The sequence below is a fragment of the Dermochelys coriacea genome, chromosome 3, assembly GCF_009764565.3.
Source record: "Dermochelys coriacea isolate rDerCor1 chromosome 3, rDerCor1.pri.v4, whole genome shotgun sequence".
Taxonomy (NCBI): domain Eukaryota; kingdom Metazoa; phylum Chordata; order Testudines; family Dermochelyidae; genus Dermochelys; species Dermochelys coriacea.
Window position 1 is genome coordinate 8,692,783 of NC_050070.1, and position 144,179 is coordinate 8,836,961.

At 43.5% G+C, this 144,179-nt stretch overlaps 1 protein-coding gene and 1 long non-coding RNA gene across 4 annotated transcripts; both read right to left on the reverse strand.

Moving 5' to 3' along the window:
• Positions 1 to 2,170: 2,170 nt before the first annotated feature.
• On the reverse strand, positions 2,171 to 86,861 carry PINX1 (PIN2 (TERF1) interacting telomerase inhibitor 1). Of its 3 annotated transcripts, none has more exons than XM_038394612.2 (7): positions 86,570 to 86,861; positions 79,411 to 79,520; positions 76,665 to 76,757; positions 75,824 to 75,902; positions 71,766 to 71,855; positions 70,156 to 70,229; positions 2,171 to 4,735 (listed from the first exon to the last, which is right to left on the reverse strand). In XM_038394612.2, exons 1-7 carry the CDS (start codon positions 86,586 to 86,588, stop codon positions 4,118 to 4,120), a joined length of 1,083 nt encoding a protein of 360 aa, XP_038250540.1. In that variant the 5' UTR covers positions 86,589 to 86,861; the 3' UTR covers positions 2,171 to 4,117. The 3 variants fall into 3 exon arrangements, with proteins under 3 accessions (XP_038250540.1, XP_038250541.1, XP_038250537.1); XM_038394613.2 differs by having other exon boundaries at positions 86,534 to 86,608; XM_038394609.2 differs by lacking the exon at positions 86,570 to 86,861 and adding an exon at positions 85,315 to 85,408.
• Positions 15,996 to 20,457, reverse strand: LOC122459167. The gene is made up of 2 exons (XR_006279672.1): positions 18,485 to 20,457; positions 15,996 to 17,761 (listed from the first exon to the last, which is right to left on the reverse strand). It is a non-coding gene; the product is annotated as an uncharacterized LOC122459167 (long non-coding RNA).
• Positions 86,862 to 144,179: the final 57,318 nt, after the last annotated feature.

Below are 144,179 nucleotides of genomic sequence, written 5' to 3' on the forward strand. Positions count from 1 at the left end.
GACCTCAAAAGGTTTGTGGGTGGGCCCGAAGCTGGTGTGTGTGTGGGGAGGTAGGGTTGCCACCCTCATTTCTGTGCTGCCTTCAGATCTGGGTTCCAAAGGCAGCAGCTGCAGAGCTTCCTGGAGCAGGAGGCAGCTCCCAGAGGTGGATCCAATCTCCTCCTTGCTGCTAGGAACGCCCCACCCAGGGGCTCCTAGCCACTAATCATGGCCAGTGGCAGATTGTGCCCAGGAACCCCAGCCAATTTGGGGGCCCTCAGAAAAATGGGCACCCCAAGCCTGGGGGGAACCACAGGGGGCAAAGCCCTGAGCCCAAACACCCCAAGTTTAGCCACAGGTGGTGGAAGCCCCAAGCTCGGTTGCCCTGAACCCTGGCAGGAGCTGCGAGGAGCAGGTACCCCAAGCTTGGGCACCCTGAGCACCAGTAGAAGCTGTGGGGGGCTGCAGCCTCAAGCCTAGATGGCCCAAGCCCTGGCAGAAAGCCATGGGGGGGCTGAAGCCCCGAGCCCAGATCCTGACAGAAACCATAGGGGTGGAAACTCTAAGACCAGCTCTGGGGCTTCTGCAGCACAGAAGTGAGGGTGTACCACCTTCACTTCTGCGCTGCCTCTGGAGGTGGATCTGATCTCCCCCTTGAGAGTGGCCGTGCAGGGGAAGGACAAGTCCTATCCCACCCCAGCCTGGCATGGACTAGCAGTTGGGCGCCCCGGCTGGAGCACTCACAGCAGCATGGGGAGATTAGATTTCATGGGCAAGGGCTTATTTCATGGTCCACGACATCTTTTACATGTCCATGAAATTGGTAGGGCCATAGTCATATAAGTAGATGGATCTAGGTTTGTACAGTGCCTAGCACAATGGGGTCCTGGTCCACAACAGCAACTCCTAAGTGCTATGATAATGCAAATGAATAAATATTACTAAGCTTTGGAATTACTTCCGCTATCTTCTTCTATGTCTCTACCACATTTTAGGGGCTTCTCAAGTGTACATAGGAAGAGGGAAAACATTGCATCTGATTTTTTTTTGTGTCATTTTGATTGCCTTTGTAAGATCAGTTCCATCCCGCAACCTGTTTAAACACTGGTTAAACCTGCCCCGTAGGAACATTTAACTTTCTGAGTTACATCAAGGCAACCATGGCCATGTGAAAATGGCACTTTTCATTGTGACCACGTCAGTATAATCAGTAGCAGTCTGGAAAGTCATCACCACATTTTAATACCGACCTCCTTGATTCTGGCATTGAGTTCTGCGGGAGCAGAATCCTGCAGCCACATGGTGCCCCACTGACTTCAATAGGACACTGCACCGCATCTACGTTACTAGCTACCAAACTGCACCTGGAGATCAGGTAGATTGGGGTGTAAGTTTGAGCAGCATTTGCACCAGCAAAAACTGCAAAATACAAAACTACACTTGCAAAAATGGAGTCCATTGAGAGGAGGCCTTTTTCATAAGGCTTTCTCCACTTTTGGACCATTGTGAAAGAAATATTCCTCTTTGTGACAACTCAGATTTACTTCAGCTATTGAATGACTTTCTAGTATGTAAACTTGCACACTCAAAGAATCATAGATCATGGAAGATATGGGTTGGAAGAGACCTCAGGAGGTCATCTAGTCCAACCCTCTGCTCAAAGCACTCTTCCTGGGTTAGTGCAAAATTTAGTGTAAAATTTACACGTCTTCCTGTACAAGTAGAAAATCTTTGGGCCTGATTTTAATCTCAGTTAAATATAATGTAACTGCTGAAAATTCATCACCTTAAAAAGAAGCTGCTCCTGATTTTACACTTGTTTTGACTGAGATTGGAATCTGGCCTTTTGAGCCTCCAGAACCGTTAGCTTTTAGAAACTCAGTGAAATCCAACAGAGAAAACAAAAGATCAAAGATAATTGGGGGGAGGGGGGGGGGGAAATCTATTCATTTAGTAGCATCTGAGTTTTAATTCATCCCCGATGAAGGCAATAACACTCAGCCAATGCAGGGTTAAAAATCAAGGTCAAAGGTCAGATTTTGGCCCTCAATAGGCAGCACTCCTATTGGGAGCAATAAATTGCCTGTTCCACTCTGCTTTGCTGCTCAGAAGCAGGCCCACACCACTTACAACATTCACACTGCAAACCACAGCGTGTTTAGCTGGCCCCTTTCACTGAAAAAAATGACACTTTTCTGCCTCAGGACTACAGTTTATTTGGAGTTCTGTAGTAGACTCACACTGTGTAAGTGACATGTTGCTTAAAAAAGCCATGTAGCAGCACCAGCCAAAGCAGCATCATGATGGCCAATATTTGCATTGCATTGAAAAGTAAATGTTACAGGGATTAAAAGCCAAACGGTACAGTGTGGAATGTAGAGAAAGCCAAAATCTGCTATTACACTGATGTAAATCTGGAGTAATCCCTCAGCAGGCTGCGTCCGGATGGGCAAAGAGGCTGCATTTTTCAGTTTTGTTAACTTGATACAATTGCAAAGGCCCACTGAGATGAAGGTTAACAGGTCTGAAGCAACGTTAATGGGCCGTGTTGCAGCGTAGGCTTCTCTCAGGCTACAGCAAGGCCAGTTATTGCAGGTTCATACATGTTAGCCTGCATCTTAGTGGGGTTTTCAATCATATTACGCTAACACAATAAAAAAAAAAAACAAGCCCTCCCTTTTTATCTGTCAGGACAAGGCCAGTGGAGTTGCTCCAGATTTAGAGTGGTGAAATAAAAAGACTCTGGCCCAGAGTCAAATGCACAGCTGTAATAAAACAATATTAAAAGCCAAGCTCTACACGGTTACACTGATTTAAATCCAGAGTAACTCTCCTGACTTCAATGGAGTTCCTCCCTGGTGTAAATGAAATCAGAATCAGGCTCAAGGTTTGTAAAAGGGTCCAAGGGAAAATGCTTCTTTAGGCCCCGATTCTGCCACACTCACTCTAGTATCTCTTGGCGATGCTACCACTCTATCTGAGTAAGTACGCCAGAATCTGGTCCTCAACATTTACGCTTGTATACAAAACTTCTCCACAAGAGCCATGTGTCCCAACACAAGCTGTCCTCCATTTTAAATGTATAGCCAATTTTTAAAAATAAATAAATTTAAATAGCTAAATTGTACTCATTTAGGTTTTCCTTGTACAAACGGCAACTCCTTCCCTCAATGCATGCGAACAGCTACATTTGTATACATTTTTTTGCTAACAGGTATGCCACATACCAAGCTCCTCAAGTGTGACTTTTTGAACGCGGAATGGGTCAATGTAAAGACCAGAATTGTGGCCTGAAAGTCAAAGTTAGGCTACATGGACGAGGCGACTAAAAAAAATTCCTGTGTAGCTCTGTAACATAATACCTACCCTGCAATAGTTAACTTCTGGCTAGGGAACAAAAGGAACTATTTCGTTCCATTCTCCTGCACTGACACATGGGCATAATCCTTTAATTAGAGCAGGCATTTTAAGAGGAAGCAAAATTCATTTTAGCTACTAAAGGAAATCAATGAAAAGGTTTACACATCTATATGGTACATGCTCAGACTCTCAGAAGGCAACTGCACTGGCACAAAAGAAAACAGGGATGATAAAAAATGCAACTGAATTAAATTTTTGCAAGGCTGGGAAGAGTTCAGTGGATGGGGTAGTGGGTAGTGATCTGTAGGCATTTTCTACTATAACACAGTCCTGTTCTTGTCTCACACTAGCAACTGTGTGAAATGATACCAGTGTAAGTGACAGTAGATTCAGGTCCACTGTGCTAAAATATAGATCTTGCTGGCTGAGGGGAGTGGGGGGGGAGGGGGGGCTAACTGCTGATTATGTGAGCAGAGCCTAACTCCATTTATGCACTGTTGTCACACAGCCATGCTGTGTAGACTTGGGGAAAGCCTAGCCCACAGCACTGTTTCCTACAACAGTTAATAGCATGCTTCATCCCCACCTATGATGGGGCAATGTATTCCCGCCCTGCCAACGAGAGCTGTGTTTAAAGAGTCTGAGGTTTCAGTACTGACAGAGACAGAGCGCTACACATGGGATGAACTGCAGTTTGATGTCTGGCTGGCATTCACAGAAGGCTTCACATTCAATATGTCAACGTCTAACTATTTCCGAAGCCCAAGACACTGCTAAGTTAACTTAAACGTTTCTTCTTTTTCCTCTCCATCCCGTCGACATACTCCGCTGCCTCTTTTTTCTGCTTTTTGTGTTTTTTCTTATATGGTTTCTTTTGCTTTGTCTCAGAGGCTTCTTCACCAAGATTTTCCCCATCAGCTGTTCCAGGGTAAATTTCTCCACTCCTTGGGAAAACACAAGAATTTCCAACACAACTGACATCTTCACCTTTGCGTTGATGTTTAGCTTTCTTTTTCTTTTTCCCTGGTTGGTATTCAGTGTTTGCTGTCTCCAGTTCTTCTTCCCACGCGCCAGCTGTTCTGGAGCGTTTCACCTTTGGTTCTTCGTAACCGTCCATGTTCGCTGCCTCAGCATTTTTCTGGCTCTTTTTCTTTTTCTTTTTGGATTTGGTTTTCAGTCCTTGTGAAGATTCTAAGTCTTCAGCTGTAGTCGTGCCAGGATTCACTAACTCACTCTCTGGTTCATTCTGGAATTTCTTCAGTTTTGCCATGCGCTTTGCAAAATACTCTTGCACCGTCATGGTGCTGGTCACTGTATTACTATGGTCCACTGAATTGGGCATCTCAAGGTCTTCTTTTCTGTCCTCTTCTGGAGAATCTGCACAGGTGTTGTCCTCCTGGGGGAAATAATTTAAAGGTGATCAGGGAAAAGATTTTCAGCATATGGATTTAAAGGTTTTTTGCATTTCAACATCTAAAGAGAGAAAACAAGAAAAGTATCTAAGGTCAAACCCGAGACCCTACTCTGAAAGTCATGGCAGAAGTCCCATGAATTTCAGTGGGAATAGGATCTAGCAATTAATGCAGTGTGAAGGGAAGAGGGAACCAACCAACCAACCCTCTTAAATTGGCAAGGGAAAAGAGAGAACATGCTACAGTTTCTGTGAACATTGCCAATATTCTGGTATTATACAAGGGGGTATACTGAGGAATAAGAAGATAAAATTAAGGCAAAGAAAATTAGACTTGGGGGGCCTGATTCTTTATTGGTTTGCACCATATGCCATCATCTACACCTACTCAATGTAAATGCAAAGCATGTTTTAAATGCTCCCAAATCAGAGGAGTGTATTACACCCACTTTGCACAGGTACATATGTCTCCACAAGATGCAAAGTGGTTAGGAAAAAAATAGAGTGAGCTCTATTAATCTGTGGCATAGTCTCAGAAGGGAAAAGGTGGAAACCTCATCCTCGGAAGATACTTAAAGCACTAGAACATACATTGTAGGGAACACTCCAGCACTGGCAGGAGGAGATTGAGGTAACAAATCTCATCTAACAGATCATTTGAAAAGTTCTTTCGTAACTGTTTCATATAATTTCACCCTCGGTGTTCCCATTTGACCAAAGTACCATACTAAAAAGATATTTCATTAAGGTTGCCTGACACTTCTCATTATAAGACCATTTTCTGTTTCTTCTAACTTTGCCAGGCTAACATTTTCCATGCCATGTGTCCGCCTCAGGCTGAACATTCTGGGGAGATTTCAGCAAAAATGGCTCACTGTTTCTGAGAACGAGGCTAGGGGGAAAATAATACATTTTTCAATAATGCTCAAGCAACCTTAATTCTGGCATTTCTAAACTTCTGAATGCTTGACTTTGCAACCTTAAGGTTCCCTTAATAGAATATATATTATACACACAGAAAAACTATCAGAAAGAACAAACTCCATTATAGGCCAGATTTAGCAAGGCTTTCACACCAAGAACCACAGCTGAACTCAACAGAGGTTCTGCACGTACATGGTTTGAGAAGCGATCCTGTATCTAGACTACATATAAAAAATAAGAAGCAAATAATCGCTGAGTTGAGTAATAGACATACAGGATTAAGAAAAGGATTAAGTTTTTCATAAAGCGATAGAAATAAACTGGGTTGAAAATACAAAGCTTGTTATGGTACCCATTATTTACAAACAAACAAGAAAGATCTTGGAGTTATTGTGGATAATTCTCTGAAAACATCCACTCAATGTGCAGTGGGAGTCAAAAAAGCTAACCTAACGTTGGGAATTATTAGGAAAGAGATAGATAACAAGACAGTAAATATCAATGCCGCTATATAAATCTACAGCATACCTACACCTTGAATACTTCATGCAGTTCTGGTCACCCCATCTCAAAAAAAATACAGTATATTTGGAAAACATAAGGGAAGGAAAACAAATATGATTAAGGGTATGGAACAGCTTCCATCTGAGGAGAGATTAAAAAGACTGGGACTTTTCAGCTTGGAAAGGAGACGACTAAGGGGCGATAGAATAGAGATCTATAAAATGACGAATGGTGTGGACAAAGCGAATAAGGAAGTGTTATTTACTCCTTCACATAACATGAGAACCAGGGGCCACCCAAAGAAATTAATAGGCAGCCGTTTAAAATGAACTAAAGGATTTCTTCACACAACACTCAGTCAACCTGTGGAACTCATTGCCAGGCAATGTTGTGAAGGCCAAAAGTATAATGGGGTTCAAAAAAAGAATTAAGTAAGTTCATGGAGGAGAGATCCATCAATGGCTATTAGCCAAAATGGTCATGGATGCAACCCCATGCTCTGGGTGTCCATAACCTCTGACTGCCAGAAGCTGTGAGTGGACAGTAGGGGATGGATCATTTGATGACTGCCTGTTCTGTTCATTCCTTCTGAAGCACTTGCAATTGGCCATTGTCAGAAGACGGGATACTAGGCTAGCTGGACCCTTGGTCTGACCCAGTATGGCTGTTCTTATCTTGTACCAGCACAAAGTGGGTGTAAAATGCAATCAGATCAGAATGGTAGCTAGCATTTTATAGCCACATCGATTTAAACTGCTGCACAGGGTGAAAGGCAGCAGTGAATGGGGAGAATATAAAACCACTGATCTCAAATATTGTAGTTATTGTTTGGTGGCATACATGAGTGGTCTCAGTCCTCTTTAGGGTATGATATTTAACTGGCTAGCTGAAGTGGGGTTTTCTAAGTTTTTAAGTGAGGATTTCCAGGTACAGGGCTTTACTCATGTCCATAATCTTTACCCATGTGAGCAAGAATTTGCAGGTTTGTGTCATTAGTGATGCACCAAGAGTGGCTACACTTCCTCATATCTGCTCTCAAGAGAGTTATTCTAGTGGAACTAAAATAACGTTACACTTGAGATTCCAGTAATGTTTGTGTGGGCACTTAAAAAATTAGGTACTTTTTCATCTAGCAATACACCTTATTCTAAAGGGGGAATTTGAGCACAGGTAATGCAACAGTAGGACTCGGTCATTAAGAAATGTTATTTAAAGCTGAATTCCCACTCCTCCCCACTCGCAATTTTTCTACATTTGGTGGGGGAAGATGCAGGAAAGTTTGATGAGGCAGAATCCACAGAATAAATTGTTAGATTGTTAGCACAGCTCAGTCTTTTTAACAAGGTACCTTCCAATTTGAGTCTTACCAAGCAACATTGGTGCAGATCAAAAATAGTTGCCCTGGTAAGGCAAATTTAAACGGGTCACTTTCTTTTTCCATCTACCTGCAAGATGATTTTGACATGTTGCTCTACAAAATGACAAACGGTCTCCCAGTTTTCTCAGCAATGGACACTAGCCAAAACTGGCCCTCGCTGATGTACAAAATGTCCTCAGGGACAGAGCGCCAACAACCCTGGGGCAAACCAGGAAAGGGTTTGTTAATTCCCTTGGCAAGTTCTGATTCTGACAATTTAATTACTGTAATTGAATGTGAATATTAATTGAACTGTATACATTTATTTTTAAAAATATGGCACAGAAACTTGTTCTTTGGCTAAGCTGTTAACTTCAGAAGCTATTTGTGATCCCAGAAAACAAGCACACTCCACAGAAATTCCTGTATTGATAAGAATTTTAATAACCATGGGCCACTGAACACAAAACTAGCAGGGCATGGAGACAGGGAAGAAGGTGCCAACCCTAAAAAACCCCTTTCAGTTTAGGGAAAGCTTATGTAAAATCGTAAATCATCTGGAAGGGCTGTTAAGTGCCAGAAATGTTCCTCCTCCCCTTCTATGTTTTACCTGATTAAGAAACCATGGAAACATCCTAGAACTATACACATGGCTTCTCTGCAACCTCTAGCAAAGTGAGATGCAGAATTACTTAATATTTTGCATCCTAAGAAACATGCTTTGAAGTGCTAAGCATTTACTGATATTCAAATTTTTTACTTTTTAAAAAAATCCCACAAAGCTGATTTCAATAATAGGTTGGCAGAACAACAACCTAACAGTGTGAAATCCTGGATCCCCTGAAGTCAGTGGCAAAAGGCCAACTGACTTCAGTGGGGTCAGGATTTCCCCCATGTTACCTTCTACTTACCTAGCACCTCTCAGCCCAAAATGAGTTACGAACTATGTATAGGAAATATTTCACCCACCGCTGAAATGCAGCCACCTTTGGTGGGGAATGGGGCAGTTGTTAAAAGACACACAAAAACTTGACAACAGCAGAGGAGAGTAAGAGCTGAGTTAGCACAGAAGTCCAGACAGAAAAACTGGGTCCCACATGCTTCTTGGAAGAAAAGTGAGGTAGTAACAAAATCAATCATCTACAAAATAACTGGTGGTTACTATGTAAGCAACAGTGGATCTTGTGTTAGTTCAAATAGGTTCATGAACTCTGAACAGGAGAGAAAGCTGTTCTTAATGCTTCAAGGACAAGATCGGGAGTCAGAAAATCCGGAGTCTAGTTCAGCCTCTGCCACTGACTCACTACAACACCTTGGTCAAGTTACTTTACCTCGCCATATCTCAGCTTCCCTGTTAATGTGACTTAACAGGAATTGTCACTTACATGACTATCAGAATGGCATGGAATAAAAAGTATAGTGGCACTGAGGATGGCATAGTAGAATAAGGTTGAACATATTTTTATTTAGGTCGATTAATTGAAGTTAACATACAATTAACTCAAATAAATTAATCATGATTAATCTCCGTTTTAAACACTGTTAAATAGAATACCAACTGACATTTATTAAATATTTTGGATGTTCTTCTACATCAAATATATTGATTTCAATTACAACACAGAATACAAAGTGGACAATGCTCACTTTATATTTTTTATTACAAATGTTTGCACTGTAAAAATGATAAACAAAAGAAATAGTATTTTTCAATTCACCTCATACAAGTACTAGACTGTGATCTCTTTATTGTGAAAATGCAACTTACAAATGTATATTTTTTTTTGGTTACATAACTGCACTCAAACACAAAACAGCATAAAATTTTAGTGCCTATAAGTCCACTCAGTCCTACTTCTTGTTCAGCCAATCACTAGAAGAAACAAGTTTGTTTATATTTACAGGAAATAATTGTTGCCCACTTCTTATTTACGTCACCTGAAAGTGAGAACAAGCGTTTGCATGGCCTTTCATAGCAGACATTGGAAGGTATTTACATGCCAGACATGCTAAACGTTTGTATTCCCCTTCATGCTTCAGCCACCATTCCAGAGGACATGCTTCCATGCTGATGACGCTCATTAAAAAAAAGAATGTGTTAATTAAATTTGTGACTGAACTCCTTGGGGGAGAATTGTACGTCTCCTGCTCTGTTTTATCTGCATTCTGTAATATATTTCGTGTTAAAGTAATCTCGGATGATGACCCAGCACCTTGTTCTTTTAAAGAAAATTTTCACTGCAGATTTGACAAAAATCTGAGAGGGACAAGGTGTGGAGCATGCTTTCAGAAGTCTTAAAAGAGCAACACTGATGTGGAAACTACAGAACCCGAACCACCAGAAAAGAAAATTAACCTTATGCTGGTGGCATCTGACTCAGATGATGAAAATGAACATGCATTAGTCTGCACTTGTTGGGATCCACAAATATTTAAATAAATGATATTCTATTATTGTTAACAGTGTGGTTAATTTTTTAATCACGTGATTAATTGCGATTAATCTTTTTAATTGCTTGGCAGCCCTATTTTTAATAGATGCTCTCCTAAATAACAGAAATTGGGATTGGTGCAGATATTACTGAGTATATCTATGGTCTGTGTTACAGGACGTCAGATTACATGATTCCTTCTGGCCTTAAAAACCTATGAATCCTACCTCCTGAATCTTTGCTCTGTCAGAGTGGAGAAGTGATTTCCTTCTTGAGGAACTGCACCAATCAGATTTAGAGAATCTGGTTTCATGACCGCTACTTTAGGTTCTCATTGCAGAGATGAGTTTGTACTCTTCCCCTAGAGAAGAGTAAAACTTGGCAGGCAAGAAAAAGCTCATGGCTCCCTAGGGTCTTTCGATCCCAGGTCCAACACTGATGTAAAGAAGCACAGCAAATAAACAGATGTGCATGGCACTTTATAGACCTTAAAGATGACAAGGTCTCTGCTCTGAGGAACTTGTAGGATCAGGGGCGTAGACTGCAAACACTTGAGCTAGGCATGTGCATAATTGTTTGCAGGATTGGGACCAATCAGACAACACAGCAAGTAATGCACAGTGGTGTTTTTAGTTTAAGCACGATATTTTTTAAAAAAACTGTTCCCATAGTTCTGTAACCAATTCTCCCATGTTTAACACTATTTAATGTTAGACAGTAACTGGGTTATGCTAACACCTTTGGCATATTCCATCCACATGAATACCGCAGACCCTATTATCCAGAAGAAAGATCTCAAACATTCAGTCTTTTCTTTCCCTAATATTTTGTTCCTTTTCTGCTATTCATTGTTCTCCTTCATTTCCTCTTGGACCCTCATGTTACATTACAAGGAAGTAATGGCATATGTACATTAATCCTAAACTGTAGAACCCACTTGTAAATAAACTTCAAGCGTGAAAATTCCATTTATTGTGAAGCAGAATTAGAATCCTGAATGGTGGCAGCATGTCTGAAAAGGACGTTCATTCTGGTTACTGTAACCAGTATAGCTTTACTATAAGCAGATTCTACTGTGCTAGACGCCTTGGAAAATGTGTTATCCACCAGTTAGATGCTAAATGTTGTATTCCATAGGCATCATCTCCTTCTCCCACCCCTCTGTTCTGACTAAGCAGACAAGGACAGGGGTTCGGGAGTAACCTATAGAAGAAGGGGAAAGGAGGAATCTGTGACTTCCAGCCTCGATGCAGCTGTTTCCTGCACGGAGTGAAGAGGAACCAGTTTTGCTAGAATTGCTTCAGCTCTGCAAATGGAGAGGGTGAAAAGAGGTGCTGCCACCACTTCTACAGTATAAAAGGCGAGGGATCTTTTCCAGATAGGTCTTTGCCTATTATAGTGAATCCCTGCTTATACAGTAGTTTTTAGACAAGAAAACAAAAGAGCACTTCATTATAAAAGTCTTACTGTATAAATCTAAAATTACTTTGTTTTTAAGTAACAGTCCAAAATGTGGATTCCAAGACATTTAGACACTCTCCTGCACATTTATCGTATATATGCTGTTGTATTTATTAAGCCTTTTTTCCTCCTGAATTCCGAAATGAGGCACTTCAGTTAAAAGGGTGTTAAACATCCCAGGTTGCTTTATAAACTTTCTGCCAAGAGCTTGTGCCAAAGATCTCAGCAAATAGACAATTTCAGCTTTTATTTCTCTTTAAATTCAAATGTGGTTTCAGTTAAAACCAGGAAGATGCCATCTTATTCAACAGATGTGAATCCTATGTATCCAGAATTCTATTTTCTTATTTTAGAAATAATATATTTTTATTGCTGATCACTCTTCTCAGTCCTAAAGAGCATACACAGCTCTCAGAGACTGAGCTGGATTCTAATCTGGCTCATTCTTCATAACAGAAATGTAAGTAAACTCTAAGTGCACAGCCAAATTTTGCCTTCAGTTAGACCTGTTCAACACCACTGAACACAGATGTAACTCATGGGAGAATCTGAAGATTCCAGAGTTGCATAGGTGCACCAGATAAAAATTTGGCCAGAAAGATTTTAACTACTGGTGATATAAGAGCCACAAAGGACACGCTTTACTGAAACAATAGCACTGGCAGTTAGGACAAACATTTTTTGAATATTTACTTAGCAAATGTGATACGGTGTCACAGAAAGTTCTTACGGAACCTCATGCTGCTGTTCTTATAGAACCACCTTTCAGAGTAGAACCGCATATATTGCAGTGTAAACGAACAATGGCAGCAGGCAAATCGCGGCCTAGCAGGGCAGGATATGTAAACCCAAAGGCGAACACAGTGGGAGGAGATAACATGTAACAACATGACGGGGAAGATGTTTGGGGAATAAGGAGAGGGAAAAAGAGGGTAAATTGATGCACTGCATACAGTAATAACCAAGCTATGAAAAGGAAAGCAAGACACCTAGACATTCTGGTGACATCCCAATCCACTGTACCTACACAGCTGAGGTCACAAAATTCCTCTTCCTATTCATTTCCTTGTAAATTACAGCTGTGTGTTCAATTTAATAAACAAGGCTAAGGAAGATATTTCCCTTTGGATTCCTCTACTCATACAATACAGAGATCCAAACAGTGACCTCATCTTCCCTCTTCCAAGGGACTTGTTTAGAAGTCCTAATCAGTGTGTTCTCGCCTTGCATAATAATAGAGGAAATATGGTCTGGTAATCAGAGCACAGGACTGGGAGGGCCAGGTCTCCCATGCGCCATTCCTAGCTCTGCTATCGACTCACAGTGCAGTCTTGACAAAGAAGTCACTTACTCGATCTGTGCTTCAGGCTATCCAGCTGTAAAACGGGTCTAAAAATCCTTAACTGACTCACAAGGGAGTTGTAAGTTTTTCATTAATTAAATGTTTGCAAAGTGCTTTGAGATCCTCCAAGGGAAGAAGTAGAAAGTATTATGTAAACACCAAGACCTTACATTTATGCAGCCTTAAGTTGGCAAGGTTGAGTGTTCCAAAGATATCCGGGTTAAGGATGAGCAGGCAGCCTTAGCTTAGTCAAGTCCCTTTGTACATATGCATTATGATAGTCTTCAATAACATGACCACATACTATTTTTCAAATACAATTACAACCCTAGATACAGGTTTCAGAGTAGCAGCCGTGTTAGTCTGTATTCGCAAAAAGAAAAGGAGTACCCGTGGCACCTTAGAGACTAACAAATTTATTAGAGCATAAGCTTTCGTGAGCTACAGCTCACTTCATCGGATGCATTTGGTGGAAAAAGCAGAGGAGAGATTTATATACACACACACAGAGAACATGAAACAATGGGTTTATCATACACACTGTAAGGAGAGTGATCATTTAAGATAAGCCATCACCAGCAGCGGGGGGGGGGGGGGGGGGGGGGGGGGAAGGAGGAAAACCTTTCATGGTGACAAGCAAGGTAGGCTAATTCCAGCAGTTAACAAGAATATCAGAGGAACAGTGGGGGTGGGGGTGGGGGGGAGGGAGAAATACCATGGGGAAATAGTTTTACTTTGTGTAATGACTCATCCATTCCCAGTCTCTATTCAAGCCTAAGTTAATTGTATCCAGTTTGCAAATTAATTCCAATTCAGCAGTCTCTCGTTGGAGTCTGTTTTTGAAGCTTTTTTGTTGAAGTATAGCCACTCTTAGGTCTGTGATCGAGTGACCAGAGAGATTGAAGTGTTCTCCAACTGGTTTTTGAATGTTATAATTCTTGACGTCTGATTTGTGTCCATTCATTCTTTTACGTAGAGACTGTCCAGTTTGGCCAATGTACATGGCAGAGGGGCATTGCTGGCACATGATGGCATATATCACATTGGTAGATGCACAGGTGAACGAGCCTCTGATAGTGTGGCTGATGTGATTAGGCCCTAGGATGGTATCCCCTGAATAGATATGTGGACAGAGTTGGCAACGGGCTTTGTTGCAAGGATAGGTTCCTGGGTTAGTGGTTCTGTTGTGTGGTGTGTGGTTGCTGGTGAGTATTTGCTTCAGATTGGGGGGCTGTCTGTAAGCAAGGACTGGTCTGTCTCCCAAGATCTGTGAAAGTGATGGGTCGTCCTTCAGGATAGGTTGTAGATCCTTGATGATGCGTTGGAGAGGTTTTAGTTGGGGGCTGAAGGTGATGGCAATAGTGGCGTTCTGTTGTTTTCTTTGTTGGGCCTGTCCTGTAGTAGGTGACTTCTGGGTACTCTTCTGGCTCTGTCAATCTGTTTCTTCACTTCAGCAGGTGGGTATTGTAGTTGTAGGAATGCATGATAGAGATCTTGTAGGTGTTTGTCTCTGTCTGAGGGGTTGGAGCAAATGCGGTTATATCGTAGCGCTTGGCTGTAGACAATGGATCGAGTGGTATGATCTGGATGAAAGCTAGAGGCATGTAGGTAGGAATAGCGGTCAGTAGGTTTCCGATATAGGGTGGTGTTTATGTGACCAACCCTAGATACACCAGATCACCTCAGATTAATCTTAACATCCCTGTACACTTACACTAATTTCAATGCTACAATGGTCCAGTATAGCCTTCTAGACAGGGGTAGACAGCCCTCAATTCTTTATTACTCGTATTGCAGTAGCATGCAGAGACCCCAATCAGGATGAAAGACCTCATTGTTACACATGCTGTACAAAGGCATAGAAAGACATGGCCCCTGCCTTGAACAGCATACAATCTTATACAGTCCAAGCATACATTTTCATTATGCTATAATATTTCACCTGTAGAATTTTCTCCAAGTCTGTCCTTATCATATAAATGACTTACAGGAACTGTTTAACTGGCACTTATAGTACTGCAGGTTCACACAAATTTGTGTTGCAGATAAACCAGAGGATATTTTATTTGGGAAATATGTGACCATACAATTAAAGATGATCATACTACAGTGGCAGAATTATAAGGCAGCCTCAGCTTTTTCATCTCCTGATGTTTAAGTTTGCAATAATGTAGCTTTATTCCCCCCATGGAATTAAAGATGGGCTGAGAACAGACCCTTCTTCTAGAGGCAATTGTGTTACCTGCATGTGATTCTGCAGATACTGTTCAGCTGCACTTGGAATGTGTCTGTTTTTGACATAACTGTTAATCCTTTTAGTCAGACTCTAGAACACCAAACCCTCTTCAATTGTTGGTTGAAGAGAAGGATTTCTGTCTGCTCCCCACGGTCAGATACGGCACCAGTTACAAAGACTGGATGGGACACACGGCAGTGCACTCGGGTAGCCAAACCACAAGCAAGGATATCAGAGGATGGGGGTGTGGGGAGATTCTGTTGAGATAAGCAGTTGGGAGGAATGATGCTGTAATGCACTTGAAAATACCCAAAAGACGGAAAAGATTTTTGGCCAAGATTAGCAGAGGAAGCCGTGTCAGCAGCAGGGCTTGGTTTCTAAAGGATGAGGAAAACACATGTATTTTGAAATCTGAAAATAATATGGACCTATGGGAACCTTTACTTGTACCTCTTTGGTCACGTAAAATCAGGAATTAAAGTTCCTTAGAGGATTATAAAAACAGTATTGCCTGATTCTCTAGGGGTTTTTCCTTAAAAAGTCTTTCTATGAAGGAAAATATACAGTTGAAATGACTCCGTAAGGGGGTAATTAGCTTCAGAGCTGATCCATATAACTAGAATCAAGTCAGAGCCCTTGCACTGGGGATACAGACATTTCCTGTTTTTCAGCGAGTGGTAGCAGAGGAGCTGTTAAGAAAGTCTGTGTCACCTTTTAGTCACATATCTGCTTAACAAGCCATCATCACTAACTAGTTCCTCTCCTTTGCACGGTGCCAAGAAGGCTATCCTCGTGGTTACAGTACAGGACTGCCAATCAGGAGAGCAGCAAGGTGCTCAGACAGGGCCAGCAACAGAAACACAAAGTACTCCCCACCCAGGAGAGTTTGTAGTCTATGAGGTGCAGAAACACAAGATGTGCTGGGAGTGCAGAGAAGTGAGTGTCTATACAAAATATAATCATACGCTTTTTTTTTTTTTTTTTTTTGCGCAGTTGGAGGCCTCCTGGACAAAGTGGGTCTTCAGAAAGGGTTCGAGTGCAGAAAGGGTTCCAGGCCTAGCTCTGACAATGACATGCTGTGTGGCCTGGGAAATTCACTTGTGAGCTGTAATTCATTTTATACGTGATGATCTTGTTCTTGCTTTCAAGGACTTAGATCACACATCCTCTGCCTACATTTCTGACCCAGTCTCCTGGTGACCATCCCAAGCACTCTGCCAGAGAGATCAGCTGGGACACCTCTTGCTTTCTTTCGTAAATGTTTCCATGCCTTCTGCAAGCTTCCCCTTATACCTGGGGCACCCTTCCAAAATGACAACCAAATCACGGGCCTCACAGGATTCTGATCCCTCCAAAAGACATTTCCACACCAGCACCTACAAAACGTGACCACTTTAAATTTTTTTTTTTTAAACCAAGACTTATGTATGCGCAGCTGAACAACCACTTAACCAGTGTCCTACCTTACTCCGTCCTTTGTGTACGTTATAGTCTCACATGTCATGACAATCCCTTGGATTGTAAACTCTCTGGGGGATGGATCTGTTTTCTCTGAAGAAATCAGCACACATATGGGCACTATAAATTATCAATCAACAAACAACAACAGATGTGGGGCAGAAATGCACAGTATTGTCACACTTTTTCTGCAGAGACCACATACTTCGAAGTGTGGAATAACTCTGCCTGGCCAGTACCTCTGTGCACAAGGGTCTAGGTCCTGCCCATGCTGAACACTTGGCATTAGTGAATGGCTGCCAGACTAATTGCTGTTGGATCTGAAAGAAAGGACTCCAAACCTCTCTGGGAAGAAGGAAAAAGCCCTTCCCAGCGCTCTTACCATAGAATATCTGCTCCCAGTTCTTCAGCCTTTTAGGGATAAAGCGAAGCGCCTCACTGGTTCCTTGGTTGCTCCTGAGCACGGCTCCCACTCTCTCTAGTGCTGCCTCTCTCCATGGTATTGAAAGGAGAGAGATTGGGAGTCATGACCCAAAGCAGCTGTGCGGTGTTTCCACTTAATCCCAGCCAGGCTGAGAAAGCTGAGTTTAGACCTTGCCTGGGAGGAAAGTGAGGCGTGAAACTGGGAATTGAGGAGGTAAAGAGAAGGGTGCAGAGTGGAGGAAGGGAGAAAAAGTGTGTGCCCAGGGTGAGCAGTGGAAGGAAGAGGCAATCTGTTCAAGGATTACACTAAGAGGAAGATTATTTCAGGGGCTGGGTTTTTCAGAGAAAGTGGGACAGTGTGGGATGGAATGGAATGCAAACTGCAGTACTGATTACAGATCTGGTGACAGTAATTCTTGCCTTGAAATAACAGCTTCTAGTGCTCTCTAGTGACAGCCTGAACCAGGGTCAATGTCAGACTTTTCCCAGCCGCCAACTGCATGGCCAACTTGCCAAGAGGAGGCTGCAGCCAGGGACATTAGCAGGGAGGGAGGTGGGATGGTCTTTAGAGATCACAGCTCTTAATGAGCCATGCTCCAGTTTGATCTGAGCAGCCTTCCCACTCTGAGCAAGATGGAGCTTGGCATGCTGAGACCTATAGTTTCCATGGATCATTCCCAGTAGGAAAGATGATGGGATTCATGGATAAGGGTTGATATCTGTCCCACTGGCAGAACACTGGCCTTCAGGTAGTTGAAGGCTGCTATCAAATGCCCCCTCACTTTCCTCTTCTGCAGACTAAATAACCCCAGTTCCCTCAGCCTCTCCTCGTAAGTCATGTGCCCCAGCCCCTAATCATTTTCGTTGCTCTCCACTGGACTCTCTCCAATTTGTCCACATCCCTTCTGTAGTGAGGGGGACCAAAACTGAACCCAATACTTCCAGGTGTGGCCTCAGTGCCAAACAGAGGGGAATAATTGCTTCCTTCAATCTGCTGGCAATGCTCCTACTAATACAGCCCAATATGCCGTTGGCCTTCTTGGCAACAAGGGCACAGTGCTGACTCATATCCAGCTTCTCGGCCGCTGTAATCCCCAGGTCCATTTCTGCAGAACTGCTGCTTAGCCAGTCGGTCCCCAGCCTGTAGCAGTGCATGGGATTCTTCCTTCCTAAGTGCAGGATTCTGGACTTGTCCTTGTTGAACTCAGATTTCTTTTGGCCCAATCCTCCAATTTGTCTATCCCTACCCTCCAGCATATCTACTTCTCACCCCAGCTTAGTGTCATCTGCAAACTTGTTGAGGGTGCAATGAGTCCCATCATCCAGATCATTAATAAAGATGTTGTACAAAACCAGCCTCAGGGCTGTTATATGAGGCTGTACATATTTGTTCCCTTGGTCTATTTCATTTCTCGTCAAAAAAACCTCAAAGCATCATACAGAAGACTTAGCTTCTTCATTTTGGTCAATAAGACTTCAAATATCAGTGTACTACCAAGCTGGCGTGCAAAGAGTCTGGCCAAAACCAAGGACACACTGGAACAGATATCCTGAATAAGTGGAGGAGTTCTGATCTATGTGTAGATTAATTCAAGACCTGTCCTCCATTAGAGCATAAAGTCTCCCTTTCCCTCACCATTGCTGAAAACCTGGCTCTCTCCTTGCTTCTTTCTCACCTAGATTATTGTACCTTTCTCCTTTCTAGCTTCCTCAGCTCTTACTTCCTCCTACTTCAATCTGTGCTACAGCCTCACCCACCATTTGGCAGATCACACCCTCAGTCCCTTTACCAGCTCACTGTACCTTTCAGCATCAAATACCTGTACTCTTCCCCTGCCTGTTTTTCTATCTCTGTTTCTACTGACCTCCACCCTTGTGTCCAATGCTCATAGATTTTAAAGACAGAAGAGACAATTATAGTCATTTAAGTCTGATCTCCCACATAGCACAGACCATAGAATTTCATCCATTTGGTCTCCTCCTATTTGCAGTTTTCAGAATTTTTTTCAGGCTGCCCTTAGGCCAAGGGTAGCCTTCTTTTTCCAGAAGGCCAAGTGTCCTCACTTTCTGCCTTCAATACCCACTTCAAAATTCATTTCTAGGGACTCACTTTTGACAGCTGACAACTGCTCCACTACACGCTGCTTCACTTCCTCATGCCTTATTCTCAAAACTTCAATGCTTCACACAAGTTTTGGTTAGTACCTTCTTCGCAGTTACCCCGGCCCTCACTTCCCTTTGGTACTGTCATTTCCAGAGTTCACCTAATTCAAAATGATAAACTCTTTGCATTTTTTTAAAGTCTGCAAAGGCATATGGCAATGCATATATATTTAGTAACAGTGACCAGAAGAGGATGAGGAAATGCCAATGCCTATAAGTCCAAACAGATTTATTGATCTACCTGGATTTTATTACTATAATTTATATAGTGCTCTAAGATGCACATGAGCACAGCTAGCCAATGTGCCTCAAAAAGAGTGTAATCCCTGCTGCACAGAGCTCACAAGCTAAAACCAGGAGTGGGTACAGAACAATACAAGTTATTATGATACACAGAAGTGCCATGTAAGCACACCAGTATGGATGATCCAATATCTCTTGGTAAGGTCCTTAAACTGTTTCAAGAATAAGCAGCAGCACAAGGGAAGGTGCAAAGATTTGAAGGGAGACATCAGGAGTGATTTAGTTGGGGACTGGTCCTACTTTGAGCAGGAGGTTGGACTAGATGACCTCCTGAGGTCCCTTCCAACCCTGATATTCTATGATTCTATGAGTGAGGACATGATGAAACAGGAGGAAAAACCAATATCTCATCTGTCACAAGTGCTTTATCGTCTGTGGTTAAGAAATGATGTAACTGTAGATGCCGTCAAGAATTGGTGAAGCTTTGTTCTCAAGTTAGAGCAAAAACACAGGAGCCAGGATATGTCATGGTGCTAACTCTCCAATAAGAGACTGAGTAATTTACTTGACTCCCTGTAATTCAGTCTAGCCAGCTAGTTCACGGAGAAGCAGGATCTCACTTAAGAGCAGATGCTAGTTAGAAACAGCTACTATTTTTTATTATATGTTGAGCACTATCAGGGTGGTTAGCATTGTGGAGAACTCACAGAAGCAGTGTTACCAACTCTCATGATTTTATCACCAGTCTCATAATTATTGTTTTTTTTTTTTTTTTTTTTAAAAAGTCCCAGCTCCCGGAGTCAAGTGGATGTGTGATTTCAGCCTTCATTCTTAAAGAAAAAGTAAGTTTCTAGCCCTTGTGACTGTGGAGAAAGCTTCAAAATGTGGCCCCATGTGTGCTAAAGGCTCAAAAGCCAGAAGACAGATAAAAATCTATTATTTTTACATAATCTCATTATTTTAAAGCCAATCATGATTTTAGCGAGCTCCGACTCTTGATTTTTGAACAGTTGGGGTTGGCAATACTGCAAAAGGAAACTGACCCTGCCTTGAGGAGCTTACCAGTCTAAACATCAAGGGTTTTTATTAGGGCTGTTGATTAATCGCAGTTAACTCAAAAAATTAATCGTGATTTAAAAAATTAATCGTGATTAATTGCTGTTTTAATCACATTGTTAAACAGAATACCAAATGAAATTAAATATTTTGGATGTTTTCTACATTTTCAAATATATAGATTTCAATTACAACACAGAATAGAAAGTGCACACTGCTCACTTAATATTTTTTATTACAAATACTTGCACTGTAAAAATGATAAACAAAAGAAACAGTTTTCAGAGTAGCAGCCGTGTTAGTCTGTATTCGCAAAAAGAAAAGGAGTACCGGTGGCACCTTAGAGACTAACAAATTTATTAGAGCATAAGCTTTCGTGAGCTACAGCTCACTTCATCGGATGCATTTGGTGGAAAAAAAAAAAAACAGTATTTTTCAATTCACCTCATACAAGTACTGTAGTGCAATCTCTATTGTGAAAATAGAACTTACAAATGTATATTTTTTTGTTGTTACATAACTGCACTCAAAAACAAAACAATGCAAAACTTTAGAGCCTACAAATCCACTCAGTCCTACTTCTTGTTCAGCCAATCGCTCAGACAAAACAAGTTTGTTTACATTTACAGGAGATAATGCTGCCCACTTCTTGTTTACAAAGTGAGAACCGGTGTTCTCATGGCACTGTTGTAGCTGGCGGTGCAAGGTATTTACATGCCAAATATGCTAAAGATTCATACGTCCCTTCATGCTTCAACCACCATTCCAGAGGACATGCGTCCATGCTGATGATTAGTTCTGCTCGATAACAATCCAAAGCAGTGCGGACTGATAAATGTTCATTTTCATCATCTGACTCAGATGTCACTAGCAGAAGGCTGATTTTCTTTTTTGGTGGTTTGAATACTGTAGTTTCTACTTCGGAGTGTTGCTCTTTCAAGACTTCTGTAAGACAGCTCATCCCTCTCAGATTTTGGAAGGCAATTCAGATTCTTAAACCTTGGGTCGAGTACTTTAGAAATCTCACACTGGTACCTTCTTTGCATATTGTCAAATCTGCAGTGAAAGTGTTCTTAAAATGAACAAACATGTGCTCAGTCATCACCCAAGACTACTATAACATGAAATATATGGCAGAATGTGGTTAAAATAGAGCCGGAGACGTATAATTCTTTCCCAAGGAGTTCAGTCACAAATTTAGTTAATGCATTTTTTTTTAAATGAGCATCATCAGCATGGAAGCATGTCCTCTGGAATGGTGGCCGAAGCATGAAGGGGCATATGAATGTTTAGCACATCTGGCACGTAAATACCGTGAGACGCCGGCTACAACAGTGCCATGAGAACACCGGTTCTCACTTTCAGGTGACACTGTGAACAAGAAGTGGGCAGCATTATCTACTGCAAATTTAAACAAAAATTGTTTGTCTGAGTGATTGGCTGAACAAGAAATGGGACTGTGGGGGCCCGTAGGCTCTAAAATTTTACATTGTTTTATTTTTGAATGCAGGGGTTTTTTGTACATAATTCTAAATTTTTAAGTTCAACTTTCATGATAAAGAGATTGCACTACAGTATTTGTATGAGGTGAACTAAAAAATACTTTATTTTGTTTTTTACAGTGTAAATAATGGTAATTAAAAATAAATATAAAGTGATCACTGGACACTTTGTATTCTGTGTTGTAACTGAAATCGATATATTTGAAAATGTAGAAAACATCCACAAATATTTAAATAAATAGTATTCTATTATTAACAGTGCAATTAATCATGCAATTGATTTTTTAATCACTTGACTACTCAAGTTTTTACCATAGATTCGTAGATTCCAAGGCCAGAATGGAACACTGTAATCATCTAGTTTGACCTCCTGTCTAACACCAGGCCATAGAACTTCACCCAAAATAATTCCTACAGCAGGTCTTTCAGAAAAACATCCAAACTTGATAATTTTAAAATTATCAGGCATAGAGAATCCACCACAACTCTTGGTAAATTGTTCTAATGGTTACTTACTCTTACCATGAAAGATTTACACATTCTTTCCAGTCTGAAAGAGTCTAAATTCAACTTCCAGTCATTGGATCCTCCTATACCTTTCCTTGCTACGCTGAAGAGCTCATTATCAAATATCTGTTCCCCACATAGATACTTATAACCTGTAATCAAGTCACCCCTTACCTTTCTCTTTGTTAAGCTAAACAGACTAAGTTCTTTCACTCTAAGACATGCTTTCAAATTCTTTAATCATTCTTGAGGCTCTTCCCTGAACCCTCTCCAATTTGTCAACATCCTTCCAGGTCTAGATTCAATAACTAAAAAGCTATTTTTACTTTCATTTTACCATCCTTTTAGTAAACTTTCCTACTTGCCCTCCTCCTTTATAGTAGAAGCTCTCTCATGCCATCCCTGCCCCAGCCAGTCAGCTACGACAGTGTAAAATCTCCTGAGTTCTGCTTTGCCCACACACCTGACAATTCATTTAGATTTAGATCTCTGCAGTGATTCAGCAGTGCCAGCTCATTTTTATTTCCTCCTTCAATTACCCTATACATAATGTCACAAGAAAAGCTGCAGGGTGGGGCTCCTGACCTTTCAAAGAAATCATTTTGCATGGAGTTTAAGGTCCTGGATACTTTGAAAGCCAAACGGCACCTCTGACTTAAAGAAAAAGAAAAAAAAAAAAAAGATACATTGCTCTATGCAATGTAAGTGCTTACACCAAGAAACATAAGCTTCTTCAAGCTGTGTGATCTTGGTCAAGTCATATCTTCTCTCTGCATTTCAGAATTTCTTATCTGAAAAATGATAATGTGGATGGTAACCCATTTTTTTAAAAGCCCTTTTGGAAATGTACAGAAAAAAATAATTTTGGAATTACAACGTAAGATTTCGATCATCATCAGGCACTGTATGGACGGGGTAAGGAAGGTCAAGCCTAATGGTTAGAGTCTGGAGCCAGGGGTCAGAGTCCGGTGCCAAGCCAAAGGTCAGAGCTGGAGACAGAAGTCGAAGCCGGAGTCAGCATCTGGGGGAGGGCGTAGGAGCAGGGACATGAAGTGAGGCAGGAAAGCAAGAACCAGGAACAAATGGGGGCCTGGGATAAGGAGGAACAGGCAGGAAGGCAGGGCTCAGGAGTCAGTCAAATAGGCAAGATCTGTAGCAGCTGCCAGCCAGGGAGTTACCTAGTTGCTTGGACAACTTCCTGGGTTTCTTTCTGGCTTAAGTAGTGTGTCCCAGCCAATCAGAGAAGCTGAACTCCTCCCTCCAGTCTGGAGTTTTGTGGGTGGGGCACTTTGTGAGCTAAAGCTTTGCTAGCCTCCTTCTCCAGTGGTTCGGGTGAGCTGCCTGGTGGCAGCCATGGTCTGAGAACTGCCCAGTGATCCGAGGGCCTGGGTTTAAGGCCCGTCATCCCTCACAGGTAGCTCACCTGGCCCTGAAACAACAGATATGTCTTTGCAATCTAAAATGGGAAACACAGTATTAACAGGACTCCTATTAGGGTCCTTAATCTACATGGACACAGGTACAAAACGAACTTATTTCTGTAGTGTAGATAAAAGGAGTCCAAATTTAAACAGCTGGCAAAATTAGTCCCACTGTCCATGCTTACTAGTAATGTAGATTTATATCACCACTGCTCTGGCTTCCCAGGGATATTCCATCTTTTCCCTGTGAAGAAGGTCTTTGCTAAAAGGCAGGTATTTGCTTGGTGTTCAAGTGAAGTTTATAGCACTGAACCTTAAGCAGTACTAACTAGTACAAGGTCAATGTCTCACTGTAAATCGGGGCAATTGTTAGGTTTTATTCAAAATAAAAATGTTATAATTACAGATGCTTCCATCCATGTTATAAATGCAGCAAATGGGTCACATTAAAACTGAAGTTACACCACCTAAAATCCATTCTCAAAATTTCCTTCCAGACCAGGGTCTTCTCATGTCACAGCTTTAGTCATACAACAATGCTGCTACTGCAACACCAAGGCACCTTTAATTACTTCCAGCGCGAGAAGGGATTTGCTCCCTTTCAAGACGTTACACTGTAACACGTTCTGAGCAGAATGAAAACTCACCCTGGAATTTAACGCTGAGGGATAGGGGCAAAAAAGTGAGTCACAGAAAGATAGGAGTTAAGGGGGAAGCCATAAGTAAAGGAGTGACTAGATCGTAGAGATTTTATTGAAGAAATTATTCAACAGGAAGAAAATTTGATTTCGTATCTTCCAAGAGCTATACTGTAGTGTTTTCAGACTATGAGCTCTTCACGGTAGACACCTTTAACTTCAGACCTAGTAGTATCTTTGGTACACTACAAATAAATCAACAACAAAGATGGCAAAACCAAACAATTTCTATGGCTTGCTGTATCTGGTCTCTCTAGAACAGACTGTAAATTATACAGATTCAAAACCTTGTTCTAACTGGCTGTATCCGTTGTGCACATCTGCAGCATTTAATTGTTTTAATTATTCAAAAACGCATCATTTAAATTTAGGTTAGAACGAACTCTGCACTGTGATGTCCACCCACAGCTCTGGGAGTCCGATGCACATTTAGAACTACAATAATGTCGAAGGAGGAGTAAGTACTCAAAGCAGCAGGGCTATTCTTCCCACCCTACCACTCATTTAATCACCAATCATGAGATCAATACAACTGAAACCTCCCACCACATTCCCCCAACAAACAGAAATCCTGCTCTTAATTGCCTGAGTCCTCCATTAATGACCACAGAATTTGCTGCATGCCCAGTTCTTAAAACATAGTTTTAGGTCTTGGTATTTTTGGAGCTACCAAGTGTTAAAAGCTACTTACTAATTGATTAAAGAAACCAACCAACATAATGGTGCTTTTAAATAATTGTTCTATGCCATCTTACATCCTGGTACCCAGACGCCATGGTGAGTGGCATCTTAGAAATGGAGAGGGAGGGATTTCAAAATCTAATTAAAGAGTTTAAAAAATATATTCAGATTTGGTACATCTGCACCTTTGAAAAATTCCTCCACCAGAGTTAATTTTACTGCAATAGTTACAAGAAAAAGCTGCCAATGTTTAACATCAGATGGCAGATACTAACTGTTTTTATGGGTTTTTTTTTTGCCCAGTCAGATGCTTGTATTGCCAGCCAATTAGAAAAGCCAATACAAACACGTTTAAAAGGCCACTTTCTATAGCAACAACTTCTAAACTAACCAAGGAATTTCCCAACAACACTCAGTCTCTAAGAGGGGGGTGGAAGACAGAGGAGTTGACTTCCCACTTTTCTAAAATGTCCGGAGACACGGAAAAGCTGCTGTGACTCATGTAACAACGGTTCATAACATATGCTGAGGCCCAAGTTGTTTGAAAGATAAATGACAATCTCCCCAAGCTGAGGAACATACATCAGAAATTATCGAAACTAAGGCACTATGTCCTTTGGGATGGAAGCCAAATCAAATCAAACTGTCTATAAATTATAATTCTGGGTCAAGCTGTCTCCTCGTGAGAGGACTTATGTACTTTGGATTGCTGAATAATGGCCACGGGATTCTTAGCTAAGACTAGAAAGAGAATGCCAAGTTTTTTTTTAACATCTTACACACAAAAATTATAAACATCTAAATAAAATTCATAAACAAGTAACTAATTTGCCTCTTATGTATCACCTTTTATCAAGAGGACCACAAAGCACTTTACAAGCATTAATAAGTCTCACAACACCATTGTGCAGTAGGAAAATGTGATCAGATTTTATAGATGAAGAAACTGATGAACACACCCAAGGTCAGCCACACTGGGTATGTCTAAACTGCAATTAAAAACCTGTAGCTGGCCCATGCTAGCTGACGTGGCCTCATGAGGCTCGGACTGAGGGGCTGTTTAATTGCAATGTAGACATTTGGGCTCAGGAGGAAGCCTGGGCTCTAGGACCCCATGAGATGGTAGGGGCCCAGAGCTCAGGTTGTAGCCGGAGCCTGAATATTTAGACAGCAATTAAACAAGTCCCACCTGCTCAAGTCAGCTGGCACGGGCCAGGTACAGGTGTTCAACTGCAGTGTCGACATACCCTCAGTGGCAGGAATGGAGACTAGCCCCCAGAATTTCTGATTCCCAGTCTTGTGCTCTAATTACTAGTCCATGCTTTGTACATTAAGGTTGCCTTTGTATCTACATCAAATTGAGTTACGTTAAAACTCTCCTCCCTTAAATAACCCATTTTGGCCTTAACCCAATCTCCAACTCCCCCACCCAACACTGAGTCAGGATCTGAATTCACAACTCAAAGCTCTCTAAGGGGATGAACGTGAACATTGCTACATTTGTGTACATTGATACTTGGAGCTCAATTATGAAGCCTTGCCTTCAGGAATTTTCAGATGCTGGGTTTTGTTTTGGGCCTATCCTTAAAACAAACAGAAAAGAGAGAGGAGGTGGGGAAAGACAGAAGGAATGTGGTCATCACAGCAAGTTTAGTCTACTCTAGCCTCAGGTCCACAACATCTTTGGAAGCAGACTTATTTCTGGCATCTACTAGTCCTGCATCTTAAATCAGAGCTAAAACTAATTCAGCAATATACTACATCCCTGAGATTCAATATAAAAGTGGGAAAGGAAAGCGTTCCATAACAAAGTCTCCAAGATGATCATTAAATACTAAAATGAAAGGCTTTGCATTGTTAATGAAGCTGGATGAGCAGATGACACAATCTGCTACTCACCAGAGACAGGAGGAGACAGATGAACCAGCTCTGCAGATGCAATTCGTGTCTGGTTCATGGGGATTGGAAATGAACCAGAAGATTCAAAACTACAATTTGATCAAGTCAGAATTCAAAGGGGAGCCCATCTCCACTCCTCATTATTTAAAGGCCTTGGAAACACTCCTGAACTTAGATACACTCAAGAGAGCATCTCGGGGTTTCCTAGAAGTGAGAGGGTAGCTTATGAAGTGGGGAATAAAGTTTGCTGGCTTTTCAGTCAAAGTCAGTCTCTGACAAATTTTTTGAGCATGGGCCGAGATTCAGGAATGCAGCAAACCTCAAACTCCAGGCTGAGTCTGAGTGGCTTGGAGACTCTGCTAATAATTCATACTGCTCTCACACACATTATTAGGAGTCATGGTTTAAAAAAAAAAGAAACAAAGAAATTAGAGGGAACCGTTCTGCATCGGGTACTGAAACAAAGGGGAATGATGAGATCATATGCTACTACTTCGGCATTGGTGAGATCTCGCTGCCCGAGTGTGAAACGTATTATGAGTCTCACTTTTCTGCAAAGTGCGCCAGCCAATAACTTAGCAATAAATTAAAGTTCAAATAATACTATAAATAAGGCTGCACCCATGGTTGAGGTGGCAACACACTACACAGCTGTCAAACATAGGTAGCCTGCATAGCAACCATTAGAATTGAGATCTTTGGGTAATTGGAAATCAGGCGCCATGCTCACCTGACATGCTTGATCTACATGGTAGACTTCAGACTGCAACCACTGTATGGGTGCCCACCTGCCAGCCAGTTAATTAGAACAGAAATACTTTGATCTCATGCAGTAAGCCCCACACCACTATGGAGAAATAGATATTAAGGCTATTTTACAGATGGGAAAATTGAGGCACAGAAAGTGATAAAAGGATTTGCCCAAAATCAGTGATACAGTTGGGAGCGGAACCCAGAAGTTCTGATTCCTAGTCCAGTGCTTCAAGCATTGGGCTGCACCCTCTCTTTCACGTTGGTCTTAAGGAAAGCTGCATGTTCAGCCCTTGTGCCCAGTATGTATGTGTTGCAGTGCTGGTGACAGTTTGTGGGGTGGGGAGGATGAGAAGGGGAAAAGAAGTGTAACTAACATGTACAGGGAATAACTAGGATGAGCTTTGCTCATATACTCATAAGCTCTCTACCATTCACAACTGTACACACATCATTCCCTGAGTCAATTAGTATACTACAACCATAAGAGATCCTGGTTACAGCCTGGCTAATAGTTAAGTCCCATGGGCTCTGTACCCAAGTCCCTGTAACCAAGTTAAAACCCTGGACAGTCCTGATTTCAGGGACACAGTCCCATTTACATTACAACTTTTAACTGGATCCTCCAATTCATTTATATTTCTAGTAAAGACAGTGGTTAAATCAGCCACATGTCCTTTTATTCAGAGATGGGGACAAAAACTCCCTGTCCAAATATTCCCCCTAACTTGGGGAAAGTTCTGATCTGAACCTGGATCCAAATTTTGTAGTTCAATTGTTATTTTAGCAGAATTGCCTGGCTGAAAAAAAAAGTCAACTCCTTTCTACTTAATTCATCTCCTGATAGAAGTCTAAACAAACAATCAAGAGTTGTGCTGAATTTATACTTTTCAAATAATATATACAAAGTCGTCTATTGGCCCAGCAGTTATCAGAAATTTTCGCTGGCACAAAAACCGCTTTCTAAACAAGCGGTGACCCACTTTCACCTAGCTGGCCTCTGAAGTCAAGAGAAGATTCATACCCTGTAGACGTTACAGCCCCCGTTTGAAGTCACTGCTGTCAGGAGATGGTCAGTTTACATCTCCTGTCCTAGGACAGGAAAAGGATGCACTCTCAGCTCCATGTGCTGCAGTGAGATAAGCACAAAGATTTCTGTCCTATGGCCTTATCAGCTTTTCCTGCTACTCTCCAGCACAGACACCACCAAGACTGGCAGTAAAACGCAACTAGCTCAAGTAAGACAAGAAAAGAAAAATAAAGAGACTAACATTTTTCACAACAGTTTGTACAAAGCCTGGCTGATCATATTGCAGGTGGAAGTTTCATGAATCTCTCAAAATATGTTTTGAGGTTGGCAAAAACTAGTTGGAGTTTGAACCTCCCCTTCCCCCAAATTTAAGCCCATCTCAACCCCTCCCACTCCAAGGATGAGTTAGCATTTAAAAAAAAATTCTTAGTAGCTAAATGGCAGTCTGTACTATATTAAAGAAAGACGCGCCCCCTTCCACCTCCAATGCACACTTGAATGCCCTATATATGGTATTGATATTTTTTAATTAGAACTTCTCTCACACACTTCTCTCTGCTTCCTTTTCATTATTTTCTTTTGCTGCTGCCTTTCTCACATTATATTACAGCTGTCCCTTTCTTCTCTGTGTTTCTTAAGTGTTTCACAATGGTCCAGTGGGCAGGGCATTGGGCTGCGAATCAGGAGACCTGGGTTCTACTCCAGCTGTACTACTGATATGCTGGGTGAGTGGGGGCAAGTAATTTAATCTCTGTGTGTCTAAATTTCCCCATCTGTAAAACTGAGCTAGCATTATTCCTTGTCAAGCATTCTGAGATCTGAGATGAAATGTAAATAATAAATAAATTAATAATAATGATACCTGGCTCTTATAAAGTGGAATGCAACCTCAATAATATTGGAGTTTTGAACCATGGTTAGAATAGGTTCAAACTCTGGGAAAATGAATTCACCCCCATACCTAATTTGTACAAAATAAACTGAATGGTTATAAATCTTCAAAAAAAAAGTTTATATTAAAATTACAGCAGGATTATACAATATTACGGTCATATATTCAGAGGGCGTGCACCCCACGTGGCAGGACATTGCACTGATTCTTAGCACAAGGCTGACCCGATGTGTCATTTTTAACCAGAGTACCAACTCCATAGGATGGACTATGGCTCATCATCCTTCGGAAGTGGCTTATCTGTGAGAAGATTTAGATTCTAAACGCCTCAAGAAAGGGACCACATCTTCAATGTCTCTGGGAAGTGCCACACACACTATTATACAATATATACAAAAGCTACATACAAAAAAATTCCTACTAATAATTAACACTAGCATGGCTCCACTCCCTATGTGGTATCCACACAGGTACTCACTCATCGCCACAAAACGTATTTTAGAAAGCCAGCCACTGCTCCTACATCACATCCCTGCCTCTTGGATACATCACTGTGATAGCTGCCAACTGTCTAACAAGTCCCTTTGGCGGACACCCAAGTCCAGCCCTATTTAGTCAAAAGGGAGGATTACAACTTCATAGCAATTTAGTGGCTATATAGTGCTTTACGTGTTTAAAGTGTTGTACAAACATTAGGTAGTTCATCATAAAAGCTGTCAAATGGAAACAATACAACCCACGGAATATCACTAGACACTGTGGATGATCTCAGTATTGTAAGGGTTGCCAAATTATTCAAATGACCACAACAGCAAAGTAAGTTTGAACCTAATGAGATGGATGGATGGATAGCTTTATGATTCAGGATACTTGGATTCTAGTCCCAGTTCTGCCACAGACTTCCTGTGTGACCACTGACAAGTCACTTTGGTGCTTTTGAAAATTTTATCCAAAGGGCCTATGAGTTGGTCTACATGGGGACACTCAGGAAACTTAATTCAAATTAACTAAAGTTGTAAAATGAAAGTGGATTAGTTAAACTGCATTAAAGCACTGTGTGGTCACTCTCACTCAGTACCCTTAATTCAGCTTAGTTTTTACAACAAACAAAATTGAGGCCACACAAGAATTTAAATGAGGTTTAACTAACCTATTTTCAAGTCACACGTTCAAGTCACACGTTAATTTTTCTGAGCATCTTCATGTAGACAAACCTTTAGTTACTTTTGAAAATGGGATTTAGGAGACTAAGGGCTTGTCTACATGGGGATAGCCAGCATGGTTAACTTGGATTAATTTAAGGGGTGAATATGAAGTGGATTACTTAAACCTCATTAACAGTGTCCATACAGGGATTTAATGAGAATTAAAGGGCTTTAATTCAGTTTAGTTTAATTCACTTTGGAACTTAATTGAGCTAAATCAAATTAAGGCCACTTTAACTCTGAAAGAAGGTGTTCACAAAGGGGTTTAATGCAGTTTAATCCACTTTCATTTCACACCATTAGTTAATTCAGATTAATTTTCCCAGATGTCTCCATGTAGACAAGCTCTATATCTTACTGAAAGACAACCAGACTAAGGGTTTGTCTACATGGGAAAGTTAAACCAGTGTAAAATAATAATTTTAGGTCAGGTCTCCAATCAAAATGTAAGTCCAGCTACGTCACTCAGGGGTGTGAAAAATCCACACCCCAGAGTGACATAGCTAAAAATGACCTAATCCCCAGTTTAAAAAAAAAAAAAAGAAAAAGGAGTACTTGTGGCACCTTAAAGACTAACAAATTTATTTGAGCATAAGCTTTCGTGAGCTACAGCTCACTCACGAAAGCTTATGCTCAAATAAATTCGTTAGTCTCTAAGGTGCCACAAGTACTCCTTTTCTTTTTGCGAATACAGACTAACACGTCTGCTACTCTGAAAACTAATCCCCAGTGTAGACAGAATATTTTTTTCAACCTAGATACTGCCTCTCAGGCAGGTGGATTAACTATGGCAACAGGAAAACCCATCCTATCACTGTAGTGAGTGTCTACACTGAAATGTGATAGCAGTACAGCTGCAGGTGTGCCACAGTAGCCTTTCAAGTGTAGACAAGCCCATATGGATATAACTCCCTATGTGGACAGACACATTTCAGCACGAGTATCTTTTTTAGCTTAGAAGTAATCCCCTTCCAAAGCCACATAAACTATAATTATAATTGGTAAAACTCTCTCATGTAAACAAGCCCGTAAGGCTCCTAAGTCATTTTAGAAAAGTGCATTTAGGCACTTTTGAGAATTTTACCCTTAATCTCTGTTTCCTCATCCAAAAAACAGGGATAAAACTTCCCTATCTCCGTGATATGTGGAGGCTTAATTCACTGATATTCATAAAGCATGTTAAGATTTTAGAAAAAGGCTAAATTACTATTACTATTAAATCACTTTGCCATATCCGACAGGTAAATTTTCAGTGTTGCCAACTTTTAAAACAAATCCAATCCCTTACAAGAGTTTGAAAATTTAAAAGTCCAGTTTAGAGAATAAGTAGATTTTCACCAATGTTCCATAGAATTTTTTTTTGTATTTTAAATTCACTTCAGGAAGAGTACACACAGACGCTTTAGAGGCAGAAATACATGTCTCAGATACCACACTTTCAAAGCAGCACAGGTCTAAAGATAAGCTTTTTGTGGCGAGATAAACATCCATCACCATCTCACAGTCTTGTCAATTACTAAAACATAAGCCCTCTTTCTGCATGATACACCGATACTACGGTGAAGAGCACCAATATAAATACCCAGATGACGAAGTCTCCGCTGTTCCTCCAAAACAAAATCTCAATTGAAATTAGATTTAAAAAAAAAAAGTTACTGATTTTATAAAACAGACAACGTGTGTGTGTGTGTGTGTGTGTGTGTGTGTGTGTGTGTGTGTGTGTGCGCGCGCGCGCGCCTAGATATCAGAGAGAACAGGAAAGAAAGGAAGATTTGACTAGCTCAGGAAGTCCTCAAAAAATAAAGCCAAGCCAAATTTAGTACCTCCACATAGCTGCAATATCAAAGGCAGGATTGGTTGTAAAAGCATTTGCCTCTCAAGAGCAGCAAAATAAACTCATGAAAATCTCAGGAGGCAAAAACTGATCCGAGACTGGATATTGTTACTGCTGCTGTTTTGGTTAAGTGAGTTCTCGTTTGATAACAGCGAGATAGTCTTGTCAAAGAACAACAACAATGAAAAATGAAAGACAACTACCATTTCAGTGGGGTTCTGTTTGGCAAAGCCATTTTCTGTGGTGGTGTCTGAAGAAACAAAACTCTGAATGAACTTCCTACAAGGTTTTGTCTACTTCAGATAAAGGACTACAGGACCTTTGGAAAATTAACTTGTCTGAGCGGCAATTTGGATTCTTAGTTTTGGAGAAAGACAAAAAATCAGCGGGAGAAGGATTCTACAATGAGTACAGAGCAATGCTCAATGCTAGAATCTCATTGGTTCTATTACCAGAAAAATGTCCATATAAGGAGATATGCAAAAATGCAAATGGTCTAAATAGCTAAAAAATTTTAACTAGAATCATCATGGCCAGGATAAATCTCTCAGAAAACTATACTGTACTCTCCTAAATAGGGGAGGTAAAATATACTGCCCACCAAAATAAAACCATCAGAGATTGTATAAAGTGTGCCTGATACAGATAAAGGATGTGCATTTATCTGGACACCAGTGTGCAAAAGCCTCCATTTAAAATGGTATGACCTTCTGTAATTCTCTTCTACGGCAAGGACTGAAGATATTCTTACTTTATTGCTTATGATTCACAGAACATACAGTGAATAACTTGGACTCTAAAACACCAAGATCTCTTCTCTTACAGAAGCCATGTCATAAGAGACTCTCCTTTTTGCTCTGCCTTCAGATATGACTGGCAATTGTGAACTTGCATCAGAAAAAGAAACAGATGTTTAACTTGGTCAGTAGCACTTGGAATTGTCTCTGCTTCATCTGTAGAAGTGCATTTCAAGGATTTACTAAATCACGTTAGTATTCATCATGTTTATTATGGTAGTGGTGCCGAGAACCAACCAAGAACGAGGCCCCATTGTGTTAGATGCTGTACAAACACGGAACATTCCTTGTTCCGAAGAGCTCATTAGACAAGACCAGACGGACACAGGGTGGGGAAAGGGAGAGAACAACCGAGTAGCGCAAACAATGTGATGGTGGCAAACATTGTGTTAGTGCCACGATTTATTTAAAGGTATTTACTTTTGGTGGGTTTAGTCTAGAGGCAATAAGTTCAACAGAAAGAAGAGTGAAGGGAAGGAGGAGAGGGGGACAGGCATGGGAGAAGAAAGTAAGCGGGGCAGGTGTGAAGCTGAGGTAAACAGACTGAGGGAGGGTGAGCGGGCAGGTTGGCATAAACAGCCAATCTGCACAGGGCGGAGAAAGTCAAGTTAAAACTGTAGAAAGCTCTTTAAAATGTCCAGAGATCACCCCTTTGGCTGCTTCTACCACCTGGCTCCTTTCTGCCCCCAACACCAGGGGGGAGAGAGGAAGACACCAAACCATGTAGGTCCTGGTGCGTGCGTGTGTGCGCCTCCCCTGCACAGGTCTGAGGGAAAGGATTGTCCAATCTAGGCCCATCCACTTTACTTCCTTCCTTCCTCCCTCCCTCCCGCTTTGCTGTTGCTGCAGTTGCTCCTATCATCTGGAGCCTCTGGCTGGTTCCTTTCTGCTGCTCCCCCCTCAGACCACAGGCCCTAAAACTCAAATCAAGGCATTTTTGTCTACCTAGACGACGCTGCCAATGGGCAAAACCCCACATCTAGCAAATACAGCCACCGAGTGCGCAACTCAAGCAGTCCAGATTTTCAGACATTTCCAAGTGATATCAGGCGATTTCCCTTGGCTACAAATAATGATGCCAACAGGCAGATGTTCCAACCCGAGACAGGGTGATGGCAAGCTAACATGTGCCTCTCATTCTCTCAAGAACTGGATGGAATAGCTTGCATATCTTTTGTGGAATTAATCAAGATATGTCAATGCATGCCAACATGCATCTCTGCACCTTTCTAAAGACAGTCTCAAGGGAAGACAACCTAATAAGATGTAGGCTCATCAGGTCCACCTTAAACAGCTCTCCAAGACACAAATCCTTCTCTTTCTGTGTTAACTCTTCATGAAAATACTTCTACTTATCTACTGTGAAATCTTCAAGCAACGATGGGAGAAAGAGTCAAATGAAAGAGACCCATTCAATTACATCATGTAATGGCAGACAGCTAAAAAGTGTTTATACACAAATGCTAGAAGTCTAAATAATAAGATGGGTGAACAAGAGGGCCTCGTATTAAATGGGATATTGATAGAATAGGCATCACAGAAACTTGGTGGAATGAGGATAATCAATGGGACGCAGTAATACTAGGGTACAAAATATATCAGAAGGACAGACCAGGTCGTTCTGGTCGGGGAGGGGCACTATATGTGAAAGAAAGCGTAGTATTAAATGAAGTAAAAATCTTAAATGAACCAAACTGTACCACAGAATCTCTATGGATAGCAATTCTATGCTCGGATAATAAGAATATAGCAGTATATTACCGACTGCCTGACCAGGATGGTGATAGTGAGTGCAAAATGCTCAGCAGGATTAGAGAGGTCACAAAAATAAAAAACTCAGTAATAATGAGGGATTTCAATTACCCTCTTATTGACTGGGTACATGTCACTTCAGTACGGGATGCAGAGATAAAGTTTCTTGACATTTTAAATGACTGCTTCTTGGAGCAGCTAGTCCTGGAACCCACAGGAGGAAAGGCAATTCTTGATTTAGTCCTAAGTGGAACACAGGATTTGGTCCAAGAGGTGAATATAGCTGGACTGCTTGGTAACAGTGACCATAATATAATTAAATTTAATATCCCTATGGTGGAGAAAACACCACAGCAGCCTAAAACTGTAGCATTTAGTTTCAGAAAGGGAGACTACACAAAAATGAGGAAGTTAGTTAAACAGAAATTAAAAGGTACAGTGCCAAAAGTGAAATCCCTGCAAGTTGCATGGAAACTTTTTAAAGACACCATAATAGAGGTTCAACTTAAATGTATACCCCAAATTGAAAAACGTAGTAAGAGAACCAAAAAAGTGCTGCAAAAGTAAAAAAAAGTAAAAAGTAAAAGAAGCAGTGAGACAAAAAAGCATCCTGTTAAAACTGGAAGTTAAATCCTAGTGAGGAAGACAAAAAGGAGTCTAAACTCTGGTACGTGAAGTGTAAATATATAATTAGGAAGGCCAAAAAAGAATTTGAAGAACAGCTACTCAAAAAGTAATAGCAGCATTTATTTATTTATTTATTTTAAAGTACGTCAAAAGCAGGAAGCCTGCTAAACAACCAGTGGGGCCACTAGATGACTGATATCCTAAAGGAGCACTCAAGGACGATAAGGCCATTATAGAGAAACTAAATGAAGTCTTCGCATCAGTCTTCACAGCTGAGGATATGAGAGAGATTCCTAAACCTGAGCCATTCTTTTTAGGTGACAGATCTGAGGAACTGTCCCAGATTGAGGTGTCAGAGGAGATTTTGGAACAAATTGATAAACTAAACAGTAATAAGTCACCAGAACTAGATGGTATTCACCCAAGAGTTCCAAAGGAACTCAAATGTGAAATTACAGAACTGCTAACTGTAGTTTGCAACCTATCATTTAAATCAACTTCTGTACCAGATGACTGGATGATAGCTAACATGATATCAATTTTTAAAAAAGGGCTCCAGAGGTGATCCTGGTAATTATAGGCCAGTAAGCCTGACTTCTGTACCAGGCAAACTGATTGAAACTATAGTAAAGAACAGAATTGTCAGACACATAGATGAACAGACAGCTGCAGCGGCACAGGAGCTAGCAAACAGAGCTGTAAACAGGGGAGTTTGAGTGGGAGTTTGTATTGTGGTGCTTGTTTGGGGTTTGCTTTTGCTGGGGGGGTGGTCTTTTTGGTGTGGCTTGTGTTTCCCAGATTAACAGGACTTGGGTGGGAAGGCGATGACAGATACGGAGGCAGCTGTGGGAGTGACTCCGGTAGTGGAAGACACATTGAGGATGGCTGGATGTGGAAGCTCTGGTATGTACATGATCCTGGAGGGGGGACCTGGTAAGTGTTTTTTCTGCATGAAATGCCATCTGATAGAGCTGATGGAGGAAAAGATCCGAGGTTTGGAGATGCAGGTGGAAAGTCTGGTTGAGTTTAGGAAGGGGTTTGAGCAGATGATGGAGCAAAGATATGAGGTATCTGAAGGGAAAAAGCTCAGACTCACAGATAGAAGCAGGGCTGGGGAATTTTGAGGGGAGACTAGGTGAGGAAAGCGGTCAGTGGAAGCATGTGACTAGAAGAACCAGGCAGAGGAAAAGACAGTCTAGTGAAAGAGAAATAGAGCTTAGGAACAGGTTTGCAGAGTTGGAAAATGAAGAAGGGGCTCAGCAGGTACTTGTTGAAGGTGGAAGAGCAAGGAAGAAGAGAAGAGAGGCTAGTCTATAGGAAAAGCGGAAGAGTCAAGGGAGACTACACCAAATATGAGCCCCAGGAGGATACAGGATGGGTTGAAGAGGATTATAAGGGAAAATAGGAATGGAAAGAACTTGCAGCCAGAGGGAACAGGGGAGAGACTGGAGAATAGCACTGTCACCAGGAAAAGGCAGGTCTATGTGATCAGGGACTCTTTATTGAGAAGAATAGACAGGCCTGTAAATAGAGCTGATCCAGAGAATAGAAGGGTGTGCTGTCTTCCGGGTGCTAAGATACAGGATGTAGACCTGAGGTTGAAAAGGATCCTAAAGGGAGCGGGAAAGAATCCCCTAATTATCCTTCATGTGGGAACAAATGATACGGCTAGATTCTCGCTGGAAAGTATTAAGGGAGACTATGCTAGGCTGGGGAAGACGCTTAAGGAAATTGAGGCTCAGGTGATCTTTAGTGGGATCCTTCCTGTTCCTAAAGAAGGGCAACAAAGGTGTGACAAGATTATGACTGTCAACAGATGGCTTAGGCAGTGGTGCTATAAGGAGGGCTTTGGGATGTATGGCCACTGGGAGGCATTCACGGACAGAGGACAGTTCTCTCGGGATGGACTTCATCTGAGTAGGGAAGCAAATAGACTTCTAGGATCAAGGCTGGCACAACTGATAAAGAGAGCTTTAAACTAGGAATTAGGGGGAGATGCTTGGGAGATGTCCAGGTAATCTCCACGCCAGATTTCAGCATTGAGAGGGAAGACGACGAAGTAAGAAAGAAATGCAGTTTTGGGATGCAGAATACTGTGTGCAGTTCTGGTTTCCCATGTTTAAAAAGGATGAATTCAAACTGGAGCAGGTACAGAGAAGGGCTGTACCTCACAGTATTCTAGGTGAGGACTCGCCAGTGCCTTGTATAATGGTACTAAAACCTCCTTATCCCTACTGGAAATGCCTCTCCTGATGCATCCCAAAACCGCATTAGCTTTTTTCACAGCCATATCACATTGGCAGTTCAGAGTCATCCTATGATCAACCAATACTCCAAGGTCCTTCTCCTCTTCCATTACTTCTAATTGATGCGTCCCCAACTTATAACTAAAATCCTTGTTATTAATCCCTAAATGCTTAACCTTACACTTCTCACTATTAAATTTCATCCTATTACTATTACTCCAGTTTACAAGGTCATCCAGATCCTCCTGTATAATATCCCGATCCTTCTCTGAATTGGCAATACCTCCCAGCTTTGTATCATCTGCAAACTTTATTAGCACACTCCCACTTTTTGTGCCAAGGTCAGTAATAAAAAGATTGGTCCCAAAACCGATCCCTGAGGAACTTCACTGGTAACCTCCCTCCAACCTGACAGTTCGCCTTTCAGTAGGACCCGTTGCAGTCTCCCCTTTAACAATTCCTTATCCACCTTTTGATGTTCATATTGATCCCCATCTTCTCCAATTTAACTAATTCCCCCCCATGTGGCACGGTATCAAATGCCTTACTGAAATCTAGGTAAATTAGATCCACTGAGTTTCCTTTATCTAAAAAATCTGTTACTTTTTTCAAAAACGGAGATTAGGTTGGTTTGGCACGATCTAACTTTTGTAAAACCACGTTGTATTTTGTCCCATTTACCATTGACTTCAATGTCCTTAACTAATTTCTCCTTCAAAATTTTTTCCAGGACCTTGCATACTACAGATGTCAAACTAACTGGCCTGTAGTTACCCGGATCACTTTTTTTCCCCTTTCTTAAAAATAGGAACTATATTAGCAATTCTCCAATCATTTGGTACTACTCCTGAGTTTACAGATTCATTAAAAATACTTGCTAATGGGCTTGCAATTTCAGGTGCCAATTCCTTTAATATTCTTGGATGAAGATTATCTGGGCCCCCCGATTTAGTCCCATTAAGCTGTTTCAGTTTCGCTTCTACCTCAGATATGGTAATATCTACCTCCATATCCTCATTCCCATTTGTCATGCTACCATTATCCCCAAGATCCTCTTTAGCCTTATTAAAGACTGAGGCAAAGTATTTGTTTAGATATTGGGCCAAGCCTAGATTACCCTTAACCTCCACTCCATCCTCAGTGTTAAGCGGCCCCACTTCTTCTTTCTTAGTTTTCTTCTTATTTATATGGCTATAGAACCTTTTACTATTGGTTTTAATTCCCTTTGCAAGGTCCAACTCTACTCGACTTTTAGCCTGTCTCACTTGATCCCTACATGTTCTGACCTCAATTAGGTAGCTTTCCTTGCTGATCCCTCCCATCTTCCACTCCCTGTATGCTTTCTGCTTCTTCTTAATCACCTCTCTAAGATGCTTGCTCATCCAGCTTGGTCTACAACTCCTTCCTATGAATTTTTTCCCCTTTCTTGGGATACAGGCTTCCGATAGCTTCTGCAGCTTTGATTTAAAGTAATCCCAGGCCTCCTCTACCTTTAGATCCATAAGTTCTTCAGTCCAATCCACTTCCCGAACTAATTTCCTTAATTTTTGAAAATCAGCCCTTTTGAAATAAAAAACCCTAGTTCCAGATTTATTTTATTTAATCCTTCCATTTAGTTTGAACTGAATTAGCTCATGATCACTTGAGCCAAGATTGTCTCCTACAACCATTTCTTCTATGAGGTCCTCGCTACTCACCAAAATTAAATCTAAAACGGCATCCCCTCTGGTCGGTTCAGCAACTACTTGATGAAGGAATCCATCAGCTATCGCATCTAGGAAAATCTGAGCCCTATTATTATTACTAGCACTGGTCCTCCAGTCTATATCCGGGAAGTTAAAGTCTCCCATGATCACGCAGTTTCCATTAGTATTTAAAGACATTAAAAAGGGCTCTATCCATATCCAAATTAGATCCCGGAGGTCTATAGCACACCCCAAGCACTATCGTAGGAGAGGCTTTACTAGTTATCTTCCCCAACGTAATTTTTGCCAGTTGACAGTATGACATCTGTTGACAGTCATAATCTTGTCACACCTTTGTTGCCCTTCTCTAGGAATAGGAAGGATCCCACTAAAGATTACCTGAGCCTCAATTTCCTTAAGCGTCTTCCCCAGCCTAGCATAGTCTCCCTTAATACTTTCCAGCGAGAATCTAGCCGTATCATTTGTTCCCACATGAAGGATAATTAGGGGGTTCTTTCCCGCTCCCTTTAGGATCCTTTTCAACCTCAGGTCTACATCCCGTATCTTAGCACCTGGAAGACAGCACACCCTTCTATTCTCTGGATCAGCTCTAGTTACAGGCCTGTCTATTCTTCTCAATAAAGAGTCCCTGATCACATAGACCTGCCTTTTCCTGGTGACAGTGCTATTCTCCAGTCTCTCCACTTCCCTCTGGCTGCAAGTTCTTTCCATTCCTATTTTCCCTTATAATCCTCTTCAACCCATCCTGTATCCTCCTGGGGCTCATATTTGGTGTAGTCTCCCTTGACTCTTCCGCTTTTCCTATAGGACTAGCCTCTCTTCTCTTCTTCCTTGCTCTTCCACCTTCAACAAGTACCTGCTGAGCCCCTTCTTCATTTTCCAACTCTGCAAACCTGTTCCTAAGCTCTATTTCTCTTTCACTAGACTGTCTTTTCCTCTGCCTGGTTCTTCTAGTCACATGCTTCCACTGACCGCTTTCCTCACCTAGTCTCCCCTCAAAATTCCCCAGCCCTGCTTCCATCTGTGAGTCTGAGCTTTTCCCTTCAGATATCTCATATCTTTGCTCCATCATCTGCTCAAACCCCTTCCTAAACTCAACCAGACTTTCCACCTGCATCTCCAAACCTCGGATCTTTTCCTCCATCAGCTCTATCAGATGGCATTTCATGCAGAAAAAACTCTTACCGGTTCCCCCCTCCAGGATCATGTAAATACCACAGCTTCCACAACCAGTCATCCTCAATGTGTCTTCCACTACAGGAGTCACTCCCACAGCTGCCTCCGTATCTGTCATCGCCTTCCCACCCAAGTCCTGTTAATCTGGGAAACACAAGCCACACCAAAAAGACCACCCCCCCCCAGCAAAAGCAAACCCCAAACAAGCACCACAATACAAACTCCCACTCAAACTCCCGTTTACAGCTCTGTTTGCTAGCTCCTGTGCCGCTGCAGCTGTCAGCCTGCATAATTGTCCTTGCAGTACTACTGTGTCAGCCCACAAATAATGGTTGGTGTGTGAACAATCTATATGCACTTGCTAATGAGAGTGGACAAAAAATGGCACGTGGAAGTAGTTACATGGGTAAAGTAGTGCACATATAAATGGAGGCCAGACTGAGGCCTTGCTAAAATTTAGCGCCAAGCTCTGTAATTTTACACAAAACAAAGTCTTTGTTGAAAAGCTTTTATTCTCAGCTTTCTCACCTGTATCATTCATGAGGTGACACATACAAGAAGCTTTCCTGATGGCAGGGATTAATAGAGTGGCTTCAGAGGAAGAAATTCTGCCTAGGTATTTATATCATCTCTCACTGTGATTGAGCCTCCCACTGAGCTGACCGTACTTGCATAGGAAACTGTAACCCAAAAAAGGCAAAAATGCAAGTGCATCATAAAATGAGTCAAACAGGAATAGAAAAATTCCTGTGACGGTGCACTTCCTTTGCAAGGCTACATGCTGAGAACTAAATTACCCGTGTAAATGTGAGATGAAATGACTCAAATATTTCCCTGCAAGAGTTAATTCCCCTCTCCGATAGGGCAAGAATTGCACACACACGACCAACCAGGAACAATACGCATAATTGCAATGGACATTTCTTTAACCTAATAGTTAAAGGCCAACATTGTCAAACCTGAGGGCCTAAATCCAGATTTAGGCACCTAAATAGAAGCGTTGTGATTTTCAGAAGGCTGAGCACCCAGCGCTCCCCATTAAAGTCAAGGGGAGCTGTAGGGGCTCAGATCATTTGAAAAATCAGGACACTTATGTAGGTGCCTACATAGCGATGAATTTGGCTTACATGCTCTACAGTTATAATACTGTTCTATAGCAAGAGACTTATATGTTACAACGTAGATATTGGGTACTAATTTAACACTTAGCCCACGTGCTTTGCATTTATATGATTCCAACACCGAGGAGAGCCCTAGCCATGGAGCTGGATGCCACTGTGCTAAGTGCAGTGCAAACAGAACAAAGATGTACTTTACATATAATTTAATGTTTGTATAGTGCTTAGAATATCAGTCTGACAATGCCCCTGTGAAACAGGTACTTAAGTGCTGTTATTCCTGCGCTGAGAAAGAGAGACAGGCAGTCAAAGCATCTTGGTTACAAATCACATTGAGTCGGGGCAGAGCTGGAAATGGGGACCTGGGTTCTGATTCCCAGTCCTCTGTCCTACACACTGGACTAAATAAAAATTAAGGAATTTCTAACTCCTAGCCCATAGCTCACTCCTCTGGATAAGGCTGCCTCTCGTATAATAGACAGAGCTGGTAGCACTGCCCATTATTAAATTTGCCTGACATTTCCCGTTATAAGACACTGATTTCAGTTGCTTATAACTTTGCTAAGCTTTAACCATTTGGGCTGAAGTTTCCTTGCTTGGTACATCCCTTAGGCTGAATATTTTTAGAAAATTTCATCCGTTTACAAGAAGCAGGCTAGGAAAAAATACATTGTTTTGCTCAAGTCAAATACCGGTGACGTTTTCTTTAAGCAGCTCTAGTGCCCGCAAGCTTTGGAGCAAGAACTTGAAATTTGGCAAGGGGTAGCCTTTGTGTCAGTATGTGACTTCTGTCATCCTTGTGAAAATCAAGCCGAATTTGGTCAAGTCATATGCCTCTGAAAAAAATCATTGTCTGCACATGCTCAGTAGAGACTTGCTGGAGCCTCAACTAAATTCCCTGACGATTCCATCTGCACTGCTCATGCTCCATTCTAGGTCAGAGCAGAACTTTCTGTGCAATTGTAGCACTGGGTGCTGCAGGCTGTGCCAGGACAAGGCAGTGGAATTGAGAGCCAGGTAAACCACCTCTCCCATCTCCTCAGTACCCCTCCGGAGGAGGCAGCTGCCTGATTCAGATGCAGAGGGGACCAGAGCTGGACTGGCAGGGGGTGGAGGGAAAAGGGAGACTAGAGGGTTATGTGAGGGGGGTGGAAGAAGGAAATTGGGATTACAAATTTGGGAGGACAGGGGAACTGGGATAAAAGATACTTCAGAATATAGAAACAGCACCAAGCTACCTAAAGGTGTAAACCAGAACTGTTATATAAAAGCATCTAACTCTCCATCAGATCACAACAGCCTCAGAAAGACAGAATGGATGAGAGAGTCTGTCTGGACAAAAATTACATTGGGGAAGAAAGCTACTACAGCCTCTCCTGGGATAGTGCTTGGGGTGTGCTATAGACCGCCGGGATCCAATTTGGATATGGATAGAGACCTCTTTAATGTTTTTAATGAAGTAAATACTAATGGGAATTGTGTGATCATGGGAGACTAACTTCCCAGATATAGACTGGAGGACAATAATAGTAATAATAATACGGCTCAGATTTTCCTAGATGTGATAGCTGATAAATTCCCTCAACAAGTAGTTGCTGAGGGGATGCCAACAAGAGGGGATGCCTTTTTAGATTTGGTTTTGGTGAGTAGTGAGGACCTCAGAAGAAATGGTTGTAGGGGACAACCTTGGTTCAAGTGATCATGAGCTAATTCAGTTCAAACTAAAACGGAAGGGTAAATAAAAATAGATCTGTGACTAGGGTTTTTGATTTCAAAAGGGTTAAATTTCAAAAATTAAGGAATATTAGTTAGGGAAGTGGATTGGACTGAAGGACTTGTGAATCTAAAGATGGAGGAGGCCTGGAATTTCTTCAAGTTAAAGTTGCAGAAACTACCAGAAACCTGCATCCCAAGAAAGGTGAAAAAAAGGAGTTGTAGACTAAGCTGGATGAGCAAGCATCTCAGAGAGGTGATTAAGAAAAAGCAGAAAGCCTACAAGCAGTGGAAGATGGGAGGGATTAGCAAGGAAAGCTACCTTTTTGAGGTCAGAACATGTAGAGATACAGTGAGAAAGGCCAAAAGCCATGTAGAGTTGGACCTTGCAAAGGGAATTAAAACCAATAGTAAAAGGTTCTAGAGCCATATAAATCAGAAGAAAACAAAGAAAGAAGAAGAAGTGGGACAGCTAAACACTGAGGATGGAGTGGAGGTTAAGGATAATCTAGGTATGGCCCAATATCTAAAAAATACTTTGCCTCAGTCTTTAATGAGGCTAATGAGGAACTCAGGGATAATGGTAGGATGACAAATGGGAATGAGGATATGGAGGTAGATATTACCACATCCGAGATAGAAGCCAAACTCGAACAGTTTAATGGGACTAAATTGGTGGGTTCAGATAATCTTCATCCGAGAATATTAAAAGAACTGGCACATGAAATTGTAAACCCCTTAGCAACAATGAATCTTTAATGAATCTGTAAACTCAGGGGTTGTATCATATGACTGGAGAATTGTTAACATAGTTGCTGTTTTTAAGAAAGGGAAAAAAAGTGATATGGGTAACTACAGGCCTGTTAGTTTGTCATCTGTAGTATGCAAAAAGTCTTGGAAAAAATTTGAAGGAGAAAGTAGTCAAGGACATTGAGGTCAATGGTAATTGGGACAAAATACAACATGGTTTTACAAAAGGTAGATCGTGCCAAAAACAACCTGATTTCCTTCTTTGAGAAGGTAATAGATTTTCTAGACAAAGGAAATGCAGTGGATCTAAATTACCTTGCTTTCAGTAAGGCGTTTGATATGGTTCCACATGGGGAATTATTAGCTAAATTGGAAAAGATGGGGATCAATTTGAAAACTGAAAGGTCGATAAGGAACTGGTTGAAGGGGAGACAACAACAACAGGTCACACTGAAAGGTGAACTGTCAGGCTGGAGGGAGGTTACTAGTGGAGTTCCTCAGGGATTGGTTTTGTGGCCACTCTTATTTAATCTTTTTATTACTGACCTTGGCACAAGAAGCGGGAATGTGCTAATAAAGTTTGCGGATGACACAAAGCTGGGATGTATTGCCAATTCAGAGAAGGACCGGGATATCATACATGAAGATCTGGATGACCTTGTAAACTGGAGTAATAGTAATAGGATGAAATTTAATAGTGAAAAGTGGAAGGTCATGCATTTAGGAATTAACAACAAGAATTTTTGTTATAAACTGGGAACGCATCACTCGGAAGTAACAGAGGAGGAGAAGAACCTCGGAGCATTGGTTGATCACAGGATGATTATGAGCCGCCAACGTGCTATGGCCATGAAAAAAGCTAATGCGGTCTTGGGATACAACAGGCAAAGTACTTCCAGTAGAGATAAGGAGGTGTTAGTACTGTTATATAAGGCACTGATGAGACCTCATCTGGAATATTGTGCGCAGTTCTGGTCGTCCATGTTTAAGAAGGATGAATTCAAACTGGAACAGGTACAGAGAAGGGCTACTAGGATGATCCAAGGAATGGAAAACCTCCTTATGAAAGGAGACTCAAAGAGCTTGGCTTGTTTAGCCTAACCAAAAGAAGGCTGAAAGGAGATATGATTGCTCTCTATAAATAAATCAGAGGGATCAATACCATGGAGGGAGAGGAATTATTTAAGCTCAGTACCAATGTGAACACAAGAACAAATGGATATAAACTGGCCATCAGGAAGTTTAGACGTGAAATTAGATGAAGGTTTCTGACCTTCTAAGGGCAGCAGCGGGGGCAGAAGACATATCTGGCTCCAAGACTAAGCTTGGTAAGTTTATGGAGAGGATGATATGATGGGATAGCCTAATTTTGGCAATTAACTGACCTTCGACTATTAGCGGTAGATGCCCAGTGGCCTGTGATGGGATGTTAGATGGGGTGGGATCTGAGTTACTACAGAGAATTCTTTCCTGGGTGTCTGGCTGGTGAGTTTTGCCCACATACTCAGGGTTTAGCTGATTGCCATATTTGGGGTCGGGAAGGAATTTTCTTCCAGGGCAGATGGGCAGAGGCCCTGGGAATTTTTCGCCTTCCTCTGCAGTGTGGGGCACGGGTCACTTGCTAGAGGATTCTCTGCACCTTCAAGTCTTTAAACCACGATTTGAGGACTTCAGTAGCTCAGACATAAGTTAGGGTTTGTTATAGGAGTGGGTGGGTGAGATTCTGTGGCCTGTGTTGTGCAGGTTGTCAGACTAGACGATCATAATGGTCCCTTCTGCCCTTAAAGTTTATGATTCTAAGACTGCTTTCTATATGTTACACGCACTTTGACATTGTCTGGAAGAGTGGATGTTCTCTAGCAATACAGGCTGCTCCACTTAAGCCCACAGCGTTTAAATGTACAGTCTACTTACACGTCAATCATTTGATCCCAATCTTCACTTGCTGGAGTATGTGATTCCGACCTTATGTGAGTGTAAATGTGTAACTCAATTAAGAGTATATCTAAATGTCACTTCTAGGATACCCTTCCCCCAGTATGTCGTCTCTGGATAAGTGTCTACAAATATTGAGAATGTCAGCAGAACAAAGTGGTCCTATGGAAAGTCTGATGTGGCTGAAGTGCTACTATACATAATATACTCGCGCAAAACACCACAAATTTTTAATTCACAATCTTTCCATCACTTCTGCTTAAAAAAATTTAAATGCCATTCTTGTGACGCAGGACTTATGAAATACACTTTAGAACACTGCACACTCTTGAGGGTCATGTATACGTTAATAAACATAACATGAAAAATGTATACCGGCCTGTGATTTCTTTTCTACTGCAAATTTTGAATTAGTGTTATGTTGCCAGAACAACAGAGCTATGAAGACAGTATGCACTGTATTCAAATATCAAAACACAAATGCTGATTGTGCTGAAATTTTGGGCATCTTCCAATATATGTTCTTCCAATTAGAGAAGAAATGATTCTTACAGGTAGACACTGCATCTCGTTTGGAGTAAGTGATCCTTTCTTGTTAGGGGTCTCAACTTGAAAACAGAAACTCTTCTGCTGAAAAGGACAACCACCTTTTAAATCCTCCAGCACCAGGCTTAGAATGGACAAAACCCAAGATATTTTAAAACAAAACCAATTACTTTTCTAAGGAGAGCAATTATTACCGAGGACATATCGCATGGGCTAGCAGCTGAAATCTACATCAGTAGGGATTGCAGAAAAGAAAGTCACTCCCCACTCAAATGTTAAAATCAGTCTGTAGCCTCACTCCTTTCAGACTCTTCAAAGCTATTGGATGCTCAAATAGCTACAGCAATAAAGTGTGCCCATTTTCACTGCAATTGGCCAAAACAAACTTTCCTATTGGATACAGATATGGCCATGGCAATTCACGTTTGTGACCACCAGGCTCGAATATTTACAACTCGTATTTAGGTATACTGCCACAATCTGTGAAGAGCTCCTAGAATTAATGCTTGGCAAGACAGGTCATGATGAAAACATCAGCCCAGTGAATTGCTCTTTACGCACTGGCTCCTCATTGAATACACAATCCAGTTCCAGGTCTCTGTCTTGATTTTCAACAGCTGCCATGGGATTAGCCATGCCCGGCTTCTTTAGAGACCCTCTTCCTCCACAATAGTGAACACCCACAACAGCTACATTCTATTCCAACAGTGAAACCCTTGACTACTAGGAGGCAGTTCTCAATTCAGAAGACAGAATCTTCAAGAGAGCTGGATCTAGTTCTTGGTCTACATTTAAAAATTAGACCTAACTATGTCACTAAGGGCTGTGAAAAATTTGGCGCCCTGAACATTGTAGTTAAGTCAACCTAATCACTGGTGTAGACACAAATAGGTCGACCACAGCATTCTTCTGTTAACCTAGCTACCACCTCTTGGAGAGGTGGATTAACTACACTGATGGAAAACCCCCTTCCGTCAATATAAGAAGTACTTATACTACATCACTTCATTGGTGTAGCTGCAGCGTAACTGTGTCATGTAGCAGATATAGTGTAGACAAACCCTATGGAATTGACTGCTGCAGGATGGAAGAACAAACATGGAACTAATCGCTTCAGAACTACACACAACACTCATTTCTTTGACTTCCCCTCAGTAATTTATTCACACCCCCCAGATAAATATGCAAACAAAATAATCAAGCTATTTCTCCTACAAAGGAAGGAATCAACACTTACTTCTAGGAAGGAAGGGTTACTGTTATTTCTATTTAAAAGTTTCCATATACAACGAGATTACAACCCATCTCACAGGAGAGTTGTGAGGCTTAGTTAGTTAGGCGTTGTCTATAAACAAACACTACCATTTAACTATGCTAGTACACTAACGTAGTTCAGCTGCCTACTGCGGATGCAGCTGAACCAGTATAAAGGTGTTTATACCATAGAGTTTATTACTATACGGGAAGGAAATAAACTATATTGGTATAAGGCACTTTTATGGCAGTATAACTGTCCACATAAGGGTGGAAGTGGGGTGGGTGGATTAGGGGATTATACCAGTATAATTATTTTGGTTTAAAAAAAAAATCAGCCCTTAACTGAAATAATTATACCAGTACAAAAACTGTGGCTACACCAGGCCTTAGGGTCTGACTGTATCTGGAACACTGATTGAAAGTACCAATTATGTGCCAAGTATTAGTATATGATCAGATATTTTAAGTAAGACTAAAAACTCTCATTTTCATTAGCAGTTACTAATTATCTAACTACTGTATAATTACTTTACAGTCCTATTTTCAGAATGCTACAGACTTTTGATATTGCATGTGTGCAAGTGTTTGTGTAGAAAGGCGTGCATGCGCACACTTTATTGCCCTCTGCTGGATGGAATCAGAACCGCTCCGTTGTCTATCTGAGGCACTATACTTAAGAGGCTCCTTTAATTTACGTGGCAGGGCTTTGAGCTCGAGGAGCATGAGGATCAATATGCTCTCTCTGCTGTCTTGTGACATTCGGAGTGGCCATGGTGTGCAGCATAGGGCCTACCTACTGTGAAGCCCTAGGTAACAACAGATTGTTTAAACACCACAAACAAGTACACCATGCACTTTTGGCCAGTGAGTTTTAAAAGTTGTTTTTGTTTTGTTTTTTTTTTTAAATGCTTCAAACATTTACTAACTAATCTTTAAAAAGAAAAGGAGTACTTGTGGCACTTTAGAGACTAACAACTAATCTTTGGAGCTTAAGGCACAAAGCAAACAGCAGCAAACTACATCAAAGCCTCCCTATTATCACTCCCTACTGAACTGTGAAAATATAAATTCAAAGCTGACAAGCCAGTTAGACTTTTAACTAAAAAGTTGGTGCAATTAACTTTAAGCATGCCATTCTGCTACCATATTCTGGCACCAGCTTTGAGAAGTGGCCCAATTCTTCTGAGGAACAGAAAGACCATTTATCTACTGTATTTATTCAGGGCAAGCCTCCTCCTTCATGTCAAACCAAGGAATGTAGTGCTGCTGAAGATGACTGGCAGTGATAAAGCAGCTGGTATGATTTTCAAATGAAAATGTCATGCTTTTCCAAGTCTTTAGACAAAAGTGAATAATATGCCCTCCTAAACAACAACCAGGCACCAATTCTGAGAAACACACTAGGCTACAATGCTCATAAATTACTGGACATTATAAAACCACAGTCCTAAGCAAGGCTACTACCTGGATCGCCTACACACAGGCAATTTTATTAGACATAATTGTGGAAATAGTCAGCATTACAATTGGATGGGAAAGGGTCATCTTTTATCAGACAAAGTTAGAAAGTGAATCTACTTTACAGAACAATTTGTTTCCAGATGGGCCTTTTCAAATAGTCATGTTGGTCTATGTTCATTCTCAACACCTGCCCGTTTTAAGTAGGGTGATCATTTATGTATGACCAATTGTGTAATAAACCTATCACCATCATACAGCACATCTAAGCACCAGTATAGAACAGAAGAAAAATATCAAGATAAAACCAGACTACTCCCACTGATAATGCTCATCCAATTAACAGAGCAGCCATCTTTATTCAACCATCAGCAATACAGCAAGACATTCTCCCACAAGGATAAAAGGGAAAGTTGAATGGTTGGATCTGGCACAACATCCGTCCTAAAGGTGCTCTGGCATTAGGGGATTTAACAGGGATCAAATTCCAAAGGGAAAGGCTCCCCTAGAAGAATACCTCAGTGTGTTCAATGTTGGGGACAGACAGAAGCAGCATTCTTTTGCTGTTCTGGCTACTAGCAATTTCCACCAGACTGTATATTAATTCGCAAAAAGTGTTTTTGCAGTTCACAAGTTCAAAGCATTAAGATAACTCCGTATCTCCATATCCAGAGGAGGTACGCTCAGTTTAAAAGATGATTTTTCCTAGCTGGCAGCCCTGCAAACTCACCCTGGGATCTGACAGTCAAGCTGGATGCTTTCCCTCTCAAGGCTCACCTAGATTACACTGGCACACCTATGTCTCCTAGGGGTATGAAAAAACCACATCCCTCAGATGTAGTTAAGCCAACCTACTTCCTGGTGCAGACAGCGCTAGTTCAACAGAAGAATTCTCTAGGGGAGGTGGAATACCTAGAGCGATAGGAGAACCCTTCCCAGTAAGTGGCTACACAGAAGCGCTCCAGCTGGGCTGCTGTAGCATTTTAAATGTAGGCATAGCCCCAGCCACCAGCGCCAATAATAACGGTTCCACAGGCCAAAATATAACCTTAGTGACACTACCCTGTTCACTCTCTTTGCCTAGCACCACCTATGCTGGGCTGTACTCTCCCAGCGCAGCAGTTTGGCTCAAACCAACAGACAAGAAAACTCCCAAGATACAAATGAAGAACATTTTATGCCATTGTATTACTAATGGCTGCTAACTCTCATTGAAGAATGGGTTGATAAAGATCCAGGAGAACATAAGAACAGCCATAGTGGGTCAGATTGAAGGCCCATCTAGCCCAGTATCCTGTCTTCTGACAGAGGCCAGTGCCAGGTGCCCCAGTAGCACATTTTTTAGATAGAGGTGAGAGACAGAGACAGATGAGAGATAAAGACTTTAGTTCTATTCAGTGGCTTGAGCAATGTCTGCAAAAGCTCATGGTGCATCCACAGTATGTTTTGGGCTAGATGGCCTATTTAAAACCAGACCCTAGATGAGGGGATGGCACACTGCTTGAGATGGAGCTCTGGGAAGCAATGTACCTGAGAGGCACATTGCATCTGGGAGCAGAGGGGGAACATGGCCGCTGGGTCACCTTTTCACAGAGAATATCATGAGCTCCCCCATCCAGGGCCAGATCCGCAACTTAATAAAGAAGAGGAGCAGGGTCATGCATGGAAGGTGACGGTCACCACTATCCTGGAGCATCCCCAGAAAGCAAGCACAGGCTAGGGCTCAGCATAAAGCCCTTTATTGTATGAGTGTTTTTGCAAGGCTAGTTGCCAAGTGTGACAAACTGTGCGTTTCCTAGTAGCAAATGATAAAGTTAGAAGCCCCAGGGTTGGTTTGTGGGGTTTGGTTTTTTTTTTTTTTTTTTTGGAGGGGAGAGGCTGGCCAACAAATGACAGCTACTGATGGGCATCCTAAAACAAGGGAGAAAAATATAAACCAATACCCTCAAAAAACCCATGGAGCATATTCCAAGCCTTTGGATAAGATCCACTACAATTACTACATGCAACATTCTTTCGCCATTTGGTAACTTAGAAACACGAGGCTTATTAAAGGGGGGAGCGGGAAGGTGTTTCGGTCTGCAAGACCTGCTTGGAGGAGGTCTGCTGTAATGAATAGATGTCAGGGAATCAGCAGCCCAAATGATGCATTAAGTACTAACTGTCAAAACAAGGGCTGCTACTTCACTTAACCAGAAGCAACCGATTATACAAACACTCCAGCAGGTAAATACCTCTTCACTTGTTATTTGACCTCAGCTTTCTGAGACCCAAAGATCTAATTAGAGTAACACCCCATTCCTCGCCCCAATCCTCTCCCTGTCCCCCTTCCCCTCCCCCCATATGTGCAATTTAGTGCTTTGGAGCACATTCCCTCCTCTTGTCCCTCCCCATCCTAATAATATGTAAACAGCTTTGCTTCTGCAAGTATTTCAGGCAAGCTGGAGACAGTCATGCTTCAGGAATTTCAGAAAGTCTAATTAAGTTAGGATATCCTAAACCCACTGCACTGAGTTTACAGGCACTATGGCTGTAAAATTCAGAAGATAAATATGCACATACATAAAGCATACTTCAGACAGCTTTCTAGTTCTCCAGCAGCAGCCGCTGTTAGTAAATAAACATGCACATTATATTATCGTAGCACCTTGGAGACCTAATCTTGCCCCACAACCCCAGGGTGCCAGGTGCTGTACAAACACAGAACAAGAAGAGAGTCCCTGGCCCAAGGAGCTTTCAATCTAAGTCTAAGACTTGAGACAACAGATGGATGCAGACAGGAGAGAACAAGGAGACAGCATGGTCTGCACTGGTCACAGCATCCCAATAGCCTGACTTACGCATTTTGTAGGTATCATGGCAAAGGAGAGCTTTAAAGAGGAATCTGAAGGTGGATGGTGAGGTAGGTCTGCGGATGTTTACAGGAAGTGTCTCCCAAGCACGTGGGGCAGCATGAGAGAAAGCACAAGGGTGTTTATTTGAAAATTTCACAAGTGGGCAATGGAGGCTGACATCATGGCTTGATTGGAGAACACGGACTGCTTGATAATGAAATCAGAGATGATATATAGGGTGGGGACTAACCATGAGGGACCTTGAAAGTCAATATAAGTAGTTAATGTTTAATGTGATAGAGAGGAGGAGCCAATGGAGGTTTGCACCACCTTTCACCTGCAGATGTTAAAGCACTTTGTAAACAGTCAAGCAGTTAAAAAAGGCTGACAACACTCATTGGTAAATGAATTATCTCCATTTTACAGATGGGGAAACCAAGGCACAGAGAAATTAAAGTGACTTGCCCAAATTTACACAGCAAGTCAGTGGCAGAACCAGGAACTGAGCCAAGGAGTCCTAACTACTGGCTCATTGAATCTTGCTTCAACCATGTTCATGAGGCTCACTACAGGGTGATGTACAAACTAGCATAAATTACACTCCCAGAACTGTGTTAGTATAAAATGCCAAGGGGCTGGAAAAGACAGCCATAGAAAGAGCAGCAACTAACAGAAGGTGTAAGGAGGAGTAAGTTAAAGTAGGGGCATATTGGCTTTTTCTAGCTTCTCGGCATACATAAGAACGGCCATACTGGATCAGAACAAAGGTCCATCCAGCCCAGTATCCTGTCTACTGACAGAGGCCAATGCTAGGTGCCCCAGAGGGAATGAACCTAACAGGTAATGATCAACGATCTCTCTCCTGCCATCCATCTCCACCCTTTGACAAACAGAGGCTAGGGACACCATTCCTTTCCCATCCTGGCTAATAGCCATTAATGGACTTAACTGGATAAATTCATGGAGGTTCTCTTTTAAACCCTGTTATAGTCCTAGCCTTCACAACCTCCTCAGGCAAGGAGTTCCACGGGTTGAGTGTGCGCTGTGTGAAGAAGAACTTCCTTTTATTTGTTTTAAACCTGCTGCCCATTAATTTCATTTGGTGGCCGCTAGTTCTTATATTATGGGAACAAGTAAATAACTTTTCCTTATTCACTTTCTCTACACCACTCATGATTTTATAGACCTCTATTATATCCCCCCTTAGTCCTCTCTTTTCCAAGCTGAAAAGTCCTAGCCTCTTTAATCTCTCCTCATATGGGACCCATTCCAAACCCCTAGTCATTTTAGTTGCCCTTCTCTGAACCTTTTCTAATGCCAGTATATCTTTTTTGAGATGAGGAGACCACATCTGTACACAGTATTCAAGATGTGGGCGTACCATGGATTTATATAAGGGCAATAAGATATTCTCCATCTTATTCTCTATCCCTTTTTTTTTTTTTTTTTTAAATGATTCCTAACATCCCGTTTGCTTTTTTTGACTGCCACTGCACACTGTGTGGACATCTTCAGAGAACTATCCACTCCCTTATGGTCACTTGTTGACATGTGAGCTTACACCACTGTATGTCACCACCTCTACAAGTGGCTCTACATTTATGATCCTACAGCTTTAAGTATCAAATGTAAATCAATAAACTAACCTACAGTTTTAATCATTAGTACAAATCACAAATATTACAGATGGAAATTATGTCACCTAGTCATTCCTGTGCCAGTGTAGGATTGCACCCTACAGAACATTCATAGAGCAGTACAACAGAAAAGGCATTTTTAGATACAAGCAAACGTCAGAGCTCCACAACCCAAAAGCTGAGTATTTTATTTTATTGATGCCCCAGATTTAAATCATGCAGCACCAAAAGCAGGATTTATACAAAAATGCTACGATGTGATGGTCTTCTAAGAACAGTATTAGGTTTGTACTACTACAGTAATAGGACAGAATGAGATTGGTGATAGGGAACAGCTAAGTTTATCCTGAAGACTTTTTTTTTTTTTTTAAATTAAGGACTTGATCCTGAGAAGTGCTGGGACTGTGAAGGTGGATGGAACAGCTTCCATATGAGGAGAGATGAATAAGACTGGGACTTTTCATCTTGGAAAAAACGAACGACTAAGGGGGAATATGATAGAGGTCTACAAAATCATGACTGGTATGGAGAAAGTAAATAAGGAAGTGTTACTTATGCCTTCTCATAAACACAAGAACTAGGGACCACTAAACAACATTAACAGGCAGCAGGTTTAAAACAAACAAAAGGCAGTATTTCTTCACACAACACAGTCAACCTATGGAACTCTTTGCACCAGAGGATGTTGCGAAGGCCATGACTATAACAAGGTTCAAAAAAGAACTAGATCAATTTATGCAGGATAAGTCCCACAACGGCTATTAGCCAAGCCAAGGTGTCCCTAGCCTCTGTTTTCCAGGAGCTGAGCGACAGAGGACGGATCACTTGATGATTACCTGTTCTGTTCATTCCCTCTGAAGCACCTAGCATTGGCCACTGTCAGAAGACAGTATACTGGGCTAGATGGACCTTTGGTCTGACCCAGTACGGCCGTTCTTATGTTCAAGCATAGCAGGATCTTTGCTTGAGAACTATTTTATTACAGTAGAACCTCAGAGTTAAGAACTGACCAATCACATACCTCATTTGGAAATGGAAATATGCAATCAGACAGCTCTCTCTCTCTCACACACACACACACACACACAGCGCAAATACAGTACAGTGTTAAACGTAAACTACTAAAAAAATAAAGGGAAAGTTTAAAAAAGAATTTGACATGGAAACTGTTTCTGTGCTTGTTTCATTTAAATTAAGACAGTTAAAAGCAGTATTTTTCTTCTGCATAGTAAAGTTTGAAAGCTGTATTAAAGTCATTGTTCAGCTGTAACCTTTTGAAAGACCAATCATAATGAGTATTTCATTATGGTTGTTCTTTCAAAAGTTTACAACGGAACATGAACATTTTAGAATTACAAACATTCTCCATTCCCAAGGTGTTCATAACTCTGAGGTTCTACTGTAGTTGAATGAAAGAGCTTCCACTTTAATGCTATAACAACAGAATAAAAACTAACCTGGGCTTATTCTGGCATGTGTGTCAATGTGGAATTCACCCTTTGCTGTTTTCTCCTGCACTTCCTACTTCCCTCTTCACTGAGTGTTTAATTACATTGGCAAAACTTTGGGGAGAATTTTTGCATCCATTGCTATTCAGCAAAATATCTAGCACACTGGATAACACAGATAAGGTGCAACGAATGTTCCAGTTGTTTTTGTGCAATGGTATGCAGTGTAAGACAGCCTAGAGTTAGACCACCTTGTAAAGCCAGTTAGTAGTCAAAAATAACGGGCTGCTGCACAAATGTGAAAGTGGGGGAATTCAAAGCCAAGGAAATGCTTTTCCACTTATTACTTATTCTGTGCCCGTTTCCCTGGCATCTGTGCATCAGGTTAAAAATAAACGAATTCAAACAAATATATGCCAATGGGTGCTTCAAATTACAAACCAGAATTAATCAAAAAGTTTTGTTCCAACTTTTTTCTCTCCAAAGAAAAGCTGACTCATCAAAATGGAAACTTCTGTTTTCAACAAAAAATTGGTGTTTTCATCAGAAAACTGAAATAGCTTCAAGTTTTGGGTGATAAACTTGTACTGAACAGTAACAATTTTCAGCTTTCAGAAAAATTTCAAATGAAAACTCAGTTTGGTAATTTTTTTTCCTGGGAACAAAAAGCATTTCCTGATCAGGTCTCCGTACAACCCCCTTCAGTATAAGCTGGTTACAGCACACGACTGGGAGTCACGAAATATGGATTATGTTCTTGGGTCTACTACATATTGAGTCAGAGCTCAGGTGAGGTACCTAAACATATGTCCACTGATTTTGGCTGTGCAACCTGAAACACTTAGGGTTGGTTTTCAGGGTGCTGGACACCCATAACTCAGATAACTCAATGGAAGATGCAGGGACCAACCACCACTGAAAATTCAGGCCCTTAATATCTCAAGTTGGGCACCCAAAATTAGTACAGGGGGTCCCTGGTATAGGTCTCCCCCTTATCCGTCATTTCATGTAGTCAGCACTCATCAATAGGGGAATGTGTTTCGATTCATGTCGGTCCTGACCCGCATATCTGTTGCTTCACCTTGTGCATGGCTGTTCTGTGGGTGCTTTCTGTGGGGAGACGCTGGGATGGGGTGCATGCAGGAGAGGGGTGTAATCATGTCAGGGGCTGCTGACCCCACTGATCATCTCCGCCCCTTCCCTCCCAGTGCCTCCTGCACGTCGCGAAACCGCTGTTCCTTGGCATGCAGAAGGCCCTGGGGGTGGGGTGGAGGGAGGAGCAGGGATGGGGTGCGCTCGAAGGTAGGGACAGAACTGGGTGGGAAGGGAGTGGAGGCAGGCTATTATTTCTTACGGGGAAAATTCCCCAGTATCCATTGGCCTTTTCAAAAATGCAACCCTGACATACACCGGGGATTCCCTGTACATACTTTTGAAAGCGTTGGTCTGAACAGCTCTCTGCCTCAGTTTCCACACCTTCAGAATGGGTATAATATATGGCAGTTGGGATGAATAATTTATTAATGTGCTGGAGGCAGATACTATGAATGTTGTTAGAAATGCCTAACAGAAAATAAAGAGCATGGACGGGTTGCTGAGCAAGTGAGCCTTGTACCATAATCTGTAACTTGCCACCTCTGGCAGACTATCAAAGTGTCCAGGTTCCACAATTCAAGGCCCTGAACTGAGACTTGCCCTGTTGCTGGTCCTGAGCAATTCGGTTCCAGGAACCATTTTAAGCATGCCTAATCATTACAGGTCGTAGCTGTCCCCATGTAGAGATTTTGCTCTCTCTTTTATAGGTGTAAATCATGGTAACTCCACTGAAGCGTAAAATAGCTGGAAGGGAGGAAATTCAAGCCCAGGGAACAAAAGGGTTGTGCACATCCAACATGGGTCATTTCAACACGTAGTTTATGAGTGCTCACTGACACTAAGTTCTAACACTCCAGAATGTTGATATAACACTTTCTAACATCACCAGATGGCTAGGAGATTCCATCCCACACTGGTGGACTATGACCCAGCCTCTGTTATACAGGCTTTTGTCATCTCCTGGATGGCCCACAACAATGTGATATACCTAGACATTTAACCATCAGCTGTTTGGAAACTCCAACTAGCATAGAACACCGCAGAATATCTCCACAGCAAGATGGGCTACCGTGAGCATATCACACCTGTGCTCTGCTCTCTACAGTGGCTATCCAATGAATATATTGAGTCAAGTTCAAGGCCTCTATCCTTTTCCTACTATGGGTATGTCTACACAGCAACTAGACACCCGCGGCTGGCCCGGGCCAGCCGACTTGGTCTTGCAGGCTCGGACTGCGGGGTTGTTTCATTGCTGTGTAGACTTCCAGGCTTGGGCTGGAGCCTGAGCTCTGGGACCTTCCCACCTTGTTGAGTCCGAGAGCCTGAGCGAGTGTCTACACTACAATTAAACAGCCCCACAGCCCGAGCCCCATGAATCCAAGACAGATGGCACAGGCCAGCCATGGGTTTTTAATTGCAGTGTAGACGTAAGCCCAGGCCTCTGAGGTCTAAAAGAGCCAAAAGCTCCAGAAGATGACTGTGACTAACACCTCTGCTCCTCAGGCACCACAGAACTTTCTACCATAACAATAAAGTTCCCCTGTGCAGGAGAGTGTGCTTTCTTTGGGGCCTGTCTGAGTGTGTGGAATGAACTCCTGCAGGAACTAGCTACCACAAATCTCACCACCTTCTGCAACAAGCCTTCTCTAACACAAATACACTGTGCGCATATTAAAAAAACCTGCCAAACCAAAACACTCCACCAGCCACATAATTTCTCTCCCTGCTGCCCTGCCCCAGCCAGCTGCAGCCCTACTCATGCCTCCCTGATAACCTCCTCATCTCTCCACACGTGGGTGCACCCCAGTTTGAAAACCAATGCTCTGCACTATGCCACGTGTGGATAGCAGAGTGCAGTGTACTCTATCAATCTAGGGCCAGACAGCAGGTGGGGGAACGAAGGAGCCTGCTATTCTGGCTGTACATCAAAAGGGACCTAGGACTCTATAAACTAATAGCAAAAGGTGTAATTATATCCCAGTATGATATATAAATTCTGTGAGAGGTGGATTAAAATTTCAATGAACTTTTCTCATCACTTTATTTCCCGTCCAGCAGACCAATTTTCTAAAAAGAATGTCTGAAATCGGCCAAATGTTTTTTAAAAGACTAGTTAGAAAAAACACAATTTTGTCACAAAATTGTAATGGCCGTAATAAGGGCTGTGTCAGAAATGGGTTTCACAAGACAAAGTCAAGGCTAATTAAGTTCTCCATGTTCCAACCCAAAATTCCTATATGAAGGCTGAAGCACTCTCATAGTTTAAAAACTCTACAACAGCCAATTAGGAATTGACATCTCTTGGCTTACATGATAAATTTAGAAAAGGTTTAATTGTTAATGTGCTTGTTTGTATGGCTCTTTACATAGCTGCACTGCTCCAACCTGGATTTACCCTTTCCTCCTGTGTGGAGTGATCTGGATCACATTATTTTACACCGTATCGAATCAACTTGTAAATGCTAAGGGTCCAGTTCTGTCACCTTTTTGCACAGCAGGTAGTACCTCACTCTGGAAACAGTCCCGCTGGGAGGAAGAGCCTATGTAGTGTATGGGTGGCAGAGTCAAGTCTTAATTATTTTGGGCACTTTACCCCATGGGTTCTTCCACCGATGCCACTGGGCCTGATCATGGAGTAAAGTATTATTCATTCAGTGATGATATGAAACTCTTGAAATGTACATAAACGTGAAAGCCACAAACCTTTCTGACCTGATATACTACCCAGCTTCACTACCAATCCACGGCAAGGATTTATGTTCTTGAAGTTGCTTAACGGGGGGGGGGGGAGGGGGGGCTTTTGCACTTTAGAAAGCAGATATGAGTGATAAATGCAGCAGGTGGTTATATCTGGGATTCTCCCTTTAAAATGTTTCACCACCAAAACCTAAAAAGCGCTTTTCAAAAAGCAGAAGCAGCAAAAAACTTGCCTCCCAAAAAAATGCAGTGTAGTTTTCACAGAGTGTAGTTAAAAAATGACTAAGTTTTCTTGATATATGAATTTGTGGGCAAACCATTTATCAACAGGCCTGTTTACCTCTGCAGCAGAGTCCCTCAAGCCAACAGCCATGTCATTCCCCTTTGACTGATTAATTAGCCAATCAGAGGACATTTTTCACTGTGAGGCATGATGGTTTATTCCTGCTAATGCTTCATCTCTAACAGCAACACATTAAAGCCAACTCGGCTCTTTTAGCCTATCGAAGTGACCAAAAGGGAAGGAGAGAAGATAAATCAAAAGAGCTCCCCCCAGTTTCAGTCCAGTCCCTAACTAAACCTCCAAGGAATGAACAGATAGAGGCAAGACTCTTCACCAATGACGAGAAAAGAAAAAGCACTGGTTCCTTGAGACTGGGCGATGTCTTTCTATCTGCTGATTTCTGAACAGCAATAATTTATCCTCAGTCGATTAACAGGGTGCTTACAGAATAGGCAACGGAACGTCAATACTTAGTAGTTCTCTTGATAAAAGGAAAGAGGAGCTAAGATACCATGCCAGATAAAGGAATGTTTACCATTGCTGTAGGAATAACGTGCCCGGTACTGAAAAGCACCAAACATAACCCTGATTAACATCATGGGGCCTGATGGTGTAATGAACGCTGCAGCTGGCAGTCAGATACACCAGCACAAAATGGGTGCAAAATGCTACCAGTAGTGCTTTGTACTGGTGTAATGAATACACAAGGTGCAAGGCTGTGATGAACTGGGCCCTCTATATTTTAATGAGTTAGCTAGTAGTTGTATGTACCACTGCCCTCTACTGGGTGGAAGCAGAATTGCTCAAGTGGCAAAAGTGCTCAAGTGTGGGTCAAAGCCCTACACTGCTAACAGCTGATGAAGGGGCTTTTGTCTCTGAAGTTTTACAGGCCATGGTTTGCAGTGTAGCAATACCCGAGAGGCCACAGATTTAATACAATACATTCACAAAAACTCTTCTCTTTCAGAAGAAAGATTAAGGTAATTCATTCAAATGGTCAAAAGGCAGGAAATGCAGAACTTAACACTGAATGTACAATATTCACTCTTTCCCTTTATGCCTTTGCCTCTGGAAACATGGCCTGCTCCCACTGAAGTCAATGAGAGTTATCGTTGCCTTTTAATGGGAGTTAGAGCTACCCCTTGGTCTAATTACACAACATTCAACTTCTCAAGTTATACATATAGGCAGACACACCAACCATCTGTACTGAGTAAACCATGATGGTCAAGGCAGACAAAAATTAACAGCGCCCAGGAAGGGTTCCTACAAATCACTGTCTTCAAAGTTTGGATCTCCTGTATAACAGCACAATGCAATTTCCCACAGCTACTGATAGGGTGATAGCGTGCATCTCAAACACTTACCAGAGTTTACCATAAGTGATCAGGCACTTTCTTTCCCCCCCACCTACCAAACTATTGATTTTTTGAAGATACAGTACAAATGAAAAACCATCACTGATGTACAAATTGCAAGGAGCAGCCATCACAAAAAACAGAAGCCGTGAGCGGAGGCTGAGCGGTGACTATGTTGTTACTGGAGTGTTTGGTCAGGGTTTACAAAAGAAATAGTTCAGTATTTAACCATCCATTCCAATATCTAACACTTCATTACAGGACTATTTATTCTCATTTACTTCCCTTACTGAGAGATTCATTGCTTTTAATGCAATGTTTAATAATATTTTCCCCTCAACGATGTAGAATGCATTAAACGTTCTTTAACTGTAAACATGAAGGGCTGACAGATACGAGAGACAGAAAGACTCTGAGCATAGGTTTGAGAGCCATGAAGTCCTAAATTTTAATCCCATCTCTGACCAATTCCCTCTGTGGGCCAAGTCACAACCTCTGGGTCACAGCTCCTTGCCCTCGAAAATGCGGATATTGTACATCTAATATCAAATAAATACAGCAGGAGAGAATAAATGCAATACATATTAGAGACTACCAGAGAGTTAAGGAGGATCACATTTTTGTGAGGTATTTCAAATAAACCAATTTATAATTCCCCACCCCTGACATGTTAAAACCAGTTTTTCTTGACTTTATTTACTATAGGGACTTGGATTTCCCTTAGAAGATTATTCCACTGACATTGCCATTAGGAAGCTTGCAGAAGATCTGGCATGTGTCTTCCTTTTCCTAACTGTAAGTGCCTGCTCCCTGTTCTATTCCCAGATTTTGACCACCCTGAATAGAAGAAGCCTTTCCTTTTCCTTTATTACTCCCCCACACCCAGATATTTATAGACATTGTGGCAGTCTCCTTCTACCTCTTTTCTAAGATGAGCATATCCAATTCCTCCACTCCCTCCTTCTAGGACATGCCCTCTAACCTTTAGCCATTTTACTAAGCTCATTTTGGACTCTCTCCAGTTTTTCAACGTCCTTTTTGTATTGCGCATTCCCATTCTGAACACCCTGTGCCAGCTGTGATTTTGCCAAGCTCAAATAAACTATCAGTAATTCTTATCTCATAACCAACTTCTGTCTTATGCAACACTTAATGTCCACAGATAAAGCTTTGAAAAACATAGCTAATGAATCCTGATACCACCCTGTGACATAGGTATTAGCTCCATTTTACAGATGGAAAAACAGATGAAGTTACGACTAGTCTAAGAACACATTAGTTAAGCCTCACATACCCTATGTTAGGTAAGTATCAGCATTCACATTTCACAAAGGGGAAAACCAGGGCACAGAGGGAGGAAGTAGTTTGCCTACAGCCTCACAGTGAGTCAATGGCAGAGCCAGGACTAGGCAAATTTTCAAGTTCTGGATTCTAACCACTAGGCAACGAGATCTTTGATAACTGCTGGGAAATACAAATCAATTGAGGAAACTCTGGAAAGCGTGTCAGAAGCCAATTTCCAGATAAAAAGTGAGACAGCAATGGGGAGGAAGGCTGAAATTCCAGATGATGAACAGGAAAGTGATCACACTAAACCTGGAGATAAACGGGCAACTAGTCTTTGGCCATTTAGGGGAACTCATGCATGACAACATCCATGTTACTATAATTTAAGGAAGCTGTTTACTGATCAGATGGCTTGAGATATGGAAGTGAGATAGGCTTAAAACATTCAAATTCTATGCAGGAATCTGACTTCTTAGAAGCATCCCTGCAAATCAGGGCTTCTCCCCAAACCCCAAAATTAGTCAGTGCCAGAATCATGTTGTTCAGCTAATGAGCTGGGACCGTCTAACTCATTCCCAAATCCTCAGTCTCACTCAGGAGTATTTTCTCCTGTGATAAGGCTCCATCAGGAAACACAGCTGGATGGAGGAAGGAAATTCTGAGAAGAAAAAAAAAAAACAAAAAAACAGTGGGGGTTCCAGGAAGTTCAACCAGATAGGAACTAATGGAATTTGTTTTTCTGTCTCCCCAGCTCCTAAGCGAGTGAGAAAATTAAAGGGGGGTGGGAGAGAAGCCTGGCAGGCAGTGCCCTGCAAGCAGGTCCCCACCGCGGGTCTCGGGAAAGCGGCATAATTACAATTCAATATTTTCGATCACTCATTGTCTCCCTGAGAAAACTGCAGACGTTTCCAATTTAGATGAGCTCCAAAGCTCAGCCATTGTTTTCACTTTAAGGGAGACTGTTCCAGAGGTCCCACTGTAGTTTATTAAAAAAGGCTTTGTTTGGCCACACGATCTATCATGAAGGAAACATTTATTTTAGATTTAAAATAATTTTAAAAAGATGCCTATCAAAGACTTTGGGTACCCTTGCATCATCAATACAGACAATGAAATCCCAGCAGCACTGACGTAATCACTTTAACAAGATCTCAGCTGGCCAGACACCTACCACTCCTTTCCAACCCCTTCATGGGTATGGGGAGCAAACCAACAACCCTCTTTAAAAACCCTATCCAACCTGATGTGGTCTTTTTCAGTTTGCCTGAAAAGTGGCTAAGTTCAGGCTACTTGGAACTGGGGAGCAAGATCCAGAGTCTCAGAGCCTTCACAGAGAATGCACTGCCAGCCACCCATCTCTTTCATGAAGAGGGGGATCCAGCTTGGGCATCTCTGCTGACTGCAAATGAGGTAGGGAGAGAGGTGCTCCCTCAGGCAGATAGTCTCAGACCATTCAGGGCTTTATAGCGTATAACCAACATCCTAAACGGCACGCACAGCCTAATGAGCAGCCAATACAGATCCCAGAGCTCAGTGGTCACATATTTCCAGTGATATGTCCCGCTCAGTAAGTGAGCCACGTCATTGTGTGTCAGCTTCAGTCTCTGAATGGTTTTAAGGTGCAGCCCCAAGCAGAATGTGCTACAATAGTCCAATCTTCAGGTGACAGAAGCACTGATAACAGCGTCACAGACGGACGACATTTGAAAGGAAAGGTCAGAGCCTCCTAGCCAGTTGCAGGTGGTAAAAAGCTGACTGCCTTAGTGCTGTAATGTGATCATCAAACAGCAGCTGGGAACCGAAACCACCCTTAAATTGCAAACACTCGTGACTAATGGTGAATGTACTCCCTCAGTGGGACGAATATTATCTCCACCATCTTCTCTAGCTGCTTCCCACCGCCCACCATCATCTCAGTCTTGTCTACGCTGAGCTTCAGCCAGGTCGCTCTGACCCATAACTCAATCTTACTGGCTGAGGTGCTGAACTACATCAGGAGAGTGGGACAAGAAAGATACACAGCTGGTATGTATCAACATACTGATGACACCCCCACGCCTCCTTAATAACCTAATCCTCCTAATGGCTCAGACTCAGGTAGAATGGGAAAGGTTACAGACTGGCACCCCATGGCACCCACACCTGAGAACTTTTCAGGAAAAAGCAATTTGCCCACAACTACTCGTTGAGATCTGAGAGAGAAAAAGACTGAAGGTTTATCCAAGGACAGGTACATAACGGGCAGCTGCAACGTAAGCTCCTCTGCGTCTCTTGACTCTGAGCTGGTGGGACCATCTCTAGGAATAAGAGGGGAATTTAGTGTCCTGGTTAACACAGTCAGTGCTTTCTTTCGAGGTTTTATGATATGGACAATTGTCCAGCAGGAAATGGACTGAAACCACCTCACACAGACCACCAAACAGCTATTACACATAGAGAAGGAGTTTTGGTGACTCAGTGACCTGAGTTGGATTCTATGAACTAGAGATGAAATATTAGACATTCTATTACCGGTTCATTGAAAGGGATCTCTCTCAAGTACACATGGTTTGAGAATGCAGGAACAATACAAGACGCATTACCACTGTACAAAAAGTGTGGTTACGATAAGACTTTAGAAGCCAGTAAGACGCCTTGGTAGCAACAGTTCTAGCACCTAAATCCACCTATCTTGACTTGTCCCGAGCAGGGATGACAGCATGCAACTGCTGAAGGCTGAAACTGTAATGAAAAGGCAAGGGACCACAGACTATCACTGTCTGAAAGCGCATCCCAGGGTTCTGATGGACACCAGGACTCTTCCTACACTCTCTCTGAACAGGAAATGATATAAACTACTGTCCAAGAGAATTACAGCATCTGCAGTGCTCTCTCTTTGCCACATCAGGGAAATGCCCAGTGTCCAGGAACTGCAGCACAGACCACAAATAAACATAACAAATACCATTTAAAAGGGTCAACTGACCAATTAATTTAATATCAAGCCAGATTCCCCCCTCCTATGGAAAATCCCGTGTAGGAAACAAAAAAGGAATAGGAAAAGTTTGTGAAGTTCCATGCTCTAAGTCACCCTTTACTTGAGGGGCTGAGCAGGGCAGTTTTTATACTGTTTGCCCTCTAAATGTCATAGGTGTCTGGGATCCAGAGAGAAGGGAGGGTTATTGCACTGTGGCTAGAATGGCTTAAGAAGCAGCTGTGCTACTACTGGCTGGGTCTACCTGTGGTGGACCAGCAGCAACTTCAGAGGGGATACAGGGGGCAATACCACCATGCCAAGTTGCCCTACCTCTTCTGCCACTATTTCAGCATGGAAATCTAGCCAGGAATACCTGCATCCCATAGTTCCGTGCCACATCAAAGCCATTAGCCATCACGTTTTTATAAGAATAAAAACATGCCTATGTCTGAATGCATTTCTATAGTGCTTCTACTCCTAGGGTTGCCACCTTTCTAATTGCTGGTAACCAGACCCCCGAGACCCTGCACATGCTCAACCTCTTCCTGCAAGGTCCCGCTCCCGTTGGTCGCTCATCTCCCTCCATGGTCCCGTCACTTGCTGGCTCATCTCAAGGAGCTGAGCAGGTGCTGGTGTGGTTTAATGACCCAGCATCTCCCCCCCACCCTGCGGTAACTGGGTTTTTGGTTCGGGTGCCATTTAGTGTTGCCAGGTCATTAATATTGTCTCCTTGAGAAACTGCCAAAGACTTCACTGCAAACTGTCGTGATGTGAAGGAAAGATAGAAATATAGTAAAAGGCCAATATGACTCCACCAGGAGCTCTTTAATGACCTGAGAAATCAAAAAGGAAGCCTACAAAAAGCGGAAACATGGACAAATTGCTAAGGAGAAGTACAAAAGAATTGCACAAGCATGTAGGGACAAAATCAGAAAGGTTAAGGCACAAAATAAATGGTAATAAGAAAAGATTTTTTTAAATACATTAGGAGCAAGAGAAAGATGAAGGAAGCATAGTCTTCTACTTAGTGGGGAAGCATATCCAATAAATGATGACATCAAGAAAGCTGAGGTATTTAATAATGCCCATTTTGCCTCAGTTTTCACTGAAAAAGTTAATGGTGACCAGATACTCAACAAAATATTAACAACAAGCTAAAATAGGAAAAGTATATTTAGATAATCTAGATGTATTTAAGTTGGCATGGCCTGATGAAATTCATCCTAGGATACTTAAGGAACTCGCTGAAGGAGTCTCGGAACCATTAGCAATTATCTTTGAGAACTCCTGGAGCACGGGTGAGGTCCCAGAAGACCGGAAACAAACAAACATAGTACCTACACTTTAAAAAGGGGAACAAAGAGGACCTGGGGAATTACAGACTTACCAGCCTAACTTCAATATTTGGAAAGATACTGGAATAAATTATTAAATCAGTTTGTAGGCACTTAGAGGATAATAGAGTTATAAGGTATAGCTACCATGGTATTTGTCAACAACATATAATGCCAAAGCAACCTAATTTCCTCCTCTGACACGGTTACTCACCTAATGGATGGCGGGAAGCAACAGATATGATTTATCTTGATTTTAGTAAGGCTTTTGACACTGTCCCACAACATTCTCATAACCAAACTAGGGAAATGTGGTTTAGATGAAATTACTATAAGGTGGGTGCACAACTGGTTGAAAGACCATACTCAAAAAACAGTTATCAATGGTTCACTGTCAAATTGGGAGGACATATCTAGTGGGTCCCGCAGGGATCAGTCTTATGTTTGGTATTACTCAATATTTTCATTAATGACTTGGATAATGAAGTGGAGAATATGTTATAAAATCTGCAGATAATACAAAGCTGGAAGTGGCTGCAAACATTTTGGAGGACACGATCAGAATTCAAAACAACCTTGTCAGATTGGAGAAGTAGTCTGAATTCAACAAGACGAAATTCAATAAAGACAAGTGCAAAATACTTCATTTGGCAGGAAAAAATCAAATGCACAACTACAAAATGGGGGATAACTGGCTAGATGATAGAACTGACTAAAAGGATCTGGGGCTTGTAGTGGATCAGACATTGAATGAGAGTCAATCGGATGCAGCTGTGAAAAAGTCTAATATCATTGTGGGGTGTATTAACAGCAATGTTGTGTATAAGACATGGGAGGTCCCACTCGACTCAGCCCTGGTGAGGCCTCAGCTAGAGTGCTATGTCTAATTCTGGGTGTCGCACTTTAGGACAAATTGGAGAGAGTTCTGAGGAGAGCAACAAAAATAAAAGGTTTAGAAAACCTGACCTATGAGGAATGGCTAAAAAAAAAACTAGGTACAGGAAGTCTTGAAAAAAGATGACTGAGGGGGGACCTGATTATCTTTGAATAGGTTACAAAAAAGGGCTGTGATCAATTGCTTTCCATGTCTACTGAAGGTAGAACAAGAAATAAAGGGCTTATTCTGCAGTAAGGGAGATTTAGGTTATCAGGAAAAACTTTCTAACAATGAGGATAGTTAAACTCTGGAATACACTTCCAAGGGAGGTTGTGGCATTCCCATCACGGGAGGTTCTAAGAACAGGTTGGACAAACCTGTCAGGGATGGTCTAGGTTTACTTGGTCCCGCCACTGCACAAGGGGCTGGACTTGATGACTTCCTAGCGTCCCTTCCAGCTCTACAATTCTACAGTGAGATCACTGTTTGGATAACTCTATCTGGGCAAAATGTGATCCCTGAGTTCCTTACATTTAATATGGAGATGAAGACTATAAAAAGACTACAAGTCCCCGCAAGTTCTGCTACACCTTGAGCTATCAGGTGGCACCACCTCAGCAAGAGGGCCCATGGCCATACAGCTAATAGTAGAAGTTCATCAAGGGTGCTCAACTACTGAAGGCATATGATATCTTAGGCTGCTGGTGGCTGCTATGGACTTGAAATCCAAAAGCTAATTTCAAACTGCTATAAATTAAGACCAGCTGTATTGTGGCTGATGGAGTCTCCCCAAACTGTTATCCATCAAGTGAAAATGATGTGGCTTGTAAAATGAAGGTCTGGATTATGACTCATAGTTGCACACAAGACAGGATGGTTCTTGGTTTTAAGTCTCTTCTAGCCTCAGTTATTTCAATTAATGGTAGCTCTATTCTTGCAGTTTGGGGAATTCTTATCATAAGAAGCTGATACCCACTTTCTCTCCCTGCCAAGGTTTCATTTATTTAAAAACAAAAAAATTGTAAAGCTACCTAGCAGAACAGCAAGGCAGTGTATCGTAGCTTGGGTTACACCCTGCAATCTCATAGAGATGCTGTAGTTTTGACAGCCTACAGATCTTTACTGTTACAACACTCACCAGAAACAGGATGTCCTAGCACACTATTTCCAAGCTCCCGGTCACTGGCTTTCAATGAAGCTGTAAAACAGCTTTAAAATATTTTTGATTGGAGCTGGCACAAGGCTCTGCATATTCTAGCTCCATCACATATGATATTCAAGAAACCCTCTCAGTTCAAACACAGGCTCCAGCCTTCGCTCTAACCTCAACCAACTTCAGAGTGCCTACAGGGTTAGCACTATAATTCTTGTGGCACGTTCTTTTGTCCCTTCTCTGTGTGCACACTAGTGATCACCAGTATTGCCAAAACACTTGCCTGGTTGCATTAGTCATGTTCCTGCACAAGGGAATCACTCTGCATATTCATAAGACAGACACACTCCTCCTCACAGCAAAATGCTACTGAAATGTTAAGTGCAAACCTAGCTGTGACCTACAGAACTCACATTGGTGAGTCTATAAGTGTCAATTTGGACATCACATTTTACCTACCTGAAGGAACGAAGAGTCCCTGGGAGATATTTAATAGCAGATTTGTGCCTGTGCATATGGCATACTGAACAACAAAAGCAAAAAACAAGTCACCATATTTCAGGAGACATTGAAACAGCTCCTTGGATTTAGAATTTGTAAATATTCAGCTCTCTTGTGGAAACATAGGAACAGTTTGTTGTTTTGCAGAGTTTGGTCAGTTTTTGCTAAATATTGTACTTTAAATTTACTATATGTATGTAATCTGCAACTCAAACAACAAAAGATAGCTACTACACATTCTATACTGCAAATAAGAGTGTAAAGGGAAAAACAAAATTTTTAATATTGACTGATTTTTAGAGAAGTTACACCATGTCCGCAGTAAATCATTAAAACATCCACTAAACTCATTCTTTTCACCAACAATTAAAAGCTTGCCCTTCCATTCAGAGCTTTAATGGGGACAGAACGGGGACTTTACAGACCAGAAAGGCCATTGCTCTCGAAGAATATGTAACAATCTCACTTGCATCAAGGCATTTGGATACGTGCATAGGTTTCTTTAAAGGGAAAAATGTTAAAGGAAGAGAAATAGTTTACACTACTGAACCCGCAATCAAGACAGACGTTCTGGCCACCGCTTCCCACAGCTGCCATTGGCCGGGAACAGCGAACCGCAGCCATTGGGAGCTGTGGGCGGCCGTACAAATGTAAACAAACTGTCTAGCAGCCCGCCAGCGGATTACCCTGAAGGGCCGCAGGTTGCTCACCACTGCCATAACTAGTTTTGAGATGGAACTTGGTAAGTTTATAAACAAGACTGTATGACAGGGTTGTCTGTGACAGCAGGGGACTGGACTTGATGACCCAGGAGGTCCCTTCCCGTCCTACATTCATATGATTTACCTCAGTTTTTGTACTCTGTCGTTTCCCAAAAATGCAGGACAGGTCATCTTCACTGCGCGAAGAGAGATCCTTTCCTGGGGCAGGGAAGCAAAGAAATGCAGCCATTATTCATTTGGACAATATCAAAAGTGAACAGTGGGGTTTCAGAAGCCTTAGGGGAGTGGGGAGACAGGGACAACGTGTTAAGCTGCCCCTAAACGTTGATTATCCTTGGCCCTTTTGTAGGGGGAGGAATGGGTAGGGATGAGGCACAGCAAGTGGGCACAAGAAGCCCGCTGTAGTGCCTGTCCTCAGACAAACATAAAAAAGGTCTCTCTGCACTCCTTCACGTTATCCCAAAGGGGCCAAGGAAGGGGTAGGGTCATGGCCCCGCTCCCTTCCCTCCATCTTGATCGTCATGCTGCTGACAGGATGCAGCAGGGTGGAGAAGGCTGCACCATGCTAGAGGGAGGCCTGGTCTGCATCCCCCTACACACAGGGCAAGTTCAGTGAACAGGCATGTCTCCTCGAACTCTGGCTGGATATCCCTGCCTCTAACAGCATTAAGTCTTCTTCTCTGGATACAGCTTAGCCATCTCTGCCGGGGAGGGTTTAACCCTGGCTTATGAAGAGCAAAACTTCTACCTCTGGAAAGTACCAAACTGCCAGAGCCCACGGTTCTCTAAAATGTTTTCAAGGGCAGGGGAGTGATACTTCAGGCCCTACAATAAGCTTTATCCCCATCTGAATATTACGCTGTCTGAATACAGGAGTAGTAGACAAAGCAGAGGAAGGGAAAAAAAGGAGAAGTGATGTGACATCTTGAGATGCCACCAAAAGTTAGCTGCAGCCTTTGGTGGAGCCCTAGTACTAGAATTTGGCCCCCATTAAGAAGTCAACTGCCACTATTTTATGTGATGCATTCACTAGTGTAACACAATGCTGTATTAGGGATTATATTTTAACAAAGTACCCATTAGTGGAAAATAGTACGTATGGGTAGAATCTGTTCCAATGACATTTTTATTTACTTACATACACACAGAGAACTGAGAGGGAAATAGGATTACTATTAAAGAAAAGCCAGAAGCAGAGGATGGCTGATGCATTCAGTTATCAAGAAGAAAAAAAAAAATAAAAAATCAAAACTTCAGGAGTTAAATTTAATTATTTGGGTGACCTAGGCCAATGATCAATGATAGAGAGAAGACCTGGTAACAGGGCTTTCCTCTTATTTCAATCAAGTTTAAGCTTATCACTGATCTTATTCACATGACCACTAAGAGGGGCTATCAGGATTGCACAGGATATAGCTGTACAGATGTCCAAGCAACAACTTTTAGTTAGTTCTTTCAACACGTGGACCATTGTGTTTTTAATTTTATACCATTCAAAATAGTCACCCTTCCTTATTAATAGCAGCTTCCTATAGACAATGATTGAATTATTCAAGAATACCAGCCTAAAGCCAACAAAACCTGCCAAATAAAGCAGGAAGGCTGTATTATAATTGAAAGCTGGTTGCCACATGGATGTTTCTAATGACAAATATAAGTCAGAGTGCGTGTGTCATCCTGGTACATAGATATTTATAACCCTGAAGTTCATGAAAGAACAACGAAGTGCCTTACCTTTTGCAAACTTCATATAATGAACACGTTTCCTGGAGGATCTGGATTTCTCTTCAAGATTGAATGTCTTCTTCTGTTCGCTAGTGGGCTCTAAAACACAGAGGTTACATTTCCATTAGACAAACGCTAACCACTAAACTCAAATGTCAGTATATTTAATGCTTCAATTTAGGACCATGTCCTAACAACTGGTCACACCACAACATCGAAGGAGCATGGTAAGTGTTGTTCAAGATACGTTACCGTACGATCTTATTACCCCACTTCCCAGCTATTATGTTACCCCTACTTCTTATAAATGTAATTTGAAAAAAGATGCAAGTTCTTCAGAGCAGGGACCATGTCTTGTTACTAAACATTTAAATTGCAACAGTGCCTAGAAGCAATCAGGTTGGCGGGCCATTGTTCTAAGTCCCCTAGAATGTCTTTATGTACAATCCTTAGATAGAGAGTCTATTATTAATCATTTGTTGCCCACCATACCAATTAACCTAAAAGGATTTCTTGAAGACAAACACACTGATATACAGGAGTGACTTTAAGTTAGGGTACAACCCTGAAAAGTGGCTGGAAACAGCACTGTGAGGTTCTGAGATCACTCTCAGTTACTCTCACTTTTCTTACACAATCACTCGTAGGCTGCTTCTCTTCCCTTCCAAGGCTCTTCATGGTCAATCCCCACCCTACCTACCATCTCTCATTCAGCATCAAGATGTTGATGCTCACCTCCAATCGGCCCATCGTGTCAGCCTTCATCGTTATTCAATTTTCAAACAAGCACCTTCATGCCTTCTCCCATGCTGTCCCACAGGCTTCAGAGGAATTCCCCATAAACATCCACAAAGCTACCTCGTTGTCCACCCCAAACTCCTATGCTGGGATTCTTTAAAAAAAGCCCTGATAACGGTTAGGCTGCAGATGTGCAGAGACCACTGCCTATCATGCTGATCAATATCATCTCATTGCTTCCTGGCGCTCCCCCATCTGTCTGTACCCATCTGTTATCTCGTCTTACACTTAGATTGTAAGCTCTTCACAGCTTTTTGTCCTGTGTTCGCACAGCACCTAACAATGTGGTCCTGGTCCTTGACTAGGGCTCCTCCGTGCTACCACAATACAAATCATCTTCATCAGTTTCCAAGTTAAGATGTATTTTCTAACTGTTAGGCCTGCAGACTCAGCCTGGGTACCAATAGCCAAGCTGGGTTCCTTCATTCTCATGCACCCTCCCCTGTAATCAAGGATCTGCAGACAAAATTAGACCCTCGGTGAACCTGTGCAAACCCATTATCCTCCATGGACTAGAACAGGTGGCATGGTCTGGAACTCAGAATGACTGAGCTGGAGTTAAACCATCAACTTGGGGGGAAAAAGCTAATAGCCCATGATCACTCCTATCCATCCAGTCCCTACTGCATTTAAACTGAAAATCTGTAACGAGGGGCAGTGGTTACTCCTACATCTAGCAAATCTGAGGTTAGCAAGAATTTGCTGCAGACAGAGTTGAAAGCGCCCAAAGACACGTTTCATGTGGAAACTGAGCATCATAATAGCAGCATCCCAACCAAGGATCAGGCACTTGTGATTCCACTGCTGTCTAATCCAGAGGAAACATAAAACAGTAAGAATTCTCAGTGGAGCGTCAATCGCAATCTCACACTTCCAGCGAGAGTGACACCACCACCCTCTTGTGGCTGTAAGGTGGAACTTCAGTATCCAACATCAGAAATTTTATCTATGGAGCTTTCACTGGAGAGATGCATCATCATCTCATCTACTGACTATTGAGACTCAGTATTAGGGCTGGGCGGATGCTGCAGAAATATTCACCCCAATTTTAAAAGCAATTTGCTTTGGCTGTATTTATGTCCATATCCTATTCACTTTTCGTGACTACTGAGCAATGGAATGGGTGCTCGGGGTGAGCCAAGTATAAATATCTTTTGAGATCAAGGGTCTTCAAAACTTAATACAGCATAGGACTTTGGAGAGGTCACAATGGTCTACCTAGGGGATACAGCACAGGACTGGGAACCAGGACAACTTCCTTCAATGAACCTGGCTCTGCCACTGACTCACTGTGTATCCTTGGACAAGTCATTTAAGCCTCTCTGCTCTTCAGTTTCCATATTTGTAAAAATGGGGTTAGTGACACTTGCCCACCTTTGAAAGCACTTAATGGATGGCATCAACTTACAAAGACCATCAAGGTCTTCCGACGAATTACAGCTAACTGATCTTCCTTTAGCTCAGTAGGATTTTAGGATCAGAGTTTTAATTGTATTTAGATTCCTGAAAATGCAGATAGGTGCCCAATGGGATCTTCAAAGGCACCTAAATCCAATGGGAGTTATGAACTAGGCACTTTGAAAATGACCAGGGCACCTCTCTAGATCTTTAGACACCTACGTACACCTCTACCCCGGTATAACCCAGGGTTGTGAGTTCAATCCTTAAGGGGGCCATTTAGGGATCTGGGGCAAAAATTGGGGATTGGTCCTGCTTTGAGCAGGGGGTTGGACTAGATGATCTCCTGAGGTCCCTTCCAGCCCCGATATTCTATGATTCTATAACCACTGTCCTCGGGAGCCAAAATATCTTACCAAGTAATAGGTGAAACCGTGTTATATTAAACTTCTTTGATCCACTGGAGCCCCCCCGGAGCACTGCTTTACCATGTTATATCCGAATTTGTGTTATATCGGGTTGCGTTACATTGGGGCAGAGGTGTACCTTTAAAAATCGGTCCCTTAGAGCTTGAGGACCAGGATTCCAGTCGCAGCCCTGTAGGTGTGCGGCTTATTAAGGGGAGGTTGAAGTTTCTCCACCATAAAAACTGATTTTAATCTTCCTCGTAACTCCAAAATAACTCCACACCCTTGCTGTCATTTTTAGGATTAACTCATTAGCAACTACAGTTTGCTCTGAATATTTTGAATAAAGTCACTAAGGCCAACATACTGCAACTGATAATTTGTGGCCAGATGCTGCACCCAGGCAGAACCCCCTGATTCTAATGGCTCCACCAGGGAACTGTTGGTTGCAGACCTGCAGCCCAAGGGCCTGTCGGCACATAAAAATTGCCCCCGTTTAAGTAAAGGCATGATGTTAGATCGAGCTAGTTAAACTTATGCAGCACTATGTGGATGCTTGCACGGTTTTAAACCTCACTTATATCAGTTTAGTTTGTTCCTATTATTTAAACCAGCATGTGCATAGACCAGGCCCAAGTACTTTCTGAGACTGAAAGACTTAGCTCTTTTGGAAATTTTTGACAAGTTTCCTGCTTCTGCATGTCCTGCCCTTTTGCCCAACTAAATCACATTACCCCACCATATTTAAAGAGTAGGTAGGTTTTGACCCCAGCTCATGCAAACAGCAGTTTCTCAAGGGCAGGAAAAGTGAAACGCTGAAGAAACTGCCACTAGGTAAAAGCCCAGACACAATTCTTCATCTATGAGGCTGATAAGGTAAAATGTGGCAATGGAGAATGTTTCAGAGTAGCAGCCGTGTTAGTCCGCAAAAAGAAAAGGAGTACTTGTGGCACCTTAGAGACTAACACATTTATTTGAGCATAAGCTTTCATGAGCTACAGCTCACTTCGTTGATGAAGTTTGATCCACTGGATCAATTTATTAGTCTCTAAGGTGCCACAAAGTACTCCTTTTCTTTTTTGGAGAATGTTTGTGTCACACGCCTTTGAACTGCCTCAGGCTGTTTTTCAGTGGACAGCTGCTGCTTCTGCATATCTCACCAGATAAAGGGAACACACCCGTCTGCCTTTTCTTTTGAAGAGCCCTAACAAGAGCCTGATTCAAAACCCATTACAATCTATGGAATTTAAATGTACTTCATACACATCCTCATCAAACTTAACATCTTGGTTCTGTGTGGCAGTGAGCCCTTTGTTCCCATTCATTTTAATGAGTTGAAGGGGGATGAGCATCATGCAAGAAGTATTACCAGCCCACAGGATTGGGCCTTAATTTGCCGTTTAAGAAATGAAAAATAAAGGAAATTCTCAGTGAAACTTCCAATATAGCGAAGTATTAACATACCTGATTCACCTTGCCCATGGCAATTATTCAGTTCAGCCAGAAGTTGGTTGAAGTCATCTTGATGAGCAATCCAGTTGTCCTGTAAATAGCACCCCAAGTGAATAAGAGGCAAAAGATCCTATCAAAAGGTCTATCAGAGTCTCACTGTACGTCCCCTGGTTCTACACACCAAAGAGTAACTAGCAATACCTAAAGTTTCATGGGTAGAAACACAAACTACAGCTTGTTAAGTTCGCTCCAAGTGCCTACAAGTTGCGTTTGAAAGTCTTCAAACAATACTGAGTTGTTGTTGGCTCTGTCATGCCCCAGTCTGGGCAAGTTGTTTTCAGCTACAGGCAGGAAATGCTAACATAATTTTCCTGCAGCACAAAAGATGAGAACACACAAAGTCAGTTCAGATGTTGACTCAGACAGCGCCTTTAGGGCTCGATCCCACATTCTGTGCAAACCCATGACTGCCAACGGGAAATGGGGACTGTTCCAGGAATAGGGAGCAGAATGACAGGAAGGCATGAAACCAGGTCTAGTAAATGGAGACAAAGGGATATCTACCAGTAAACAAACATTTCAGTTGTCTGTGGGAAGTGGCATCTCTGAGCAGCCTACTCCCCATTATTCACCACAGCCTCCCCACTCCAACATCCTCCCAAAAAAACTCAACAGGACACAACTGTACCAATACTGCATTTAAGCCGGTTTCTCTCTTCTGTGAGATGTTCATCATTATCCTGACACCATACAAACTAGATGATAGATTTCACTCACTTCCCATTACATAAAGGGGCTGTCAACAATCAACACATTCTTACCTGTGTTGGCAGTAACGCTAACTAGTACTCACCTCATAATTTATGGCTGCTCCTAAACCAAGTGTGTTGTTTTTCACTTGAACCTTGATGTGCTCTGTGCTCCCTTGTTCCTGAACCCCAAGACCCTAATGAGAACATAAGGCAAATTGCAAGTGTTTTTCAGGAGTGACATTAAAGATAAATATAGGTATCATACAGAAAGCTCATTTGTTTTTGAAATACAAACAAGACAACTTATATTATTATTTATTTTCTTGCCTACAATTTAATTCAGTCAAATGCTATAAGCAACACATTGAGAATTTGTGTATTTTTAATTTACTGTTTATGTGCCCCTCAAAACACCAAAGCAGTAATATCACTGAGTTGTTCATGATTAATCTGGACAGCACCTTACATTTTTAGATGATCCTGCAGTGCTTTACAACTTTGAACATAGAAAGAGAGAGCACACATTGGAAATGCTTCTCTCACCACAGAAATGCATCCACCTAAGGGGTGGAAGATGTAATTGTTGTACTTAAACAACTGCCAGCAGGAAACTAAGAACAACACACCCAACTGAAGTTGCGGAGAGAGGTTAGATTGAGGCAAATAAAAATGTAATTGACCCAAACTGGAACTCAGCAGGACCCATTTTCTTTGCTTGTTCATGAAGAGTGTTGGGGCAAGTCTGGACTTCAGATCTTGGCTTTGTCCCTACTACAAATTAACAGTATTTAAATTCAGTAAGGAAATATGTTTGGGGCCCTGTATGTAGGGCCCAAGTGGCAGGAAAACCAAACATGCTAAGCCCATGCTAGGTTACCACATTTTAGCCAAGGTACCTATCGAAGATAAGACCTCATTCTCTACCTATTTATTTTTTCCTAGCCACACAGATAAGGAGAAGTCACATAAGAACATTGGTGGGCCACATCACAGTATTTGGGAGTAGTGTAGCTGAGGCCTATGGTTGAAAACCTGTTTTATGCAGCAATAACCCATATTTAAACATGACTGTTGCTAGCATGAGCCCAGCAGACAGTGAATTTTGTTTTAAAAACGATGCTAGCCAGATTCCTCTCACTATCACGTACCGGGTCTATTGCCCCATCTACTGAGACTGTGTTGTAACCGATCCTCCCCACTTCCGCTGTAATTCCAGTGTAGGCAGGGCCTATAGCGTGGTTTTAGGACACTTAGGAAAAAATTTCTGTCCACTTTAGTTAAGGCAACAGTTGTGTTTGGTTGTTGCCAGCATGATTTTATCCAGTGTGAGCAGAATGTTTGACAGCATCCTTTCAATCTCAGTTTTAAAATCCCATGGCTTTCATACTTATTTTCACATTACATTAAAACCACTAATAAACGTGCATTTGTGCTTACAAATGAAGAAGTTAATCAATCACAGTTAGAAAACCTATTGAAGCCAATGGACTCATTGATGTCCATGGGTTTGGGATCAGGCCCTACCTTTTGCTGTTTGTATGTGAAATTCTGCTCCAGCAACTAGATGCAAAATCAGATAAAAACCTATTTAGGCTAGCTTTTCTTTAAGCAACTTTCCCAAGTCAACACAGTTATTGTGAGACATTCAGGAGTACCTCTTCTCTTTCACCAGAAGTTCTGTGAGTCTTCTAAACTCAAGAAAGCCACAACTATTATTCTTTTTTAAATGGTGGAAGAGAAATACCAGAGATGAGAGATGCCTTTAAAAACAAAAACAATGAAGATCATTCTCTTTTGTGTTTAGTCAGGTAACTAGCACCTGGAAATGCTGAAGATACACAGGCCTCAATTCTGGGCTTTGTGGAGTTTCTATAGAAGCTGAGCCACTCTAAAGAGGCAGCAGAGATGTCTTTATTGGCCAACAGGGAATATTTCTGTCATTGTAAGATCACTGGCCTCCACCAACAGCTCTCCACCATAGGAGCATGCTGGGGTGGGAAGAGATGTGGCTTGATGCTACACTCTGGCTATTCTGGGTGGAAGAGCACATCAAAAGGGGCTATTAAAAGTTACCAAAAGTTAGAGCAGCTGCTGAAGCTGCTCTATCTTACACCCCAGGCAGCTGTCAGAATTTGGGAGGCACATCTGTAGCTCCTGCAGTTCTGAATTGGGGTCACCCATCTCCTTATCAAAGAGAGAGCAGAAAAGAAAAAAAGGAAACAGGACAGCAGGAGAGATCCAGAAGTCAGCAAGACGGGGGGTAACAGTAAAGTACCTACTAAAAAGGATATAGCCCTATAAACTCTAGGCCACGGGTCGGCAAACTTTGAGAAGTAGTGTGCCAAGTCTTCATTAATTTAAGGTTTCACGTGCCAGTAATAAATTTTACATTTACAGGGCCCCCCCGATGGAACCCCAGACTGCCAGCGGGCTGAGTGGTGCCGGCGGCCATGACTCCAGCTGGCAGGGACTGACGGACGTAACCCCAGATTGGCAGCAGGATGAGCGGCTCAGTGCGCTGCCAGTCTGGGGTTCTGTCTGCGCTGCCGGCCGCCGGGGTCCTGGCTGCTGGCCCCGCTCAGCCCGCTGCCGGCCCGGGGTTCCGTCCATCTAGGATGGCAGTGGGCTGAGCGGGGCCGGCAGCCAGGACCCTGGCGGGCAGCAGAGTGCCACTAAAAATCAGCTTGCGTGCCGCCTTTGGCACGCGTGCCACAGGTTGCCGACCCCTGCTCTAGGCCTAAGAGCTGCCTGTAATTCCTGTATCCAGATCTCTCTCAGTATTTCAAATTCTGTAATAGCTGAGAGTTTGCTTTTCTGCAAGACCACTTACTTCCCTTTAGACCATACCTTTCCTTTGGACCATCCCATTTTTTCCAACATCCTCTGGCCAAATTTGGATTCATCTTTACTCCAAGCGCTGTTTCTAGGATCCACAGACCACTTCTGCTTTTTACGGGCTACAGCAGGGGAGAAAAATAAATTACGCTCTATTTAATATTACAGAAGCTGATAATGCAATAAAAAAAAAAAGTCAAGACATTATTTTCCCTCCAAACAGAATCTATAACAGACTATGTATGGTACTTATACAGTCCTATTACCACAGTATCCGAGCATCTCAATCTTCAATGTATTTCTCTTCACAACACTTCTGTGAAGTAGGGAAGTACTATTAGCCCCATTGTAACAGGGAATTGAAGCACAGAGAGACTAAGAGACTAGTCCAAGGTCACACAGGACGTCTATGGCAGAGCAGGGACTCGAATGCAGGTCTCCCAAGTTCTAAGGTTGTGCCCTAATCACTGGACCATCTTTCCTCCCTGAATGTCAGATTATAATGGATCTAACCACTGCTTTAATAAAAAAATTTTAAACATAACCAGTCACAGATGTCTGCTTATTCAAACGAGTACAGAACAAGCACCAATGTGATGAAGGCTTTCAAGGTCTGCACAGAGAATGGCTAATTTACCTGAGAACTCAGATGACATTATTATTTGCATTTCAGTTACACCCACTAGAGTCTCCAAATGAGGATCCAGGCCACACTGTGATCAGACACAGTAAGAAAGATCCTCTGCTTTGAAGAGTTTATAGTCCTACAAACAATTATGCATGTCCTTAACTTTATTACCGTTAGCAGTTCCAATGAAATCAATGAAGTAAATAAAGTTAGCATAGCAAAGTTAAACATGTGCATAACTGTTTCCAGGATCAGGGCCTAAACCAGGGGTGGGCAAACTATGGCTCGGGGGCTGCATCTGGCCCTTCAGACATTTTAATCCAGTCCTTGAGCTCCCCCGGGGACCAGGGTCCAGGGCTTGCCCCGCTCCGTGCGTGCCGTAGCTCCATGCGGCTCCTGGAAGCAGCGGCATGTCCCCCCACCTCTGGCTCCTACAAGTAGGGGCAGCCAAGGGGCTCTGCACACTGCCCCCACAGCCCCCATTGGCAGGGCGGAGCCTGCAGGCGGGGCAGCGAACAGAGCTGCCTGGCTGCGCCTCCGCGTAGGAGCCAGAGGGGGGACATGCTGCTGCTGCTGCTTCTGGGAGGTGCTTGAGGTAAGCGCCTCCCAGAGCCTGCACCCCTGGCCCCGTCCCACGCGCCAACCCCCTGCCCCAGCCCTGATCCTGCTCTCCAAACCCCTTAGTCCCAACCCAGAGCTCCCTTTTGCACCCTAAACCCCTCATCCCCAGCCCCACCCCAGAGCTCTCACCCCCTCCCATACCCCAAGCCCCAATTTTGTGAGCATTCATAGCCCACCATACAATTGCCATACCCAGATGTGGCCCTCGGGCCAAAAAGTGTGCCCACCCCTGGCCTAAACAGAAACAGGAAGTATTATTACCCTCATTTTACATATGGAGGCATAGAGAGATAAATGGCTTGCTCAAGATCATAAAAATTCTGTGGCTGAGCCAGGATTCCAGGAAGCCAATTCCTCTGAATCACAATTCCATGCTTTAACTACAAGACCATCAGTCCTCTAAATGCACCTTTGGAAAACTAGAACAAGATTACAGGAACACAATTTGGTTTCAGCCCCCGTTCTGGTTCTTCTCATAAAAACCCACTCCGACTTCAAAAAAACATAGTGATGAAAAAAATTACAAAATTAATTGTGTTTTTTAACATTAGCTTTAACGTTCCCCCAGCAGCATTAGAAGCACTAGTAAATGCGCTGTACAGAAAAACCACCCTCAAGAAAAGTCCTATTGGATTTAAGAGGAAATTATACCCTGTTGATGGAATACCCCCAAATTCCATCAGATGGTTAAATACCAATAGAAAGGATCTCATTCTCTGGAAAACTGTACAGTTTCTAGAGAGATCTCTATATGACCTTTGATATGCTTTTTCATAAGTGAAACTGACCAGCCTGTTTTCATTATCCAAGCTGAGTAAAAATTCAAGAAGTGAATAGAGCATAAAGGGAGAAAATTCTAGAGCTCTTTAGTGTTGATAATCTATAGTGATACCAATAACACAGGGATTGTTTGTGTTTATATATAAACACAAAGTGGTGGGGATGATCAAAAGGGCCTAAAATATGCCAAATGCCCAACACTCCCACAGAACTTCAACGGGAACTGGGCACTTAACCTCCTTAGGCTAATTTGAAAATCTCAACCAAAAGGAGTTATGTGGATGTTGGCCAAGATTTACAAAGCTGACTAGTGATTTTGGGCAACCCACTTAACACACCTCAAAGAAAACTGATTTCAAAAAATAATGATCACCAGTCCTCTGAAAATCAAACTGAGCAACCAAACACTGAATCTCACAATCTTGGCCACTGTCCCTTTAAACCACAGAAGGTTGTACATTTCAAAGTCAACCAGTGCAGCACAGGAGGATCAATTCAAGAGGACACAGTCACACACGTACAGAAGGTTTCAAGTACACTAATGTCTCCTTTCCAATTCCATGCCTTACACTGTCCCTTTTCCTCTACCCCTTTAGCCTGAAGTCTCGTCATCATTGCTCTCCTTTCACCTTCCTTAAATCACTATAATCCCACCTGTTCAGCACTTCCTACCAGCTATAACATCTGAAGATGTTTCTGTCTATTGTAACTATTTTCATTGTATTTTCTATTGTAACCTCATTTTTTGTCTATTGTAACTATTACTCAGGATAATGGCTTAACAAAACCCGAGGAATTAAATTTGGTACATCTTACACAGCTGTAAAGCTGCCACATATATCTAAGATGCTTTTCAGTTCATCCTCCCCAGAGACCCCTGGTTACAAGACTTAGTAGAGTAGTTTCCTCAAAGTTGAAATTTGTAACACTTTTTCCTTTCCTAGCACCTTCAATTGCTGTATCTCAAATCACTTTCCAGACACTTTATTAATCTTCACATTTCCCTGAGACAGACAGACGTGTTAGTCCTATTTTGCAGATCGGGAAACTCAAGAACAGAGAAGTGAAGCGACTTAGTTAAAATCAACAAGAAATGTGTGGCAAAGCCAGAACTCCAACCTTTGTGCTGCAGCCATCCCTTCTCCTCCAAATGAGTTTTGGAAAGAACAATTCTCTTTGTTAGAGATGTCTGTTCACTGTAATCTTTCCAAAATGAAGAAGTAATCTACCTATCATCCTGAAGCTAAAAGTGATTCAGTTCCAACACTAGCACTCCGCTGTACCAAACTGCCCCTGGAGAATTACATTATAGAGGTACTACTGATATCCTGGGTAAGCAGCACCATCCAGTGGAGAAAAACTTCATTCACTCAAAAAGAAAAATTCATTCACTCAGACACCTTTTGCTATTCCACTAACTCCAGCTCCATGCTGTTTGCAATGGATCAGTTCCTGCACACTTTTTGCCCAACTGCAGCCCTGGATGTGAAGCTGAACTAAAAGTTCTGAAACTGTGGTCCATGGAGCACTCAATAATTATGGGCAGAGAGCTGGTTAGTGATGTGCTACTGGCTCTTCTCCTTGTCTCCAGCTGCTAAACTGCACTAGGAGATGGCTAAAAACATCTACAGACGTTCTAGGCATCCTTTCCTTGCCCTCCCATCTATAGTCTCTTGTTTTAGATTATTCTTTTTGAATTACTGTAATATCTAGGAGCTCCAATCATGGACCAGACCCTGTTGTGCTAGGTGCTGTGAAAGCCAAAACAGTCCCTGCCACAAACAGATTACAATATAAGTAGACAGGAGACAACAGATGGCTACAGACGACAGGGCACTACAAGGAAACAACATGACAATATTGTACCGCATGATAGGCAGTATACTCTGCACATCAGCACCCTGACCATTGTCAAATTTTTTTTACGCATCATGGTACAGGAGAGTTTTGAGGAGGGTTTTGGAAAAGGAGAACGAGGTGGCTTTTCAATTGTTATGGGAAGCACCTGCCGAGTGTGAGGGGCATCCTGTGAGAAAGCAAAAGATCTTAGTTTGAAAATGTAATAAGCGGGTGAGGGAGGCCAGCATCATGAGCTGACAGGATGCAAGAGCTGACATCTTGATGAGAGATGACAGGTAGGAGGAGGGGGAGCCACTGGAGGAATGCAAAGAGAGGTGTGACATGCTTGAAACAACAGGCTAGGAAAATGATCTTTACAGGAGCATTTTGAATAGACAAAAGCATGGCAAGATTGCTTTTGTCGAGCCCAGAGAGAAAGATGTTGCAGTAATTGAGAACCAAGAGAATGAGAGGTTGGACAAGAGTTTTAGCTATGTGCATGGATAAGAAATAGTTCTTCTCCTCTCTTTTGGATTAAATATTGATAATACAGTGATTGAACTTGGTCCAGAACCGCACACATAACAATGCATGTGCATAATCTGCCTTCACAATTACCACAAGCTAGTCACACATACAGAGTTCTGGCAAACCCTACGTAATTAGATTTATTCTTTAAGGAAGTATTTCAGTGCTTCCCTGCATATACAAGGATAAACGTTAACACAGAACTACATTTTTAATTATTGTACACTGGATACTGCACAATTCTGAATAACCATGCTGATGGTGACTTGCATGTAATTGTGCTCTCTCTGTACAGCTTTATTCAAATCAACTCAGAGGTATGTCTCTCAAATTAAAAACAAAAAATCTTAAGTTTCATTACATATTCTGGCCCCAGTCCTGCAGAAACATATTATTTAGATTTGACATTAAAAGAAAAAAAGAATGCACATTCAAAAGCTTCAAGTGTCCCAATAAATAATTAAACTTTCAATAACCATCTAAGGGCATTAAAACCTATTTTATATATTCTGTTGACCAATACATGCTGGCTAGTCTCTTGAATATATTTCATAACCAACTGAAGCGTGGTCAAGCAAATGGGTATACAATTTATCAACAAGTTCTTATAGTATCCTCATCAACTTAGTATCTAAGCACTTCTGAATGGCACATTATGCAATGTGACTAAAATCTGTCATGTGTTTGTTCTTTCATCCTCTCCCCAGGGGATGAGAGTGTACAATGAGATGTTTAGTTTTAGGTGTTATATATTTCTGATACACACACTGAATGCATCCGATGAAGTGAGCTGTAGCTCACGAAAGCTTATGTTCAAATAAATTTGTAAGTCTCTAAGGTGCCATAAGTACTCCTTTTCTTTTTGTGAATACAGACTAACACTGCTACTCTGAAAACTGCTATATATGTTAGAGAAGGGAGATTCAGAGAAATACATTTTGCACTTTGAATCAGAAGATCAGGGTTGGAAGAGACATTAGGAGGTCATCTAGTCCAATCCCCTGCTCAAAGCAAGACCAACCCCAACTAAATCATCCCAGCCAGGCTTTGTCAAGCTGAGCCTTAAAAACCTCTAAGATGGAGATTCCACCACCTCCCTAGGTAACCCATTCCAGTGCTTCACCATCCTCCTAGTGAAATAATTTTTCCTAATATCCAACCTAGACCTTCCCCCCTGCAGGTTTAGACCATTGCTCCTTGGGAGAGGAAGGTAGAAAGGTCTGTGTTGATCCTTTGTTCCTGGGAGAATTCATTCCAGTCTTGGACCAGCCCTCAAGAAAGTTCTGTCTCCTGCACAGATGAGCCTCTCTCTTAGGCGATGTCTACACTACACAGCGTTTAGTAACCTGTCTGTATCGCCACACCCGTGCTGCTAAAAGTCATGCAGTATAGACGCTGTTTGTCGGCTCTCCTACCAACAAAAAACTTCTACCTCCAATGACTGGGCGTTTGTATTGTCGGCAGGACTGGCACTTGTTGCGGCAAAACTTTTGTCTTTTTTCGGGAGGAGAGGGAAATACCTCTGAAAGACACATGTAGACATAGCCTTTGAGATTTCCATTGCAGCAGAAGACCAAAGTGGCTGATCACAGTCTTCATCTTGGAACTTTAGTTGATCTTCTCCATATCCTGGGCCCATGCCCCTGAGTGCTTTGAAGATAAACTGACACCTTGAACTTGATTCCACCACCCAGCACCATTAAATAATCAATTTGTGGTAACAGTTTACCTCACACTCCTCTCACACAAGAACATATGCCCTCCTTATGCAAAAGTGCTATACTACTACTGTTTAACATTAAGCACAAATCTTATTGAGTTAAGCAGGGTTATTTCAAGTATGTTCTTGTCTTTACACATATGTATAAGTCTTTATACAGTCAGGGTACTCTCTCACTCAGATACTATGAAGTTTTGTTCCAACTCCAGAAAATCCCTCTCGCCATCACTGGGGATAAGGCAGCTTTCATTTCCTGTCCTAAGTTGCTGTGAACCATTAAACGGTTGCCACCCTTCCTCGCCAGAAACGGCTGTGTTTCACCACTGCGTCCACGTGCGCGTTCACACCATAGTACAGCGTCGGGGCACGCACCACACACCACAGGCCACGATGAGAAGCATTTTCCCCTCTGACGAGTGGCTCTTTTAGTGAGGGCGGGAGGGGGAGGGGAGAGAAGGGACGCTGGTGTGGGAAACAACCCCATGGGGGCCCCCCCCCCCAACAACACAGCTTTGGGCCCTGCCCACAGAGGGGCTGGGGCCCAGTGCCCACCCTACCCAAAGGCCCACAGAGGGGCTCAGCAGGCAGGACCCCCATAGGGGCCCCACGAGGTCCAGGCACCTCCCCACTCGTTCCCCCAATGCCTGGACCTAGGCACGTTCCTTCCTCCCTCCCTTCCCCAGCCACCGCTTTGGTATCGCCCAGGAGCCCCTCCCAGCCTCCCCACCGCGGCGCCAGGGCCCCAGAGCGCCTGGGCGGGGCAGGGAGCCAGGATTCCAGAGGAGACATAACGCAGCGCGGAAGGGCGCCCCCACCCCCCGCATAGTGGTATCTCCCTTCCCCTCAGAATAGCTCCTTCCAGCTAGTCCACCCTTTCATCACGGACCTTGCCCCCAACATCCCTAGTGGTGTCTTCCCCCTCCTCGTCGGTTTTGGTTTCTCCCCACACCCCTCCTGCGTAGATAGTGGTAGCTCCCCTTCCCAGGCACCTAAATGGTTTCTCCCTTCACCCGACTTACCGGCTCTAACCCGCCCCCCGCAGCCCCGCTACTCACGCTCCGCCAGCATCGCCATCTTTGGGGCCTTCTAAGCTAGCGGCGCGCAGAGCCCCACGGTAACCGGCCGGCGCCGCCATTTTGGGAGAATGGGGCCTTCTTTCGCTTGGGCGCGGACTAGGGCGCCAGAAGATGTGCCTGACTTAAAAGGGAAGGCGAGGCAAAACAAGGCGCTTTTCCAAGGGGGAAGCGGGGCGTGTTAGGGACGTAGGAGAAACCCAGTGCGATGAAAACGCTCACCCACCCCCCGCTCTGCGTGGAAGCTACACGGGCAACCGGCGGGCAGCCCTGGCGCTGCCGAATTCATCCTGCCTGGGTCGGGGCCGCTTCTGGCGGGGCGGGGCTACCCCGCCCTCACACCCACCGCGCCTCGCGCGGACGAGGGAGGAGCCCGCTGGGCCCAGCGCCGGGTGCTGCCGTGTGGGGCGCGTGGCGGGCCGGCGTCACGCGCGCTCGCCCGGCCCCGTGGCTCGATGTCCTCGGGCCACCGCCGCTGGTTGCGAGGTGACGCTGGGGCCGGGGGCCGCTGGCGGCGCATGGGCGCCGCGTGGCGTCCGCCGCCGTCTTCTGTATCCAAGGGCGCTCGCGCGGGGGCCCACGAGGGACCTGGCCCCACGCGGGGAGCGTCCGCGTCCGCGTCCGCCTCCCCGGGCGGCCTGGCAGCGCTACGTGAGCACGGTGCGGCCCCGCTGGGGCTTGATCGCTCTGCGGGGCGGGGCGGGGCTGGGATCGTCCCACCACGTGGGGCGCCGCTCAGAGGAGAGATTTTCCTCTCCCGGACCCATCTCTCGGCCCCGCCCGTTTGCAATCACAGAGCAGCCTGGGGGCAGGGCACGGCATAGTCTGGGCTATAAGGGAGCACGGGGGAGACCAGTGAGTGATGATGTACAAGGTTAAGAAGACTTAGGCTGTGTCTACAGGTTTCAGAGTAGCAGCCGTGTTAGTCTGTATTCGCAAAAAGAAAAGGAGGACTTGTGGCACCTTAGAGACTAACAAATTTATTAGAGCATAAGCTTTCGTGAGCTACAGCTCACTTCATCGAATGCATCCGATGAAGTGAGCTGTAGCTCACGAAAGCTTATGCTCTAATAAATTTGTTAGTCTCTAAGGTGCCACAAGTCCTCCTTTTCTTTTTGCTGTGTCTACACTGCACTGCTCGCAGCACGCCTTGCGGCTATAAGGCGGGGAGTGTCGCCGCTCTTGGTGGGCAGGAGAGCGCCTGCCACCGAAATAAAACCACCCCAGCGCGGGGCGGTGGCTTTGTGGGTGGGAGAGCATCTCCTCCGACAAAGCACTGCCCCCGCCGGCGCTATTCATCAGTAAAACTTCGGTCGGTCAGGGCCGTGTTTTTTCACGCCCCTGAGCGACAAAAGGTTTACTGATGAAAGTGCAGTGTAGACGGTCATAGAATCATAGAATATCAGGGTTGGAAGGGACCCCAGAAGGTCATCTAGTCCAACCCCCTGCTCAAAGCAGGACCAAGTCCCAGTTAAATCATCCTAGCCAGGGCTTTGTCAAGCCTGACCTTAAAAACCTCTAAGGAAGGAGATTCTACCACCTCCCTAGGTAACGCATTCCAGTGTTTCACCACCCTCTTAGTGAAAAAGTTTTTCCTAATATCCAATCTAAACCTCCCCCATTGCAACTTGAGACCATTACTCCTCGTTCTGTCATCTGCTACCATTGAGAACAGTCTAGAGCCATCCTCTTTGAAACCCCCTTTCAGGTAGTTGAAAGCAGCTATCAAATCCCCCCTCATTCTTCTCTTCTGCAGACTAAACAATCCCAGCTCCCTCAGCCTCTCCTCATAAGTCATGTGGTCTAGACCCCTAATCATTTTTTTTTTTCAGAGTAGCAGCCGTGTTAGTCTGTTGTTGCCCTTCGCTGTACTCTTTCCAATTTATCCACATCCTTCTTGTAGTGTGGGGCCCAAAACTGGACACAGTACTCCAGATGAGGCCTCACCAGTGTCGAATAGAGGGGAACGATCACGTCCCTCGATCTGCTCGCTATGCCCCTACTTATACATCCCAAAATGCCATTGGCCTTCTTGGCAACAAGGGCACACTGCTGACTCATATCCAGCTTCTCGTCCACTGTCACCCCTAGGTCCTTTTCCGCAGAACTGCTGCCGAGCCATTCGGTCCCTAGTCTGTAGCGGTGCATTGGATTCTTCCATCCTAAGTGCAGGACCCTGCACTTATCCTTATTGAACCTCATTAGATTTCTTTTGGCCCAATCTTCCAATTTGTCTAGGTCCTTCTGTATCCTATCCCTCCCCTCCAGCGTATCTACCACTCCTCCCAGTTTAGTATCATCCGCAAATTTGCTGAGAGTGCAATCCACACCATCCTCCAGATCATTTATGAAGATATTGAACAAAACGGGCCCCAGGACCGACCCCTGGGGCACTCCACTTGACACCGGCTGCCAACTAGACATGGAGCCATTGATCACTACCCGTTGAGCCCGACAATCTAGCCAGCTTTCTACCCACCTTATAGTGCATTCATCCAGCCCATACTTCCTTAACTTGCTGACAAGAATGCTGTGGGAGACCGTGTCAAAAGCTTTGCTAAAGTCAAGAAACAATACATCCACTGCTTTCCCTTCATCCACAGAACCAGTAATCTCATCATAAAAGGCGATTAGATTAGTCAGGCATGACCTTCCCTTGGTGAATCCATGCTGACTGTTCCTGATCACTTTCCTCTCCTCTAAGTGCTTCAGGATTGATTCTTTGAGGACCTGCTCCATGATTTTTCCAGGGACTGAGGTGAGGCTGACCGGCCTGTAGTTCCCAGGATCCTCCTTCTTCCCTTTTTTAAAGATGGGCACTACATTAGCCTTTTTCCAGTCATCCGGGACTTCCCCCGTTCGCCACGAGTTTTCAAAGATAATGGCCAAGGGCTCTGCAATCACAGCCGCCAATTCCCTCAGCACTCTCGGATGCAATTCGTCCGGCCCCATGGACTTGTGCACGTCCAGCTTTTCTAAATAGTCCCTAACCACCTCTATCTCTACAGAGGGCTGGCCATCTCTTCCCCATTTTGTGATGCCCAGCACAGCAGTCTGGGAGCTGACCTTGTTAGTGAAAACAGAGGCAAAAAAAGCATTGAGTACATTAGCTTTTTCCACATCCTCTGTCACTAGCTTGCCTCCCTCATTCAGTAAGGGGCCCACACTTTCCTTGGCTTTCTTCTTGTTGCCAACATACCTGAAGAAACCCTTCTTGTTACTCTTGACATCTCTTGCTAGCTGCAGCTCCAGGTGCGATTTGGCCCTCCTGATATCTTTCCTACATGCCCGAGCAATATTTTTATACTCTTCCCTGGTCATATGTCCAACCTTCCACTTCTTGTAAGCTTCTTTTTTATGTTTAAGATCCGCTAGGATTTCACCATTAAGCCAAGCTGGTCGCCTGCCATATTTACTATTCTTTCGACTCATCGGGATGGTTTGTCCCTGTAACCTCAACAGGGATTCCTTGAAATACAGCCAGCTCTCCTGGACTCCCTTCCCTTTCATGTTAGTCCCCCAGGGGATCCTGGCCATCTGTTCCCTGAGGGAGTCAAAGTCTGCTTTCCTGAAGGCCAGGGTCCGTATCCTGCTGCTTACCTTTCTTCCCTGCGTCAGGATCCTGAACTCAACCAACTCATGGTCACTGCCTCCCAGATTCCCATCCACTTTTGCTTCCCCCACTAATTCTACCCGGTCCATCTTCTAGGAGCCGATACAGGCTTGTTTTGTAAAATAAATAGGCCCGCATCCTCACAGATGTTTAGGTGTCTAACTCTCATTGATTTCAGTGGGAGTTAGATGCCTGAAAACCTCTGAGTTTCTGCTTCCTCGTACTTTGTCCAATCTAGTTTTAAAAGTCTTAAGCAATACAAGCTTCTAGCCCTTCCCCTGTGAGACTGTTCAACAGCCTAGTAGGTAGCACTGCTGGGAAGTCTTCTCTTTCTAAATTTCATCCAGTTCATCCTAGCGATCGTCCCCATTACACTCCCTAAATAATTCCTCTGCATTCATGGCACTTAAACCCCTTGTTTCTTTAGAGGATGCCAGAACACCAGTTCTGTTAATGTGCTAAGAATAGGAGTACTTGTGGCACCTTAGCTGTAGCTCACGAAAGCTTATGCTCTAATAAATTTGTTAGTCTCTAAGGTGCCACAAGTACTCCTTTTCTTTTTGCGAATACAGACTAACACAGTTGCTACTCTGAAACCTGTGCTAAGAATATACTCCTAAATCTTTATGTGTTTAACCAAAGTGTCTTTTTAATACAGACTTTCTCAGGTCTTTCACCCTCCTATTCTAGTTGTTCATTTCTTACGTGAGCCATTTAACTCCAGTCAAATTTAGTTTTCATTTCTGTATTTGGAGAGGCCTGATGTTAATGTCTCTTCTCTTTTGAGGGTCAATGTAATATCAGATAAAATCTGTAGGTCGTGGTATTACACAACCCTAAGAAAGAGCTTTAAAATAAAAGACATGCAGAGATGTTAAAAGTGCAGCTCTACTCCGAAAAATAAATGAGTAAAAATGCCATTAGGATGTCATGTTTATAGTTTTGCAATGGTTTCCAGCCCACATGTGCTCAGTTTATAAAAGTTAAAAGATGCATTTTTCTAACCACCAGCCCTACAACTTCTAGTTGAGATCTGAGAATTAAACTAGATATTTTCCTTTTTTGTGCATCAGTACCTGTCATAAAGGTTCTTCAGGCCACATTGTACCCTCAATGACAACTGTGCAACTCCCATTGTCTTCCGAGGATTCCTTCAGTGAAAAATGTGCAGTCCTATTCCTTTCAGTTGCAGTGACTGGAATTTAGGCAAACATGGTTAATGATGCATAAAAAGGAGTATAATCTAGTTTATTCCTTCTTAGCTGGGTTGGTTCTGGCAAAGCTAACAATAGGAAAAAAGTAGTATACAAACATAGACCATACGTATACTCAGTATATGTAGATTTAATCTGAATTAGATCTAGTCAGAAAAGTTCCACCCAAATGAGATGCTGATGAAAAATCATGATGGGATGTGTGGAAATTGCAAAAATGTTCATAAAAATGTTTTTGGATTAGCACGATAACTGGTTGGAGAATATTAATTTAAATATAAATTTCAACAGAAAATGGAAAACCACTTCACAGAAATGACTTTTTGCTATTTGCAGACCTACTCTATCCTGAATAGACATGTGGAGTGGCGATACTGTGTAAGATGGTGCAAATTTACATAGTCCCTTTCCAGAGTGGAATTGCACTTTAAGGCCAAACTTTTCAAAAGTGCCATCTAAGGCCCTGATCCGCAAACACTTAAGCATGAGCTTAACTTCACATACACGAGTCATCCCATTAATGGCAGTCAGGCTACTTGTACTTAAAGATAAGCACATTCATAAGTGGTTTCAAGTTCAGAGGCTAATTTTGGGTGCTCAATTGTATTTATTCTCCTCTGGCCCAATTTTTAGAAGTGACAAGCACTCATACCACGCACTGATTTCATAAGAGGGAAGGACTGTACGAGGAGCTCAGGACTTTTGAAGATCAAGCCGTAGGGATCTGTAGTTGGGCTCCCCAAATCATCCACAATTAGAGGACATGTTTGAAAATGTTAAGCCAAAGTGCCTCGGCCCAAGGTCATCACAAGGGAGTCCAAGGGCATTACATAAAAGAGTTGCACGTGTTTAACTAAAGGTGAGATTTTAAATCGAGTTAGTTAAATTGGTGAAAAAGGTTTAGCAGGCACTCTTAGGGCACGTCTACACTACAGGCACGACAGCAGTGGTGCTGCAGCTATGCCGGTGTAGCACCATAATGGAGATGCTTTCTTGCTCTAAGTAATCCGCTTCTTCAAGCAGTAGTAGTTAGGTTGACAGAATAATTTTTCCATCAGTCTACAGTGGGGGTTAGGTCGTGAATTTTTTCACACCACTGAGCGCCAGAGCTGTGTCAACCTAACTTTAAAGTATAGACCAGTCCTTATTTTGGTTTACATTCAGCATAGTTTGTTTTAGATTAAGTTGATTAGTTGGAGCTAAACCAAAATAAATTATGCTTATACTGAAATATGAATGTCCACACAGGGATTTGCACTGATTTAACTAAATTGGATTAAAAATGATTCAATCAAACCTCTGCTACTTTCTTGTGTAGGTAACTTGTGTCAGAACCAGGGCTAGCATTAAGAAATTCCTGGCCACCTGTCCTGGGCTCAGCCCACTAGATCCCACCCTGTGTATATTTTTTTTGCAGAGAGCTTGTCATTATTAGTATGAAAGGAACTTTACTGTGGGATTTAGTTCTGTATGTGGAACAGGGATTGTATCCTCAAAGATGAAAACTTGAGTCTGAGGGAGACAAAAAGTTTATAATTTTATAAACATTAATTATAGGCTCAGTTGATATTAGGTTACTGTGGAGCAAAATATATATTTTTTAAAATGCTGGAAAATTACATTTCCTCCTCTCAACACATACATGCACGCACACACATACACATGCACACACATATGCAAATGGTTGAGGCATTTTCCTCAAACTTTCAAACAACAAAAATCACCACTGAGCTGAGAACTCTGGAGAGTTTCAGCTCTGGAGAAGAGTTCTTCAAAAAGTTGATGACTTGCTCAAATAAGGCAGTATAATGAAAGCTTACTTTAACCTCATGCTTGTACCAGGTGACATATACTGTATAGCACTTTTCATTCTCAAAGCTCCCTACAATATCCCTGCAAATAAGTTTTATCATCTGCCTTTTACAGGTGAGGAAAATAGGGCAAAGATGCTAAAGAATCACTACAGTAATACAATTAGGACCTCAAGTTCCTGGCTCCCTGGCCTATGCTCAGACCTCTAGCCCATGCCGCTTTCTCTCTCTCTCTCTCTGCAGACTACAATCCGTGACTATACCTCCTGGGGTTCCTGTGATCCCCCTCAAACACAGGAGGTAAACTCTTAAGGGGATTTAGTGCTGGAAGTTCAAAAATGAAAAGGTCATAGGCTTAGCCAAATTGGAGAGAACCAGAGAGGAAATAGGATCTGAATCCTGGCTAAGTAACAGGGCGTTCATGAGCCAGTTCAGTTTCTGTGCTGAGTGATCGCCTCAGGTCAGTCAGAAAGTGCTTATCAAGTGAACTCTGGGAGAGGTGTGATGGAAGCACTAAGGACACAAGTTGCCTCCAGACTTTAAAATGAAAAGACAGGTTTGATTTAGAACAATGATTAGACAGAACAAGAAGATTAAAGGTGAGCTCTGGTATAAAGGAGTGTTAGTACAGCAGCTATGGAAGAGGCATAGAATCAACCACTAGGCATGGAGCAAGATTAACAATATCTGATCTGTGGAGCAAAAATGTCAAACTGAGCTACCCACAGTGAGGAGACAAAAGGCTCCAAAGAACAGCTACGGGGGGCAGATGAGGCAAAGTGACGCATTCAAAGCAATGAGAATTTGGTGCATTTGCTGCCAACTAACGACTGAATAAATGCAATAGGTTACTGAGGACACTAGAGGGAACTTGGGCAAAAAAAGACAGCAGAGAAGGCAGGACTAAAACAAGGTAGTATTTGTATTATCTGATTTACCCTTTTGTTTATTTACTGTTTCTCACAATAAAAAAACCAGGGGTCACCCAATGAAATTAAAAGGCAGTAGGTATAATACATGACAAAATTCTTTTTCATACAACATACAATTAACCTATGGAACTCACTGCCATGGGATGCTGTGAAGGCCAAAAGTGTAACTGGATTCAAAAAAAGAATCAGATAAGTTCATGGAGGATAGGTCCATCAATAGCAATTAGCCAAGATGATCAGGATGTAACCCCATGCTCAGGGTGACCTTAAATCTCTGACTGCTGGAAGCTGGGAGAGGAAGAGGGATGGATCTCTTCAAAATTGCCTTTTTCTGTACGCTCCCCCTGCAGCTCTGGTACTGGCCACACCCAGAGACAGGATACTGAGCTAGGTGGACCATTGATCTGACCTAGTATGGCAGCCCTTATGTTCTTATTAGCACAACAGGCTTTATTGGTGCTAGGCGCTGTACATTGCAAGAACAGTCCCTGCTCTGAAGGGTTTATAATCTAAATAGATAAAGCAGATGAAGGATGTGGAAGAAGTGAGTATCATTATTTTATAGATGGGGAAACCAAGACATGGAGATGTAGTGATTTACACAAAGCCCAGCAGGAAGCTTCTAGCAGAGCTGGAGCTGAACCCAGATCTCTTAGGTCCAGTCCAGTGTCTTATCCACAGACCACCTTTGTGCTATTTTCTGTATTATGAATCCTATTTAACCCTCTTAAACACTCACTTCAGTCAAATTAGAAGTGAGAGAATAGTGTTCAATCCAAAGTCACATACGCAAGCATTTAACAAAACCAAATGTTGCATTTGCACATGCCAGAGTTTTCACAAGAAGTGCTGGCCTGCTCATCCAATCAGGGAACAGAGACAATACCAGATGACCAATTCCTCATCAAGCACAACTACTCAACACAAAAAGAATATCACATGCTTGCAAAGAATTGTTCATGATCCATCCACAGAGACAAACGAGTTCATCCCCAAAAAATCAAATCATTCTGAATCCCAAAGGTGTCTGTGGAAATCATGTTATGTTCCTGTATATTCTATGAGAAGGAAAAGGTGTGAAATATGTTGGATAAATTATACATTACAAATTACTTGCACAGCACTAGTCAAAACCCAACAGCAATAAACGAGAGATTGTTTATCAAAAAGCAAATGGGTCTGCACATTTGAATGTGCTCAATTACAGTCTGTTTTATTCATCCCCCCCATGAAAGTCTGCTAAGTTCCCTTTGCAGAATCTTTGTTACTTATGAGGCTGAGAGAGGAAGAGCTGGAATTTCAAATCCTAGGCAGAGCTTGACTTTGGCTTTGTAAGCAAAGTAAATTAGATTCAGAGGCCTGTGAAAGAGCAGAAATAGGGGAACCCACTTTTCAGAGTATAGCTGCCCTTTAAGCTGTAAAAATTACTGACCCAATACTGTCATCTTGGGAATGTTTGAGCTAATAAAAGAGCGCTAAAAATAATCAGCACAGACTCATTAGCTCTTTAATTGCTAACTGCTCTTTCTTTCTCTCATAACCAAAATGTCACTTTGTCCCATGTATCTCGCTAGTTACATTGGTTAGTGAGTGCCAGGGGCTGGCTGAGCCCAGTGCATGTCAATATAACTTACCAACACTGCTGTGTAGGTGCCAATCCATCTTCAACTCCTCCACTCCTCAGCATATCTGAGTAACAACCTGACATTTTTGCACCCTCCAAAGCACACTCCAAACTAGGCAGCAGGGAAAAGAGCAGTGCAGAGAGAACAGAGAGGTGAAGTGACATTAACAGACTCTGAAGTGCTCAATGCCTGGCTGTCCTGATATATGGAATCCTAGTCCTTAAACGAGACATTTATTAAAGAAACAGCCACTACTACAGATAAACAGGCTTCCCTATAACTCAGGTTCCAGCTTTGTCTGTGCTGTTTACCAAGGACCACACCCTGTTTTGAACTCTATACAGCACACACAAACATCTTGTAGCTGTATAATGTACTGCAAGTCAACAGACCATTGCAGTGACCTTGTCTACACTGGTGTAACGCCAGTGGCAGCTCTTGTGTAGATGAGGTGCTCGTGACTGCTGGCGTATTTCCTGCCATGTCATTTAGTCTTTCTCTGAGCAGGGCATGATTATACAATGGTAAAAATGCTGGCACCTGTCTGCACTAGAGCTGCTACTGTTGCTGTCAACACCGGAGCTGCAAAAGTCGGTAATGTTAAGAAAAAGCCGTGGAGCTTGTTAATTGGACTTCGCTGCTGTTCTCTAAGCAGCTGGGAGAAAGATGGAACCTAGTAGCCAAAGTGCAAGTCAGGATTCAGGAATATCTGCTAAAGATCTTCAGCATGAATAGGGATGATGCTTTCTGGGGGTCCCAGGGTTATGCTACATAGGGATACCTACCTGCCCTTAGCATGAGGAAGCCTGGTGTGTGCCTGCCATGGGTCAGGCTCCTGAACTCCACCAGCCATGGGCAACATAAGCACTGCCCTTTAGGCCTTGCAGGCTCTGCTGTTACTCTACCAGTTAGCGATTGGCACACCACAACCCTCGAGCCTCCCAAGTGTATTCTTGGAGCGTCCAGCCCCATGTCCTCTGGACGCTCAGAGCATTTACAGTTTGCTGCTTCCAAAGAAACAGTGCACTCCAGTTACCAGTTCCACCTCAGATCACCACTCTGCTTAACACACAACACTGAGACAGGTCTATAGTTAAATCAAGTATAAGGTTATTTAACAAAGTGTAAAAAGAAAAGGAGTACGTGTGGCACCTTAGAGACTAACAAATTTATTAGAGCATAAGCTTTCATGAGCTACAGCTCACTTCATCGGATGCATTTATTAGAGCTTATGCTCTAATAAATTTGTTAGTCTCTAAGGTGCCACACGTACTCCTTTTCTTTTTGCGAATACAGACTAACACGGCTGCTACTCTGAAACCTGTGATTTAACAAAGTGTAGAGATCATTCAGGTAATACCAGGTAGAAGTATTGGAAACAAAAGATTATATGTAAACCAAAATCATAACATGTATTATAGAGCCTAGACTTAATTAACAAGGTACTCTCATGTCTTGTAGAGCATTGCACACTGAAAATTGTTGTAGAGCTTTTCAGCCATGCTGGCTGCGACCCTCTTTTCACGACACAAACACAGTATTAGTTTATCTCCTTGGTGAAGGATCCAGTGTGTCACTTTGCACTCCAACATATACCAGAACAATTCTTTGTCTTTATTCATAAACAGCATCCCCCTTCCACTGCTGTTTATTTAATCCTGCAGATTTTCTTTCTTGTAGATTTCATGATCTCTTCTTTTGCTTGTGGTTCAGCATGCAAATAGGCATACAGTGTTAGGCATGCTGTACAAAAACGACCAGACAGAGATGGGTGTCCGTTACTCAGAGATGTTCCTTTCGGGCAGGAGCTGTGTCACCTCCTGGTGACCTGTCTTAACTCAAAGACCTTAAGAACATAATTTTAGTACAGATACATAACTTCTTAAATGTTATTGGTACATCCATTTTGCATGATGACCTGTGGGCTACTGGCTTTCAGTAAAGACCTCACATGCAACCCTTCAGTGAATTGTTACGCAGTTTTCCAACCCAGGGGTCCCTGTACAGCCCTCTACACCTCCTGTGCTGTCAAGGGGCCGTGGTTCACAATAGGTCAGCTGCTGTGTGGCCTGGAGTCTGGAGAGGAGAATTCTATGGTCTGGCTTATGCAGGAAGTCACACTCTATGATCACAGGTTTCAGAGTCGCAGCCATGTTAGTCTGTATTCGCAAAAAGAAAAGGAGTACGACACAAGTACTCCTTTTCTTTCTATGATCACAGTGGTCCCTTACAGCCTTCGACTCTATGAATTTTGTGATTTGCATTTCAGCAGAATCAAAATGTTATACCCTTCTGCTAGGTGAGGTCTTCTCTTCAAAGTGACTCTGTGCAAAAATGCTTCTTATTCCACAGATCTTCTCTATGGCCCTCCTCCTGTGCCATACCAATAGGAGTTTTGCCAGTGAATTCCATAGGAGTGGGGGGCAGGCCACATGTGCTTATCCAGGCCCAGATCTGCTGACTGCTGTAATGAGAAGGGAAGTTTTTACTGCCTTTTACTCCTGTTAGCCCAGCTGAGCCACCCCAGCTACTGGAGAGCAAGCTGGTTTCTGTTTCTCTTTATATGTCACCCAAGGAATTATTTACCAAAGGCCAGATCACAAATCCCTTCTTCACATTGATGTCAATGGGGCAACACGTGTGAGTAACTGCTCACCAGTGTCAGCGAGGGGATCCCAAGTACCAGCCATTTGCACCTGTGCAACTATACTGATGGCAATGGGGTAGTGTAGTTATCCCTGAAGGGAACCTCTGGCTATGTCTACACTTGAAGCTGGGGGTGTGATTCCCAGTTTGAGGAGACATACTTGCACTGGAGTGTAGCCATGGTAGCACGAGTGGTGGGAGGGGCTATTCACTCCGAGTCCAAGACCGTAGGCACATGGTCAGACAGTTAGCCCTTCCCACACTCACGCTGCCATGGCTACTATATTCTATTTTTAGCGCATGAGCTTGATGAGAAGCTCATACGAGCGTGCCTCCCTGAGCTGGGGATCACCTCCCCAGTTCAAAGCACAGACGTACCCTCTGATGCCCATGGGAGAACTCTGGTGGAACAGAGCCCATAATGTGGCCACCCCAATCTTTTTTTACAGACGATGATGTGCAAGAAGGAGAATAACCAGCTTGACTTTCAGAGCCCGGAGCAAGTTCACACAGCTGGCAGTTAGGGAAAGCATTGTGTGTCTTGCATATTGAGCCTCTTTGATGTGGCAGTCGTTGGGAGACAATGATCATGGAACTCCACAAAGCGTTTTGTACAGAGCAGAGTTGTACTTTATTCATTTTAATTACTTGCTGTTACGACCCCACGGGTTTACCTCATGAGCCCAAGGGTGAAGTCCTGACCCCAATTAAGTCTATAGGAGTCTGACCATTGACTTCAGAAGGACCAGGATTTCACACCAGATTTTCTAGTGTTCCGCACCCACAATTGGGCCCAGATTTTCAAAAATGCCTCTCACCCAGCTGCTCTCATCGTGACACTTAAGGCCAGATATGCAAAGAGCTCAGTCACAGACTATCAGGGTTGGAAGGGACCTCAGGAGGTCATCTAATCCAACCCCCTGCTCAAAGCAGGACCAATCCCCAACTAAATCATCCCAGTCAGGCCTTTCTCAAGCCTGACCTTAAAAACCTCAAAGGAAGGAGATTCCACCATCTCCCTAGGTAACGCATTCCAGTGCTTCACCACCCTCCTAGTGAAAATTTTTTTCCTAATATCCAACGTAAATCTCCCCCACTGCAACCTGAGACCATTACTTCTTGTTCTGTCATCTGCTACCACTGAGAACAGTCTAGATCCATCCTCTTTGAAATCCCTTTTCAGGTAGTTGAAAGCAGCTATCAAATCCCCCCTCAGTCTTCTTCTACAGACTAAATAAACCCAGTTCCCTCAGCCTCTCCTCATAAGTCATGTGTTCCAGCTCCCTAATCGTTGTTGCCCTCCGCTGGACTCTTTCCAATTTTTCCACATCCTTCTTGTAGTGTGGGGCCCAAAATTAGACACAGTACTCCGGATGAGTCCTCGCCAATGTCGAATAGAGGGGAATGATCACGTCCCTTGATCTGCTGGCAATGCCCCTACTTATGCAGCCCAAAATGCCGTTAGCCTTCTTGGCAACAAGGGCACCCTGTTGACTCATATCCAGCTTCTCATCCGCTGTAACTAGTGGTGAGCTGGAGCCGGTTCGCACCGGTTTGCTGGAACCGGTTGTTAAATTTAGAAGCCCTTTTAGAACCGGTTGTCCCTCGTGGGGTGAGGAGGGAACCGGTTGTTAAGATTTTGGCAGCTCATCACTGATTGTAACCCCTAGGTCCATTCGGTCCCTAGTCTGTAGCAGTGCATGGGATTCTTCCATCCCAAGTGCAGGACTCTGCACTTGTCCTTGTTGAACCTCATCAGATTTCTTTTGGCCCAATCCTCTAATTTGTCTAGGTCCCTCCATATCCTATCCCTACCATCCAGCGTATTTACTGCTCCTCCCAGTTTAGTGTCATCTACAAACTTGCTGAGGGTGCAATCCACACCATCCTCCAGATCATTAATGAAGATATTGAACAAAACTGGCCCCAGGACTGACCCTTGGGGCACTCTGCTTGATACCGGCGGCCAACTAGACATGGAGCCATTGATCACTACCCATTGAGCCCGTCGATCTAGCCAGCTTTCTATCCACCCCCAAGCAGGTCTGATTTTGCCAAGGTCTTGGGAAAATCTGGCCTTCAGCTGCTTTTCAAAAGAGAGCTAAAGAGCAAAAACTTGGCTCTACTGAGGTTAATAGCAAAACTCCTACTGGCTTCAATGGGGCCAGGATTTCACCACACATTAGTGGTGCCCTTTTGGCCTGTGTGGTTAGCCAATACTGGGGGGCCTTGCAGGGATGAGAAATTGATTATACAAGCCAGCTACACTGTTGGTGTAATTTTGTTTATTTACGAAACAACATACACAAAGTCCTATGGCCCTGATCACAGTAAAAATAAACAGCCAGCTGTTTCCTTGTTCAGAAATCCCCAAATCTGCTGCCCCAGCAAGTTCTGTGCCCAAGAAGGTGGCCTTGCTTCCTCTCAGGGCATCACAACTCCTTCTCCAATGTTTCTTGGCCTCTAACACACACAGGCTGGAAATCAACGTTGGAAACCCCTCAGCCTGGCACACAGCTAGTCCGTGGATGGTAGCCTCCTGTTTGCAACTATCTTAACTACATCAAGGGGCTTGATTGGTCCTTCTGTTGAGCCTTAAGGAAGGTGTTGGACGCACCCATAGGATTTAACAAGGTCCTTTACTGGATCCAAGACTCAGCTGAGGGCAGCCATTTCAGCATAACATTACTAAAATAGGGCAACAGGCTGTAATATATTAGCCACCCCAAGCAGACGAAGCAGCAACAAAACAATAACTTCACAAACTAACAGGGCATCTTGCACTTTCCCTTCTTCCTGGGTAACCTTCAAGCGATTGCTACGCCACATTTCAATTTATAACACCGCTAACTTTTTAATTTAACATGCTTCTTGTAAAACAGGAGCTGGGGCATAGCTTTCATTTGTTGGCTCATTGTAGAGTTAACGAACCAGGGAAAGTACCAGTTCACATTTATCCCACAGATGCATTCAAATCCACATCTAATGCAAATGGCACTACTAATAGTGCTTGTAAATACCCTTGTTTACTTAGTATCACTTGAAGCATTTAGAAAAGCGTTCTGCGTGGAAATAAGATCTTTAGTTTGCCTCATAACTCCCATCCTTTCTTGGTTTTTATATTTATAGCAAGTATTTTATTAAGTTTCAGGCATGGAGCAGAAAAAGATACATGCAAAGCCTGTAAATAAACACAGGATTAGTGTGCACCTTCTCAAATGCAGTTAGAAGGTATAATGGTATTACTATTACTTAATATTAATTATAATATTTTATTTGTATGGTTGTAGTACCTAGAAGCCCTGGTCACAGCCCAGGATTTCATTATGTTAGACACTGTACAAACACTGTGGTTTTCAATTAAAAAAATACTTATAAGATCTAACTGTCTTTTATCTGATTACAGAGCCTCTAGGTTAGTGGTTCTCAACCCATGGCTGCTTGCGGCCCAATCAGCACATAGCTGCGGCCCATGTGAAATTCTCAGGGCCATACAGATAGTATATATATTGTGTAGATGTGGCCCACATAACATATAGAGAGCTGCATATGCGGCCCACAGTGGTAAATAGGTTGAGAACCACTGCTCTAGGAGGATGATTATTTATTATTTGTATTACAGCAGCCCCTAGAGCCCCCAACCAAGATCAGGATCCCACTGTGCCAGGCACTGTACAAACACCTAGTAAGAAACAGCCTCTGCAATCTAAACAGATAAGGCAAACATAGGGTGGGAAAAAGGAAGTGTTGTTAGCTTCACTTTATAGATGGTGAACTGAGGCCCAATGGCCTAGATCCTCAAAAGTGTTTATGCCCCTAACTTCCATCATTTTCAATGGGAGTCAGACACATAAATATCTTTCAGAGTAGCAGCCGTGTTAGTCTGTATTCGCAAAAAGAAAAGGAGTACTTGTGGCACCTTAGAGACTAACAAATTTATTTGAGCATAAGCTTTCGTGAGCTACAGCTCACTTCATCGGATGCATCCGATTAATAAATTAATAAATATTAATAAATAATCATTAATAAATAATAATTAATAAATAATAAATAAAAATCATTAATAAATATCTTTGAGAACATAAGAACGGCCATACTGGCTCATACCAAAGATCCATCAAGCTCAGTATCCGGTCCTCTGACAGTGGCCAATGGCAGGTGCCCCAAGGGGGTGAACAGACAGGTTATCATCAAGTGATCCATGCCCTGTCACCCAATCCCAGCTTCTGGCAAACAAAGGCTAGGGACACCATTCCTGCCCATCCTGGCTAATAGCCATTGATGGACCTATCTATCATGAATCTATCTAGCTCCCTTTTCAACCCTGTTATAGTATTGGCCTTCACAACACAAGGAGTTCCAGAGGTTGACAGTGTGTTGCATGAAAAATACTTTCTTGTGTTTGTTTTAAACCTGCTACCTATTAATTTCATTTGGTGGCCCCTTGTTCTTGTATTATGAGAAGGAGTAAATAACACTTCCTTATTGACTTTCTCTATATCACTCATGATTCTTTCGACCTCTATCATATCCCCCCTTAGTCACCTCTTTTCCAAGCTGAAAAGTCCCAGTCTTATTAATCTCTCCTCATACGGAAGTTGTTCTATACCCCTAATCATTTGTGTTGCCCTTTTCTGAACCTTTTCCAATTCCAATATAACTTTTTTGAGATGGGGTGACCACATCTGCACGCAGTATTCAAGGTGTGGGCGTACCATGGATTTATACAGAGGCAATATGATATTTTCTGTCTTATTATCTATCCCTTTCTTGATGATTCTCAACATTGTTTGCTTTTTTGACTGCTGCTGCACACTGAGTGGATGATTTCAGAGAACTATCCATGGTGACTCCAAGATCTCTTTCTTGAGTGGTAAGAGCTAATTTAGACCCCATCATTGTATATGTATTGTTAGGATTATGTTTTCCAATGTGCATTACTTTGCATTTATCAACATTAAATTTCATCTGCCATTTTGTTGCCGAATCACCCAGTTTTGTGAGATCCTTTTGTAGCTCTTCACAGTCTGCCTGGGACTTAACTATCTTGAGTAGTTTTGTATCATCTGCAAATTTTGCCGCCCTTTTTCCAGATCGTTTATGAATATGTTGAATAGGACTGGGCCCAGTACAGATCCCTGGGGAACACCACTATTTACCTCTCTCCATTCTGAAAACTGACCATCTATTCCTACCCTTTGTTTCCTATCTTTTAACCAGTTACCAATCCAGGAGAGAACCTTCCCTCTTACCCCATGACAGCTTCCTTTGCTTAAGAGCCTTTGGTGAGGGACCTTGTCAAAGGCTTTCTGAAAATCTAAATATACTATATTCACTGGATCGCCTTTGTCAGCATGCTTGTTGACCCCCTCAAAGAATTCTAGTAGATTGGTGAGGCATGATTTCCCTTTACAAAAATCATGTTGACTATTTCCCAAAAAATTATGTTCATCTATGTGTCTGACAATTTTGTTCTTTACGATAGTTTCAATCAATTTGCCCGGTACTGAAGTGAGGCTTACTGGCCTGTAGTTGCCAGGGTCACCTCTGGAGCCCTTTTTAAAAATTGGCGTCACATTAGCTATCCTCCAGTCATTTGGTACAGAAGCTGATTTAAATGATACGTTACAGATGACAGTTAGTAGTCCTGCAATTTCACATTTGAGTGAAATTGCAGAACTTTTGGTTGAATACCATCAGGTCCTGGAGACTTATTACTGTTTAGTTTATCAATTTGTTCCCTATTGAGGATCTGGGCCAGAGAGATTAAGGGCCTGGGAATTTTCCCATTGATTTGGGACAGCACATGGAGCTTCCCTGATCACCCCTCCACCTAGGGGGCTGCAGGGATGTGCTGGCTGCTTCCAGGAGCTGCGTGGAGCCAGAGCAGGCAGGAAGCCTGCCTTAGCCCTGCTGCACCACCGACTGGACTTTTAATGGCCCGGTCAGAGGTGCTGACCTGACTCGCCAGGGTCTCTTTATTGACCAGGCGTTTTGGTTGAAAACCGGATACCTAGCAACCCTAAGATCAAGATCTTGCCCAAGATCAAGAGGGAAGTCTGTGGAAGAGGAAAGTATGTCCCAGTCCAGAGCCCTAACCACAAGATAATCCTTCCTCACGCTCAGAATATTGGGCTTTCCTAATTTCACAGCTCCTAGCATTTTCCCTCTTGAAGCATGACAAGCAATAGAGATTTTCATCAACTGCAGAGGAGAAGGGAGTACCACCCATGTTACCTGTGGCTCTTACACAACTCCACTCGTCTGGGTTACCACTTGCAAGCAGCACACTGATGTTTGACATCAATAGCACAAATGTCTGACAGAGAAGATTCCTGAATGGGCCAAATGGGAAACAGCCAGAAACAACAATTGTATTGAATAACCTGACCCAGATACATTGCAGCTGAGCCAACGAGCTGAGGAATCAGTGGAAGCCAGTTTATATAAAAGTGTCTAGTGGAGGAGTGCTCAGCTTGTGCTCTTTGCCTAGCAAGAAAGTTTCCTGCTGGGACTTTGGAGAAGTCATTGTGAGACCGGGGAGGTGGCTGTTGGGTGGTGATGGAGGGTTTTCCTCAGTGCTTAATTTGGAATGAAAGAGGTGCCGGGGTTTGAGCAATATTTTAGTTTCATAACTGTAACAGCAAGCCCAGAGGTGCTGGGGCTAGGAACTGCCAACCCTAGAGATTCCGGGGCTCAGCCCTGGCACAAATTAAGCCCTGGTTTTCCTGTAATCCCTATGCCAGAAACAGACCGGCAGCTGATACAGCTTTTGCTGCAATGGTTGTGCGCCTCTTCACCAAAAGTAGCTGAATCCTGCCTCAGCTGGATGCGCGGTTTCCCTCCAGATGCTCAGTTCCCACAGAGGCCCTAGTACAAGAATCCAAATGCATAGGACTCAGTAGCTCCCTCACAGTTCAGAAAGCCCAGTTGTTTAACTCTCACAGTGATCTCTGGCACATTGGCAAGCGTGATCACATATCCCTGCAGCACTCCATGTATTGCCATGTCCATCTCTAACAACAACACTGTTCACCAGGGAATTCACAGCCCCATACTGGTGCCCAGCTGACAGATAGCCATCTTCCCCCGGGCAATCGCCGCTCTCTTTTCAACAATAAGAAAAGGAGTACTTGTGGCACCTTAGAGACTAACAAATTTATTAGAGCATAAGCTTTCGTGAGCTACAGCTCACTTCATCGGATGCATTCGATGAAGTGAGCTGTAGCTCACGAAAGCTTATGCTCTAATAAATTTGTTAGTCTCTAAGGTGCCACAAGTACTCCTTTTCTTTTTGCGAATACAGACTAACACGGCTGCTACTCTGAAACTTTTCAACAATAGACAGAGCTCTCTTTCTCATGGCATGGTACCATAATTCTGGGGCCAGCACACCACAGATAAGTCTCTTTTCTCATTCTGCAGTTCTGCTGCTCATCTCAGGTCTTGAAAACAACTTGGTTCCACCCCAGTTTGTGGCTGAGGACTGGCCCCAAAAGCAGTTTTCCAACCTGGTGAACATCATCCCAAAGTAATGCCTGGATCCAGCGACTCCAGAGGGAAACTTGCCTATGTACTTTACAAATTCCCTATGCATCTGTGGTTGCCAAAGCTGTGCCATTTGCATTCCATTAGGTTAACTTATTTATAAAGTTGTACAGCTTCATTCCAATCTACACTTTTCAGGATCATAATTCCATCTTTGTGAAATACGTATCGGATATTATTTCTTTATTATTAGGAGTGCTTGTTGCATGCCAAGCACCTTCCAGGCACTCAGGAAGGGATGGTCCCTAAGCCATGGATCTGGCCCTAAGGCCAGAAGGGACTATTAAATCATCCAGCCTGACCTCCTCTATATCATAGGCCATGAAATTTCACTGAGTTATTGCTCCAAAAAGCTCATAGTCTAAGTACAAGACAGACAAGTAGACAGAGGTTAGAGGAAGGGAAACAACAAAAAGAAATTTATTATATCGAAGTCAACTTAGTTCTCTGTAAGCAGCAAGGCAGAAGTGGGTCTTTCAGAGGGACTGAAATGTGGACAGGGTGGGAACCTGTGGATGGATAAACAGGACGATGAGATTGGAAATGCTGCTGGAGCGGGGAGAATGGGGCCGATATGAAGTTTGACAAGGGATTTTATCTCACACTCCTGTGCTTTTCAAAGTGAAATCCTCTTCCCTTTGTGGTACCTTTCATTATATCATCTCAGTTCCTCACAAGTCAGTATTTTCTGTGAGCCTGGAATTAGACGAAAATAAATTACCACGACCATGACCCAGAAAATAGCCTCTCTGACCCTTTTTGCACTTAGGATGCCAAGCTTAGCTTCCATATATAGCATGGTGGGGAGTGAAACCCTCCAAAGAGCAGCAGTCTTTCAGGGCATGGATTATGATTACTTCCCGGGATGCTCTCCGCTCCCATGGCAGGCAAGCAGTTAGTTTGATACCTGCTTTCGTCCAGAGTGTATTAGGACGTGTGTGATCAGGCTCTGATTGTTCTGACATTCACAAGGCAGAGGTCTCAGGGGGAGCCTGTGCAGCCTAACTTGTCTTCTAGTTTTACTGGTTTTCCCATAATTCAAAATTGCTGTTTACAGAGGGCGTTTCTCATCAAAAGGACCAAAACGGGCTGGCATGGAGCAGGGCAGCATGAGTGGCTGGCAATCAGCAAAGGGAGCCCAGTAAAAGGAGCTTGATTCAGGATCCCTTGAAATATTGCATTTCAAGTCCAGAGAGGCAAAATGGGGCCCAGGCCAGGTACCTGGGGATATGGTTTGCATATACGTGTGGGCATATACCCTAGCTGGGCAATGGCCTCTGACTATGCACATTATTTTAATTCTTAGGAGAAATAAATTGCAAGAGAGGGACAGGGGCTGTGTCTGGGGCTGGTCCTGGTCAGAAAACAGGTGCATAGGGTTACAAATGTTCTATATAAAGATACACATATAGGTAGAGAGTAAATATAAAGAGCGCCATCTACTGGCACATGAGGATACATCAGACTGGTCATCTGTAGACTGGATAAAGTTGTTTCTGTGCACATGCGAAGTTCAGTTCTTTACACACATTGATGTTGCTCTTGCAGAATCCACGTGAGCCCATTTCTGGGATGTTTGTGCCATCTCCCTGCATTCACCAGCATTTGCCACAGGGCTTTAGAGTCTTCAATATTGCAGAGAAATTAGGATCTCAGTGAGATTTTTCCAGTCTTGCCAACCTCAAGAAATCAAATATCATGAGTCAGATCCCCCCCAAAATCATAAAATTGGCCCCACAAATCATGAAATTTTAAAATAATCAAACCATATTTTTTAGTCTGTCATCTGATTATTTAACTTGCCTCTGTTCCTCTGCCAAGATGTGTGAGAGACATTCAGGTTGGAAAGTCAGCCTTTAATGCACACAAGAATCCTCACCTCTTCCTGCCTGCTCAGATGGAGACTCCACTTGCCCTCTCCTCACCTCTGAGAATGGGAACTGCCATGTGTTTCTTATTCCTGTCTTGAGCCTGTAACAATACGTCTCTCCCTCCTGCTGCCCTGGGACGTCTCTGCGTGGGACCCAGTAGCCCCAATTCCCCAACTTCCCCCTCGTCCCCTGCCTCCCACAGCCCCAGGACTCTCCCCCTGCTCTAGGGACATACATGAAGGCAGGGCTCAGTGGCAGGGCAGGTCTGTGTCCTCAGCCCTGAGGCTGTTGCAGTCGCACAGAGCTCTGGCCATGCGCCCAGCCGCTCTGGTGTCATCAGGACAGCTCCTCCTGTAGGTGCCAACATCCTGTGACCTGCGATCAGTTCAGGAGAGTTGTCAATGCTGCCTTCCCCGGCTGCTTGGAGGGGACTCTCCTTCCCCACCACAACCCCCGGCTGGGGGAGCGGCCATTCCATCCCCTCTTATCCCAGCCCATCACTGTCCTCTGCACCCCCTCAGCCTCCCACATTCCCCTGCACCCCTCAGCCTTCCTCCTGCCCCCCACATTCCCCTGCACCACCCAGCCTCCCTCCTGCCCCCCATCCCTCTGTAGGTGCCTCCACCTCCCTCCTTCCCTCGCACATCCTCTTACCCCCCCAGCCTCCTCCTGCCCCCACATCTCCCTGTACCCCATTCCCCTACAGGCCCTAAATCTGACTCCTGATCCCCCTCACTCTCCCATCCCCCTTTCACAATGTTTCTGCTGGTCCTGTCCCTGTGTCCTGTCCAGCCCCCTGAACCACACAGTGGCAGCCATTTTCTCTATGGGCCTGGCTTCAATCTTACTGAAAACAGTGGGAGCCTATTGTTAATTTAGATGGAATAAATGGACCAAAGATGTTAATGTAATCCAGTCTGTCCAACATTAAACAGTGTTAAACCTGGCCCGTCCACTTTTCACCACGGGCCCCCCAGCTAGAGCCAGAGATGTGCAGGCAGCAGTGTTTTCAAATCACCAGGGCCTGATGAAATGCATCCTAGAATACTCAAGGAACTGACAGAGGAGATATCTGAGCCATGAGTGATTATCTCTGAAAAATCATGAAAGATGGGAGAAATTCCAGAGGCTTGGAAGAGGGCAAATATAATGCCAATCTATAACAGGGGGAATAAGGACAACCTGGAGAATTACAGACCAGACAGCTTAACTACAGTACCCAGAAAGATAATGGAGCAAATAATTAAGAAATCCATTTGCAAACACCTAAAAGATAATAAGATAAGTAACAGTCAGCATGGATTTCTTAAAAACGAATTGTGTCAAACCAACCTGATAGCTTTCTTTGCCAGGATAACATGCCTTGTGGATGGCGGGGGGGGGGGGGGAATGCATCCGATGAAGTGAGTGAGCTGTAGCTCACGAAAGCTTATGCTCAAATAAATTTGTTAGTCTCTAAGGTGCAACAAGTACTCCTTTTCTTTTTGTGAATACAGACTAACACGGCTGCTACTCTGAAACCTGGCTTTTGATACTGTTTCACATGAGTCTCATAAACAAACTAAGGAAATATAACCTAGATGGAGCTACTATAAGGTGGGTACATAACTGGTTGGAAAATTGTTCCCAGAGAGTAGTTATCAGTGGTTCACAGTCAAACTGGAAGGGCATATTAAGTAAGGTCCACAGGGATCAGTCCAGGGTCCAGTTCTGTTCAATATCTTCATCAATGATTTAGATAATGGCATAGAGAGTACACTTATAAAGTTTGTGGATGATACCAAACTGGGAGGGGTTGCAAGTGCTTTGGAATATAAGATTAAAATTCAAAATGATCTGGACAAACTGGAGAAATGGTCTGAAGTAAATAGGATGAAATTCAAAAAGGACAAACACAAAGTGTTTGAAAGGTTTCAGAGTAGCAGCCGTGTTAGTCTGTATTCGCAAAAAGAAAAGGAGTACTTGTGGCATCTTAGAGACTAACAAATTTATTAGAGCATAAGCTTGCGTGAGCTACAGCTCACTTCATCGGATGCATTTGGTGGAAAAAACAGAGGAGAGATTTATATACACACACACAGAGAACATGAAACAATGGGTTTATCATACACACTGTAAGGAGAGTGATCACATAAGATAAGCCATCACCAGCAGCGGGGGGGCGGGGGGGGGGGAGGAGGGAAACCTTTCATGGTGACAAACAAGGTAGGCTAATTCCAGCAGTTAACAAGACTATCAGAGGGACAGTGGGGGTGGGGAGAAATAACATGGGGAAATAGTTTTACTTTGTGTAATGACTCATCCATTCCCAGTCTCTATTCAAGCCTAAGTTAATTGTATCCAGTTTGCAAATTAATTCCAATTCAGCAGTCTCTCGTTGGAGTCTGTTTTTGAAGCTTTTTTGTTGAAGGATAGCCACTCTGAGGTCTGTGATCGAGTGACCAGAGAGATTGAAGTGTTCTCCAACTGGTTTTTGAATGTTATAATTCTTGACGTCTGATTTGTGTCCATTCATTCTTTTACGTAGAGACTGTCCAGTTTGGCCAATGTACACGGCAGAGGGGCATTGCTGGCACATGATGGCATATATCACATTGGTAGATGCGCAGGTGAACGAGCCTCTGATAGTGTGGCTGATGTGATTAGGCCCTATGATGGTGTCCCCTGAATAGATATGTGGACAGAGTTGGCAACGGGCTTTGTTGCAAGGATAGGTTCCTGGGTTAGTGGTTCTGTTGTGTGGTGTGTGGTTGCTGGTGAGTATTTGCTTCAGATTGGGGGGCTGTCTGTAAGCAAGGACTGGCCTGTCTCCCAAGATCTGAGAGAGTGATGGGTCGTCCTTCAGGATAGGTTGTAGATCCTTGATGATGCGTTGGAGAGGTTTTAGTTGGGGGCTGAAGGTGATGGCTAGTGGCGTTCTGTTTGAAAAGTGTTTGAAGTGAGCTGTAGCTCACGAAAGCTTTTAAAAAAGAAAAGGAGTACTTGTGGCACCTTAAAGACTAACAAATTTATTAGAGCACGGCTGCTACTCTGAAACCTGTCCTTTTCTTTTTGCGAATACAGACTAACACGGCTGCTATTCTGAAATGTGTCCATTATAATCACTGGAGAAGATAGACAAACAGAGACAGACAGGCAGACAGAGTCTGAATGACCTCTTTGGAAAGGGGTACTGACAACCCATTACAGCAATCTGACAATTTAACTGTGAGGAGTTGATTTGTGTGCAAAAGTTATTTCTAGGAAGGGAGACTACAGAGGTAATCAGTTACTGGCGAAAATATCGTAATGCCACTTTATAAATCCATGGTATGCCCACGCCTTGAATACTGAACACAGTTCTGGTTGCTCCGGCTGAGAAAAGATGTACTAGAATTGGAAAAGGTCTAGAGGGGGCAACAAAAATAATTAGTTTCCATGTGAGGAGAGTTTTAAAAGACTGGGACTGTTGAGTTTAGAAAAGAGACAACTAAGGGGGGGGGCGGGAATATGACAGAGGTCTATAAAATCATGACTCGTATGGAGAAAGTGAATAAGGATGTGTTATTTACCACTCCCCATATTTCAAGAGCCAGGGGTCACCCAATGAAATGAACAAGCAACGAGTTATGACCAACAAAAGGAAGTACTTCACACAACACAAAGTCAACTTGTGGAAGTTGTTGCCAGAGATGTTGTGAAGGCCAAAAGTATGTCTGGGTTCAAAAAAGAACTAGTTAAGTTCATGGAGGAGAGGTCCATCAATGGCTATTAGCCACGATGATCAGGGATGCACCCCCATGCTCTCGGTGTCCCTAAATCTTCAACTGCCAGAAGCTGTGAGTGGATGACAGAGGACGGATCATTTGATAATTGCCCTGTTCTGTTTGTTCCCTCTGAAGCTTCGGGCACTGGCCACCTTCAGAAGACAGGATATGGGGCTAGATGGACCATTGATCTGAATGGCCGTTCTTTTGGAAAAGATCAATCTTTTTATTAAATACCAATAACTCTGCTCTTAGAAAGTCCTACTGCCATCCAGTCTCTCTGGCCATATGAGGGTACCCAACACAGTGCCAGTTGGTCTGTGTAAAGAAAGGGGAAATACTGGCTTTGGAACCTGCTCCACACTCTCGGGTAGTTTAATGGGTATTAGCTTAGCTGGAAACATCCCAGCAGAAGTGAGGATTCCTTAACCTTGGTCAAAAGTGTGTACTTGTAGAGTGTCCTAATGCAACCATAGATTCATAGATACTAAGGTCAGAAGGGACCATTCTGATCATCTAGTCCGACCTCCTGCACAGCGCAGGCCACAGAATCTCACCCACCCACTCCTATGAAAAACCTCACCTATGTCTGAGCTATTGAAGTCCTCAAATTGTGGTTTAAAGACTTCAAGGAGCAGAGAATCCTCCCTCAAGTGACCCATGCCCCATGCTACAGAGGAAGGCGAAAAACCTCCAGGGCCTCTCCAATCTGCCCTGGAGGAAAATTCCTTCCCGACCCCAAATATGGCGATCAGCTAAGCTGATCCAAAGAGGTTCCAAAGAGGATAAAGGTCGGCTGTTCTCAGAGGTAGCAGATGACAGAACAAGGAGCAATGGTCTCAAGTTGCAGTGGGGGAGATCTAGGTTGGATATTAGGAAACACTATTTCTCTAGGAGGGTGGTGAAGCACTGGAATGTGTTATCTAGGGAGGTGGTGGAATCTCCATCCTTAGAGGTTTTTAAGGCCAATTTGACAAAGCCCTGGCTGGGATGATTTAATTGGGGATTGGTCCTGCTTTGAGCAGGGGGTTGGACTAGATGACCTCCTGAGGTCTCTTCCAACCCTAATCTTCTATGATTCTATGACACACATTAGGACAGTGGTCCCCAAACTGTAGGGTGTGCCCCAAGCGGGGCACAGAGGAATGTTCGGGGGGGAGGGCAGGTGGCAGGGCCCAGGCCAGTCCCCACTGGGGGTGGGGTGGAAGCACCACCCAGCACTGGTCTATCCCCTACCTAGCTCTGGCCACAGCCACAACTCCACTCTACCCCCTGCTCCACTCCCAAGCCACATCTCCGCTCCACCCCCAGCCCAGCTCTGCTCTCATTCCCTCTCCGCTCCCAGGCCAGCTCCGCCTCTAGCCCAGATCTTCCTCCACCCCCAGTTCTGTAATGGGGTCGGGGGGGACAGATTCCATTACTGGTAAGGTGTTGGGGGGGTCACGACAGGAAAAGTCTGGGCACCACTGCAGTAGGAGTTCAGAGATAGAGGATGCCATGAGGGGAAATTTCCTTGAGACCCAAAGACAATCTTACTCAAAGACCATTTTTTCTGAAAGTTATAGACAGTCAGGTACAGTCACTGTTAGCTAGCTTTCAAAGTAGCAGCCGTGTTAGTCTGTATTCGCAAAAAGAAAAGGAGTACTTGTGGCACCTTAGAGACTAACAAATTTATTTGAGCATAAGCTTTCATGAGCTACAGCTCACTTCATCGGATGCATTTGGTGGAAAATACAGAGGGGAGATTTATATACACACACAGAGAACATGAAACAATGGGTTTATCATACACACTGTAAGGAGAGTGATCACTTAAGATGAGCCATCACCAGCAGCGGGGGGGGGGAGGAAAGGAGGAAAACCTTTCATGGTGACAAGCAAGGTAGGCTATTTCCAGCAGTTAACAAGAATATCTGAGGAACAGTGGGGGGTGGGGTGGGGTGGGGGGGAGAAATAACATGGGGAAATAGTTTTACTTTGTGTAATGACTCATCCATTCCCAGTCTCTATTCAAGCCTAAATTAATTGTAACCAGTTTGCAAATTAATTCCAATTCAGCAGTCTCTCGTTGGAGTCTGGTTTTGAAGCTTTTTTGTTGAAGGATAGCCGTAGAGTGGCTATTGGAATTAATTTGCAAACTGGATACAATTAATTTAGGCTTGAATAGAGACTGGGAATGGATGAGTCATTACACAAAGCCCCCCCCCGCCCCCCGCTGCTGGTGATGGCTTATCTTAAGTAATCACTCTCCTTACAGTGTGTATGATAAACCCATTGTTTCATGTTCTCTGTGTATGTATATCAATCTCCCCTCTGTTTTTTCCACCAAATGCATCCGATGAAGTGAGCTGTAGCTCACGAAAGCTTATGCTCAAATAAATTTGTTAGTCTCTAAGGTGCCACAAGTACTCCTTTTCTTTTTGTTAGCTAGCTGGCATTGTAATACTGTTGTAGTGTGATTTCCAGCAAATTCTCCTATACATTTTATTTATTAGTTGTATTACAGTAGCACCTAGAGATCCCAACCTAGATTGAGTCCACATGGAGCTAGGTGCTGTACAAAGAGAGAATCCCTGCCTCAAAAAGCTTATAAACAAGATATGAGAGAGAGACAAGGTGGGTGAGGTAATAGCTTTTATTGGACCAACTTCTGTTGGTGAAAGAGGCGAGCTTTAGGGCTCCACAGAGCTCGTCTTCAGGTCAGAGGGCCAAAGCATGTCTCTTTCACTAACAGACATAAGTCCAATAAAAAATATTACCTCACAGACCTTGTCTCTCTCTCATGTCCTGGGACCAGCACGGCTACAACAACACTGCAAACATAATCACGATAGACAAGGATGGAAGAAAGGAAATCTTACTAGTTGTATTTTACAGATGGGGCACTGAGGTCCAGGGAGATAAAGTGACTTGTCCAAGGTCACATAGGAAATCTATGGCAGAACTGGGTCTCAGTCCAGTATCTCAGTCCAGTGTCTTCACCACTTGATTATCCTTCCTATCATTAGTTACATGAGGATCGAATGCTTTTTAAAAAAGCCTAACAAACTTTTCCTCTGAATAATATCTTGATGCAGTGAGTTCCACAGGTTTAACTAGACATTGTGGGTGGGTTTCACACCTTCTTGTAAAGCATTTGGTGTTGACTAGCTGTCTAGGACAGTATACCAGAGTAGATAGATTGGTTTGATATGTCAGTTGCTATGCTCCAGACCCTCAGCTGTATCCGATTACCAGGACTGTCACTTACGTCAGACTCAGCTCTATCTCCTCCGTGTACAAGCCAACCTGGTGAGAGATTTCACTGCCTATTCTGTCAGTTACTGACATCAGAAATGCTGAGTCACAGAACCGTAAGCTTTGTGCAGGCTGGAAAATTAATTCTGCCTTATTTCAAACTTTTCCTTCTGCTGCTGTTTTGGGTGATCTATTCCCCACTCTGGGTCACTGTCTCACATATGGGGTGCATGCCAATATTATGGGGCAGATTATCCCACATCTGCCTACTGTTGGGTTCTTGCACCTTCCTCAGAAGCACCTGGTGTCAGCTCCTGCTGGAGACTGGATACTAGATTGGATGGATCTTGGATCTGATCTAGTCTGGCAGTGCCCGTGTTCCTATGGAATTGTTCACTGTTGTTGATTCCCAGCTGGTTAATATGGCTAACCGTTTGAAGCAAGCCGAGGAGGGTCTGCTTTTCCCTCCTACAGATTGTCAAAATTCTGGCAAGGTTCCAACCCACTTCTCAATGGAACTTTTGATAAGTCTGCATGCTTCCGCAATTGATCCATGAATGAATGGCATGGCAGTGGCTTGGCAGAAGAAGCACTTTTGCCCCCTAAACCAATAATGCATTGTGTGTGCCTCCCAGTCATGTCATCAGGCCACCCAGCCGCGTCTCCTTCAGACTTCGAGATGAGAACTCCAATTGCTTTCAAGTGCATTTGAAAATCAGAGAGAAGCCAAGGGGAGCAGGCTGGAATTCTCCTATGCACATCCTGGTCCGGGACGGGTAACAGTCTCCAAACCAGTTTAAGGCAGCCTTACAAAATGTTGTGAAAAGTGGCTAGGCAGAAAATCTACTCACCCGCCCTTTTGTTATGATGAACTAAAACACCAACCTATTGATATTTTAGTCCCTTTACTAGATAATGACTTGGGGAGAGCAGGGAAGGACATGGCGCCCCACATCAGCCAGTAGGTGAGGCTTTGATCCACATCCAAACAGTGAAAGAAATTGGCATCCTACTTGCATCTCTAAGCCGGCTCCTCAGAAGAGGTCACTTTAATCCCCGTAAACTTGGCTCTGGTCTCTGGCGATTTTACATTTCCCACTAATCTAGAGGACCGCAGCCCAGCAAGCAACACACCTTCTGAGAGAGCAGCCCTGGGTCTGTGCTCCTGTCTGAGAATCATGAGCTGAGAAAGCTCCAGATCCCACCTCCTTCACGCCTCACCTCGTTGTACCAGCTGAAGAGTCTTTCGGCTCTTTGGGCCAGCATGTATGGAATTCACAAGGCATCTCCCCACCTGGCTTGTCGCCTAGTAAGACTGGCTCGGCATTGTGAGAAAAGTGGAGAAGAACAAAGGAAACTGCATAACATAGCCAGCCTTACCCGCTGCACAGACTAAGCTAGAGAGACATCCTTCATGCTATTGCAGGGAGCAATTCCCAAGCACCCACCCTCTCCTCAGCTCCCCTCACCCTTTCGTAGGGCAGCACATCAAAGACCCAGTCTCTGGCATCAGGTGTCTTGTCATCCCTTCTCATGTCATCCCCCAGCTATAACTTTCAGGTTACATTGAGCTGTACCTTCCCCTACCTCAACGTGCTCCTCAAGCAGGGCCTGATGCTCTCTCCCGAAACATCCATTCTCCAGTTCCCAAATCCATTCAGAATAAGCAGTGTGGGGCCCTTTACTCCCTGGCCTCTTACCCAACATATCTCCTAAAAGCATCCTCCTCTCCTCAGCCTGCCTGCTCTGTCTTCCAGCCTGAGGAGCTGCGTGTGCATTGGCTGAAGGTGTCGAGCTGAATCCAGCTTACTGCCTGTCCTTAAGGAGAGAGCTGTTGTATTTTCATACCGTTTCCTTTCAGCTGTGTTCTGCGTGGTGCACCAAATATTGAGCGACTGCCACAGGGTTCCACTTACCGCTAAGGCGCCTCCTCCTGGCCACACTGGGGATTAGCTTCTTCCAGGTTCAGCACCCTCCTCTGGCCATCTCTTCCCCTTTCTCTGCAACTCCAAGTGCTCCTTCTTCTTGACTTGGCCCTCTGGGCACATCACCAGGCGTGTTTCCCCCTTCTGGGGTATCCAAGTCTTTCCTCGCCAGCAGTCTCAGGCAGGCTTCCTATTCACTGCTCGTGTGGTGCCACTTCCTCAGTGGCTGGCAGGGGAACCTGGGCCTGACCTCTACTCCGGGTTCTAGCCTAGGGGCCCTTGAGTCAGCAGCCAGTGTCTGTTCCCTCCTGAACATTGCTACCTTTCCCTGAGCCTCTTCCCTACCTTCAGGCTCTCCCCACTTCTCTGGATTTGCCAGCCTCCCAGGGAGTAACTGTAGGCTAGTTCCCTGCAGCCCCCTAGCTGCTCTCAGCTCCTGGGCTTTATACAGGCCCTGCCTGTTCCTGTCCAGCTGAGCCTGCTTGCAACCAATTCCCTGCTCCCTGGCTCCACCTCCAGGTGCAGTCTGGGCCGTCAGTTGGCCTCCCTGGCCACCTTAATCCCTTCAGGCCTTGTGTGGGGGGCACACCCCATCACAGCGACTAATGCCGATCCCTCACAGGGACAAGTGTCTCACCTGGGACAGGATCCCCGTCAGCCCTGGTCCTGCTCAAGCTGTTCAGAGTATCGTTAGCATTACTTAGATTGCAAACCAGATGGCTACAGCACACACAGTCATGTAAGCTAGTGTTTACGTTGGGCTCACATTCACATGTGATGAGCGATGGGTTTGTCGGAAGGCTAAACCAGTTCCCCTGGGTTATGGCCACAAGTGTCCAGTAACTTGGAATGGCTCAGGTTTTGGCTGCCCAAGGTGGCAGATGGACTGAGTGCCTGCCGCTCTCATTGACTTTAAGTTGTTGTTAATCAGGTTTGTTACACTGGTGCCTGTGGACCAACAAAGGATGAGCCCCATTGTGCTAGGTACTGAACAGACACAGAGTAAGAGAGCTTACAATGGAGACAGATCGGATCGACATAGGCCAGGGGAAGGGTTAGAACTCACTCAGAGTGAACAGCAAACATCATGTTAATGCCAGGATCTGGGCCAGGTTAGTTAGGGAGGGATAAGTTAAATGGAAAGAAGAGGGGGAGGGGGACACAGCAGCGGAGAAGAGGGTCAGAAGGGCAGGTGGGGAGTGAAGCTGAGGTGAAGAGACTCAGAGTGGGGGGGGAGGAGGAGGAAGGGGAGGGCTGGAGGGTTGAAATGGAATCATACGGCTTAGCACCTATGAAAATCAGTCCCAAGATGTCCCTAGCTGGGCACCTAAAATTAAGGGCCGCTTCCAAAATGTGTGGCCCAAATACATGTCAGTGACACATACTCACACTGGAATTACTTATTGATAAATCCAGGGCAAACTGTGTGTACGCATCTGACGGACTCGTCGATAGACGTATTTTTTCCTGCAGTGTTTGGCAGCGAGAGATCCCTTAGGTTCCTGGTAGCCAGAGGCTGTGCTAGCCCATTGGGGGCCCTACACAGGAATCCCCCCCACCCACAACACAGCATAACAAGTGAATGGGGGCCCCCTTGAGAGGCTCAGAACCCTAAGCAATTACTTAGTCTGCTTATGCCTGGTGCCGGCTCTGCTGGTAGCCACATATGCACTGTATCTCTGTATACTTCTTTCTTATTGTAACGTGCTGGTGCTTCTCCTGGCTCATTCTAAATAGATCTGCCTCTGGTAGCACCATACCAGCATAAGACACTGTAGACCAAGGGCTAGCCTGCCCACCCCAGCTCATTCCCCGTTTGGCTTTTTCTTAAGACCACTGACCTGTCTTGCCCCCAAACCCATCCCTCACCTCCTCCTACAGAAGCAAATCTAGGCCTCCCTTAGATTGTCTTATATCCTGCTTCATCCACCCCTTGCTAGCTTATTCCATAATAGCTTTCCCCCTTGTTTACCCACCTTTACTTCCAGTTTGATCCCCTCTCCTGCCTCCCGTCCCTTGTTTTGAATCCTACCTTCACCATTCCCACACTGGCGCTGATCCAAAGCCCACTGAAATGGATGGGATTTGGATCAGGCCCACTGTCGAGACTGGAGCCAGCTAGGAAAGGCTGATCAAACGAACCTCTTGGAAGTCCAGGGGTGTTTGGCTTGGGGTTTTGGCATGGCTCAACATCTGTAGCATTAATTGCTATGTAAATGTTATTATTAGAAAGCATCTAATCCCAGGTGTGAGAATTGGGCAGAAATCAGCCTCTGTCTAAGGGTTAGAAAGAAACTATCCTTGCCAGCAATTTATCTCATAACTGCCTACTTTTGGATTCTTGCACTTTCCTCTGAAGCAGATGATGCCAACCACTCTTGGACTCAGGACACTGGATTAACTGGACAATGGGTCTGTTCCTATATGGCAGCATTTCCCACACTTCTGGAGACTGAGCCCCCACTTCTGAAAAATGACACCAATCACCTCCCCCTCCTTTCACTCTGCCACGTGTTGTTTAAGACCTACTCAAAATAAGCAACCACTCTGAGTAGAATGTGCAGATCATGAACTGGCACTTCCTCTTCTTCCTTATGTGCTTTGATGAGCTAAGACTCACTGAAATAAACAGAGTACTTCACACCTCAAAGCTATTGTTTCAGGCTCTCTGCAAACTCAGGCACGGATTACAGCATCTGTTACATTTAGATCATACTTTCAAGGTTTTCTTTGCAACCATAACAGCTAGATACCTTTTTTTTTAAAAAAAATGAAAGCTGAGACTCTGGAGAACAATTGATCGAACAGTTATCGTATAGCAAGATTGCCCAAAGTGCAGGGCACGGCTTTATGGATATTCCTATGTCTCTATCACACGCACGTTGTCAGGCAGTATAACAATGGCACTTGTTGCAGAAATCACTTTCACTATACAATGTCTTTCGCAGGGTGGGGAAAGAAAGAGCCAAAATTCTCTCTAGATGTGGATCTCACCCTAAAATACATGTGGAAGGAAGCCTGGAGTTGGAACTTCCAATGGTACAAAAATCATCTTCTGCATGAAGAGACCAGCAATCCCCTGAGGGAAATGGGAAGATGAAAGTATCGCCCATCCCCACAGTAATACCTGAGAGGACTCAGGCCAACCTTGTGTGTCAGTTTGTTACATTAACATCCCCTGCTATGTTTACCTCACAATCAAGAGCAAATTTATTTTCCACCTCCTGGAGCACTATCTCCAGCACCAGCATGGTGGTGCTGGCATGAGGGACTCGAGAGGTCTGCAGACTCAAATCCGTCCTCTCCACAGACATGGGGTGGTTCAGGCAGCAGTAGGGAAAATATAAAGAGGCAACCCTGGTGTGAAGGGAGAGCTTCTCAGGGGTGAGAGGAGAGTTTAATGTCCCAGGCCTCTTTGCTGAGACACCCAACAAAGAGGTCCATTAGCAGAAACTGTGCTGGAGGTGGTTTGTGTGTCACAGGCACCCATGTCTAGTAGGGATTGTGCTGACACCAGCAATTTGCTTCCCATATAGGTGGGTTCACCCTGGAGTTTGGGAGCTAGGGTCGCCCTGCAGGTGCATGTGGATGTAAACTGCACTGTTCCCATGCCTAAAGGGGCAGCTCCACCTCTGGGACCAGGGCCGGCTCCAGGCACCAACGTTCCAAGTAGGTGTTTGGGGCGGCAATCTGCAAGGGGCGGCAGTCCGTGTGCTGTTAGGGCGTTTCCGCGGAGGCGGCAATTCTGCGGCAGCCTCTCTCTTCAGCCGCTCATGGTGGTGGCAATTCAGTGTGCTGCTTGGGGCGGCAAAAACAGTAGAGCCAGCCCTGTGTGGGACAAACAGCCAGCAGGGTTGATGTCTGAGCCACCATCCTTTGGTTGGGGTCTCATTAGGTGAGGGCAGTTTTATTTTGCATCCAGGCCTCCATAATAACTCTGCCAGGAGAGGCTGCCCAGCTGCCCTGACGATACTCCTCTCCGACGGGCTCTGGTCTCCCAAAGAGATCTCCCTTCTGCCTTCCCCTCTGCCCCCCCCCAGAAGCTGTCATCCCATCCAGAGTGGATTACAGGGGAGCTCACAGCTAGAATAATGGGATGAAATAAAGAGCAGGAACATTTACTCTGAACTAGAGCTGGTCAGAAAAACTTCAATGGAACTATATTCCAGAACCAAGACAGGCTGTTTTTATAAAAGCTCTCCTCTAGGAATTATTTTAGGGGCAGTCCTGTGGCCTGTGTTATACAGGAGGGCAGACTAGATTATCACAATGATCCATTCTGGCCTTGGTATGTATGGAAAAGCTAGGGGCTGAAGAAGAAGCAATCTTCTCTGAGACCCTTTCTGTCCCATGAGCAAAGGAAGACAGAAGGCAGGAGATTCTGGAAGCAAACCAGTGGCTAGGGAAGTGGTGGAGGGCTTTGGTTTTGTGGAACATTGGTCCACCTTCTGTGGGGACTGTGTAGTTTGGATGGCCTCCTAAGTAGAAGGAGTGTCACAGGGCACCTTCATCATTACCTGGTGAACCTCACTGCCTGACCAGTTCATATGGTTTCACAGTCACAAACACACAGCAGGTTGTTTATCTTTCACCAGGGTGTGCACTTATTTCCATCTTACATCACACTACCATGCAACACAGGCTTATAGCAAGAGCAGACTTCCCTGCAGCCCTCACTCCCCAGCCCAGGCTCACCCCCTGAGTTCCCTCTTAAGCTGTCCCAGCTTTCTTATGTTCTCCCCAATTACCTAGTGAGCCCTGTGATTGTCACCCAGGTGCTCACAATCCCCCCACCAGAAAGTGTGTAACTGCCCTCAGCTGCCCTCAGCTGGGCCCCACGCTGCAGCAATACCAGCAACCAGGGTGCTTCTGATAGCACCCTGTCACAAGGGGGAACAATCTCTCGAGCAACAGGTTGTCTGGAATAGGCAGGATGGGATGAAACTAATGGCAAAGGTAAAAAGAGGGAAGATATGCGCACTCAGCACAACATCAGGATGCTGAGAACAAAATGAATCAAGGAACCAAAGGACACAAAGAAAAGAAATTCTCTAATTGCCTATACACCAATGCTAGGAGCCCAGGGAACAAACAAGAGGAATTGGACGTGCTCATTTATGAACACAAATTCGATCTAGTTGGTGTGGCTGAAACCTGGCAGGAGGATTCACACGCTGGAATGTTAAAATCAATGACTGTAGCCTATTTAGGAAGGAACAAATGGGCAAAAGGGGAGAGGGAGTGGCACTATATCGAAACCTGTTTCCAAGTCATTGATAACTAGAAGACAATGATCTTGAATGCTTATGGATCAGTCTTAACAGCTATAGGAAAAGATGGTGTATTAGTTGGTATCTGCTACAGGCCATCAAATCAGTGAGGAAACAGGATGGCTGCCTCTGTACACACTTGTCTATAATGTGCGGGGGTTTAAATGAAAAACCTGAGTGATCGTGGGAGACTTCAATTTGAGTGACATACTCTGGAGGTTTCTTGCTGCCAGTTCTAAAACATCTTTGCAATTTCCAAACATTATAGATGACAATTTCCTAGCTCAGTAATATGTATACTTGGTTCTTTAATAGGGTCAGCTTCACAAAGCTGAAACAATTATGAGCCAATTCAGCTGGGAGGAAGAATTTAATCAAAAAAATAAGAATGATAATTGGGAATAATTTAGGAACACTTTATGAGATGCCCTCGAAGCCACAATCCCACAATTGTTGAAGAAGGCTGTGCTGTTTAAAACAATCAACCTGGTTTAGAGAGGAAGTGAAGGCATCTGGAGAGAGAGAGAGAGAGATTATATGACACAAATGGAAGAAAGGGGAAGTTGATTGTAAAAAATATAAATCAGAAGTTAGTAATTGCACACAATTGATAAGGGAACCAAGGGACTCAAGGAGAAATCTATGGCCAGCAGAGTTAAGGACAATAAGGAGTTTTTAAAATATATCAGTAATAAAAAGAATCCTGACAATGGTATTGGTCCCTTCCTAGATGGAAGTAGTAGAATTATCAATAATAATGTAGAAAAGGCAGAAGTGTTCAATAGATATTTCTGTTCTGTATTTGGGGAAAAAAATCAGATAGTGGAGTATCACCATATGGTGATGATGACAGCATTTCCATTCCACTAGTATCTCTGGAAGATGCTAAACAGTGGCTACTAGACATTTTTAAATCAGCAGGTCCAAATAACTTGCATCCAAGAGTTTCAACAGAGCTGGCTGAGGAATTTGCTGGACCATTAATGTTGATTTTCAATGTCTTGGAGCACTTGGGAAGTTCCAGAAGCTTGGAAGAAAGCTAATGTTGTGCCTATTTTAAAAAAAGGTAGATGGGATGACCCACGTGATTATTGGCCTATCAGTCTGACGTTGATCCCAGACATGATAATGGAGTGGCTGATATGGGACTTGATTAATAAAGAGCTAAAGGAGGATAATGTAATTAATACAAATAAATATGGATTTATGGAAACTAGATCCTGTCAAACTAACTGAATAGCTTTTTTAGATGAAATTATAAATTTGGTTGATAAAGGTAATAGTGTTGATGTAATTACTTAGGTCTGGTCTACACTACGAGGTTAGGTCAAATTTAGCAGCGTTAGGCTGATTTTATAAGCAATGCAACTACACAACCAACCCCGTTCCACCGACCTAAAGGGCTTTTAAAATCTCCTCCCTGTACTCCTCCCTGACGAGGGGAGTAGCACTAAAATTGACCTTGCTGGGTCGAATTTGGGGTAGTGCAGATGCAGCGCTGTGCAAATTGATGGTATTGGCCTCCGGGAGCTATCCCAGAGTGCTCCAATGTGACCACTCTGGACAGCACTTTCAACTCCGATGCACTAGCCAGGTACACAGGAAAAGCCCTGGAAACTTTTGAATTTCAATTTCCTGTTTCATCAGCGTGGCAAGCTCAGCAGAACAGGTGACCATGCAGTCCCAGAATCACAAGCGAGCTCCAGCATGGAGCAAACAGAAGACACTGGATCTGATTGCTGTATGGGGAGAAGAATCTGTGCAGCAGAACTCCGATCCAGCAAAAGAAATGCTGATATATATGCCAAAATTGCACAGGGCATGGTGGACAGAGGCTACACCAGGGACAGACAGCAGTGCTGTGTGAAAATTAAGGAGCTCAGGCAAGCCTACCAAAAGATAAAGAAGGCAAGTGGTCTCTCCGGGTCTGTAAAGTTTGAAGATGATACAAAAATTGGGGGAATGGTAAATAATGAAGAGGAGAGGATTTAGAGCAGTCTGGATTACTTCGTAAACTGGGCGCAAGCAAACAATATATGTTTTAATATGGTTAAATGTAAATGTATAGATCTAAGAACAAAGAATGCAGGCCAAACTTACAGGATGTGGGACTCTCTCCTGGGAAGCAGTGATTCTGACACAGATTTGAGGGTCATCACGGATAATCAGCTCAACATGAGCTCTCAGGGTGATGATGTGGCCAAAATAGCTAATGTGATCTCAAATTGGAGTAGAGAGATTATTTTACCTCTATATTTGACACTGGTGCAAACACTGCTGGAATATTGTTTCCAGGTCTGGTGTCCACAATTCAAGAAGCATATTGATAAACTGGAGAGGGTTCAGAGAAGAGCAATGAGAATGATTAAAGAATTAGAAAACCTGCCTTATAGTGATAGACTAAAGGAGCTCAATCTATTTAGCTTAACCATGAGAAGGTTACAGGGTGACTTCATCACAGACTATAGGTATCTACACAGGGAACAAATATTTAATAACGGGCTCCTCAATCTAACAGAGAAGAGTGTAACACGATCTAGTGAATGGAAGTTGAAGCTAGACAAATTCTGACTGGAAATAAGGTGTACATTTTTAATGGTGAGAGTAATTAACCGTTTAAACAGTTTACCAAGGGTCGTAGTGGAGTCTGCAGCAGTGATAATTTTCAAATCAAGATTGGACGTTTTTCTAAAAGATCTGCTCTAGGAATTATTTTGGGGAAGTTCTCTGGCTTGTGTTATACAAGAAGTCAGACTGTGATGATCACAGTGGTCCTTTCTGGCCTGGGAATCTCTGAATCTATGTATCCGTGGAAGCTACTCAGTCAAAACGCTTCACAAAATTGGGTCGATTGCACCAGAATTTCTGACAATGTGCAAATGTCTCAGTTCTGCATCTTTGAAACAAAATGTTTCAATGGTTTTTGTTTTGAAATGACTTTTCATTATTTTTTTTTAATTTTGTATTATTCCAAAAGTCAAAATCAAAATGAAATATTTTTGCTTTTGTCAAAGCGAAATGTTTCACTCAATTTAAAATGATTTTTTTTTAATCCTGCGTTTTCCTTTATGGAGAATTTAAAAAATGTGGGGGTTTAGTTCCGATTTGGGAGAAAGCCATAGTTCGAAATAGCGAAATCCTTCACAAAAATGGAACTTCTGTCCTCGGCACAATTCTGTGCAGGATATCTGGAAATCATTCTGATGGTGTGATCTACTGGAGTGTGGAATAGTCTCCAAAGGGAATAGGCAGATGCCCTGTCACTTGACTCCTGTAAGACTAGTTTAGAAAAATCAATGGAAACATGTAGGGTAGAGAAAAATCCTCCACTGGCAGCGAGATGAGCTGGGATGCTCAACAGGCCTTTCCCATTTTGTCTCCTTTCATTCTGTGTGCTCTGGATGGATCAGACCTGTAGGCTTGGGGCCTGTTCTCCATTGCTCTGCACCTGGTGTGGTTCTTTAAAATGAGTGCAGTGTGGACACTGTTTCCACTGGTGTACATGATTACACAAGGTGAAGGTAATGGAGAATCAAGCCCACAGGGTGCAATACCAGGCCTGCTAAAATCCTCAACCCATCCTGCTTTTAACTTCATCACAATCCTCTTCTAACAGAGGGCCAAGAAGATCCAAGGGGAGGCTGATGGACCTGACGTTGCTGCAGAAGATATCCATGGGTGGAACACTGGCTTGCAAACCAGCCATATGTCTTCTGAGCAGGAAGCCCTTTGTCTGCAGCAGCCAAGCCCACGTTGGCTGATTTTGGTGGCTAGGGCAGTGGTTTCAGTGCTAGCACCTGGGGTCAGGAGCAAGGCGGGTGAAGCTACCACATCCCCCTTTGGTTTGATTGTACAACAGAGTTAAAAAGTGAATGTAACAGCAGGTAAATCAGAAACCACTCTAACTCACTAGAAGGACACAGGCTGTTTGTTTGATCTAACCCAGTGTCTCCCCATTGGTTCAAGAGGACAAATGGAGACTGCAGAAAGTAACAGCTGCATGATCCTGGATCCAGGTGCCCCCTAATACATATATGCTCTTGTGGTTGTCCATATGGCTACCTGCCACAGGCCAGGCTCATACATCCAGGGCTGTAGGCTCCACATACCTCTCTGTGGCCCTGGCTTCTCGTCTGTTCAGCTCAGTCCTGAGAACACATGTGGCCTGACCCCATGGAGCTGCTAATGAATACCCAACTTGAGGAGCATTTGCTGAGGGGAATGAGAAGAAAAAGAAACCAGAGAAGGGGAAACACAAACGAGAGAGAGAAAAGGATGAGATGAAACTAAAGAGAGCGACTCAGAGACAGAGCCATTGGGCAGTCTGTCAAATACAGTGGCCATGGTGTGAAGAGGTGTGGGTGTTGATACCAGTCAGCTCTGTGTTTTTGGGGAACCAGGACACAGTATTTAGCCTGTCTGACATGAAAGACACCCCCCATCCAATCTCTGCTTGAACCAAAACTGATCAGAGAAAAGGCTTGAAGAGAGCATTGAAGGGCATTGGGAGACACACCTAGATCCCTCGTGACAAGGGTGACAAGATTAAGACATCTCCATTAGCATACAGAATGAAGAACAGAGACAACTCCCCTCGCCCCATCTGCATGAAAGATGGGACAGGGAGACATCTCCATTTGCATACAGAATGGAGAACAGAGAACTGCACTGAACTCTGGGACCAGAAAAGCAGGGAAGCACTGCATCATGGCGGATCTCTGTTCCAGATGTTAATGAACCTACACCTGCACACACCCAGCTCAGCAATTATCAGACCAATTCTAGTAATAAATCCTTGATTGATATCCAAAATACTGAAGCAGCCTAGTTGCGTTGTGAGCTCCCTGGAAGAAAACACCACCCATAGCCAAGAGTGATCAGCTCCTAGACAAAACATGTCTAGCCTAAAAAAAACCCTTGAGTCATCAGTTTACCCATAAACAAATCTCGTGTTCTCCCTTGAACCATTATATTTTCTCTACAAAAACCCCTACCTATGCCCAAGTAAGTGTTCTGATGCATGGATCCAAATTCCGTATCAGTTCCACTGAGACTTCATCTCCTGACTAATCGTGCTGGGGGTTCTGCCTGTCTCTTGCACTCAGGACCCTGAGCTACCACCATCACCTGGGAACCCTGACCAGTTCATGCTTCAGGGAGCGGTGAGATCCTTTTCTTTCCACTGAATGCATCCGATGAAGTGAGCTGTAGCTCAGAAAAGCTTATGCTCAAATAAATTTGTTAGTCTCTAAGGTGCCACAAGTACTCCTTTTCTTTTTTCTTTCTCTCTCTCTGTTTTCCTTTCTCCTCAGGTATTAACCTTTAATAATGCAGGTTATGTTGTTTTAGGCTCTCCTTGTGTAGTTATCACTATTATTCAATAAATAAATTTTATGGTTAAGCTGGTTGCTTCTCTCTCTCTCTCTCTGAACTTTACTCTGTTGTGTTTTTAACTTCCCCCATTTACTCTGCAGCAATGCTTCTTTTATCTAAGCTAAAGATCCCTGTAGCACCCCAAAACTGTGGAGTTTGCTCATCAAGTGGGTTACTACCAGTACAATTGTAATGTGGGATAGGGACATGTTTAACCTTTGACATATAAGGGGGGGCAGCTGAAAGTGCTGCTTGGCCCAGCCCATTGAGTACAGGGACATAGAAGGGGGTCAGCTTGAGAGTGCTGATTGACCCGGTCTGCTCAGACTTGCTCTGTTAGTGTGTGTGTGTGTGTGTGCGCGCGCATGTGTTCATCTGGGTCTAAGGCTGGAGGAACCATGTTCATAAACCATTGCTTAGACACCTTATTGCTCCTCCTCTGTCTGTGTGTTAGTCAGAGAAATTGTTAGAACCTATTCCAAGAGGCATGATGAAAAAGGAGAAGATGAGACCACTAGCAAATAAGACCTAAGAAGCCAGCTTTCTCTTGAGCTCTTTGAAAAAGATTTCCATACTCTTGAGCCTAAAGGAAATCGCACAGGTGGTTTAGAGTCAGAGCAATGAAGGACACTTTTGACATCTGCTATGTCAGGCCTGAGCCAAAGCCCATCAAAGGCCACAGAGAGCCTCCCATTGACTTTAATGGGCTCTTATTCTCTCACTCTGGTGTTCGGAGCAAATTTGCTCAGTTCGCAAAAGTCAAAAGATGATTTTCCCTCTAGCTTCCAGCACTGCTGATCTCACCTGACTCCCTCACAGCCAGCTGTGCTCTTTCTGCCTCCTCCACCATTGCCACTAACAAAGCTTCTGCCATCAGAGCTCAGCTAACAATTTGCTGATGATGCACAACATGGGGAGAAAAAGCTATGTGGCTTGTTCCTCTCTCTCTACACATCTATGCCAGTGGAGCTCAACTTTTTGCGATTAGGGACCCACAAAGTGGTCTCAAAAATTGTCTTACAACTCACCAAACCACAAAATCCTTTGTAGGTATAGAAGGTTGTGGGGATGTGGGTCACAGGGACATTTGTTTTTCAGATGAGAAAAATGTGTGCGGAGAGGGAAAGGGGGGAGGTGGCTGGTGGGAGGGAGGCCGGTGTCTAGTGTAGCTGCAGTGAGGGAATTGTGGAGCGGGGAAGCTGGTGGGTGGGGCTGGGTGGATGGGGTGAAGGGCTTGTATGATGGGGCCTCGGTGCTGCTGGAACGGGGTGGAAGGATCTTCAGAGAAGGGCTGGTGTTGCTGTGGTGAGAAGGACTGGTGGGTGTTTATACTGTGCTCATCACAGCTCTGTGGTGCTAACAAGAAGAACATTTTGATGTGGTCCATTGAGCTGGTGGAAAATTTTCCACAGAAACTATTTTTTGACAGAAAATTGGAGTTTTGACTAAACTAAAATTTGTGCAAAACCATGTCTGCTTCCAGAAAATGTCAGCTTTTAGGAGGGGAAAAACAAGCACCCGAAAACTGAAAGTTTTCGGCTGATCTGAAAATTTTTGTCCAAAACCCAACTCTCGTGATGCATCGTGCTCAGTGACTGTGATGTTTCCTTGGAGCTATCATCTGGCCAGGGAGCCTAGCCTGTAAAGCAGAATATGGGCATGACACACCTGAACGACTGCTCCCAGAGGCATTGCAGTGAATCTAAATTTTCAGTTTTCAGCTGCAAATGTTCAGCTTTTGATTTTTTGTCACAAAGATGAAATTTTCTGTGGAAAATATTGGCAAAAATGATTTTTTTTGTTTATTTTCATCAACATTTTCGGGGCGGGGGGAGGATTAATTAATTCAGCTCTAACGTTCAGGGAATAATATGAGAAGAATATTAACATGGGGCAGATGTATTAAAAATACTTTTCTGCTCTCACTTTTCTTACCATGACATCACTTTGCTATCAGAGACATATCCGAGAGCATAAAGAGCCAATTTTGTTCCTGGCGCCAAAAGTTTCTTTTAAAATCTTTTAAATTTCCAAATCCTACAGGAGAGATTGTGATATTCAATACATGCAACAAATACCCAAGAGTGATGGATGCCTCTCAAAATAGCAGAGAGACAGACTTGGAACAATTGTGGAGCTCATTTCTTTAGTGTATCATAGGTTTTCCATCATTGATTTACAATTCCTGATGTCAGTAAGACAGCCAGTGAGATAACAGCAGGTGTGTGGGGCAGGGCCAAACGCACCTCTATTATGAGCAATAGTACTATGGAGCCCCTGAAGGCATATGCCCCTTCAGGCCTAATTTTCAGTGAGCACCTACAAATTCCATTAAAGTCAATGGGAGGTGCAGGTGCTCAGTGCTTTTGAAAATCAGGCCATTTGAGAAACGGAGTCAATCTCTTATACAGTGGTTCTCAACCGATTGATCATTGCGGGCAGCATATGCAGCCCACAATGTGTTACTTGGGCTGCAGGTTGAGAACCACAGCGACTGCCCCCCCAAACCTCTCCCCAGACCGCTATGCCCAGCGCCTCCCACCCAGAGACCCCTCCACAGAGTGGGGCCAGGAGCGGAGGACCAGCCATCAGCCCCAACCCTGAACCCGGCTGCCCTGACTCTGAATCCAGCTGGCGACCCCGCCCCTGCTGGGCAGCCCGCTGCGTGGGCCTGGCACAGGGTTGCCAACCCTGACTGAAGCTATTCCAGGAGATTTTTTTCCCCATTATGACATAATGTCATTTTCTTAAAATATCCTGTTAAAATCTCCTGGCTTGCTTTCAATAGTCACTGGGAGATGGATGCTGATTCCAGGAGACTCCAGGCCAATCCTGGAGGGTTAGCAACCCTAGACCAGTTGCCTTTAGCACACAGCTGGACCGCAGCTGTGTGCTAATTGGGCCGCATGCGGCCTGCGGGTTGAGAACCACTGCTGTAGTACAACAGCCTGCTCAAATACCGTACAGATGTGTAAGCACACAGGCAACCTTCAGGCTCACTTGTCACCTTAAACCAGTCGTGGCACTGACCTCTTTGAGCCAGTTTAAAGGTGATGTCTTTCTGAGGACTTGCAAGCACCTAGCTGCAGCTTTTCTTGAAAATCTGTTTCAGGATTTGCTGGCACCTGCAAGTGAAAATTGTTACTAGGGGGCTATATTCGCCCTTCCCCAGGAAGCAGGACTCTGAAGGAGCATTCTCACCCCCTGCTGCAGACTTCATTAGATATAGAACACAGCACAGGTAAAAACACTGGTCTGACATGCTTTGTTGACTCAGGCCCTAAATGAAGACTTCACCCCTTGAAATTAATTTCTAATAGGTGCACACAATAGCCTGCTGTTGGATCGAGTTGGTTAGCTCAATCTAATTAACACCTGCTCAGGGCTTAGCCTCACTGCAAAGTTAACTCAGTTGCTGTCTCTAGCCTGAGCCCTGTCCACACAAGAACCCCTTGAGAGTGGCGATGCTTTTAACTGGAGCTGGCTGGTCTGTTGGGGGATAAGCTACAACTCAGCTGAGCGTGAGCATGACCATGCTGGCGCGGGGATGCAGGTTAACACCTGGCCAGTGCTGATGCGTTCCTACAATTCCCCCCATGTGCCCAGAACTGACAAACAAGTTCTCCCACAGTTCACTGGGGAAGAAGTAACAGCTCACTGCCATGCTAAGAAGCCTGGGGTGTGCACCCCAGAAGTCCTAGCAACGCACCTAAGGGAGTGCAGTGCCGGGTGACTGCAGCTACTCGGGTGTTATTAGAGCCTGGCTGCTCACAGGGGAGTGAGGCTAACTCAAGAGGAGTAATTGGTCTGTATTCTACAAGTTAGCTCCGCACTGTAGACTTTTGTCAAGCCAAAGCAGTTGTATTTTAGTCTATACTAAACTGGTTAAACTAGACCGCTCCCTAGACTTTAACTCAATCCTTTTAGCAAATGCTAAAGTGCAATAGTCTTGATTAGACTTCTTGACTAGAGTTTTAGGGCACGTCTACACTGCATTTTAAAACCTTTGACAACGACTCTCAGGGAGGGGGCTGGGCTTCAGAACTTGAACTCCAGCCTGAGCCAGAAGGTCCACAGGGCTATTATTAGCACTGTAGTACAAGCCCAAGTCTGTAGCCTCCCAGCTCTGAGACTTGCTGCTGTGGGTTGTTGGGTTTTTTTCAGTGCAGACACGCCCTCATAGGTGTTAATTAGATCACCCACCTTTGTATCCTAGTCTAACAAGGCCTTTGAGAGGTCTAGGACATATTGTCTGGAGGCTATAATATAGGGCGTGTCTACATAGCAGCTGGGAGGGGGCTTCCCAGCACCGGCAGATGACATGCTAGCTCTGCTTGAGATAGCACACTAATAAATGCAGTGTGCCATGGTGGCATGGGCGGCAGCTGGGGCCATTATCTTTGAAAACTCCTGGCAATCAGAGAAGGTCCCGGACGACTGGAAAAAGGCTAATGTAGTGCCCATCTTTAAAAAAGGGAAGAAGGAGGATCCTGGGAACTACAGGCCAGTCAGCCTCACCTCAGTCCCTGGAAAAATCATGAAGCAGGCCCTCAAGGAATCAATTCTGAAGCACTTAGAGGAGAGGAAAGTGATCAGGAACTGTCAGCATGGATTCATCAAGGGCAAGTCATGCCTGACTAATCTAATTGCCTTCTATGATGAGATAACTGGCTCTGTGGATGAGGAGAAAGCAGTGGACGTGTTGTTCCTTGACTTTAGCAAAGCTTTTGACACAATCTCCCATAGTATTCTTGCCAGTAAGTTAAAGAAGTACGGGTTGGATGAATGGACTATAAGGTGGGTAGAAAGCTGGCTAGATTGTCGGGCTCAACGGGTAATGATCTATGGCTCCATGTCTAGTTTGCAGCCAGTATCAAGTGGAGTGTCCCAAGGGTCGGTCCTCAGGCCGGTTTTGTTCAATATCTTCATTAATGATCTGGAGGATGGTGTGGATTGCACCCTCAGCAAGTATGCAGATGACACTAAACTGAGAGGAGAGGTAGATACGCTGGAGGGTAGGGATAGCATACACAGGGCCCTAGACAAATTAGAGGATTGGGCCAAAAGAAATCTGATGAGGTTCAACAAGGACAAGTGCAGAGTCCTGCACTTAGGACGGAAGAATCCCATGCACCGCTACAGACTAGGGACCGAACAGCTAGGCAGCAGTTCTGCAGAAAAGGACCTAGGGGTTACAGTGGATGAGAAGCTGGATATGAGTCAACAGTGTGTCCTTGTTGCCAAGAAGGCTAATGGCATTTTGGGCTGTATAAATAGGGGCATTGCCAGCAGATCGAGGAACGTGATCATTCCCCTCTATTTGACATTGTGCGGCCTCATCTAGAGTACTGTGTCCAGTTTTGGGCCCCACACTACAAGAAGGATGTGGAAAAATTGGAAAACATCCAGCAGAGGGCAACAGCAATGATTAGGGGACTGGAACACATGATTTATGAGGAGAGGCTGAGGGAAGTGGGATTTAGAGTAGCAGCCATGTTAGTCTGTATTCGCAAAAAAGAAAAGGAGTACTTGTGGCACCTTAGAGACTAACTAATTTATTTGAGCATAAGCTTTCGTGAGCTACAGCTCACTTCATCGGATGCATTTGGTGGAAAATACAGTGCGGAGATTTATATTCATATTCTGTGTGTGTGTAACAATGGGTTTTATCATACACACTGTAAGGAGAATGATCACTTAAGATGAGCTATTACTAGCAGGAAGGAGGGGGGGAAGGAGGAAAACCTTTTGTGGTGATAATCAAGGTGGGCCATTTCCAGCAGTTAACAAGAACATCAGAGGAACAGTGGGGGGTGGGGTGGGGGGAGAAATAACATGGGGAAATAGTTTTACTTTATGTAATGACCCATCCACCCCCAGTCTCTATTCAAGCCTAAGTTAATTGTATCCATTTTGCAAATTAATTCCAATTCAGCAGTCTCTTGTTGGAGTCTGTTTTTGAAGTTTTTTTGTTGAAGGATAGCCACTCTCAGGTCTGTAATCGTGTGACCGGAGAGACTGAAGTGTTCTCCGACTGGTTTTTGAATGTTATAATTCTTGACGTCTGATTTGTGACCATTTATTCTTTTACGTAGAGACTGTCCAGTTTGACCAATATACATGGCAGAGGGGCATTGCTGGCACATGATGGCATATATCACATTGGTAGATGCACAGGTGAACGAGCCTCTGATAGTGTGGCTGATGTGATTAGGCCCTATGATGGTGTCCCCTGAATAGATATGTGGACAGAGTTGGCAACGGGCTTTGTTGCAAGGATAGGTTCCTGGGTTAGTGGTTCTGTTGTGTGCTGACCGCTATTCCTACCGACATGCCTCTAGCTTTCATCCAGATCACACCACATGATCCATTATCTACAGCCAAGCGCTACGATATAACTGCATTTGCTCCAACCCCTCAGACAGAGACAAACATCTACAAGTTCTCTATCATGCATTCTTACAACTACAATACCCACCTGCTGAAGTGAAGAAACAGATTGACAGAGCCAGAAGAGTACCCAGAAGTCACCTACTACAGGACAGGCCCAACAAAGAAAATAACAGAACGCCACTAGCCATCACCTTCAGCCCCCAACTAAAACCTCTCCAATGCATCATCAAGGATCTACAACCTATCCTGAAGGATGCCCCATCACTCTCACAGATCTTGGGAGACAGGCCAGTCCTTGCTTACAGACTGCCCCCCAATCTGAAGGAAATACTCACCAGCAACCACACAACAGAATCACTAACCCAGGAACCTATCCTTGCAACAAAGCCCGTTGCCAACTCTGTCCACATATCTATTCAGGGGACACCATCATAGGGCCTAATCACATCAGCCACACTATCAGAGTCTCATTCACCTGCCCATCTACCAATGTGATATATGCCATCATGTGCCAGCAATGCCCCTCTGCCATGTTCATTGGTCAAACTGGACAGTCTCTACGTAAAAGAATAAATGGACACAAATCAGACGTCAAGAATTATAACATTCCGAAACCAGTTGGAGAACACTTCAATCTCTCCGGTCACTCGATTACAGACCTTCAACAAAAAAACATCAAAAATAGACTCCAACGAGAGACTGCTGAATTGAAATTAATTTGCAAACTGGATACAATTAACTTAGGCTTGAATAGAGACTGGGAGTGGATGGGTCATTACACAAAGTAAAACTATTTCCCCATGTTATTTCTCCCCCCCACGTCACCCCCCCACTGTTCCTCAGATGTTCTTGTTAACTGCTGGAAATGGCCTACCTTGCTTGTCACCATGAAAGGTTTTCCTCCCTCCCCCCGCTGCTGCTGGTGATGGCTCATCTTAAGTGATCACTCTCCTTATAGTGTGTATGATAAAACCCATTGGTTCATGTTCCCTGTGTGTGTATATAAATCTCCCCACTGTATTTTCCACTGAATGCATCTGATGAAGTGAGCTGTAGCTCACGAAAGCTTATGCTCAAATAAATTTGTTAGTCTCTAAGGTGCCACAAGTACTCCTTTTCTTTTTTGGAAGTGGGATTGTTTAATCTGTGGAAGAGAAGACTGAAGGGGGATTTGATAGCTGCTTTCAACTACCTGAAAGGGGATTACAAAGAGGATGGATCTAGACTGTTCTCAGTGGTAGCAGATGACAGAATGAGGAGTAATAGTCTCAAGTTGCCGTGGGGGAGGTTTAGGTTGGATATTAGGAAAAACTTTTTCACTAGGAGGGTGGTGAAGCACTGGAATGGGTTACCTAGGGAGGTGGTGGAATCTCCTTCCTTAGAAGTTTTTAAGGTCAGGCTTGACAAAGCCCTGGCTGGGATGATTTAGTTGGGGATTGGTCCTGCTTTAAGCAGGGGGTTGGACTAGATGACCTCCTGAGGTCCCTTCCAACCCTGAGATTCTATGATTCTATGAAATATTTACCCAGGGGATCAAGCAGGTGTGTATGTGGGTGACCAGACCAAGCTGCCAAGTGTGGCACCAGGCCCACACTACTATTTTTAGTACTTTGGCTCAAGCTGAGCTAGCCCATCTATCTACCTGGTCTAGGATGCACCCTTCCAGTGGCTGGGTAGACATATCCATAGTAAGTACCTTCCAGGTAGGGAGTTGGTCTCTATTTCAGCTAAAGCACAGGGTATTTGCCCTCACTCTGCTCCTGCTGGGGCTCTGAAATCCCCTTGCCAGAAGCTGGGAATGGACGACGGGATGGATCACTTGATGATGACCTGTTCTGTTCATTCCCTCCGGGACACCTGGCATTGGTCACTGTCAGAAGACAGGATACTGGGCTAGATGGAGCTTTGGTCTGACCCAGCATGGCTGCTCTTATGCTCTCATGTTTGATGTGTGGCTCTGCTCCTAATTTCATATGACTTGTGTCTATAAGACTTGGCAGCATTTTGCTACTGTTAAATGGGAAGAAGAAAGGGAAAAAATAACGAACCACACACAACCATATTATTAAAATGAACTGTTTATATTATCTCAGTTGAGTCAATACATTATAATGTATTAAAATGGAAAGGTACAAAATTGAAATAAATACTTTCTGATTCATGTATAAATCTTTTGTCAAGATGACTTTTTTTGTTTTTCATCAGTACATGTGTCAATAAAACATTTAAAATGACATTGAAAGTATCATTTAAAATATGGTTCATGGAAGAAAAAGTTTAAATCAAACAACGTTTGGCTTGTTTTGGCATGAGATCTTGACACAATCTGGGTTCCCCAAAACCACGTAAATGGTGGTAAAATATAAGTGCTCAAACTCATTTAAAAAAATAAACAGGCTTTAGAAAACCCTCTTATCCTTGACTCAGTCACTTTTCTGTATAGTCTGCACTTACGATATATACATTCATTATTGTCCAAGGGAAGACAGCCACTGACTTTCATATAAAGAGCTTGGTGGAGAGGCCTAACATACAGTATGCGGCTGACGACAATTAACACGGTTTAAAAAAATTCCCGACGGCGCAGATAACAGCACGGAAATCAAAACTTACAAATGGAACCAGGAAGAGGCTAGCACATGGTCCAGATCTGAAGCAAAGCTGTGGTCACTTTGGCCAGGCTGACACTAGCAGTGCTTTGCTGGTGTAGCTCTACCATATTGTCAAAGCGCTCCTATTTTGGATGCAGTTTAGTCCGGCAAGCGTTTTTGCCAGCATAGCTTATTCCAGCTCCTCCTCGAGTGAAATAGGCTATATTGGGAGTATAACCGTGTCTGCACGATAAACTTTTGCTGGCACAGGGGGGTGCGATGAGGTGCAATCTGTGACCAAGCCCCTAGCGTATTCACAATTATACCAGCAAAACTGTTCTTTTGTTGGTATAGCGTCTTTCGCTTATGTGGGGGTTGGAATAAGCTATGCTGGCAAAAGTGGTGCTGGTATAAACTATGTCCACACTCATAAGCATGTTAGACCTGGTCCTTGTGAGGAAAGGACTGGGTTCCATGCACCTTAGAATTGCAGGGTGAATCTCACTTCAGGATCTTTGGCATTTGGGCATTTTAGTCTCAGTCAGCGTCTTTATCAGGATCTTGGACTAGGTCTTGGTCTTGTGCTTTAGTCTAACAGTGTGCCGGTTCATTTGTAACCTCCGGACAAGATGTGCTTTTGGTCATGAATTTCACCAGCGTTTATCCTGTTAGGACAATAGATGGGCCATGCTCTGTTGGCCTAAGCCTGAGGAATGCAATCAGGAGTATGGTTTCAGAGTAGCAGCCGTGTTAGTCTGTATTCGCAAAAAGAAAAGGAGTACCTGTGGCACCTTAGAGACTAATAAATTTGTTAGTCGCTAAGGTGCCACAAGTACTCCTTTTCTTTTTGCGAATCAGGAGTATGGACACTAGGGGCCAATGCCCCTGCTGGAACCGGTGGGATTTTTTTCAGAATTCAGTATTTCACCAAAAAATGTCAAAATTTCAAATTTGACCAAACAGGAAAAAAAATCAACTCAGTTTTTCCACTTTTGCCTCCCACTATTCAACCAGCGCTAGCCCAAAAGCATGGCAAGTCTTCTATAATACCACTGATGGCAGATTACACTGCGTAAACCAAAGGTGGTTTTTAAGGCAGTAAAGACTTTGTGGACCCAGAGATGTATACAGCCAATCTCTCTCCAATTTGAGGGCAAACAGGATTGGGGATGATGTTTTCTCTATAACTGCTTCAGCATGGTGTTTGATCTCCTTGGGTACAATTAACTATCTTGCAAAATAAGCTGCTACAAAGTTACAAAAACTCTTCATGTACTGCATAGCTGCATGGTAGCAAAGTGATCACTCTGGGAGGGCCTGTGCTATGTACCTTTGTCTCTGACAAAGGACTACTGCATCATGACCAGTTCCACTGAAGCTATTAGAATCAGAGAATCTTTGTTGTTCTTCCTGCCTCGCTTTATGAAGATGGAGCAGTAGGTAAAGTCTGGGGCAGATCCTCAGAGGGGGCAAATCAATGTAGCTCTGCTGTAGCCAATAGAGATATGGTGACATACACCAGCTGAGCATCTGTCCCTCTAAACCTGGAAACAGCTTTGGACTCAATCAGACAAAGAATGGAAACAGAATACCTTTGAATGCTGCATCTCCCAGAATGTGGAGGACTGTTTGTGCTTGTTTTATTAGTGGTCTTGTAACTGGGCAGCTTTTCCTCTGGCAGCATTAAACTGATTAATCAGACGCACCAAAAGAGTCTTTCATGAGTCGTCTTTCCTTCTCCAGCAGAATAAACTGTACAGCTTTTATTTCTCCATTATTTATCCTCTCTAATTATGCCCAGCTTTAGAGAGAACCATAAATGCTGCCCTAGCAGTGAGGTTTGTTTAGACTCGGGAATACTCTCCCAAGGGGAGCAGTAGATGTTCCTTAGCTTAAGAGAATGAAAACCAGATTAGACAAATCTCTAGAGAACACAGTGTAGGGAACAATCCTGAACTGACAGTGGGATGGATTAAGTAATGTGCCTTTCTTTTCCAGCCCCAGTTTCTATGATTCAAACTATGTAGTAAATCTGTCTGTTACAGTCTGAGCCCACCGAACAAAGTATGATCTAGGGACTGTGCCGCTGGTACACCAATACATCACCTTCTGAATAAAGTACAACATTGATTTTTTGCTTCATTCAGACAGGAGTTTCCTCTGCACATGATTCTGGTTGGTAATGGGTAAAAGAATTTTCCCGACCATTGCCATGGGGTTATAGGACAACCTAAAAAATGGCTATATAAAAGTGGTAGCTTTTACTCTCCAACTAAAATGTGGATGTAAGTGATACTCAAGGCCTATACATATGATTTTGCAATTCAGTGAATTGTTGGTCATGGTGGTGTAAAGATTGTGCTCGTCAGACATTTTGGATGGCAGGATAAGGGGCTCTATTATTCTCTTTATCTCTCTGCTTTGCACCCATACAGGCCATAAGTCATCAGGAGTGGTGGACTTTTTTTTAAGTTGTGCCGAGATTGCTTTTATACACTGTTTGAATGGGTAATCAAAATAGAAAAATCCTGAGAGGGTGTAGTTCCTATGCCTAGCAGATAGTGGGCAATATTGCAAATAAATAATACTACCACTAATAAATGAAACCGCCTTACCCTGATTCATCTTCCTCATTCATCTGAGCAAAGAAAAGTTACCGAATGCGTGTAAGGTAGCTAATCTAAAAATGACAATAATAATACTGTGCACTTCTACAGCACCTTTCATCTAAGGATCTGGAAGTGCTTCACGGACATTAATTAATTAAGCCTCACAACACCCCTGTGAGGTAGATATTACTATACCCAAATGGGTAAACTGAGGCACCGAGAGGTGAAGTCGCTTGTTCAAGGTCACCCCACAAGTTAGTGGAAGAACTGGGAACAGAATCAAGGCATCCTGGTTTCCAGTTCCCTTGCTCTAACCCTTAGACAACACTTCCCCTCTAAAAAGAAGACACATGGTTGGCTGGGGCTGGCGCTGATGAAGTGCTCATGAGGTGATCGATCCATGGGAAGGTAACGATCCCAATCCAGCTTTTCTGGATGAAGTGCAGTGTTGCTCTGCTAAGGGGCAATCAAGGAGAACAGCAGCAAACAAAGAGACAGCTCACAATGAGCAACCACCCAAACTTGGGGGTGATCTGACTCCAGCACAAGACTGCCAAAAAACAAGAGCTAACAACTCAAAAACTTGGTTGCTAAGCCCCCTGCAAGCAAGTTCACATAACCCTGATGCATGATGGACAACACTAAAGGGTGTGCTTTCACAGATGCACCAGCTGTCCCCTCTCTCAACCACCCTTCTATCTCCCCCCCTTACTGAAGTGCATTAAAAAAAAAAAAGCAGGGAAAGTCATGTGGAATGGTGGGGATTCCCCTCCACCCCGCTGCAAAGGGTTCACTGGGGTATTTCCTGCTTCAAACATTTTGCAAAGTGCGACCAGTCAGAGGTAATGCAGGAGAGGTTGCAGAGGTAGCACCGGATGCAGGGTTTGCTATAATAAGATCTTTATTTTTTATTGCGTAGGAAATAAAACAGTCGCATAAAATCCTGCATAAATCCACAACTCCCGCCTGCTTGATCTCTGCTTCATCTGGGCCTTTGCAGAATATTTTCAGGGCTTTAATTAAAAGAAAAAAGAAAAGAAAAACAAGCAAGCAAGCTCAACTGCCTTGGATATGGACCCTACACCTGCTGCACTACTTGGGTGAAGTGGAGGGAAGTGTCTATGCTTGCAGACAGCCATCTAAGTGGCATGTTGTACATTAAGAACGGAGCTGTCTGTCTAGAGACTGAACCAACAGGTGCTTTTTTTTTTAACGGGGACTTGAAACTGAGCTCGGAATTTGCTCAGGCCAGGCTGCAGTAAAGACATTCAGTCTGGGGCTGGGAGATTGACTTCTCTCTAGGGGCGCGGGCTCATGTCAGTGTGCTGACCCTGCTTGTGTAAATCGGTGCTGCTCCAATGACCTCCCAGGAGCTGTGGGAATGTGTACCAGCCAAGTGGCTGACTGGCTTTTGTGGAGCTAACTCACCCCTGGAAGGACCAGTGAGGATGACTGAACAACCAGTCACACACCAGATATTAAGTTGGGAGGAGATCTATTGAGAGAGAAAATCAGATGTTGAGGGTGCTAAATACTTAGGATGCTGCACGTAGACTAAGGGCCAGATTTTCAAAGGGATTTAGGTGTCTAATAATGCCAAGGCACCTCGTGAGGGTTCCAAAGGCATCCAGCTGCCTAACACCCATTGATTTAAGCTCACTAGGCACCTATCTGCAGATGTAGGCATCTAAATACCTTGAAAATCTTACCCAAGTGTCCTAAGAATGTTGAGATATCCCCTTTATGGCTCCTGATCTTGCTGCCACTGAAATCAGTAGCTTTGCCATTGACTCAAACGGCAGTAGGACTGGGCGCTAACACCTAAACTGCATTTGTAAATAAAGGGTGAGATTCGCCCCTGTCCTGTGGTCCACAGCAAGGCTTTTTCTGCTATTTAAGTTCCTTTTAAAGGAGGTCACTGTTGTAAAGGGGCCATGCGCAGGGCCTCGGGGCTGGGCTGAAGAGAGCACATCCCAAACTGCAGCATTAGAAAAATAAACACTTTCTAACTGAACAGGGCTATTCAAGGCCAAATCCTCAGATGGAAAAATCCCAGGTATTAAAAAGAATATATAAACCTTTCAGGGGGTCAGAGTATTGATATATCGTGTCTGATGGGTGCTCCAGCTACCATCCAAAGCAGAGGGTTTTAAAATATTTAGGGCCTGATCCTGAAGTTCTTACAAGCAAATCTTGTCTGCAGTGACAGTTTTGCTGGAGTAAAGACTGCAGGATCCAGATGTCAATCTTACAGTATCTATCGAAGAAAAGGCTCCATTGAGTGTTGTGCTACAAAACGTTGACCTGATTCGCCTCTCACTCCAATATTGCACCTGCATTAGCTTAAATGGAGAAGGAACTCCTGATTTACATCACTATGAGAGGCCAATCAATTGGCCTATAGTCAATGTTATGGAGAAACAAATGCTATCCCAGCTTCTCAGCCATCCAGTGTGTCTCAAAGCAAATCACAAGGTTAAGGACATCAACAATCTGCATCAAAGCCACGTTGGTTCCCACTCATCCCTCCTGATAGTTGACCACAGGACTGGATATGGTTTTACACTTCAAGCAGTAATTCCCTCCAGCCTCAGATACCAGGCTTCAGGATTTATTTTACAATTAAATGAATCAATGGGACACCATTGATTGGATGGGAGAAGGGCTAGATTGTGATCATCCCAACTGGCCCTGAATAAGGTCCCCATGTAATTGTTCTGCTGCTGAAGCAAAGCAGGGTCTGAATTGTGACCGAGAGTCAAAATTTGGTACCTGGCTCCCTACTTGCTCTGGAGGGGGAAGAAATCTGTGCCAGGCCTATGACTGTTGCAGATCCCCACTTTGGGACTACTCAGGTGCTCTGGCCAATGCACTGGGGCAACAGAGTCAAGGCTTCCCCCATTCTCTGTCTTTGCTTACCCACTCCCCATGCCTCTGCCCAAGAAGGAGAGTAGTGGCTGTGCAGGCTGTAGCCAGTGATGCAGATTGTCCATGCAGGGGAGTAAAGGGTAGCCTTCCGTCCTCTTATTCCCCTGTGCAGGTATGTTGGATGAGACACAAACTTGCCTCATATGAATAAGAATGTTTTTAGATTTAAAAAAAAATAATCAGTGAAAACAGGGGAGCTTATTTGACAGTTTCCTAGTTTTAGATTCCCCACATTCCTCTGTAGAAACCCAAACACAACAATATTGTGCTAGCACAGGAGAGCCGGGAAGTGCAACTGACTAGAAGCAGAACATTAATTGGGCCCTTTTAGTTTCATTGACCAAAATGAGTGAAAAAATAAAGAGCAGACAGACCACATCTGTTCTGATCAGAGAATTAGATATTTTTAATCCTTTCATTAAATTCCCCTCTGCAGATTCAACTAGATAAAGTATTCTACCCTTTCTGCATTAAAACCGTTGCATATAATTGCTGTGTGCTGGGAGACAGCAGCCAGGTTCCAACCCAAAGGTGGCTGCATTTCAGTAGTAGGGGATATTATCATGGTATACAGCTTGTAACATCACTTTAAGTTTGTAAAGCCCTTTGAGAGTCTCTGGGATGAAAGGTGTTATATAAATGAGTAGCTCTATGGAGCCCTTGCTGTTGCTGATTTTTGGATAAGATAACCAGAAGTTTTTCAGGCATAGGGAGGCAAATATATACAGACACATTAGCCTCTGTTATTAGCCCAAACCCAGAAGCTCTTGAGAAGGCAAAACTTCCAGAAGCCAAGAACTGGCCAATTGTATGGTGATGATGATGGAAGGAGCTTGTGGAGTTCTTGCTTAAAGTTTGAAAACATACTATGTCCAGTGGTTCAGCTGCAACAAAGGACAACTGGAAACTGATTGGGGCGTTGATACTAATGGCCACGTATGGATCATGAATATTAACAATCGTCATTGCTCATTAACATTGTGATTCCCCAGGAGTGGTAAACACACAGCATTTGGGTCTATTTCCCATTCAACCCATAGGGCCAAATTCTGCTCTCTGTGGCACAGATACAAATCCCATTGAACTCAATGAATTTGTGTCTGTGGTCACCAGGTGCAGAATTTAGCCCGACTGTTTTGGAGGGTTTTAGGGGTTTTTTTTCAGTCCACTTTCTGCTATTTATTACCCCATTGATTTCAGTGATGTTAGAGGGCTGGAACTGAAGGCCAACTTTGGCCATTATCCCTCAGCCAAGCCCTGGCATGATCCTGATAAAACACATGCTGCTGGAAGTAAAATCCCATCTCCCAGAGAGCATTGCTCATCTCAGGACCAAATCCTGCTCTCACACCTACTGCACTTTCAGAAACTGTTGGGCCAGATTCTGATCTCAGTTACACCAGTGTCAGCCCAGAGTAACTCCATTCACTGATTCTAACTGAGATCAGAACCTGGCCTTGAGCGTATCACATTTGGTGGGTATGATTTGAAAGTGGGAGAGGAGAGCTGCTTCAAATCTGGACTTTACAGCAAATTAAATGAAATGCAACCGAATTAGAACTGTGATGGAAAACATCATTTTGCTAGACGAAACGCAGTTTCCACAACTTGGTTTTAAGGAACAGTATTACATATAGATAGATCTTGAGAAAAAAATAAATATGCTAAATAAACTAAAACATACAGTATAGGGGATATTCCGATCAACAAACCAATCACCATTAGAATCAAAAAGTAAACCATCCTTTCACTTAGGACCTCAACAACATTTCTCAATGCACTAGGTACATTTTAAACCATGCAAGTTTACACAAACATCTTAACTAGATTTTTTTTTAAACTTTTTAAAACACCAACATTATGCATTTCTTTGTTAATTATATTGGTTAAAGTCACAGCCAGTGGCTGCCAAATATCAGATACATCATATACATATTTTTATACAGAATCTGGACAACACAACATTACACATCCTAGAGAGAGAAAAAAAGGTTATTTGTTCCTTTGTTTGTTTTTTCTTTTTTTTTCTTTTTCTTTTTTCTTTTGTAAAAAATATGAAATGATGATTGGAGGGGGGGAACCTACTATCAAATGAAAAGTTTAATAATTTCCAAATCACTGTACAACAAGGAAAAATGGCTCAAACTCAGCTCCACGTTTAAAATTTTCTTAGCTAAGAAACAAGACATTACACACAAAGTGTATTGGTATTTAAAAATAGAAAGAATTGTAACAACATGCTGTCTGATTCCAAACACAA

Coding starts and splice junctions, on each gene's coding strand:
- PINX1 (XM_038394609.2), bottom strand. CDS start 85,393: ATGAAGACTGTGATCAGCCACTTTGGTCTTCTGCTGCAATGGAAATCT. Junction 79,521..85,314: donor TCTACATGTGTCTTTCAGAG/GTATTTCCCTCT, acceptor CCCCTGCTGTAG/CCCGTAAAAAGCAGAAGTGG. Junction 70,230..71,765: donor TTATATGAAGTTTGCAAAAG/GTAAGGCACTTC, acceptor TCCCTGCCCCAG/GAAAGGATCTCTCTTCGCGC.